The following is a 135,322-nucleotide window of genomic DNA, read 5'->3' as shown; positions in this document are numbered from 1 at the left end:
CCTCTTTTCCCCTATGCACTCGCTTTGGTATTAGAAAACCCATATTCTAGTTTTAGCTTCACCACTTCGAGCTGTATGACCTCGAGTGAGTTACTTAACTTCTCCAAGGAAGAAGAGCCTTGCTTTCTTCCTGAATAAAATAAGGATAAGGGTTACCAGTTTCTTATCCATAACTAAAATCCCAGAAATTCTAAAAACTGAGTTTTCCTCGAGGTTTGGCATAAAAACTGGTCAGGTTAAGTTATATACTCTAAACAGTCCAGATGATTAGAGTACTAATTTCTAATTACTTTCTTATGTAGTCCAAAGAGACTACTCTTCACCGTTATTTATATAAAATAATACATCTTTGTATTACATGTACCTGGTACAAAATTCAAAATGTACCAAAGTGAGAAGTAAAAGTAGTCTCCCACCAATTCTCAGTGACTTTTTTATGTATCTTTCCAGAGATAGCTCCTCACTTAGAAGTTACCAAGTGTTTCTTTCCAGTGGTTGCCTCTGGACAATGGGATTAAAAGTGATTTCTTTTCAAAAAAAAAAAAAAAAAGAAAGAAAGAAAGTGATTCCTTTTCGTTCTGTGTTCTATTTTTATGCTGTTGTGGGTTTATGCCAACTATTCAACCCTCAGTTTTGTCTTTGGTAAAATATACAATATTTTTATAGCTATATATTGTCAAGATATATAGATCTACGTCTATAGTTATCTATCTATAGATACAATATTGTCTGTGTAGCTCAAACAGATAACATGCTCATCCCAGAGCCCAGCCCGGAGCATGCACCCGATCCCTTCCCCTCCTGGTCACAGGGCAGGCTGAAACACAGCTGGGCCCAGGCTCTAAATGTCGGGCATGTGCTGGTTGCTGATGGATGTTTTCCCCTGGAGAATCCACCCTTGTGTAATGAGGAAGTAAGTAGTGACATGTCAGGACAGGCAGGCCTCAAAACCTTTCCAGAGTTCTTGACCCCTCCTCCTGTCCCACTCCCCCTTCTTCTCTAGGCAGAGGAATCTGGGGTCCACATCACTGCTTCAGGACTAGAGGCCCGGGAGGTTTCCAGGCAGATCCAGTTCTCACCTTTGTAGTGTTAAGGCAGCAAAAAATCATGTCACCGCTCTCCGGTAATCAAAAGGGATAGGACTGGCTACATAATTTGCTGGGCCCAGTGCAAATGAAAATATGGGGCCCTTGCGCAGTCGGTGGAGCATGCGACTCTTAATCTTGGGGTTGTAAATTCAAGCCCCACGTTGGGTGTAGAGATTACATAAAAATAAAATCTTTAAAAAAAAATAGAATTCCACAATGAAAACAGAAGAGCATTAAACTAAGGGCAAGGTTATACTGAATGTGGGGCCCCATGAGGCTGCACCGTTCTCATGCCCATGCAGCTGGCCCTGGATAGGGCCAAGATAAGCTCTGTCCCCACAGGAAGGCCCTCTGTGGGCCACTCCTCTCCCTGCCATTTTGGTGAGGCTTTCATGGTATTGCCTCCTCTCCATTCCACACCTGAGGGCATTTGCAAGAAGAATCAGGCCTTGGAAGAGACTTGGGGCTCAGATTGAATCTGTGTCCACCCAGCCAGCCAGCCAGCCACATGCGTGCACAGAGTCAGCTCTTCCAGTCATCTCTGGGCTGTCTTGGAGATCTAAAACTGATGTGTGCCCAGCATCGTGTACGGAGATGTTTGAACTGAGTGTCTTCAGGTAGAACAGGCTCGTTCTCATGCGGCCATGGTCCCTCTACTCTGAATTGCCAGAACCTGCTACAGAAGATACAATTACCTGGCTGATGTCTGAACATTTTAACATTTTAAAAACTGAGAGCCTCAGGGCGCCTGGGTGGCTCATATGGTTAAGCGTCTGCCTTTGGCTCAGGTCATGATCCCAGGGTCCTGGGATCAAGTCCCGCATCGGGCTCCCTGCTGAGCAGGGAGTCTGCTTCTCCCTCTGCCTCTCTCTCTCTGTCTCTCTCTCTCCCTTTCTCTGTCTCTCATGAATAAATAAAAAAAAATCTTAAAAAAAAAAAAAACAGAGCCTCATGGGTTGCCTCAGTTGGTAAACCATCTGACTCCCCCCTGCTCAGTGGGGAGTCTGCTTGAGATTCTTTCCTTCTCCCTTTGCCCCTCCCCCTCTCTAAAATAAGTAAATAAATCTTAAAAACAAAAAAACAAACCTGAGGGCCTCAGGTCATGATATCAGGGTTGTGAGATCTAGCCCCATGTCAGGCTCCACACTGGGCATAGAGCCTGATTGGGATCCATCCCCTACTCCACCCTAGACCCTACTTTGATGAGAATAACTCTAGATTACATTAACCTTCCTGGATCACTAAACCTCTAGCCCCTGTCAGCCAGGTAGGCGTGGGCAGATCTACCATGTCCTATGTTTAGGCAGTTGTTCTGAGCCCAAGTACAGGACCTTACATGTATCCCAGTCAAGTTCTTGAAAATTAGTCTAGAATGACAGCTCTTTTAGGACCCATTAACGTCCAGTATTCTGTTTCCGCTCCTGCCTAAGGACCTTCCCTTAGATCCTCCTTACTGAGGCTCCTTTTGACATAGATGTTACTTTTTCAAGGACACCTTCCCTGACCATTCCCTCTAAATGGCTCTGTGATCCCACTTTATTTTGGATAGCACTTCTGTGAAATTATCTTTTTAATTTTTTTAAGTAGGCTCCATGCCCAGCGTGGAGCCTAGGGTGGGGCTTGAACTCACGACCCTGAGACCAAGACCTGAACCGAGATCAAGAGTCGGACACTTTCCCACCTGAGCCACCCAGGCACCCCTGAAATTATCTTTTTAATTTGTTGACTTCTTTATTCCCACTCTCTTCACCAGGATTTATCTCCACAAGAACAGGATTTTGTCTACCTTACCTCAAACTCTGGCTGGCACATGGAAGGAGCTCAGGAAATTTCTGTGAATGGGTGAATGAGTGAAGGAATGAATGAATGGAGTTTCTCCGTGCTGGTGAAGGGCTTTCGATGGTTTTCCAAGCCTGTCTCACCAATGCCAGCTGTGTGGTCTCGGGCATTTTAATTCCTCTAAATCTGTTTCTTCCTGTGTCACGTGTCAGCTGGCTAATGCCCACATTTTAGGGCCACCGTGAGCATTCACTAAAAAGTAAAAAGTAGGTGACGAGGTGAAAAGTACCTGGCGTATAAATCCTAGCAACAATTATTTTTATTGTCTCTCTATCCAGATGAGTGTCATCTTTGATCATGCTGTCTACATCCAAGTTGGGCAGAAAGTCCTTGAATGGCACCACATTTGGGAAGTGCCGTCACCAGAGATGAACCACATGGCTATCGTCTGATGGGGAACATGCTTCTCCATCCCCATCCACAAGGTGAATCCAGGATCTTACCTTCTGTTGCTAGTGTTGCCCTGATCCTCCAGCTTAATCAAGAAAAGGAAACGAAAGCGGACTGGCTCCATTTGGGTGATCTTTCATTTCCTTTTGAGGTTCACAGATCATTTTGTGGGCTGACCTCACCCAGTGCTGACGTCAGGTTCACTCTCTGCCCCAGGCTGGGCTGGGTCCTGTTGCTTGGCAACAAGACAACTGTGTGCCCTCATCAGATCCCCTGGGCTGTCCTGGGCCCTGGACTCTGGCTGTGCCAAATCAGGAAGGACAGGCTCTGGGTGTTGCCACATTGCTCTGATGGGGAGAAGCTAAGGGGTTCAGTGACACAGAGAGAGAGAAGAGAGATTGCTCCATGAGGCAGAAGGTTGTGCTCAGGAAGAGTCTGCAGCCATTTGTGATCCCCCAAAACACTGGCCAAAAAGTACCCGGGATTCTCATTATTTGGAATTTGTTCTTTAAAGACCGTTCTTCTGTAAGCATCCTTGCGCAGAAGGCAAGTGCTCCTTGAAGAAAACACATTTCTCAGCTGCTGTCTTAGGGTGACTTCCTTGGTGAGAAGGAGATTCCAGACCAGGAGGTTTGGGGGAGACGCCGAGTAGAGCTTTGAGACAGGGAGCTCTGGGTGGGGTGCACACGTGGATGGGGAGAGGTGGCCCAGGGTGGGAGGATGGGAGGGTTCCGTTCTCCCCACATGCTTGGCCTGGCTAATATCTTGGCTGCAATGTCATTTCCCCCCAAGAAAGCCCTCCTATTCCCCAGACTAGGTTAGATCCCCTTGTCATTCCCTCTCCTAGTCCACACTTTTAATTCGTCACCCTTATCCCTCGTTGCAAAGTGCACTCTTCCTCCACCCCATCCACAGACACCTCAGGTTCTGTGAGGGCATGGTCAAGCATGTCTGTTCACTACACCCCTGAGCATCTAGCCCTGGGCCTGCACACAAAAGGCACTCAAGAACATTGGGCATTGGATGAATGAATAGGGGAGGAAGAAAAGACAAACAGAACAGGGAGGGAACAGTGCAGGGCCCCTGCTGCCCCTCCTCATGTTGCCTTGGCCAGTCTGGCCTCCCTTGTCAGATACAGAGGGATTGGCTATGCAGGGAGGCTGACATTCCATTTCCCATGCCAGGCAGGGGAAGCCGGTGTTTCCCGAAGACCCACGCTGTCATTGTTCCAGCTGCATAATGAATAACAGCCATTCTTCCCCAAGGATGAAGTCATTTCCCTGGAGTCAACATAAAACCCACAGGAAAGGAAAGTAGCATTTATGGCATACCTACTATGTGCCAAGCTATTGGGTTTCTTATCTGATTCTCACAACAGCTCAGCAAAGCAAGCATAATTTATTTTCTTTCTTTCTTCCTGGTTTTTTTTGGGGGGGGTTGGTGGGGGGGTTTTTTTGTTTGTTTGTTTTTACAAATAATGCAACTGAGGCTCAGAGACATTAATTTGTCATGTTCATAAAAAAAGACAGAGTTGAAATTTGGTCACGTGGTGTAGGAGGCTGTCACAGCGGGCCACACAGAATCCTGCATGCCGCCGGCAATGCCCACAGCAGCCTCCCTGCTCGCCTTGAAGACCAAAGGCAAGGCTGGAAGAGCCTCCCAAAAAGAAAAAGGGGGAAGTAGAATAGAGAAGCGGGACCAACTAAGCTTCCACTTATTCCTCAAATCTTTATTATTTATGTCAGGCACAGGGGCTGGGGACAAATGCCATAAAATACAGATCCTCTCAAAGAGGTCACCATCCAGTGGGTGAACCACATAAGAAAATCAGAAATTACAGTTCAGCAAGACTGATGTTATTGGATCACTTATTCTATTTTTTAATATTTGAAGTTCTCTATAATCAAGTGTTAAAAATATATATATCGTAGATCCATCCAAACGCAATGCTTGGGGCAGTGGTGAAAGCACAGTGGTGAGGTGCCCAACCTAGAATGAAGGTCTAACCAGGGAAAGCGTCACTGAGGAGGGGACATCTGAGCTGACTTGTGAGGCAAGAGGGAGTTCGTGTGGCAAAGTAGCATGGAAAAAGTACCGCAAATAGTACTTGCAGAGACGTGGAAGCATAAAACACTATGGCCTGCTTAGAGAAGTGTGGGTACAAGTCAATTCCTGTAGCCCAAATGAGGAAGGCATCGTCTTCAAGTTGCCTTGTGAAATTGTCCTTCAAGTGCACTCAGCACTCCTCTGGGTTTTAGGGATTTGGTTTGGTGTTTTCAGGCCTGGTTTCTCACTTTAGAGGGTTAGCGCCAGAGCCATGACATAAGCGGACGAGTGGCGCCACCTGGAGGTCAGACGGTGAAGTGATCATTGAGGGCCCGTCTCAAATTTGCCTTGGGTAAACAAAACAATCCTGCCTCTACCCTGCTCTCTCAGAGCATCAGGGAAATCCTCTCATCTGCAGGAACAAGAGGCAAAATAAGTAAAGGGCAATGTTTCCAAGAGGAGCAGGGGAACTGAAATCCAAGTTAGAGACATAATCTATAGATGCAAAGGAAATCAACCAAAAGAAAGCTTGGATTTGCTCATCATTTCATCCAAATTTAGGAACAATAATAATAACCTGCTACTTATTGAGTGTTTACTCTGCACCAGGTACACAGGTACACTGTGCTATGTGCTGAACAGATTTCATCTCATTTAAGTCTCAGCAGCAGCCTTATTTTATTTTATTTTACATAGGCCCCACGCCCAATGTGGGGCTCAAACTCATGACCCTGAGATCAAGAGTCACATGCTCCACCAACTGAGCCAGCCAGGCCCTCCTCAGCAACAACCTTTTAAAGGAGATATTACAATACCCATTTTATCGCAAACAAATGGCAATTCAGAGAGGTTGAGTTACTCTCCTGGATCACACAGCCAGGAAATGGACAAGCTGGGATTTGGACCCAGGTTTGTAGACTCAGAAGCTTATGATCTCAACCACTGGGTTACACACCTGATGGATATAGCCATTAAACCGGTCCAAAGGGAAGCACAAGAAACAACACATATTGGCGAGGATGTGGAGAAAAAGGAGCTCTCTTACACTGGTGGAAGAAATGCAAATTGGTGTAGCCACTGTGGAAAACAGTATGGAGGTTCCTCAAAAAGTTAAAAGTAGAACTACCCTACGATCCAGTGATCACACTACTGGGTATTTACCCAAGGCATACAGAACACTAATTCAAAGAGATACGTGCACCCCTGTGTGTATAGGAGCATTATTTACAATAGCCAAGATATGGAAGCAACCCAAGTGTCAATAGCTGAACGGATCAAGAAGAGGTAGTATATATATACACCACGGAACATTACTCAGCCATAAAAAATGAAATCTTACCACTTGTAACAACATGGATGGAGCTAGAGAGTATCATGCTAAGTAAAACAAGTCAGTCAGAGTAAGACAAATACCACATGATTTTACTCACTTGTGGAATTTAAGAAACAAAACAAAGGAGCAAAGGAAAAAAAGGGAGAGAGAGAGAGAGAGAGAGAGAGATAAACCAAGAAACAGACTTTTAACTATAGAAGACAAACTGACAGTCACCGAGGGGAGGTGGACGGGAGATGGGGGAAATAGGGGTGGGGATTAAACTGCACTTACCATGATGAAAAATAAATTAAAATATATTTTAAAAACAGGTCTAAAGTGGAACTCATCATCTTTGCCGAAACCTGTTCCTCTTACTCTTCTATTTCCCAACTCAGCAAATGCCACAATCCTCCCCCTGCATCCAGTTGTCCAAGCCAGAAACCTACGAATTTTGACCCACACTTAATATGTACCAATTTTGTTAATACCTTCTCATAAATCTCTTTAACATTTTTCTAAAAATTTTAAGACTTTTTATTTATTTGAGAGAGAAAAAAAGCACGAGTGGGGCGGGGGGCGGGCAGAGGGAGAGGGAGAAGCAGTCTCCCCGCTGAGCAGGGAGCCTGATGTGGGGTTCGATCCCAGGACCCTGAGATCATGACCTGCGCTGAAGGCAGACGTTTAACCAACTGAGCCACTCAGGCCCCATCTTTAACATTTTTCTATCCTCCCTGTCCTCGCTGTGGCTGCCTTAGTTCAGGCCATGGCAGTCTCGTGCCTGATTAGATGCTCTCCCAGCAGCCCTTCTCCTTCCCAGCCCTGGTGTAACTGATTCATAATCATCTCCCCACCACAGGTCCCATGCCAAAAGGGCCCTGTCTGTGTGATCTCAGTGCCTGGCAAACAATAGGCACTCAATCAATATTTGAATGAATGAAGATAGTCAGGAACCCTTGTCTCCACTGCGTCAATATTATGGGCTGAATCGTGCCCCCTCAAAGATCAGACATTGCAGTCCTAACCCCCAGTACCTCCAAATGGGACTAGGGATGGGGCCTTGGAAGAGGTTAGAGCGGGGTCATCAGGGAGGGCTGGTGTCCTCAGAAGAGGAGGAGACTGGGTCACAGAAAGATGCCCCAAAGAGAGAAATGTCAGAAGGGACCAAGCCTGCTGACAACCTGATCTTGCACTTCCAACCTCCAGACCGGCCAGATGACAAATTTCTGTTGTGTAAGCCGCCGGTTGGTGAGATCCTGTTACAGCAGCCCTAGCGAACTAATCCAATCCAGAAAGGGAATCAGACTCGGAGAGGTTGAAAGAACTCACCTAACATTGTACAGGAATTAGTAATGCATTAACGACGTTCTGCCTTGTGATTGCTTCTTTTATGTTGTTTACCAACTCTTGTTACTGATTGAACCCTATTATTATGGAACCTCTGGAATGTTTGGGTCTTTTTGCTTGAACTGACTGGCACGCAGGGCAGGGATTCTGTCTCACCCTCCTTGGTATCCCTGGGCTTCCTAGCCCTGCTGGGTGCTTTGTAACAAGACGTTTTCAGCGCCTCTGAAGCTGTTGTTCTTGTGTGATTGACGGACACATTTGGATGGGTAAAACTGAGCCCGATGGCAAGACAAACATGCAAAAAAGGGCCACCATCTCCGGTAATGGAATATGACTCATCTCCGAATCTCTGAATATAAATATCAGGATGACACTTTAAGAGAATAATGGCGCACAACATTTGAAGTTAGGATTGTCCATTTAAAACAAGGAATATGTAAGTGTGTGTGTGTGTGTGTGTGTGTGTGTGTGTGTGGCAGAGAGCACAGGGAGAGGCCTGGGGGACAGAAGCTGTGACTTCTGCCCTTGGGGCAGCGCCCCCAGTGCAGGGTAGCCCCTTAGAAATGGAAGGGGTCTAAAGAGCTAATCACAGAGGTGGCTTCATGCCAGAAACTGACAGCCCAGGGGAGAGGCAGAAAGACTGGAAACAAGGCTAGCTCCTGAACAGTGGCCCACTCTTTTGAGCAGACCCATTGTGTTCATAGACAAAATGCCCTTGGGGCAGTGCCCTCCTGCATGGTCACACTCAGGAACAAGGACACTTCTCCATTGTCACGGGGGGGAAGGTGATGGTTGGAATGAGGTATGGCCTTCTAGAAGTGAGAGAAAACCCCATCAGATTAACTGATTCCCTCTAGATTCCCTTGCCGACGCACCTCCATGGTCTAGGACACTATCCCATGGGACAGTTCTCAGACATGAGCATCACCTGCTCACCATCCTTAACTCTGATGACTCATCAAAGTGGCTCAACAGCTCAAAATATCCTGACAAGGCCACTTCCCTTGTATATATGGTGAACAAAGTAGCACCAGTTAGACCCCATTCCCAACAAGATGTTGATGCATTCAGTTGGAGGGTGGACCTGCTGTGGGCCAGGCCCTAATTAGTTGTGAGCGGAAACAGACAGGGACCTGTCCTCCCACAGCATACAAGTCCCTACCACCTACACACCAAGTTGTAACCAAGCTGGTGGTCTTTGGGTGATTCTTTTTCTACAGGTGATTTTCTCATTTCCTACTGTGATAGACATATATTACTCTAACAAAGTACAAAATAAACACTTTATTTTTAACAAATATTACCTTTTACCTGCTGGTTTGTGTCCTAAACTTCTTCTTAAGGCTTTAGTCTCAAGAATTGGGAATGGTTACATTTTATACTGCATATTACTCAGGGTCTAATCAGGAGACAGAAACCACACACAGTAATTTAAGCCGAGGAAGCTGGTATAAGGAGGCATTAAGCTATAAAAGGAGAGTAAATACAGAGATATAAAGAGAACTCTCAAGGGTTCCCTAAAGTGGAGTTAGAGTACTCAGGAAGGTCAACTTGGAAGGGGACCCCTTGCCTCGCAGTTGGGATTCAGAGCTCACTGGGAAAGGTGTGATTGCAGGCCAGGGATGGCAGAGAAGTCTGGGGTGGAGCTGCTCCAAAAGATGCCATACAAGCAGGAAATGATCTTCAAAGGTGGACTGAGGCTGGAGAGAGGGAGTCAGGGCACCACTTGGAGCACAAGGTTGGTGTGGTGTGCTGCCTCAGGAAGGCGGGGGAAGGCGCTCCCCAGGCCTGGGCTCAGGCTGCGAGCCACTGACTATTCTGGGCATGCAGCTGGAGCAGGGTGCCACAGGATGGCCCCACATACCCGCACCACTCATCAGGCAGCAGGTACAAGTAAAAGCACAAAACACAGCACAAAGGAACCAGGAAGGGACACGTGGGTGGATCAGTCAGTTAAACATCTATCTGCCTTCCGCTCAGGCCATGATCTCAGGGTCTTGGGATCGAGTCCTGCATCGGGCTCCTTGCTCGGCAGGGAGCCTGCTTCTCCCTCTGCCTGCTGTTCCCCCTTCTCGTGCTCTCTCTCTCTCTCTCTCTCTGACAAATAAATAAATAAAATCTTTAAAAAAAAAAAAAAGGAACCACGAAGAGAAGCCCCTTTCTCCTGCAATGTCCTTCCAGCTCCCTCTACTGGCAAACCTTAGCATTGTGCTTACTGTCCAGTAGAAAACGCGTACAGTCCACTATCCTCAGAGCAGGTACTGAAGAGTGAATCTGGAGGTGCAAGGCAATAAATCGATAACTGGGCACAAGCTATTTTCAGTAATTAGAACAGGAACTGGCAAACTTGTTCTGCAAAGAGTCCAAGAGTAAATATTTTAGCTTTGTGAGTCATACAGTCTCTGTGAAAACTACTGGATTCTGATATATTGTTGCACGACAGGTAGTATAGACCACATGTAAACAAATAAACATAGCTGTGTTCCGATAAAACTTTATTTACAAAAACAGCCAGTGAGTAGATCTGGTCCACAGATCATAGTTTACCAACTCTTGATTTAGAGCTTTAGATTGAATAATCTCTGTTCCGTGAATAGGGTTACATTGAGAGGAAAGGTAACAACACAAGTGCATGTGCATAGAGCTGAGGTGCCTGGTGGGGGCTGAGAAAAACGAATTTAAATGGAGACATCATGTCTACGTTCTTGGAGGGTTTTTTGTCCAAATTAAGTGAGTGCTGTGGACTGAGTGTTTGTGTCTCCTCCAACTCAAATGGTGAAATCTTAACCCCCGATGTGATGGTGTTTGGAGATTGGGCCTTTGGGAGGTAGACAGGTCATGAGGATGGAGCCCTCATGATGGGATTCATGTCCTTATAAGAAAAGACAGGAGAGAACTTGCGCTTTCTTGCTCTCTCTCTGCTGTGCGGATACAAGGGGCTGGCCATCTGCAACCTGGAAGAGGGGTCCTCCACCAAACATCATATCTACCAACACGCTGATCTCGGACCTCCCAGTCTCCATAACTGTGAGAAATGTTTGTTGTTCAAGCCACCCAGTACATGGTACATGGTAATTTGGCATAGTTCCCCAGACGGCCAGCAAGCTAGGATATTAAAGGATGGAACAGGGTACTTAACAAATTATCATCTCTAAAGGCCTGTGCAAGGCAAAATAAGTCCATATTGTGGCCTCCTCTCTTGAGGAAGTTGAGGCTCAGAGGAGCTAAGAAACTTGTCTCAAGTCATATAGCCTGGCGGAGCTGGCATTTGAACGAGGACTCTGCATGACTCTTAAGCCCACCTTCCTCACCATCATGTCCACTACCTCACCCACAAGGGGCAGGTGCATGTTCCCAACCTGGGCTCCTGTCTTTACTGGGTACCATAATAAACTTGGATTTAACATTTGATCTTTGGCAGGCTAGGACTCCCAACCTGAAGGAAATCAGCACTTAACCTGTTTGAAACCCATCTTCTGAAATGCCCAAGGCACTTAGAGATGAGAGGGGAGTGATATCTGGCCATTCAGTGGTGCCCCCACCGTTTGCCAAGTCAGTTCTGCTGAAGTGGCTGGCTAGAAATCAGTGTCCTATTTCAGGGTCCCCTTCCCATGCCCTCTCCTTCCATGATCTTCCCAGTTGACGAATTATTCCTTAATCAAAGGTGGAACATTTGTGGGGCTTCCCCTTAAAACTTACAGACGCTATAGCTGTTTCCTTCTTGATTTTGACCACGCCTATAAGATGAGGTTTATCAAAATGAATGGTAACTATTTTATTACTGCTTATTGACAGTACATTGGTCTAGGTACTGTGCATATATCTTTCCAGTTTGACGACAATCCTGGAAGGTAGCTATTATTGTCCCCGCTCAATGACAAAGGTGACATTTACGTAGCAGACATTATTAATCTTTGAGGTAGGCAATGGAATGGGATTCTATGTAAAAAGGAGAAAACCAAGGTTTGGAGAGGTGGGCTTGCCCACTCATCTGCACCTAAATCCACATCTCTAGATACTTTACTCGTGGAAACACAAAGCATGGCATCCATTTCAGGATCAGACAGAGCCAGGTCCAAATCCCAGCCCTACCTCTTACTAGTCACCTGACCAATTGCTCCTTTACCCTATCAAGAGCAATTCCCCATGGCATTTCTGGATGTCTTGTAAAGGCTTTTATTCTGGACCATTTCTTCCAATGAAGTGTGTACAGCAAACATTCCTGGAAGATAGAGTTTCCCTCCAAGTCAGAGAAGACTTGCTTTCTGTCTAGGATGATGAAGCTATTGTCCTCCCTCTGGGGCAAAGGTTGAACAGGTTTGCTAGTAGCCCCCACTAAAAGATTAAGATTTACGAAGCTTAGTAGGGTCATTCACCTGTGACACAAACCCATTATATGTAAAATCAGGGCCCATCTCTCCATTACCCCCTGGGATTTGGGCACAAGGGGAGCCAACAGAAACATGAACCTCATGCTGTCTGCTGTGCCGGTAATACCAAACTCCTTTGTTTCTGACCATGCTTGTCTTCTGCCAACATCTAGGAACCTGGCAGGCTAACACGTTAGAATGTAAGTAGGATGAGATCCCAAGCCCTTTACAGTTCCTAACACTCTCATCTGAATGTCAAAAGCGTCAGTAATGCTCATTTTCCCACCTCCCCCTAACCTCAACCTCCTGCAGTTTGGCATCAAACCCCAGTCCCATACTGAAGCTGTTTTTGTTGTTGTCACCATGGCTTTCATGCTTGCCCTTATTGGTCCCCTTCATGGATTCCTTTTCCTTTATCAGCCTCATCAGTGCCTTTCTTGCCTCCCTTGCGGCTCCTCCTGCCCCTCCTGGGTGATCTCACTCCCTCCGCTGGTTGTAGCAACCTTGTGTATAGGGATGATGTCCTGAACTCTAGCTCCACCTGCTGACCAGCTCCACCTCACACTCAAGCGGTCCAAGAAGGAACCCCTCCTTCCCAGGCCCTCCACATCACCTAACCCTCCCTCCTGGCTCCATGCTCTCACTGGGTGCACCCAGCTACCTCACTGCTCCAGGAAGTCATCTCTGACCCTTCACTGCTTCTCACACCCCCAGGGCCAAGCTATCTTTGAATATTCTTTTTCTATTTCAGGTGTACATTTCTGTACACGGCCCAGGCCAACCAGGCCCACTCCTGCTACTCTTCCCCCCTCAAGTCCTAATCTTCCCTGCGTTGGGTGACTGTAGTGTCCAGCTAACAGGGCTTCCTGCCTCCTGTTGACCCCCCTAAAGCCTTCACTCCATTGTTGCTAGCATTATGTTCCAAAAATAGAAACCCAATCATGTCGTTTTCCTGCTTTCAATCCTTCATTTGCTCCCCACGGCCTATCTGATAGCATCAAGGTTATCAACAACATAGCTCGCCATGTTCTCTAATGTCCCACCCACCTGCCAAGCTCCTCCCTCCAGTCCTCCACCCATCTATCTTCTGTGGCCCCTCCCACTCCAAACGGAAAAAAGGTGGGGAGGAGGTATCTCAAAATAACACTCATTAAAGGGCACTAATTGGTTCTAATGTGTGTAACCTGGGACCAGGAAGTCCTATAAATTCGCATTAAACACTAGTCACACATTTTCTGCCTGCCTCAAACCTATCTGTTCTTAGTTTTTCTTAAAAAAATAAAATCATAGTTTGGATTAGGAACCCTATTTCTATCCAATTATTCACTATCAACTTTATATGTTTCTCAGGGTCCCCTTGAGAAACAAGCCAAGCTATTCCTTCATTCTAGCCAGTTAAGGTGCTTATGGAATAGGGTTTCTCAGTGGATATATCCATCAAGTGTGTGTGTGCGTGTGTGTATATCCATCTCCAAATATATATATCTCCATATCCACCAAATACATATATATCCATCTCCCTCCAAATATATGCATACATACATACATATATATATATCCATCTCCCTCCAAATATATACATACATACATATATATATACCCATCTCCCTCCAAATATATATAGATCCACCTCCCCAAATATATATATATATATATATATATATATGGAGATGGATAGATCTCCATCTCCACCAAACACATATATATCCATCTCCACCAAATATATAATGTATTTCTCTTCTTCGCCCTCTAAGCAAACAAACCCACACCCTTGAACGTCCACCAGGAGGCGCCGGGGGCGTCGCCAGACCTGCTGTACCTTCACCATTGGAGAGACCGCGAGGGATGCAGCAGCGATGGAACCCGGCTTCCTTTTTCAAGAATCAGCGTGAGCGAAGGGAGCAGAGCCGCGGGATTTTAGGGAGCCCTTGTCCCACTCCCCCTCCCGCGTGTAGGTAGCGTCTGGGATGTGTGCGGGCCCCATGGAGAGACGCTGGCCGTGGCTGCGGTGGCAGCCGGGGCTCCTACCGCGGCTGCAGCCGGCAGTAATCGGACCCCGCGGGCGCGGGGATTGAAGACGCGCAAGGGAGAGCGGCGAGCTGCGAACAAAAGCCCTCGGCGCGGGGCCCAAGCCCGGGACGTGCGGTGAGTGACCCCGCCCGGAGACCCGGGAGCGGCGGGCACTGGCGTGGCCGGGCTAACTGAATCCCCAGAGCCCACCTCGCATGGATACCGTAGGGGCACTCGGAGGGCATCCAGGGGCAGGTGTCCGAGGCTAGATCGGGGTAGATGGTGCCTTTAGCACGTTCAGACTTGGAGGGGATCGGGTGCATTTGAGAGGACACAGGCGCCTTCATCCCCAGCCAACAGCGGGGGTGGGGGTAGGGGGGGCCGGCATAGCTCCCAGCAAGCCCTGCCCAAAAGACAGAACAAGAATCGAACACCCCTCCCGGGGAGGCCTTTTATAATTAAGGCATTTCTTTCAGCCCTTCCATCAGCCCCGGGCCCGGGTCTCCTTTGGCAAGGGGCAATCATATAATATGCATCATGTAAATTTAATCATACAAATCACAGGGCCTCTGAGCCTAATCCCAAATAAACTTCGTCCCTAGGCAAATGGGGTCCTCGCAGCAATGCACTTTGAGGATGAACAGGCCTCTTCTTTTTTTGTTCCTGCAAAGCTGCATCCCCGGTCCCCGCCTAAGCTACAAACAAATACACTAATCCTACCGGGAATCCTCCACCGCCTCCCCGGCCGGCTACTGCCTGCACCGCGATCTTTTCATCCTAACTTGCAGCGGGAAAGAGATGCCTCCAGCGGGCCAGACGCCCTGGGAAGCCGGGCCCCAGGCCCCTGGCCGGCACACCCGGGCTGAGGGAGGTTGAGGCTTTTTCTCTTTGCACCAGTCCCCGCCCCCTCCTCCCGCCCCCCGCCTGGGTTTTCAGGGCATTGGTATTATGATTTGCGTTCCACCGGGCCTCTGAGCCTAATCCCAAAGCTGATTAAATTGGGAGGGGGTGTATATGAATGGGGCGGGGGGAACTGCTCTCATGTATTCCTCGGTGTCCCTACCTTGTCCTCCGCAGGGACTCCACAAAAGGACAGGGCTCAGCCATGGTGGACCCGGTGCCGGAAGAGGAAAAGGCCGGAGCCGAGCCTGAAGGTTCGGAAGGGGACGCAGCCGCCGCATCTGTGCCCCCCGACGCACAGGGCGCCCAGCAGCCCGACGCCTCCTCGGCCTCCACCTCGGCCTCGGCGGCGGCGCCCCGCAAGACTGAAGTCCCGAACGCAGCGGAAGAAGGCGGGCGGCGGGAGCAGTCTCCGCTGCTGCACCTCGACCTCTTCAACTTCGACTGTCCGGAGGCCGAGGGCAGCCGCTACGTGCTGACCAGTCCCCGCTCGCTGGAGGCCTGCGCGCGCTGCGCCGTCAAGCCAGTGGAGCTGCTGCCACGGGCCCTGGCAGACCTGGTGCGCGAGGCTCCGGGCCGCTCCATGCGGGTGGCCACCGGCCTGTACGAGGCCTACGAGGCGGAGCGGCGCGCCAAGCTGCAGCAGTGCCGGGCCGAGCGAGAGCGCATCGTACGCGAGGAGAAGCGGCGCCTCTTCACGCCGTTGGGGCCCGCGGCCACCGCCGCCTCGGTGTCCAGCGCGGGCGGCGGCAGCAGCAGCAGCTGCAGCAGCGCCAGCCTCCCGGCCTCGCCCGCGCCGCGTGCGGCCCGCAAGGCCTCTTCCAGCCGGTCTCCGGCCCGGACGCAACCACCGCCCGCGGCGTCGCGGGCAGGTAGGAAGAGCCACTCGCTGGATTCGCTGTCCCGCCGGCGCGAGGGCGCCCTCAGTTCCGAGTCTGGCGCGTCGTCGTCGTCCTACAGCGGGGAGAGCCTGAGGGAGCTGCGCTGGCCTCCGCGGGCCTCGGCCAGGAACAGCTGCCCCGCGGGCTCCGCGTCCTCCGCCCCCAACCCCCTGGGCCGCCCTTCCGCCCTGGCCTTGGTGCCGCTCACCGGCCGCAGCTTCAGCCTGGGTGACCTGAGCCACTCTCCGCAGACGGCTCAGCATGTGGAGCGCATCGTGCGCCAAGTGCGCGCCGAGCGGGGCCTGCGCGGGGTGCCGGATCGCGACCGAAAGATCGCGGCGCTGATGCTGGCGCGCCACCAGGAGGAACGCCTGCTGCTGGAGCAGCGCGCCGCGGCCCACGGCCAGTGGGAGCAGCAGCGCGTGCGCGCCGAGCAGCGGCGGGAGCGCGAGGAGCGGGAGAAGCAGCGTGCGCTGGAGCAGGGCCGCCGGGCCTGGGCCGCGCAGGTGGAGGAGCGGCGCGGCCGTCGGGGGCGCGAGGAGCGCGAGGAGGCGCGGCGGCGGCAGCGGCAGTGCGAGCGCAGCGAGGAGCGGCGGCGGGAGCTGGCCGAACGCCAGGGCCTGCTGCGGCGGGAGCGGGTCGAGCGCGCGGCCCAGGAGGACCGGCTGCGCAAGCTGCAGCAGGAGCAGAACCTGAAGCAGCGGGAGGAGGGCCTACAGGAAGGGCGCGAGCGGGCCGAGCTGGTCCGCAGGGAGCGCGCCCAGCGCGCGGCCCGCACCAAGCAGCGGCAGGAGGGCCAGCTGCAGCGGGAGAAGCGGGAGCTGAGCCGGGCGGAGCGGGCGCGCCACGAGGCGCTGCTGCAAGGCCGGGCCCGGCAGGAGCGCGCGGAGCGAGAGGGCTTGCGGAGCTCCCTGGAGGCCAGCTTGGGCCGCGCGCAGGAGAACTACGAGCAGCTGGTGGAGCAGCGCGCCCGCGAGCTGCGGGAGCGGGCCCGGCGGGAGGAGCTGCAGGGCCGGCGGGCCAAGGAGGTGGCCGAGCGCAAAGAGCGCGAGCACCAGGCGCACCTGGAGGCGCTGGCCCGGGCGGGGGAGCGGCGGCTGCAGCACGCGACGCAGGCAGCCGAAGAAGCCGTGCAGCAGAAGGCGCGGCGCGTGGGCCAGAGCCGGTTGGAGAAGGAGCGGGCCCAGCGCGCCAATAAGCAGAAGGTGGAGAGGGACGAAGACTGCCGCCGGCAGGAGCTGCTGCAGGCCATCGGGCGCAAGCTGGAGCGGAGCGAGCAGCTGTCCCGGGAGCGGCGGAGCGCGCTGGAGACCGCCCGCTCCACAGCCCGAGCCTCCTTCCACGTGCGGGAGAAGGTACGCGAGGAGACCAACACGCGCTCCTTCGACCGCATGGTGCGGGAAGCCCAGCTGCACGCCAGCCTGGACCGCAAATGACCGCGGCCCTGAGCTGGCCAGGAGGCCCCGCTCAACCCTGCGCGGCCTCCCTTGGCCTTTATGACCAGACTGTGGAAGTCTGCCGTCGGGGCCCAGCGCCGCGGCCTCGCCAGGCTCCCGACCAATGAGGCAATGAGAGGACAGATAGGAGAGCTGCCAGCCCACGGCCTTTGAAAAATCGGACTTCATTTGGAAATGACATAGCACAATCTTTAACCACATCCCCTTGGTGGCTCCCGCAGCGGCCCCCGCCAAGCTTCCCAGTGTGTCTTTGGGGGTGGAATAGAAAAAGAGCGGGGAGAGGGGGCCTGAGTCGGGACTGGGGCAGGGCCCCCGTCGGAGAGGGTGCAGCAGTGGCCGCCCCCCTCTGCAGCAGTCAGCCCAGGCACCTTCCGCATGTGGGTGTCTGAGGTGACATTGGTTACTGCAGCTGAGGAGGCGGCGCCTTGGCTCACCTCCATCTTTTTAAATAATGGCAAGTTGCACAAAGCTCAGAGGACTCGCACAAAAGCACAGCTCTTCCAAGGTGTTAGACCACGCCAAGGGACCCCAAAAGCGATTGGTTTTTGTACGCTTGACTTTTAAACTGCCACTTGAGCAAATTCTGGTCTTAGTTAAGGTAGTTTTTTTTGGTTGATTCCCATAGGCTTTCTAGTTAGACAATCATCTGCAAATAATGATCAATTTGTCTTTTTTTCCTCTCATTCTCCCAAACGACACAAGAAATCGGTTGGTTTGGTGATGCTGTTTCGCTTTAGTGGAAGCCCCCAGCCCCCGGGGGTGATGAGTTCCCTAGGCAGCATTGTTCCGCCGGATTCTGCTTTCTTGCAGGGTAGCTTTGGGGGGAGGCCGTGTCTGATGCCCACCTCCCAGTGTGGAGCCCACTCCTCGAAAGACATCAGCCATGCCTTACGAAGCAGAGCTACCTTATGTGCCTGCCCAGGCTGGTCCTGCCTAAATCTCCAGCCCTGGATGCTGTCCCTGAGGGTGGGCCCAGCGAGCCTGGAGCTAGGATTCCCTCGGGGAAGGAACTGTCCCCAGCTGCCCTGAGGGTCATCTCCTGTGGGGGCTGCTTTGCTGTGGAGAGTTGTGGTCGCTATTGTTGGTTCTGTAGCTTCCCCTCCTCCCTCACATGAGGGAAAAAGAGAACGTTCCCCCTTAAGTTCCTGGTTCCCCCCCACCTTTGCTGGACGTGTTGAATCATTCTCTCCGAGCCTCACCTTTCCCACTGGCCAGGCAGGGCCATCAGTATCTTCTCTTGGTACCTCAAGGTCTTCCGGATCCAAAGCACCGCCTCAGTATTATTTGTTGGTCTTCTTTGTGCCTTTCTTGACCTGGAGTAGAGAAGCAGGAGGGCTGCTGTTGGCCTAATTGGTTTCTGGGAATATTGATTCCTGGGCATTGGAAGGGGCAGTGCATTGCAGCAGATAATCATTTAGCTTCTGGGGGAAAATACTTGCAAGACCAGGCCACTCCCTGGTCCCAAAAGTCCCATTCAGTTGTCTTTGGGCAACTTTAATGCCTAGAGTTCTTTCTTCCCATGAAGCTGAAATCAGCCCCCTGGCCATATCCACCCACTGACTCTGCCTTCATCACGGAAAACATTACATTTTACATTAAATCAGGATCAGGAAATAAAAGTTACCAAAAAAGAAAAAAAGAATCAGGGTAGAGAACTACTATATTAGACATGTTTCATGTATATTCTGCTGGGCAGAATTGTCCCTAAAATGTCTGGTATTACACACACACATATATATATGCACACTCCAACCGTACACCCCCCCCCCCATTGCATGCCAGCAGGTACAAAAGCATTGTGTGGAAGGGAGCAATACTTAGGTGTTACACAGGAGCTGTGCCAAGGTTTATTTCTTGAATGGATGAATTTTTCCCTCTAATTTTCTTCTTGCCGGTAACCAGGTTATCAGTGAGCTAGCTGGAATAAAGGGTATTGTCTGTGAGTCGGGGCATTTGACTAAAAGGTTAATTTGATACTTACTGGTTCTTACCTTGTGGCTCCTGATTTCCTAGAGAGCTTTTGAAACGTGAATAGGAAATTCCACGTAAAACTACTTTCTTCCAAAGTACCTACATTCATTTGAGAAGGACTGCAATCTGGTTTTCTGGATAACGCACTGGAAGGTACACAGGTGATCTTACCTTGCCCTCTGTTCAGTTTGTTTTCTGACTTACTGAGTGACTTTGGGTAGATCACCTCTCTGTGCCTTGGTTCCCCACCTGTGGAATAGGGATTGTGACTTTGGCCTTCCTCAGCACTGTGACGATGAATCAGAATCAAAGTGGTTTCTCAGCCCTATGACTTCAGAACTGCAGGTGCAAGGGGCATAAACAGAAAGGATCATGTGACCGGACTATGCCCAGAGAGTATAATGTACTGTTGTGATCTAGGGCCGAAAGGAATGGTCTCAAAAAGCACATTGCAGCTACCTGGAATTTAAATAAAGCTTAAAAAAGAAAAGCACATTGCCGATCATAGTGTCACGTGTGATGCAAAGGCCCAGGTCTGAATCTGAATGTCACCAAATTAGAGGTTTGCACTTAGAGAAAAGCACTGTGTAAAGGAAAAAAAAAACAAAAAACAAACAAACAAAAAAAACTTGGATTCCAAAAGAGAGAGAGAGAGAGATCCATATAGCTAAGTAAAATTAAAGCAAAGACAGAAGCCAAACCTAGTCATCATAAAGAATGGTTCTAAATTTCAGATCATCCTCTAGAATATAGACCCATTGCTACATCCTAGGATAAGTGGTCATGTTGCCCTTTGAGGAGGGGCAATTTCCAGAATCCTTTGTTGGACTCTTCATTTATATTCTCTTTGACGTGATACCAGAGAGAAGTAGTTCCTATTCTGAACTGCAGCAAGAGACAGTTGGCGGGTTTGGGGGCATTGGGGATAGTGGGTGGAGAAAGGCGTACTTCTCCTGATGTAAACATTCTAACAAGTGCCCAGAATCGGCCTCAGAGCACCATGCTGGAAGTTTTCTTACCATCCAGGAAATTGCAGCCCTGAAGTGGTCTCAGAACTTCACATTTGCCCTCTTGGAGCATCCCCAGACTCCGAAAAGAGAGAACGTGAAATGGAGTAAGGAGGCGTGGGAAGGGTTGGAAGAAGCTTTTGTTTGGTTCATTACCAAGGAAACAAGCAGGACAAAGCTGTTTCAGGTGGAATTATCGGTGAAGCTAGCCCAGCGTCCTGCTTAGGCAATGACCAGTGCCTACACCACATCTGGACAAGAAGACAGAAGTTTCCCTTCAGAAGCTCACAGACTGAACCTTCAAGGGATTTGCCAAAGGTGAAGAGTGGATGGAGGAGTGAAGGCATGTCATATCAGAATGCAGTTTGTGTTCAAGCTACTCTGTAAAGTCCACCAGTTATCATTCCTTCTCCTTTAAAAAGTCCCTTGAAACAGAGGGATGCCTGACTTTGCATAAGGAGCTGTATATTATTTAGCCTCGAATCCCCTATAGATCACAGTTTAGCACCTCACATATGGTTTGCATATAAATACTAGATGGAGAGAGGGATAGATGGTGGATGGCTCGTGGACAACTGACTGGTGATCTGATGAAATCTGTGAAGGATAGATCGGGTAGGCAAACCTCCTTTCATTTGACAAATTTGTATTGAACATCTGCTGTGTGCCAAGTACTGCTTTTGATGCTGGGAAGACAAAGTCCGATCACTGACCCTGGGGACTGTTGATGCTTCATTGTCATGAACAGACATCTGTATGTCCCCTTTGGGCTAAACTACCTTCCTACCCTGGTATCCATCCACAGGTAGATCTGATGGTCCTTCAGGCACTAACTTCAAGCCTTTTTAGTTTCCTGGGGACACGCCATCTGCCAACAAACCACCATTCAGTCCCTGTTGTTCTCTTTCCCTTGATTAGCCAGGAGCCTTGATTAATCAGGTCAAATTCATAAGGTCATGTACTTAATCAGTTTTAAATTACAGTAAAAAGAGAGAGTAAGATTACCTTCAAGGGTGTTATTTGCCATGACATTAACAAAGGCAGCATAAATAATGATCGTCAAAAAAGAAAGGTAATGATCATCAACCCAAAGAATGAGCCTCAGGCCATGCAGAGTCCCAGATCACTAAAACAGGGTACCAGCTTCATCATTCAACTGTTCATGCTGAGACAAGAAACTCAACATTCCAGCTTAAAAAAGCAATTCCAGCTTAAAAGTTTCAACAGAAAGAGATTTCTGATCAATACTAAATTGATGAGAAAGGTTAGTGAAGCAAATATTCTTCTTAAGACTTCCAGGTGATTGAGGTTGCCCGTAGGTTGCTCTGTAGACTTGCCTTTTCTCCACCATATGACTGCTGTCTCCACCCTGCATGTCCCAGGGAAACATTTGGCAGATGAACACAAGGAAACCTGGCATTTCTTGACACAGCCTGGAAAGCAGCTTTCAGGGACCCAGCAGATAGCTCTCGGTTCTAGAAGTGTTGTTTAGGCCCTATATGTGGTACACATTTGGCTTCGGTTGTCTGATGCAGCACCTGCTGTATTCTGACCAATCACGTGCTTTAATTACCTAATTGTATAGAAGAGCACCTGGTCTGCTCACCTCTGTCCGCTGTTCCACGGAGTTCTGGCGCTCTCTCTAGGTGCACCTCCTCCCAGCCCAATGCGTCCCTTCACATGTCCCTTCAGGCTGGGCCCTGGTGCTGCTAGGGCTTCAAAAAGTCAGGGCTGGGACAGAGGGTGGAGTTAGTAGCAGATGTTAGGACCTAGAGGGGAGGGTGGTTTCCTTTTGAGGAATAGTGATGATCATTGTTTGCACTGTTATTACTTCTTGATTCATCAAATACTGTCATGTCCCATATGAGCAAAGACTTGGTCCAAAGTGATTTTTAAATTAGCTGCCATTTTGAAGTCTTCATGCCTTTCTTCCTCTCCACTAGTACAGTAGTGGTAGCGTGTTTTTGTGTCAGACACTTGCACAATTCATAGGACTGTCAGACAGTAGACCCATATCTACTCCTGTGTTTGAGTGTCTGTATGCGCGCGTGCACGTGCACACACACGCACACACACTCCTACCAGTTCCAGCATCAGCGTTCTTTCAGAGGGAGGGAAATTGTGGTTGTATTCTTCCAGGGAAGGGTAAGCTCTGAGGAAACTTAGCTGCCCCTTGGGAGGGGTCCATTGATGCCACCTACCTCCAGCTCCAGAGCTGCTTCAGGCTCTGGCCTGTAAGCATAGTGTCCATATTTCCCAAACCCAGCAATGAGCCATGCGGGTGACAAAGCGTCTTCATACTGCCACTACACTTCTCCTTTTCCCTTCTCAATGTGACAGACTGGCTGGGAAATGGAATTTGGATGCCCAAATGTTGACATTCGGAACATCTCAGCATGATGGAATGACAAACATCTACAAAGGTCTGAACATCCAGTCCATGCGGCTGCCATAGCTTCAAGGCAAAGAGTTTGGCAAAGAAGCAAGGATCTTGACTTATTCAGACTGTTACCTACTGTTCAATGGGCTCCTCTTGTCATCTATAAAAGGAGGACAACAGATCCTACATGGTAGGCAGTTGTTAAATGGGTTAATGCTTGGAAAGCAGCTCAGTCCCTAGAAATAGCACTCAATTCATGGATATTGTTATTCTGAACTTGGGTGGAAAAGGAAGGAATGAGGTAGGTTGAATGTCAGCCAGTTGGTCCTAGTGGACACCAGGCTTTGATGGTAGCCCTTTGCAGTTGTCTGTATCTCTTGCTGTGTGGCAATCCCCCAACCAACCCAAAGGAAGGGGCTCTGGAGTATTTTCCCCTAGTGATGTGCTTTAGCCTGGGGTTGGGGAGGGAGGGATTACCTTGTTTACCAAATGTTTGGCAATAAAATTGACATCTGGTGGTAATTCTCAAAATTTTATTTTAAGACTTCCTAAATGATGGCTAAGATGACCGAATGTTTTAAAATGTGTATACCTTTCTTGGGGAAGAGGATATTTCAGTCGTGGTACCAAATTCTATAGTAGTATCTTTAGCAGAACCACACAGAAGAAGTTGTGGGAGGTGTGCTGGTACTGCAGGCTGTGATGCCTGGCAGAAATTCTGGGATGGGCTGCCGTCTCTGCTATGGCCATGTGGGAATGAGAAACAGGGTCTGCGACAGGCTCAGCCTGGGAAAGTGCTGATGGCTCATTGTAGGAACAGATGTGGGAGCAGAAGGAGAGAGGTGGGTGTATACTCGCATCACTTCATCCTCAACAAATGACTTTTCCTAAGAAGGCTCAGAAAAATGCTATTCTTCCCTGCCCCACTGGCCCTGCACACAGCTGCCTGGGGGATGGCTGCACAACTGGGCTTGTAGAAGTCAAGTCCCCATTCCGGACGTAGAGCAGTGCACAGCCGAGTGGCCCGTACCAGCTCTCCCGTATATCAGAAAGTGAGGTGCCCTCGTGCTTTGTCACCTTTCTTCTGCCCCTGGACACCCTAGAGGGAGGCTCCAGTGGACCTTAGAGGCCTCCTGAGCCCTCAGCAAAATAGTAGAGTAGGGTGAGCAGAGTACCTACAGAGCCAAAGTGAACAATCTGTAAACACTGGGGTTGTGGGTGCTGATAACTAATGCATACTGAGCACGTACACTGTGCAGCTGTTTTAAGCACCTAATCCTCACCAGGTCTCTATGAGGTAAGTAGTAGTATTCTTCCCATTTTACAGATGAGAAAACTGAGGCACCAAGTTTAAGTGATTAGTATTGGGCATAACTGGGCTTGGACTCAGTTAATCTGGCTGTACAGCAAATGCTTGTAACTGGTCTGTTCTGTCGCCTCTTGGGAATCAGTGGGAAAGATATTTTTTAAAAGTGGGCCCTCCTGGAGCCTTCCAGTGCCAGCCATTTGAATCACCACCCACTGTGCCCATGCGTAAGGCCTGTAGGGACTGAGGCTCAGACCCCATCTGGACCTGGTGGGTTGTGCTGACCCTGAGGGTAAGATTGAGGTTCACTGCCTGGAGAAAAGATGAGAGACTCTCATGCTGACCCTGAAGCTTAGTGCATGTTCTAGAGCAGAGGTTTTCCAAGGGTGGTCCTAGGCCAGGAAGGTCAGCATCAGCTATTCTGGGGCTGGGACCTTGCCATCTGTGTTTTAACAAGCCCTGCAGGTGATTCCAGTGTGCATCTAAGTTTGAGAATCACTGCTCTAGACCCGTGCTCTCCAATTCAGGAGTCACTAACCACATCTGCTTGTTTCAATTTAAGTTAGTCAAATTTAAACGAAACTAAAAATTCAGTTCCTCAGTCACACTAGCCACCTTTCAAGAGTTCAGTAGCCACATGTGCCTGGTAGCCACCCTATTGGACAGCAGAGGTGTAGAACATGTCCATCATCACAGAAAGTTCTATTGGGTTGCACTGCTCTAGAACCCAGTAGCAGAACCCTGCTACTCCAGACTGTGGTCCACAGACCATCAGCATTGGCATCACCTAGGAGTTGGTTAGAAATGAAGAATCCCGTTTCCATCCCAGAACTTCGGGTTCAGAGTCTGCTTTTTTTGCAAGATGCCCAGTTAATTCGTGCTGCTCTTTAAAGTGTGAGAGCCACTGCTCCGGAAGGCAAGCCCAAATCCAGTTCATTTTGCATGTGTGATTAACTCCCATTGGTAAATTCTCCCCACCACCCTACCTCCTTGTTTCTAGGCAACTCTTTTCTTCCTGACAACTTTGTGTCATTTGGGGCCAGGCTTGCACTTCCTAGGCCACCGGATCATATTTCAGAACTGAAAGGGAAATGAGACACCATCCATCCCTCTCTCCATTTGAATGATATGAATAAGTCCCCTGCCTTGGCCCACTCTAACACATTCCATTCATTCTGATCTTATTGGGATGGTTGCAGGTGTCAAAGAGCTTCCCAACTATCCCTAAGTACGCGGTTTTCTAGAAGACTTTGTCCTGCCGAAAGGAGAAAAATAAAAAGCTACCTATTAGAGCAGTTTAATAAAAATCTCTCCTTTGCTCTCTCCATCTCTGGGCTGCCAGCTGCATGTTTTATTTTCTGGATATTTCCTGTACCGACTATTCCCAGTTATAACTGACTACTCCTGCACACAGAGGCAAGTGCTTGTTTTCACTATCTTGAGAAGCCAGGGGTTTGAGTACTAAAGTCTGGTGGTTTACCTGCAAAGGGGAATCCAGTAGGGTGGGCTTCACCTCACCTGATATACCCATTATCACTTATCACACCAGCCCTTCCTGCCTCTTGAGATTCACAACAAAAGGATATTGGGAGCGAAGCCATTTAATTATTTGGTACGGGCCCAGCCATAAGTGCCGGCCTTACTCTTCATAGTCTGCCTCGGTTGCCATCGGCGGGTCAAAAATTCTGCATAGGCTCCCATTTCCTGCAGCCACTAAAAGAAATGGAAACAAATAACAAGGAGAGAGGGGAGTGAACTGCTTTGAGAGGGGAAAAGGCTGACTGAGGAAGGATTATTAAAATAAGTAAAAGCATCACTATGTTCCAAAAAGGAGAACATGCTGTGAGAGCACAGAAATAAGAGACAGGAATAAAGAGAAGGGAGGAGAGGCTGGAGCACACTAGGATGAAGCCATAGACAGAAAAATGCAGGTGGGATATGTATCTTATGAGTCTGAGCATGGCTAAATAAGTCAATGTTTCAACAGAGGGCTTAGAAGCCCCTCACTGGAACCATCTGAAGTAAGAGCCAGGGAGGAGAAAGGAGAGAGCAGGTGCCTTAGACACTGATGGTTTGCTATTTGGGTCCCGACTCAAAATGTGGTCATAGTTCATAGATGTCAGATCTACATAGATAAGGGTAGGCAAGCTGACTCTAAGTGGTTTTCCAAAAGTTGCCAAAACTTCTAGCAAAAAGAATGTACAAGTAATGAAAACATGTACAGTTTCTTCTGCCAGTGATTAAACCAGTTAACAAATCCTTGGAATCCATTAGAAGGTACTTTTGAGATGTCTCTTCTCTGTGTGGGCACCAGAATGGATCTAGTTACCACCTCAAGTAGCAGAAGAAAAGGTACACAAAGCTCAAGGGAAAGCCAGTATGCTTTGTAACTTTGAGGGTGTGTTTGGTAGCAGTTGCGTCATTTGGAAGGTGAAGACTTGAGATGGACACAAAGTGCTGGAGTTCAGAATGATTTAGAAAGTAATAGATTATATTTGCTGGGCAAGAGAAAATCTGCTACGGATTTTCTTTGCTGTTCTTATTGTCCAATCCTGATGAAAGGTGCCAGATTGCCCTGAAGCTTTTCGATTTGGCTGAACGATATGAAATTGCTGATCCTCGACTGTTTTTTGACCTACAAAGCAGCAAACAGCAAGGTGACTTGTGCCCTAAATGGGCTGTCAGAAGCCCCTCAGGAACTGGGCATGGAGGTAGGAAGGAGATGCCCAGATGGCTGGGGTGTCCAGGTCTCATGCAAAAATAGATGTCCCTGAAGAAGCTGTCCCAGACAGGTCAAGAGCAGCCTGCTGGTGTGCACAGGCAAAGGGCAGCTTTTCTGCCTGCAGGAAGCAGAACTTTACATCAGTGTGTCTAAATGGGAGCTCGCTTGGCCTCCCCCATGATAGCAGTGGGCTGCACAGCAGCGCATTTTCTTAGAATCTGCAAACTTTTCTGCAGAGTCTGTGGCCTTCTGTCTGATGCACGCTCCCAGGGGTCCTGTAGAAGCAAGTCGATCAGCATGCGGCTGCCTGTCCAGAATACCAAACAGCAAACAGCAGTCTCTCTGCCCCAGCCGACTGCACTGGCACCAGCTCCGCCCTCCAAGAGACCTCTCCTTCCCTCCACAGTGGCTCTTATACAAACCCACTTGTTTCCAGGTGGCAGAAATATGCCCCGCAATCCAACAATATGTTTCTAAAACCTTCTCTGTGACGACGCAGGGCCACAAGCTGGCTGCCAGCTCAGAGCCAGCCAGCGAAAGGCCCCAGGGGCAGATGGCATAGAGACAGCTCAGGGCAGTGGGGGATGCCAAAAGTCGGCCTGAGCAGCTTTGCATTCTGGGGGTAAATGCCCCAAACTCTGGGAAAGGGGTCTGGGGAAGCAGTGAGGAAATGTTTCCAAATGCCCAGCAATGGTCATTCATTAACCTTGACTTTAGCACCAAAGCCAAATAGTCCAGGGCAGCTTGGACGTCCTTTCTTCCTGTTACAGCTGAACAGGAGAGGGGAAATCCTGAGAATCCAGCAAAGAAGGACCTGGTTTTTTAAATGCGCTGCCAGTGCTTTGTGTTTGGACAAATTCTTTATAAATCTCAAATGTTGTCCAGATGGTGTGTCTCACAGATGTTGCCTCCCCCAACTGGCCCATATCACCCTTAGTCCCCGCTGCTGGTGTGGTGGCCCGAGCCTGAGAACCAGAATCTCTGCTTCCCCTCCCTAATATCTAATGACAGCATTAACCTTAGGGCAGGATGCTGGGCACAGCAGGGATGGCTCCTTGAGATGCGGCATCCACAGAGAAGCTTTCTAGGAGACAGCTTACTGTTGACAGTGTGCGGGGGCATCCAAAGAAATCATAAACAAGTGAGAAAGCCAAATAAGCAAGGTAGGGGCGTATCTGTGAGTTGGAAACAGGGGCAAGGACAGGAGCCAAACCAGATGGCATCAATTCTCCTTCTCAACTCTGCCCTTCAATTTTGGCTTCTCTATGGCTAACCCAGAGGCAGGACCTCCAGACCTCTAGGCACCCTTTGGGGGGAGCCAGCTGCCTCCCCTGCCATGTGCATACTGTACCCCACTCCAGCCTCACCCCACCTATTTAAGCAGAGCCTTTCCAATGGTGTGGTGCTTCAATGGCTGGGTTTCAAAACAGGGGGTACCAAAGGCTCCCAACTCCAGCTTGAGAGCAGAAGGACGTACTCATGTCAGAGGCATTGAAATCAGACCATTTGTCACCAGTCAGGGCATCAGGCAAACCCAAACTCAGGGCACCCAGAGCTCTTTATCCCCATTCTCCTGGGATTTTCAAATAGGATCAGGGGTTTCTCCCTCCCAACTCCCCTCTACTCTTCTGATGGGGTCAGCACTGAGCTCCTGCCCTGCTATCAACACTAGCTCTTACTGCGGGGCGGAGGAGTGGACATTTCCTTTGTGTGGCTTCCTATGGTCACTTACTCTCCACACAAAGAGGGAATTACCAAGGGAATGCCAAAGGCATGTCAGCTCTGGCTCGGGGCTAGCTCATGGCTGCAGACACTTGATGTCAAAATCCATTACTTTTATCTCCTAAATTACAGGGCCAGCTATGTAACTTGCAGTGCCCAGTGCAAAGTGAAAATGCATGGCCTCTTATTTAAATATTACTAACAATTTCAAGACAGCTTCAGCAGAACATTGCACTATGCTCGTAGCCTTTCTAAGGGCAGGGCCCTGCATGACCACACGAGTTTCACGAGCTGACTCTGCCAAATTGTTATACTTTACAGAAGAGGCTGTAGCCAAACACCAGGAGATACAATATCTGAAGTTTTTAACTTTGAGGGGGATTAAGACTTTTCGAGTCGCAAAACCAGACTTGTATTAGACAAAAGACAGAAGTTCAGACACCTTATTTTGTTGTCTTTTTAAATTTAATTCCCATTCCAATCCTTCCCTTCAATGGAGTACAAGGATTGGGGAGTGTTTTTCTAGGACCATCAGATATGGGTGGTAGGACACAGCCTTTCCCAAAGTGGGGAAACCTGCTTTCTGCCCATATCATCGAGAACCAGCCTTCTTGCAAAACTGTGTAGTGGTTAAAACTGGAGAGTCAGACACACCTGGCCTTTGGATCACCTTAGGCAAATTATACCATTTCTCTGAGCCTCAGTTTCTTTGTCTGTAAAGTGGGACAATAATGGTAAATACCTGACGGCTTGTCCTGAAAAGGAGATAAAGCATGCAGAGAAGGGGCGCCTGGGGGCTCAGTTAGTTAAGCATCCGCCTTAGGCTCGTGTCATGATCTCAGGGTCCTAGGATCGATACCCTCATCGGGCTCTCCACTCAGCGGTGAGTCTGCTTTTTCCCTCTCCCTCTCCCTCTGTGATCTCTCTCACTTCTGCTCTCTGTCAAATAAATGAATAAAATCTTTAAAAAAAAAAAAGCATGCAGTGACAATGAGCATAGTGCCTGGCAGGTAGTATGAGCACAATAAATAGCTTTTATTATTAATCTCATTATCTTTTTTTAAATCAGTGCTTCTAAAAGTTGAATTCTGTGGAAATAGAGGTAACCATTAGCTGAACAATTTCTCTTAACTTCACTCAGAGAGAACATGCTGGGAGGGATGCAGAGAGGCTGGCTGGAGGTGTGATGTTCCATTCAAATCACAGACCTTAACAGTCCATTAGGGTGAGACCACTGACCCTCAACTAAGCTCCTGAGGCACCCCCCCGCCAAAGCTGAATAAAGGTAGTTTTTGCCCCAATTCACAGACAAAATTAAGTTGAAACATAAAGCTGTCTTAATTTTAGATTACCCCCAGTGATGTTTTTCTTAAGACCTTGGTTCATGCTTCTGGCTATCTATACTAGAATGTAGTATAAAAGGGTGACCATTTAAAACCAACATGTATTGAGTGTTTTAAAGCTTAAGATTACAAAAATCCATGCCTTCCACATATTATGACTCCTGAGCACTTTTAAGTAAGGTGAACACGAACTTCGGAAGGGCGACCTTGCATTAGCTAATGTGACCCCATGAGGGGTGTGCCCAGGGGATTAATGACACCAGGGGACGCCCCTGTTTGATGGCTTATTTGAGGGTGGCCTCCCCTCCCACCCCACTTCACCCCATGCTCCACTAGGGAGGAAATGCCAGCATAGCGTCTCAGAATCTGTGCCCAAGGAAGCTCAGCTTTTTATATCTTTCCAGAAACGTGTGGGATGCTGGCTGAAACAGGGGTGAGTAAACCACTATCATCTCCTTGTCGCAGTGGAGGGCATTCCTGAGGCAAATGCGGGGTCTGATGCCCCATCTTCTCAAAAGTCCCAGTCTCATTCTTTTCTGGCTCAAGGGTCCATTCCTCCGCTCTGGGGCAAACTCAATCCCTAAAGACCTGCTTAAATCTGAGGCTGGAGGTCACTAGACCCACTTAGCCTTGGAATGCTGACATTATTTCTGAGCCTTCTGGGCAGTAGAATCACAACTGTGCACACTGGAGGTTTGTTTAGGAATGCGAGGATGCTGTGCATTTGGTCCCCAAAGCTGAGGTTGATGGTAGTGGGGGCGGGGCGAGGCAGGCAGACTGCACTCTTCTGAACCCTCAGGCAACGGTGAAAGATGCTGTCTGTGCAAAGAACCCCAAAGAACGGTCTGGCAAAGGAAGGAAGGAAGGAAAGATGAAAGGGAGGAAGGAAGGGAGGAAGGAAGGGAGGAAGGGAGGAAGGAAGGGAGGAAGGAAGGAAGGAAGGAAGGAAGGAAGGAAGGAAGGAAGGAAGAAGGGAGGGGAGGAAGGAAGGAAGGAAGGAAGGAAGGAAGGAAGGAAGGAAGGGAGGAAGGAAGGAAGAAGGAAAGAAGGAAGGAAGAGAGAGAGACAAAGAAAAAAAAGAGAGAGAAAAAGAAAGAAAAAGAAAGAAAGAGAAGAAAGAGAGGGAGGGAGGGAAGGAAAGGAGGGAGGGAGGGAGGGAGGAAGGAAGGACGGACTAATAAAAGCAGCAACGTCTAAGTGCTGCCGAGGTCAATGCTCTTGGGAAGTGTCTCAAGGAAAGGCTGGCTGGAGGCCAGAGACCCAGCTCTCAGAGTAGCTGCCAAAGCCTTGGTCTGTTGGACGGTGCATAGTCCCATCTACGTAGTGACCAGAGAAATCTATCAGGGCAGCCCCATTGCAGATTTGTAAACAGACCTCCGTAGTTGTATGTAAATTGAAAACAGCTTCTAAAAGAATTTGCACACTTTTCCAATTAAATGTGATGCATAGATTTCCACAACACCCACCCCTTTCACCCAGGTTTTCAAGGCAAAGATAATCAAGGAAGGGTCACTCCTGCTACAAGTCACAGACCTAATCAAAACACTGCCAGGTCTCACGTTTGGGTGAAGCGCATCTGATAACTGGGGTCATGGGCTGGGATCTAGCACTGGGCTGCGCTTTGGCCGTAGTCAAAATCCCGCTTGGGAAGCACTCCTTCCTGGGGCCTGGCCTGGCTAACTGGACATGGAAGAAAGTCCTGGGTGTGTTTGTAGGAAGACAGAGAAGAATGGGACCTGTTCCTCAGTTTCTGCTTGGGATTAAGCACGAGGAAGTGCTTAACATCTCTGTAGGTGAGAACTAAGGCAGAATGCAGGTGTATGGCACTACCACTGAACTAGTCAACCTTTACTAAGTGCCTACTGTATTCCAGATCCTGAGCAAAAGGAGCAGGTAAGATTGTGGTCCCTGCCTCAGAGCACTCCCAGGCTGGGCCACGTGCAGCGTGTGTGTTGCAAACAAGCCAACAAGTCTTTATAGGATTCTCTGGTGTGTGCTCCCATGAGGGCATGGGTGAAAGCTCCCAGGAAGTGCTGGTCCAGCGAGGCTCCAAGACAGCTTCCTAGGAAGTGACAGCTAAGCTGAGGCCTCAGGGAGGAGCTCAAAGCTGAGAAGAGGCTTATTTTTCTCTTGTGTTCTAGTGCGTGGGAAGGCAGGTGGTCCAGGCTGGGTAGACGGTCCCATGGCACTCGTGGTCCAGGGCCTAGCTTCCTTCTAGCTCACCTTGCCGGCTTCTAGGGTGTTTTCTTCATTTGCACGATCTAAGTTAACTCACCAACACCACCTCCACGTTCCAGGAAAAAAGAAGACATAGAAGGCAAACAATTTCCTCCTGCAGATGTTGTGTACGTCAGTTTTTGCTTCCTTCTCACTGGCCAGCACTTCGACATATGGCCACTCCTGACTGCAAGGCAGGCTGGAGAAAATAGTCTCTGACTAAGTAGGCATCTGTCAAGCTAAAACTACGAGAAAAAGGAAGAGAATGGACACTAGTGGACAATTAGAAGTTTCCGTCACAGCAGGGAGAGAATAGTCCATGCGTATGCCACAGTCAAGGGCAAGAAGCAAAAGGGGTTATGAGGGGTTGGGATGGATTCGGGGAGAGCTATGCTGTGTCGGGCATGGTCATTAATCCTTTCACCCAGAGCCTCACGACCTCAACCTTGAATAAAAATCACTCTGAAATTTGCAGTCCGTTTGGTCTATGAATAATTCAGCATGGCTCTCAACTCGGGAAGTATTCGGTTTCTGGTGCTTTTTAACCTACAGGAGACACAATAGGTAGCGGTGCCTCAGGGATGCATCTGCTTTGGTTTGAGTGAGTAGATGGGAGGGAGGAGGGAAGGAAGGAAGGATAAATTGAAGGTGGAGAGGGAGGCAGAGAGAGGAGGGGGAAGGAAAGTTAGGGATAGAACAAACTGCCTCCTTCACGCATCTCAGAAACAAGGACTTTAGCTCACGCCAAGTATCAGGCTCTGGGGAAAGAGCCGTAGTCAGGCTGTGGGAGCTCTCTGGGTGACAGGCACCCTGCCTCCCAGAGCAGCTGCAGGAATGTGACGACTGAGTGTGAGCTCGTCCACCAGGGAGTGGTGATCCCAAGCAGGAACCCAGAACCAGTGTGCACAGCTCCTCTTGGAACGCCCAAGGCTGCAGGACCATCCCTCCTCCTTCTGGCTTGGCATTGTCCCAAGACTAGAAGGGGCAGAAGGAGAGAGATGGGGACTGGGGTCCAAAGGCTGAGCTCAGGCCCCAGTTCTACCTTCCGTGGCAGTGGGACCTTGGGCGGATGGCTGGCGTGTGGTGTGACAGGATAACGGGATCTGGCCAGAGACCGCATATCCTCCAGCCCTACCCCAACGCGAGACAGACGAAATGCAAGCTCTTTATTACTGAAGTGTATCTGCCCTGGTAGACGAGGCTGCCCCACGTAAGGGACCCTTTAATGTAGGCTGAGGGCTCTCGTAGGGGGCCATTTTTCGTTCCTCCTGAATCCCAGAACGACGTAACCCCCCCATGGTAAAGAAAGGTGCATCCCACCAAAAGCATGCCGAGGGAAAGTGAGCGAGAATATCTGTCCAAGATTCAGGCAGAGCAGGTTCATTCCACACCCTTCATGCTTACCCAGGGAGGGAAGTCCCTGGGCTCGAAGGAGAGCCAAGGAGGCACCCCTCCCCATCACATAGGCCTAGAGCACTACCTCCTTCCCCAGGTACCCCATCAGGCCGGGTGTCATCCTGTTCCTTAGGATGGGAAAGGAGGGTGGGCAGGGCAGGGCAGAGCGGGGATCCAAGTTTCTCTTGAGGCCAGCATTCTCTGACCACTGTTTCTTCATCTTTAAAATGAAAACTGTAAAAACACCAGGACTGTTTCCTCGTGGGCTGACTGGAGGGAAAGCTGAGCCAGTGGAGGTGAAAGCCAATGGCAAGGAGCCTCACCATATGGGTGACCTTTGTTGAGGCGGCCAGTCTCTACTTCGGCAAGCCCGTGCAGGACTGGGGATGGACAGTGAGCGTATCCAAGAGAACAGCAGGCTCGCTGGAGGGGCTCATTGTGGATGGAACCTGTCCCTGCCGGCAAGCTGCCTACATGCTTGTTGGGAACACTCTTGTGACACCTTGAGGAACAACACTCCGTGGTAGACAATCTGGCAGGGGGGCAGGCAGGTGGTTGTACGTGGTTCACACGACTGTGTTGGAAGAGTCCTACAGCCGGCCACCTGGGTGGCTCAGTTGGTTAAGTGTCTGCCTTCAGCTCAGGTCATGATCCCAGGGTCCTGGGATCGAGTCCCGCATCGGGCTCCTTGCTCAGTGGAGAACCTGCTTCTCTGTCTGCCGCTCCCCCGGCTTGTGAGCACTCTCTCTCTGTGTCCAATAAAGAAATAAATACAATCTTAAAAAAGAAGAAGAAGAAGAAGAAGAAGAAGAGTCCTACAGCCTCCTCCAGTAACAGGCTCCTGGCGTCCTCCTCCATCTCAGGGAGGGAAACTCAAACTTGAGTCCACCTGTACCATCGCCGACCCCTCTACACAGACTGAAATGACCCAAAAAGCTGGGCATTGTCTCTCTTTGGCTCTTAGCAACAAGAGACAGACTCACTTGTAGGCAAATACTCAAAACATTCCAGCCTCAGTCTTTTCCTTCAGATCCTCCCAGCAAGGCTGTTGCCATGACAACCGCTGCGGACCGCCTTCAGGAAGCCGCTGGAGCCCAGGGCGGAGGCGCTCCTGCTGCGGCCCCTGGCCCTCGGCATTGCCCACCCCGTGATGCCACAGTCCTGGCAGGTCACCGTACACCTGCACCCGCGCACGCGCGCCGCCACAGCCATCCCCTGCCTGCATTCTTCCCCCTCGGCTCTGTACGGGTGGGTTGCCTGGCGAAGTACAGACCCTTCCTCCTCACCCACAGCTGTGATTCAGCCAAGCGGCGGGCGCACGACCCGAGCCGCGGGGCCTGTCCCTTCCCTGCGGTGATTATAGGCAGCCTCGAGGAAGGACTCTCCCTTTCCTCTGGCCCAGCTGCGGCTGCCAGTGCCTAGGTCTTCTCCCAGATGTTTGCAGTGGGACAGAGCAAGGTCAACACACAAAAAGAAGGCAAGAGAAGCAGAGAGAGAACCGACATCCCGGTGGCAGGGTCTCCAGTTCTGAGCCCCGAGGCCCGGTCCCTGTGGCCCATACTTCGATTCAGAGACATTTCCAGCCTCAGGAGCCAGTATGTTCTGTCATGGCAACCAGAAGGGTCCTGATGGGCGCTCCCTCCTTCCAAGTGAGTTCTCCTTTGTCTCCCATGCTCCTCTCCGCCCCACCGAAAGAAATTCCTTCCCTTCTCTGTCTTGATTTGCATAGCTCTCAAGTGGAGAGACTGCATCTCGTTCCCAGCCTCTGTTCGTCTAGGAAATGTTAGAGGAGCAAGAGGGGACAGTGCAGCTTAAAAGGCCCAGGGACTCGAGAATAGGTTCCAGAACTTAGAGAATGACAGGAATGGTTCACGCTGAAGAGAGGTAGAGAGTCGGAAAGGAGCCGGTCCACAGAGCTGGCCAGAGAGGGGAGACGAAGTTGTGTGCTGTGCCAAACTGGCCATATGGGCACCTCCTGGCACTCGCAGCCAGCCCCAGGCTGCTGCCAACAAAAAATGTATTCAGTCCCCACTCAGGTGAGAGGCAGCCAGGCCCTGGCTTCCCTCCCTTTCCTGAGTATTTCCCACTAATATTAGGCCTCAGGCCCTCGGCCCTGACTTAGAGGCTTTACTTTGAATACCAAACCGAACAAGCAGTGTGTGTGTGTGTGTGTGTGTGTGTGTGTGTGTGTGTGTGTGTGTCCGGAAGGAGCAGGAGAGGCTTTCAACCAAGTGGCTTAGAAATGTCTCACCAGACAGAGTGAGCGTGAGCAAGACCACCATCGCTCACTCAAGGAACATTCCCACAGTGCAGACCAGCACGATGTCGTGTTTGTGCGAAGCTTTTACAAATCACAGAGCTCTCCCTTGCAGCTCTCCGGATCCTCTCAACAACGCGTGAGGGAGTAAAGGCAGGCGTGGCTGCTACATTTACATTTGAGGACTGTACGTTTATAGCGGAGAGATCCGATGCCCAGAAATGTTAAGTGATGTGGCCAAGTCACACAGCACAGAAGGGGTGAAACCCGAGCCCCTCCACAGGCTGTCCAATGGCCTCTGCACCAGTGTTCTGTTCTATCTTGGAGGCTGGAGCCCTGCAGGCCGATTCACTAGCACACATTCTACTGAGCAAACAAACCCGTCCCCACCGGCCCCCCTGAGCAGGCAGAGAGGCGGAACTGGCAGTGCTAAGTGATGGAGCTTTACAGGCATTCCTGAAAAATCTCTTCTGCCCCAAAATATCTCAGATAGAAAGTCATGCTTTAGGAGAAGCACCACACATTTCTTTAACCCTATTAGCCTGCATGGGTAACCAGGGCTATCCAAAACTGGTTACCAATGGGGCTAATATTCTGAGTTGTGAACATTTTCCTATGTAGTGATGTGCCTGATATTCAGGTCGGCATCCCCAGAGACACAATGGCAAGACAGGCAAGCTGGTGTTTTTGTTTTCTGTGGGGAGGCTCTGGGCTGCTGGGACTCCCCCATTTCCACAGTGTTGCTTATAGTGCACAGAGAGACCACGGGCTGCTCACTAGCGTCTAGTCACCCTTTACCTTGGGTGCTCAGCCTCCCCTGCAGGGGATGAGGCCATGTCACTGAGTTTCTACCAATTAAATGAGGACAGAGGGCGCCTGGGTGGCTCAGTGGGTTAAGCGACTGCCTTCGGCTCAGGTCATGATCCTGGAGTCCCGGGATCGAGTCCCACATCCGGCTCCCTGCTCAGCAGGGAGTCTGCTTCTCCCTCTGACCCTCTTCCCTCTCATGCTCTCTATCTCTCATTCTCTCTCTTTCAAATAAATAAATAAAAATCTTTAAAAAAAAAAAATGAGGACAGAGGTGCTCTGGGCTACTTCCAGGCACAATGGAAAAGGGAAATTCTGGAGACTATCGTCCCAAGGGCAACCTTGGAAGCTTTGAGTTGATGAGGGAAAGGTGCCTGTCAGGGGCGCCCGGGTGGCTCAGTCACTAAGCGTCTGCCTTCGGCTCAGGTCATGGTCCCAGGGTCCTGGGATCGAGCCCCGCATCGGGCTCCCTGCTCCGCGGGGAGCCTGCTTCTCTCTCTCCTTCTGCCGCTGCCCCTGCTTGGGCTCTCTCACTCTCTTTCCCTCTCTCTCAAATAAAGAAAAAAAAAATAAAGTCTTTAAAAAAAAAAAAAAACAAGTGGCTGTCCCATAGGTCCCTGACTGACATCTAAAGGACTCTCCAAAGCCAAGCTGAACAAACAACCAGGGTTTTGACTTTCCAGTTGTCTCCCCGGTGCCAGGACAGAGTTTGGCGCATAGTACATAGTCTCCAATGTAAGACATCACTGAGTTTAAGGCATACCATTATTTTATGTACCACTAAGAAATTAAAAGTGTTGCCAATTAAACTATGACATCATGCTTTCACTCAGAATTTTTATTTTACATCTATTGAGAATTCTTTTGGATTTGATGAGTCACAGATTTTCATCATCAGTCACTCTTGTGCATAATAAAACGGTGAATAAAAAGTGAAGTAATGGGCGAAGGTATTTCTAGAACTTCTCATTCCAAATCTGATTCCTCTCTCTTTGACTGAGAATCACAATGACCATCTTTTTCTCACATGCCGGCATCTTCCGAGGCCTCAGGAGCCTGGATGATGCAGCGTTTCTCAAAAGAATCCATAAAAGAACGAAGGGTCCTATGTGCAGGGCTCTGCAGCCAACTTTATGATTCTGTGGGTCCAGCTGTATCGCAAGTGCCCCCAAACATGTCTGATTCGCCGCCTCCCCGACAACCACGTGACCCTTATTTATGAAGAGCATGCCCTGTGAGTATTTCGGGATTTTTTTTACTAAACTATTGACACACAGTGTATACATTGTGATGCTGGCGTATCTGGTGTCTGCAAAGGCAGTGACGACCCCACAGAGACAGCCATGTGACCAGCAGCAATTTGAAATCTATCCCAATTTCAGGGACATCTGGTGGCTCAGTCAGTTAAGCGGTTGACTCTTGTTTTCGGCTCAGGTCATGATCTCAGGGTCCTGGGATCAGCCCCTCGCCTGGCTCTGTGCTCAGCGAGGAGCCTGCTTGAGATTCTCTCTCCCCCTCTCCCTCTCCCCCTTCCCCAGCTCATGCTGTCTCTCTCTCTCAAATAAATAAATAAATCTTTAAAAAATAAAAACATTTTAAAAATTTAAACTATACTCCGATTTCAGAGATTTTGAGTTGCAGGGGGTGTGTGTCTAGAATTTTCAAAAAATATGCTAGTGGGTTCTCAATAAATATTTGTTGACTGAATGAGTAGATGAATTCTAGTTCCCAGTCTATGACTGAAAATGTTGTGACTTCCTTAGGAAAAGGCCTCTCCATCTTTGGGGATCACACAACAACTCTGAAAAAGCTAAGGTGGCTATCAGTTAGGCAGCTCTTGTTTGAAAATCACAGAAAAGCCAGTCAAAAAGGCTTCAACAATAAGGAAAGGTAAGTCAGATCACATAACAAGAAGTCCTGAAAGAGGGCAGACCCAGCACTGGTAAATTCAGTGACCACTCAGTAAGGACCAGTCTCCTTACCGTTTTTCCAGGCCCAGCTGCTGTCATGGTCACAAGACCGCCTTATTCCTAGGCGTCATAACCAGACACGAAATGTCCAGTGGACAAAAAGGGATCCTACCTTCCCTGTAACTTGAAAGGTGAAAAAACCTGTATCAGAAGTTCTCCAGCAAACTTCTCATCGGCCGTCCTGGTTCCATGCTTGCCCCTAGGGCAATCCCCAGCAGAGAAGTGTGACCACCAGAATGACAGAAGGGTTTTGAGAACGTCTAATTCCACACCTTCATCGTACCAAGGGGCGATCAAATGGCTTGCCTCTCTCTCAGAATTAATCACCGGTTCTGTGGGACCACCCAGGCCCTCTAGATCTCCAGCCCAGGGGTTTCCCATTGGCTGCCTTCTCCCAGAGGAGACTGGACTGAGAAGCGTGGGGCAGGGCAAAGGAGGGTGAAGGGCAAGAGATTGCCAGCCTAGAAGTAGTTGGAGGCAGCAAGAAAAAGCCTGGTTACTTTACAACGTTCTTAGGAGGAGAAGCTCCAACGCTCAGAGCCTGCTACGTTGGACTAGCAGATCCTCAGAATGAAAGAATTCTCGGGAAACTGTCAGTTACCAAGCGGCTGAGTCAATCCCTTAAGAACCCATAATAGAAGAGATGTGAGTGCAGACTCTGGCGCCTAGAACATAGAGGAACTCCATATATTTATATTTGCTGAAGGAAGGAAGGCAGAAGGAAATGGAGGGAAGGAGTGGGGGGAAAGAAAAGAAACCCACTAAAAATGATTTACATGGAATTATTTACATATTTACATATGCTAGAAAGAACACTGGTCATGAACTCAAAAACCTGAACCTCCACTTAGGAGCTGTGTGACCTTGGACAAAACTCCCTTAACCTCTGGCTTTCAAGGAGAGAGATGTTGTGAGGACAAAAAGGAGAAATCAATGTGAAAGCACGTGATGTATAACGGACTTAATAAATGATGGCTGAAGCAGAGACTTTTGTTTCGTATCTTAAAGGGGAGAACAACTGGGGGATTCATCAGCAATAATGCAGAACCTGAGCAGTGTCCCCAAGCCCTCCCCCTTCTCTGGGAGCCTTAGCTCACTTTGCCCCCAGATTTTGCCGGCCCAGCGCAGAGCATGCTGCCATCTGCTGGGAAGAAGGAGGAAGTGAACTCCAAAGCGTCTCTTCAGGCCAGGCCATTATGAGGAGCAACCTGGAAAAAAAGGGAAGCATAGGGACCCATCTTCCCTTCCCCTCAGCTGTGACTCTCTTATCCTTTAAGACAGGCAGGGCTTTCATCATTGGCCAACAATTTATAGAAAAATAAGATTTCAATCAGTTTTTCTTTTCAAAAGTGGTAGGATATTATTCAACCTTAAAAAGGAAGGATATTCTGACATGTTACAATGTGAACAAACCTTGAGGACGGTTACGCTGAGACAAGCCAGTCGGTAAAAAGACAAATACTGTGTGATTCCACTTTTATGAAGTATCTTAAGAAGTCAAATTCATAGGAAAAGAAAGTAGAATGGTAGTTGCCAGGGGCTGGGGAGGGGGGAAACTGGGACTTGTTTAACGCATTAAGTTCCAGCTTTGCAAGACGAAAAGTTCTGGAGATAGTTGCACAACTATGTGAATACACAACACTATCGAACTGCACACTTGAAAGCGGTCAAAATGGGGGGCGCCTGGGTGGCTCAGTCAGTTAAGCATCTGCTCTCGGCTCGGGTCATGATCTCAGGGTCCTGGGATCTAGCCCCGCGCGTTGGGCTCCCTGCTCAGTGGGGAGTCTGCTTCTCTCCCTCTCAAATAAATAAATAAATAAAATCTTTTTAAAAAAATGGTCAACATGGTAACTTTTATGTTATGTATATTTTACCGCAATGAAAAAAAATATTAGTAAGTGATAGAGATAATAAGCACATGGTAGGTGCTTGACTTCAGGCGATGGCATCCCAATAAACATTTGTCGAATGAAGATGGAAAGAAGGGACGCTGAGAAATGGTCTCAGACATCAAGACGAACATGAGAATGGACATCTTTCCTTTCCCAGGATGGTCTTCCAAGTGACTAATTAGTCACCACTGCCTTTTCTTTGGGCTGATAAATTAGTTATCTTTCCTCTTCTCATCTCAACACTAAAATTTTCTGACAACTGCATGGCCTCAAGTTCGACATGAGCCAGAACGCCCTTCCTCCCTAAGAACTGTATTTCTGTGATCAGCGCGGGGAGAGGCATTCCTATTTGTGTTCATCCCAGAGCTGCAGGTTCCCAGTCTTCCCAGTTCATAGAACTTGAGAACTGCAAAGGCTCTGAGCAACCTCGTGAGATTTAAGAAACTTATCTCCTACCTAATAAAAATATATACATATAAAAAGCATTCTTTTGTTTTTAAAGATTTTATTTTTATTTATTTTATTTTATTTATTCAACAGAGAGAGAGAGAGAGAGAACACAAGCAGGGGAAGCTACAGAGGGAGAGGGGGAAGCCGGCTCCTCACTGAGCAGGGAGCCTGACAAGTGGCTCCATCCCAGGCCCTTGGGATCATGACCCGAAGGTAGACGCTTAACCGACTGAGCCACCCAGGTGCCCCTACAAAAAGCATTTTAATTAGTGACTTATTAAAACCTACAGAGCTGAGAACTGACCTTTAACCACCAGAGACACCCCCACCCCACCCCCACAGCAGCAAGCACCATGCAGGACAAGTTCTTTCCCTTCTCTTCTTGTGACCGGGTTACTGCTCTGCTAGAGGAAAGGTTCTCCTGTGATCAGTGACACTCCAAGGCCCATCAGCCACAGCTTTTGCCCGGGTAACAGGACAGGCTGAGTCTGTTTATAGCAGGACCCTCAGCCTAGAGGCAGGGATCAGATCCTCCAGGGGAAGCAAGACAGAGTGCAGAGAATGAGCCCCCAAATGCACTGGCAGCTGGCTCTGGCTCTGCAATCTCCAGCCCCTGAGGTGGAGCCTCCTGCCTTCGAGCAACCCTGTCTCAACCCAGCTTCTCTGCCTGATCACTGAGTCTCACCCACAAGCAAAGCCAGAACACTCCTTGCCCCTTGCTCACCAGGGGTGTGTGAGGTAAAAGAAGTCAGTAGCTTTCCCCCCAAGAGTCAAAGCCATAAGGTTTCTGACCCTGGGGAGCCCTTGCAGCAGCCTCGGGGTCCGAGCAGCCCCATCCTGACTCCTCACAAAAGCACAAGATTCCCCAGGAGCTGTTGGGCTTTATCTGAGGGCTTCAGAGAGGCCCCTTTGTCTGGTGGTTTTAATGACTACCTTCCATGGAGACCACATCTGACACAGGCTGATTCCCTGAGACTTGAGCAAGTCTCTGGTCCAACAACATCATTCACTGTGAGCTCCAAATTTTACTCGGATGATGCCTGATCACCCACAGGCTGCCCAGGTCATGCTGAGCTGGGTGGGATAGGATTGGGGGGGGGGGGGGATGGGCAACAGTGACATCTCTCCAGAGACAAATACAGGCAGTGGATCCTTCCCAGGAGCTGGGAGCTGGGCAGTGGGTCAGGACCTGAGTGTTTTCCAGATCTCTTACCTCACCCATTAACATACTTTTGGGGGAATAGCATTACAACCAGGATGACCACATAATTATCACCTAAGCTGGGAGCCATTAATAATTATGCTGGGAAACAATACAAACCGGGACAGTCCTGGGCATGATGATCGATCACCCATCCCCAGGGAGGAAACAAACCGAAAAGGAGGAGAATCCAATCATTACCATTTTTTGCTCTCTCTTCTAGGATTACAAAACAAAAGCATAAACCTCTCCTCAGCAGAGAAGGCATGCCGTCAATTTCCAATGGGATACTGAAACCAGCAAGCCATGAAACTAGGTGTCTTTCACCTCCCCTGGAGCTATTCCCACTTACGTAGTCTGCACCCTTTGGTCAGTGCTCAAATCAGAATAAAATCCAGCTGATAGTCCTCGTTACATGGGGACGGCCGGGACCTCAGGGTGGGAACACAGATTTTTCAGTTAATGATTAAGAAACCACTCCCAGGAGGCGAAGCTTTGGGGAGAATTTCCTCATAGGTAGAGAAACGCGCAGGTTTATTAAGACTGCATGCGGAGAATCGCACAATTCCACATCTGGCCTGCAGGGGGCAGCATCTCTCTAGCAATGATCACACCACAAGCACTACTGCAGGAAACCCCTTTAATTGGCCAAGGAGTACGGGTTTGGGTTTTTTTGTTTTTTTAATCAGATTAATACATTCCCAATAAGTAGTTTCCACTGTGATACATTTTCATATAGAGATGTTGCTCTTTTTCTATTTACAGTGTTAGGTACATAGTGAGCTTTTAACAAATAAATACTTGTGGACTGATCAGTTGGTTGAAGATAAACCAGACTTGCCTGAGGCATAGAAAGTACAGGGTGAAATGGGAGGAAAAGAACTAGGGATTGGTGACTGTGCACGGAAAAACACTTTCTATTCTGGTTAATAGCTTGCCTGGGGGGAACATGTATTTGAAAATTTCCAAAAGATATTTCTCCAAGAGCAAACTATTATTAATCTAATTCTTTAAAAAAACAAACAAACAAAAAAACAGTAATCTTGATTGTATACAACTTCCTCCTCATTTCAAAGTCCATCCTCTATCCATGTTAGATAAATGAGTTCCAAGTTTATGCAGGTTTCTACATGTTTGAAGTTTTTACATTTAAACTCATCCCTTTTCAGATGCATCCATTCTAAGTGCCTCTGCCCCTGTCCCCACCCAGATTCTGCAGAGACTGGTTGAAGCTATCAGAGTCCACCCAGGACTTTAGCTGAGTCCCCCTTAACTTCACCGGGCATCCGTGAGCACAGAGCAGGGCACCGCGGCCTGGCCTGGGCTGGCCGTCCAGCAGATATGCATGTATTTTGAGGGGCGTGGGGGGACAGCACCTCTGCTGGGGCGTGCCCTGCAGCCATCTGAGGCATCTGTGCGCCGCTTAGACTGGGCTCCTCGCTCTGTTTGCCAAGCAGCAGAGGATCAGCACCTTTAATACCACCAGTGACCATGAGCACCCTGATCCCTGGTAGACCCCCTTTTCTGGAGAGATCAGTCGACCCAGGCAGCTTTGGAGGGTGTGGCTAGGAAAAGAGGCGAGCAGACCGTCTGCGGCAGAGGGATGCCCCCCACAGACCACCTGCAGGGTGTTTCAGCTTCACCTGATGACATGGGGCCCACCAACAGCTACTGGCCTTATTACAGGTCCAGGCCCTTCATCTTCCAGGGTCATATTGCTTCACTGGGTAAAGCCTCCGCAGGGAGAGGAGGCAAGGTGGCTAAAGCAGGCGCAGCTCAGAGGGAGACATCTGTGATCCCACAAACCAAGAGGGGCCCCACAGCCAGAGGCAGCTGCCTCCCTATCCAACCAGGAGTAAACAATGCCACCTTGTTCCCCCCCCCCCAACTCCCCGGCTCCCGGCTTACTACTTGTCCTCTGGGAGAGCCCTCAGAATCGCTGCTGGCCCCAGATCCCAGCCAGGGCCCTGGGCCCTAGGTACCCAGCAGGAGGGATATGGGAGGGAAGGGGCAGGGTCACATCACCCTCCAAACCAGCTGCAGCTGCAGGCGGGTGAACTCAGCTGGGGAGAGGAGCGAGTGGTTAGCCCCTCAGTGAGGGCCCAACCTTAGGGAAGGAGACACTATGGCAAGTGTGCTATGCCACAAACCCAAAAGTCACTGTGATAGGTCCCTCCCTGCCCCAAGATGTGGTAGAAGTGAGCGGCCTTGGCTGAGACATATCTATGGGTCTCAGAAGCAAAGAAAGGGTTAGGAACCCCTGGCGGAAGCAGGTGTCAAGGTGTGGAGGGGAGGCCAGAGAGGCAACATCACAGAGATGTAGCGGGCACAAGAAAGGGCTGTGGGCCCTGCCTACCCCACTCCCCAACCCAAAGGTCTCCAAGCGCAGCCAGGCCCCTCCTGGCCTCACCAGGTGAGCAGCAGGTGAGCACCAGGCAGCACCCAGCTTGGGCCTGTTTGGGCCTGCTGTAAACCCAAGGGTAGGGTCTGGGGTGGGGGTGAGGGAGGTGCCATCCCCGGCCTTTGAGGGGGAGGCTGGCCGCCAGGTGGAGCCCTGGCCCAGAGGGGAGCAGAGAGGTGCCAGGTAGAGTCAGACCTCCCCCTGCCAGCCCTTCCCCTACTGAGGAAAGACCTGGGAGGCAGGGAAGGCCCGCTCCTCACTTTCCACCCCGGGCAATCACCGAGGGGGCTCCTGGCTGTCTTGCCATGATGTGGTAGATGGATTCTCGGAAGCGCTGGTCCCGGCTGAGCCTCTTGGCCACCTCTTTTAGCTCTTCCATGTTGTTGGCATCCAGCTGGGAGGTCATGAAAGACTGGGACGGCTTCACTGGGGAGAGGGAGGCAGTGAGCAGCCCTCTCTCCACCGACGCTTGGCCCGGTCCCCAACACCAGCCCGCCTCCCCCGCCCCCCATCCCACAGGCTGCCGGGCTCCCGCCAGCCTCTCCGCGCCCACCGGCTCCCGGAATCCCGGGAGAAGCCCGAGGCCCGGTGGAGCCAGGTCCAGGCCGCACTGTCCAGCCTCCGAGCTGGATCAGCACTTCCCGGTCCCCACCCTACCCTCTTCCGGCCGCGTCCCCACCTGCGGCCTCCCACCGTCCCCACGCCAGCAGGGGCACGCGCAGAGCCACACTCACTGTCATTCCAGGAGGTGCTGGACCGGCGCCGGTGGAAGCGGCAGCTCTTGATGCGGCGAGTGGCCGCCTTGTGGATGTACACGGAGTTCTTCATGATGACCGGCATCTTGGCCTCCAGCTCCGCGTTCCGGATGCACTCCTCGAAGAACCCTGTGGCCGCAGTGCCGCTGCGTCCTTCCCGCCCGGCGCCCGGCTCCCGCCCCCCGGTCCCGCCCCACGGATCTCGGCTCCCGGTCCCCGGCTCCCGCCCCCCGCCTCCCGGCCCCACGGCTCCCGCCTCCCGCCCCACGGCTCCCGCCTCCCGGCCCCACGGCTCCCGGCTGCCGCCCCCAGGCTCCCGGCTCCCGCGGGAAATGTGCGCAGCTGCCCACCCGCCCCCGCAGGGCACCGAACTCCCCGCCGCGCCCCCACCCAGGTGCGAGGGCCTGAGGAAGCCCGAGCCCAGGACGCGCCTGCCGCGGGAGTCTGGAAAAGAAACTCCCTCCGTAGCTCGGGGGCCACCTGATGCACACCAGGCCCCGTGCGGCGCTCCCGGCCCGGGTCCCGGCTCCGCGGGGTCTGGACTCCCGCGGGGCCTGAGCCCGAGGGCTGCGGGCTAGCACCGGGGCGGGGGGGGGGGGGGGGGGGGCTCACTTTTCAGATGGCTCACGTCAGCCCGCATCCTCTCCTCCTTCTCCTTGTTCCGCACCTTGGAGTTGAGCCCTTGTTCCAGGCTCCGCAAGGCCCCCTCTGCCTCCCGCAGACGCCTCTCCAGGTCCATGCGGACCTTCACCTCGGCCTGAGGGTAGAGGGAAGACAGACGAAAGTGGGGTCCTGGGGAGCAGTTGCCATCTCCCGTGGAAGCCTTCCCTGGTCACCCCCTGGCTCAAGCGGGCCTGCTCGCCCCTGGCCTTGGATGGAAGTTACCACGTCCTGCTTCGTGTCTCGAGCCCTTGACCATCTGATGGCCCAGGCTCAGCCCCTGCACCGGGCAGGGGTCTACCAATGCTGCCCCACCCCAGCAGCGGGCTCACTGCTCCCCCAAATGGTGGCTCCATCGCCTGCCCCTAGCGGGTCAGACTGGCAGAGATAATTGAGGTAGCTGCCAGGTAGAGATGTGAGAGGGAAGGTCCCGGAACACAGGCCGCGCCGAGCGTCCGGGCCAGCACCTTGAGCTCCCGCTCAGCCTGCTGCTTTTCTGCGGTCAGTTCCTGCAGCGAGTTCTGCAGCGCCTGGGACTGGCTCGAGTAGAACTCCCGCTCCTCCTCCAGGGCCCGAGAGCGCTCCTCGTTCTCCTTCATCCTGCCGGGGCCGAAGAGGCGCTCAGTGCGCGCTCACCCAAGGGGCTTTCCAGCGGGAGGGCAGCCCCTCCTAGAGACCTGGCTGGAGAAGCCCTGACACCCAGGCTTCCTGAGCCCCAGAACTTTCTGGGTTCTGTCACTCAGGGGATGAGAGGAGTGGTGTGGACGGTGAGGGGAGCCCCTGGCTTGGAGTCAGAAGGCTGGAGTCTTGGGTCCTGGTGTTGCTAGTTCTGTGACTTCAGGAAAGTCCTATCAACCCTCTGAGGCTCAGTTTCCTCATTTGTACAAAGGAGCTACGAGGAGAAGACCTGCCCAGCCTGCCACAAAGTACTGTTAGGCGGACCTAATGCCTGTCCGTATGGTTCACACCAGTGCAAGAGAGAATGATCAAGTCAGCTCTGGGGAAGGAAAATTTTCTTCCCCTTTGTCTCATGGGGAAACTGAGTCTTAGGCATAAAGGAAGTGAGCGATCTACCTGGTCAGTGCCAGCTAGAACCCAAGAATCTGTGTGTGCAGTTCAAGGAAAGTTATCAAACTGGACTCTGGGCTTGAAGGGGCTCTCACCGCTTCTCAGCCAGGAGCTTCTCCTCCAAGAGCTGCTGCATCTTCTCTTCTATCTGCCTCAGGTTGCTATGGAGACCCCCACTGGGAGGGGGCTGCTCACTCTGATTGGCCAGTGTCTGCAGCTGGTTCTCATTCTCCTCCAGCATTGCCAGGGTTTTCTTCTTCTCCACGGAGAGTTCCTGGCATGGAGGGAGGGAGGGACGGAAGAGAAAGAGCCTAATTTAGGTTCTCCAACATGGCTGCCCTCACCTGCCTTTCAATTTCAGGGAGTGATGCCCTCCTCAGTCTTCTAGGAGAGACACCTGAAATACCTTCCTTCTTCCCTGGAGGTAAAAGGCCAACGAAGATCTCCTTCTTCACAAAGAGGCAAGGTTACTCTCCATTGAGGGACTCGGGGAGGAGCCCAAAGCAGCTTCCAGGGAAGTTGGCATCTATACAGCTGGGGCCCAAGGGCACCATGAACTTCGGGGGTCTTTATTGCTCCAGGGATGAGTGAGGGAGTGTGTTGGGCTCATGGAAAACACCCAAGAGGAGCCAGCCCTAGAACAGACTTAGACGTCATCCCCATTTATCAGGCTGGGGTCTTGTACTACCCCCAAATTTTGGAGTTGGAACACTCCACAAGAACCATCTCTCATGATGTGAAATGGAAAGATAAACAAATAAAAGCACCACAAACAAAGCCCCAGTCACTTGAGAGAGAATAGAAACCTTGCAGCCTTCAAGGCAATTCATGAATTCAGTAAACATTAGCAACAGTGCCAGGCTCCTGCTAGGTGCTGGGCTTGTAGAGACCGTAAGGCCCAGTCTAGTGAAGTTCACAGTTTGCAAAATACAACCTAGTGTCCTATAACAGATGTGCGAAGTTCTGCAGGAGCCTAGAGCTCAGAGCAAACCCTTGCCTGGGAGAGTCAGGGAAGCTTGGCTATGGTGATGTTGGAGTTGAGTCTTAGAAGGATGGATGTGTTCTCCAGGCAAAGAAGAGGTGAAAGGACGTTCTGGGTAGAAGGAACAGCTTGGGCAAAGGTGTCGAGTCTGAAAGAGCTTGGCTTCCTCAGGACACATGAGCTCTGGTTTAGAGTAGGGGTCAGACTTTGTGCAAGGTGTGGAGGGACAACCAAGGGAAAGTTGGGGAGGAGGGGCTGGGGACAAAGTTGGCATTTTGTCCTTGATACATGCCACCTTCTTCCTCCCCCTCAGTTTCTGTGTCAAATGGAGGTAACATGACAGTTGATTTCCCTTCATGATCAGTTTCACCCAGGAGCAGCTAAGTGAATGAGCCACAAGAAGGAAGAAGTGGGTGGTTCTACCACCCACTCTAATCAATCCTCCATCTGGCATAAAAATATAAACACTGAAGAAGGTGGATTTCCCAAGGCCATAGTCAGAGCAGGACAAATTTGAATTTGCTCCTCTGGGTCCTGCATTAGGCCTCCTGTGCTCACTGGTCCACAGAGAAGAAACCTTTTAGATCAGCACTCCATCATGCTCCGTTCCCCTGGTAGAGAACCTTCTGGGGAAATGCTGTTGGAAAAACTAGTATCATGTAGCCCAACCAACCAAGCCTGCCTCCAGGCCAACCAGCTGACCAGTGGCCCCTCACCTCCAGCGTCTGCTGCAAGGACTCTGTAAGGTGCCTCAGCTCCTTCTTCTCTTGCTCCACACCCTTGAGGCATCTTGCAGTCAGTTCTAGCTCCCTGCAGGGACAGAGGGCTGGGTATGGCAGTGCCCACCCCTCCCAATCCCCTCTGCACACAGAAATGCTTCTGCTTCACCTCCCGATATGGCTCAGAGGGGTCCTTGGAAGGCCAGCCCCTCTCTGCATGGTGGGGTCCTGACAGCAGCTGTAGGGACCTGGGCCTGAAAGAAGGAGATCCCAGCCAAGTGGGGTTGAAGTCACAGGCATCTGTCAGGTGGGATAAACCCAGGACCACCCCACAGGCGAGAGAAGCATTGGAGAAACCTGGCCCCACCTCCTGTCTTCCCGGGACAGACCCTGCTAGAACCCCTAGTTACTCTGACTTGGGACATGGCTGAGGCCCTTCTCTGGGGTGGTAACCCCTTTGCTGCTTTCTTAACAAGCCTGGGCCCCCTCAGGCATTTACCTCTCTGGTTTCCCTTCCTCCTGCTTGAAACGCCTTTCCCTTTTCTCCTGCCCAGTCTCCTAAATCCTACCCATCCTTCAAGTCCCAGCTCCATCAAACCTCTCTTCACGCCCAAAGGATCACATGTATACCTTAATTCCTATGACACAGGGAGTCTGCACTGTGCCTCCTAGTGCCTGATTATATATTACTGTGTTGATCTTTCTTGGGTGTGAGCCTGGTTTTCCCAACCAGATCGTAAGATCCTGCATTGTAAGATAAGAGAACTTATCTTCTATTCCAGTATCTGGCACGCTTCTGGAGATAAGCAGGTGCTCCGCCATTTACTTGGTAAGATTCTCAGAGCTTCTCCCTCCCCGAAGCATTTGTTTAATTGACTTCCTTTTATAAGGTTGTTGGCAAGAAAAACCTTTCTGGGCTAACACTGATTATCAGTTGAGGAGGAGGAGGACGACAACCACCACCACCAACAGTACCCAGAGCATTAGTCTCCAAATTCCTAGATAGTCTGAATCAGAGTGACCTGGAGAGCTTTTATAAAATACAGATCTCTGGGCCTTACCTTCGAGAGACTCTCATCCTGTTATATGATCGTACTGTGCAACTGAGCAACTGCGTTTGCAAACCATACACAGGACTAAAGATCCCAGGGGACGTCATTAGCCAGAACGAGAAGGGACTGAGCAGGGGATGTGGAGGGTCTTGGCTAACAGCGCCTCCAGGCTGACTTGTTCCCGTCTGCCTCTGGGTAAGCAAGGCTTGACAGAGACACAAGGGGCTGGTTGCGGGGGGGGGGGGGGGGGGGGGGGGGGGGCAGGGCACCGGTCTGTACCTGCCGGTGCCTCACGTCCAGTTTGTGTGGGGTCTACAGCTCCTTCTGGGCTGCCCCGAGGCCTGGAGCAGCACTGGGAAGGTAGACCCAAACCAAGCCATCAAGTAGTGAGGCTCTCCTGGGTGAGACCTCCCTGAGCCTGATGGGAGACGTGGGTTCTAATGCCCTGCCCGAGGCGCACCTTCCTCCCACCCCCTCCTGGGCACCACCACTACCTTTTGATCTGCTCCTGTTCCATTTTCAGCTCCTGCACCACCTCCTCAAACTGCTGCTTCTCGGCCTCCAGCACCTGGTTAAGGCGCTCAAGCTCCTGAAGAGAACCAGAGGGGAAGAGAAGTGTCACGGGCAGCAAAGGGCCCCTGAGGTCAGGAACCACCACTCTGGTCCAGAGCCCCCCCTGGGATGCAGTGCAGGCCGGGCCGTATGCGAACAGACTCGGGGCTAAGTCCCGAGGAGCCCTGGTCCCACTCAGCGACACCCAGTGTCAACAAGCCCAAAGTCTGTGCTGGGCTCAGCCTTATCAAACACACTGATCGTGCTGCAGCCAGGGTTTAGAAAGGATCCCAATGTCGTTTCCCTGTGACTGGAGGTGATGATCATTCTAGATGTCTACTCTGCTGGGCAACTCCGGTCGCTAACAGCCTCAGGCGTGCTGGCCGGCTCTCAAGTGCTGGAGGAAATAGGAGTGAATGTGTATTTCTCTTAAAGATCCCTAGAGTGCCATCGGTTAAGGATGGCGAAGGAAAGCCATTCCCAACCCCAAAGTCAGAAGATCAGGACTCTTTCTTCCTCGGGGCATCTAGGAAGTTAACCAGCCCAGGTGGCCCCAGCTTTGCCTGTGCTTGGCCGGAAGGACACAGGAGAGCCAGAAAACGCCAGGCAGGCCCCCAGGCAGGGCCAGACTCCTCCGGGCAGGAATGCTGGCCAGAACCGTATTTTTCCAGCAAGTATGTGCCTTCCACGGGTCCCGTTTTCCTGGGCCTCACCGGCAGGTGGGGCTGCAGGGTACACTTCGAGGGAAGCTTAGCTGGAAGCAGTTTTGTGACAACTGCTTTGCTCCTCCGTAGTTCACCGCGCGGGAGGGTATAATTTCTAGAATCTCAGATGCCAGCAGGCCCTGGCAATGCCTCCAAGAACCAGAGAGTGAAACTGATGCTCCTGAAGATAACACGGCAAAACAGTCATTTGGCTTTTCCTAACCCTCCTCCCCTCGTTGGCCCCAGGTCTATGTGATACAGTGCGTTTCCCGCCTAAGTCCATAACCACGTGCCCAGGCCGCACTGAGTGCTGGGCGACGGTCAGAGAAATGGGCAGCCATGAATCAGAGCCCTCTACTGTCAAAGCCACTTGAAAGGTGCGTCGGTCTTCGTCACACACTCGAATCTCGGGATCAGTTTTCCGGCCAAGAGGTGGCCCGGGCTCTGCTTGAATGGCTCTCATGACAGGGCATTTGCCCCCAATTAAGACAGCCTGTTTCACTCCAGAACAACCTGCTCAAAGCTCTTCCTTCCGGGTTCAACCTCAGCACAGGCCCTCTCTGAAAGTTACAACAAGAAGCACTGAGGAAGGGCTGCAGACTTTGCCGAAAGTTTTGTGGGGCTCAAAGGAGAGGGCTAAATCTCATTTATGGAGCAAAACTGCCCTCCAACACCCCCAGAGCCGCATCTGTCCTTCGACCAAACTCTCCCTTCAGCTGCCTCCCTTGCTGGGAACTTGCTGCCTCAGATACCATCTCGTCTTAAGCCCTTCTCCCTCAGCCTTGAAGCCCGAAGACCCCAGCCAGCAAAGGAAGAGCCAGGGAACAGTGCCTAGCAAAACAGAAGACTGGCAAAGCCAGGGACACAGCCAACTTGTGGACACCCTGAGTCCCTCAAGTACACCTAGGAGAGGGGGCAGTCCGTTTCATCCACCAGTGCCATCTGAGCCCAAATCTGCCTCCTCATAATTTCCATCAGTAGGTCTGCCTTCTCCCCTTGGAGCCATAGAACAAGACTGATCTGTTTTCCCTTCAGGTGTTGGGGACAGCTCTTCTGTCCCCAAGTCTCCTCTCCTCCAAGCCAAATAATCCCAGCTCACCATGCTTCACTGCATTATTTCTAAATCCCCAATAAAAGTAATTATGCTTTCGAAAAGAATGCAGGCCCCTGATTGGGAAGATTATAGTAAAGGTTTTTCCCAGTTAATTTGCAGGCTCAGTGCAGTTCCAGTAAAAACCCCAATGAGATTTTTTTTTATAGCTTCATTCATTCATGCCACACATATTTATTGAGTGCTTAATATGCGCCAAGCACCTGCCAGGCTCTGCATTGAGGATGTGAAGATGAGCAAACCCAGACACGTCCCAGTTCTCATGAGCGTACAGCTCAGTGCAAGAATCAGAAACTAGGGGCGCCTGGGTGGCTCATTTGGTTGAGCGACTGCCTTCGGCTCAGGTCATGATCCTGGAGCCCCAGGATCGAGTCCCGCATTGGGCTCCCTGCTCAGCGAGGAGCCTGCTTCTCCCTCTAACCCTTCCCTCTCTCATGTACTCTCTCTCTCTCTCATTCTCGCTCTCGCAAATAAATAAATAAATCTTTAAAAAAAAGAATCAGAAACTAATAAAATAAATACACACATGAGAGTATGTTTACAAACCAAGGTATGTGATGTGCACTGCAGGGACACAGTTCTATGGAAAGCTGCCTTGGACAAGAAGGAAGGAATGGTTGGTAGGGGGAGCAGGAGATTCTTGAGCCAACAGGTGAAGGTGGATAAGTAAGAAAGAAGAGCATTCCAGGAAGAAGGATCAGTATGTACAAAAGCCCTTCGGAAACCTGCTGCCCCGAAAGAAGCAAGACAGGCCCATAGAGCTGAGCCCAGAGTGAGGGTGGGAGGGAGGAGGCTAGACCACACAGGGCCTTGGGCTATGCTGGGGATTTGGGTCTTTTTTCCTGAGCAAGAACAAGCAATGGAGGTTTTGAGCAGGGAGTAGAGGAAGAAGGTGGGCAACAGAATCAACTTCCATTGTAAACAATGACTCTGGAGGCAGCATGGAGAAAAGAGATGAAGAGGGGCCCGGAGGGATACAGGGAACCCAGGTGGGAGGCCACTGCCTTAGTCTAGCCAGACCTAGTGGTGTGAACCAGAGCAGGGCAGTGAGATGGAGAGAAGTGGCCAGGCAGGTTCTAGAGCTTGTGGGGGCAATGCTCTCAGAACTTGGGGATGGAGTGGGGGAGCTGGGAAGGACAGGGTGAGGCCATGATTCCTGGGTCTCCAGTCTGCACAAACAATGAATGGTGGTGAATTCCCTGAGCTAGGGAGCTCTAGAGGAGGACCACCAGCTCTGCTGGGGAAGATCATGAGTGGTCTTGGACATACTGAGTTTGCAGTAGTTTTGAGACATCTGGCTGGAGATGTAATATCAACATTTGGATATTAAGGGGCAGGAACTCAGCAGAGAAAAGGGACTGCGTCTGTCAATGGGGAGTCATTTGCATGCACACAGTAAATGAAGCCGGAGGTGTGGTCTAGATTGCCATTGGATCGAGTGCAGAGAGAAGAGAGGGTGTGGGGGGTCCTCTTTGAGATGGGCAGCACTACCTTGTAGGGTTAATGGGAGGATCACATGAGCTAATCCACGCAAATTGTCTGCAACATAGTCAGTGCTTAATAAATGATAGATGGAATTATAAACGGAAACTGTGTGGTATCTGTTCACAGATGGACAGCAGTTCAAAGCAATAGAAAAGGGAATTCGGACACAGATCTTATATATAATAACGACAATGACAGATAACATTCTCCCTGAGCTTACTGTTCTAAGTACTTTACATGTATTAACTCATTTAATCCTCATAACAACTCTGAGAGTGGATAATATTTTTACCCTCATTTTACAGATGAGAAAAACAGAGGTACATAAAGGTCAAGTAAACTTGTTCAAAGTCGTGAGTGTCTTCATCCCTTTTTCCCACACTGTAGCTAGTCAATGATGAAGGAAGAACTCAAACGTGGGCAGAGGGATAGAGCAAGATGGAAATGTCCACGCACTGCTGGTGAGAGTGAAAACTGGTACAAATTTTCCGGAAACAATCTGTCAGTATGCGTCAGGCATCTTAAAAGTTCTTGCCCAGGGGCTCCTGGGTGGCTTAGTCAGTTACACATCTGCCTTCAGCTCAGATCATGATCCCAAGGTCCTGGGATCGAGTCCTGCATCGGGCTCCTCGCTCAGTGGGGAGACCGCTTCTCCCTCTGCCTGCCACTCCCCCTGCTATGCTCTCTGTCTCTCTCTCTTCTCTCTGACAAATAAATAAAATCTTAAAAAAAAAAAAAGTTCTGGCCCAGACTCAGTGATTTCCCCTATTGGAATCTCTCCTAAACAATTAGACAGTAAACCAAAATTTATGTGTACAGAGTTGTTCACTGTGGCATAATTTATAATAGTTAAAACAGTCTAGATGTCCAAAACTGGAAGAGTACTTAAATGGAACATCACGTAGGATGAATCAGTACCTGGTCATTAAGACTGAGGTTTTCAAGGAACATTGAATGACCTGAAAACTTGCTAAAGGTACAATGTTAATGAAGGTATAATGAAAAAGCAGGCTATAAAACCGAATATCTGCTACGATCCTATTATGTTGAATATATATATAAGAATTATATATATATTAAAGATTTTATTTATTTATTTATCTATTTATTTATAGAGTGTGCACAAGAAGGGGGAAGGGCAGAGGCAGAGGGAGAGAGAGAGAGAATCTCAGCTAGACTCCATGCTGAGCATAGAGCCTGACACGGGGCTCGATCTCACGACCCTGAGATCATGATCTGAGCCCAAACCAAGAGCTGGATGCTTCACCGACTAAGCCACCCAGGTTCCCCTACAATAATATATATTTTTAAAGCCTGAAGAAAAATACAAAAATATTGGCAACAGTTGTCTGTCAATTGTGGGATTGAGGATAACATTTGTTTTCCAGGTGTTCCACAAAGAGCATGATTTTTACTGTTAATAAAAAGGTTTCATGTTAACGAGGAAAGAGAAAGAGAATCTTCTTCCTGGTTGCTCACTTCTTTTCCACCTTTCATTTTACCTGTGTGACTTTTAACTAAAACTGATGCCTGAGAAGACTGAAGACAGCAGAATCTATAAACCCGGAGCATCCAGAACCTTCTGTTCCTGCAGCCAAGATGGTCCGAGCGCTTGTAGCAACCCTGCTGTTGGTTGAGGTCAGCTAAGACGTGCAGCTGCTAACGCCTACCTCCACAGTCTAGTGCTCGTTCTTCTGACTCTTGGGCCTGACCTAAGTTGCAGGAGTACAGGGTGGAAAGAAGTCACCCAAAGGCAAATTCCAGCTCAACGAAAGGAAGAGCTTTCAAACAATAGAGCAATAAGGCAAAGAATAACTCCAGAGGTTGTGAGTTACCCATGACAGACTCAGGATATCATCTATCAGGGAGGTGAACAAAGAGCCTCACCTTGAAGTGGGAGGTTCTTTCCAACACCCAGAGTCTGTGTTCTGACCAGGAGCAGCCTGGGTGACAAGATGCCTGCCTAATGGGCCTTGGACATTTCTAATTTCCCATGTGCCTGCTCACATGCAAGGCCGAGCTCTCAAGAGTTCAGCCAGCAAAGGAAAGGTAGGCAGGCTGCCCTCCTCCAGGGGATGAGAGAGTGAGGTCACAGGGAGCCAGGGACATCTGAGGGACCTGCACCCAAGGAAGGGCATGGCCTCCTGGCCCCAGGGCAGATGAGCCCAGGGGGGCTCCCCCTGTACTCTCTGCTCATACATCTAGAGTCCCAGGGCCTTCCTTCCCCATGGAGGATGTCGTGGCCCCACCACTGCTCAGAGCACATCTGCATGGGCCTTGCGCATCCACAAAGCACTCTGTTCCTTCTAGTCATCGAGCTTCACGGTGACCCAGGTGCTAAGTGGGCATAGCCGTTAACTCTTATCAGAGCATCACAGAGAGAAACTGAGGCCCGAAGAGGTTAGCTTGCCCAAGGCCACACAGTCAGCGATGGAGCTGAGGCTCCAATCTGAGTCTCCTGGTTCCAGAGTCCGAGTCTGCCGTTAGGCCAGGCTGCCTCTTAAAGAGCAGAGTATCTTCATCACTGGGCTGTCCTCCCAGATGCCTTCCTAAAGTGGCCCAAGGCACGCCCAGACCACCTCTGTGCCTCACAGTGGAGATGGGAAAGGCGCAGGGGACAGGCAGCCCCATTGCACAGAGGAGCAAGTTAGGGCCCCCGTGAGTTCCGCTCCTCCGAAACTTTCCCTTTCGCCCGCCCATGGCAGCCTTGGCCGTGGGAATCAGCTGGGCCCGAGTCAGTCGCAGTCCCACCTTGGGCCACAAAACCAGGGCGTTCACAGCTGACAGGCCCTGCTCCTTCAACATGCTAAGGCTTTAAGTGAGGCCTGCGTGCGGTGGGTCTCCGCTGTCCTCATTTCCTGCCTAAAGACCTAGATAGAGTGTCTAAATTTTCCTCCGGCTGACAGCTGCCCCAGATTTAGCCTCTCTGATGGATAAGTCTGTCTCTCTCCCTGCCGGTGGCTGTGTCCGTCACTCCATCCCTTCCTCTGGCTTCCTCAATTACCTGTCTTTAGGTTGCTGACAACGCACCAGAAGTCTCGCTTCTCAAGATGACAGAACTGTGTGCAGAAAATGCCAAGACTCTCTTGCAGGACCTGGATGACACCAGGGAGACAGGGAGGCCCACACACCGCCGGGTGGGAGAAGGCTCAGCGCTGTCATGGTGCCAATCCTCAAATCCACGCAATCCTAATACAAATCCTCCATGGCTTTGGGGTTTTGTTTTTTGTTTGTTTTGCTTTGGTTTTTCCTATTGTTGTGAATCGACAAAGTGAGCCTGAAGTCCAGCTGGAAGGGTAAGTGGGCAAGAATATCAGATACAATTTTGGAAGGAGAAAAACGAGGCTGGATTGTCCTACTGGATTAAAATCAAGATGTAATGTGAAATTATAAGAATCAAAAATGCTCACTCATTGAGTCATCCCGCATTTATCAAGCCCTCATCCGGGGCCAGCTGCTGTACCGGGCCCTGGGAATGTTCGGGCTGCTACAGGGACATGATGCTTCCTGACCGCAGGGTCTGTCTCAGAGCCCAGTGAGGGGAGGTCGGGAAAAGGTGCTTAGCGAGAGAAAAGTCACAGAGGCAGGCACTGAGCTGAGGCTGACGGGCCCAGCCCTATAAGGACAAGGAACAGCAACGGGGCAAAGAGCAGTGGACTGAGTCAAGCTCTCCTGTGCGCGCGCGAGCCACTCTGCAGCTTGAGGCCTCAGGCAGCTCATGTGCAGGATGGGCCCATAACTCATAACGACCTGATCATGATACTAACAAACACAGATATTCACTCAGCATGTCCTATGTGCCAAGCAATTTATATGTAATATCTCATTTAATCTTCACAGCATCCTAATAAGATGGGTTCCATTATCTCCATTTTTCATGTAAGCATATTGATGTTGAGAGGGGGTAGGTAACTTGTCTAAGGTCACACAGCTAGAAGTGGTGGAGCTCAAACACAGACGTAGGCGGCCCGGCTCCAAGTCTGCACTGCTAAGCACTACCTGACTCTGCTCTTCAGGGCTGTTGATGCCCCTTCGGGACAGGCAAGGCCCAACGCTGCATGGAGACTCCAAATGAAGTGGACTTCAGGGGCTCCCTACCCTCAAACGAGGCCAGGGTCTCCTTTTCCCTACAGGCTGCCCCAGGCTAATGCTTGGCCTTTTTGGAACTTACATTGTGTCACTTAGAGAAGGAAGGAAACCCTGAAAGCATCCAACCCAATCACCCTGATGGTGCAGAAGCCCCTCTATAGATAACAGAGGCCACCCCCGCCTCCAGTGAAGATCACCAGTGACAAGCAGCTCATTACTTACTGATGTAGCTTATACAATTTGGGAATGACTTTCTCTAGAACATAGTCACCTACGTTTTTTACTTTTGTCCCTGGGGATTGGCAAGAAGAAATACAAGTTGGCAAGTCCCAAGCACTGTCACCTCATGGCCTCTCTGCTCTACCTGGCTGACTTTCCAGTGACTTCTCTGGGTACCTTGCTCCCCTCCATGATTCCTGAATGCCAGAAATACAGGCCATACGCCGGGACTGCTAAGGGGCGCCCAGAGCGGGAGGTGCTGGGGAGGGGCAGCAGTGCTGAGCAGCACGGTGCGCCTACCTCTCTCTGCTCCCTCTGAAGGCAGAGTTCTTCCGTCTCCTCCATCAGTTTGTCTGCAAAGCAAGCACGCAACCTCTCACAGAAAGCTCGCTCCAGCTCCGGCCTGGAGGGGGCCAGTGCCTTCCAGGAACCTCCTTCATGCCCGGGATCTCCCAGGGAAACGGTCAGCCCTGCCATGCCCAGGCCGGCCAGAGGGCTGAGCCAGCTCCTGGGGCTGGAGGCTGCCGTGCTGGCCTCAGCTGCCGCCCTCCTTTCTGCTCGCTTTGTGCATTTTCACAAGACAAGGATGGCCTCATCTTCAGAAGCTCAGATGGGTGTCTGCACCCCCCCAGAAGCGCTGTTAATTGTGCTGCTCCCCAGACCACCACCCCTCTGTACTAGTGTCTGGCAGGTGGCGGGGGGCAGGTCCCAGGGGGACAGGCAGAGCAGAACCAGTGCTGAGGCCCCAAGTGTCTAAGGAGGTGGCAGGGGAGAGGATCCGAGGTAAAGGATCAAACCCCCAGTCTCACCTTCTTTCCCAACAGAGCATGCTTGCCAGCCAGTCAGGGGCACGGGGTCAGGTGTAAAGTGGGCTGGCAGGTGGGAGTTATTAGGGGCAAATCCAGGACCTGGGGACCCAGGGCAGGAGAATATCAACTCCGTTTATGCGGCCCATACTGTGTGCCGGACACAAGGGCTTTCAGGCATGTTCTCATTTCCCCTGACCCACCTGCCACCTCTAAACGCTAGGGACTATTCTCGTCTCCATTTTAAGGATGAGGACATCGAGGCTTACCAGGGGTTACACTGCCTGGGGACACACAGCTGACAGAGAAGTGGCAAAGCTGCGGCCAGAGCCCAGGCTCCTGGCCACCAGGTCCCCCTGCCTTCTGTCATGCCGGCCAAAAGGACACAGGTTGCACAGTCAAAGCCTCTAGGCTTCGGGCTGGTCTATGGCTCCCTGTAGCCCACCAAGCCCCACCCCAGATTCTCCCCTTCCTGGGCCGTCCACCAGGCCCCGGCTCTAACCCTTGGCCCCGAAGTGCTTGCTACCTAGGGAGCCTCAGCTTCCAGTCCATCCCTCTAGCCAACCTAAATACTCCTGCTTTTCCTTGGCCAACTGCAGCCCCTGGGCCTCCAGGCTTTTGATCATGGCTTCTCCCAGCTGGGCATTCTTCCAAGTCCTGGGAAGGGAGGGCAGATGGGACAGAGAAGAGAAGGAAGAAAGAAACACAAAATTGTTACAAGAGAAGGGTGACGGAGAAGGAGACTGCACATAGTTTGTGCTCGCCCATCCTGCCTCTTCCAGAATCCCAGCCCCATTCACTCCGGCACCCAGGGCTCTGGGCATGCCACCAGCATCGATCGGTTACAGTCCCTGGAGGCTGGTCCGGGCTGCAAAGTGGGCCACGGCGGACGGGGCCAGCAGCACTTGCGGAGCAGGGAAGAGATTGCTTCCCAGGCTGCCTTCCACACACCTGCATGCCACTCCTGGGCACAAGGCCTGGTGGCGGCGTGCTCAGTGTTATTTGTTGAACTGAAAGCATGACCCAGCTTGAATAGGCAGGTGCCAGGACAGGGGTTTACATATAAACGGACCGTGCCGGGCTGGAGGTTTCCATGATCTGGACTCTGATTTACAAAGCACCAGCTCCTGTCTGTGCTAGGATTCACTGTGGGCCTGGGGAAGTGAGATGGGTGTTGGGAGGCAGCCAAATCCCCCTAGCAATGCTGGATTTGCTCCCAAGAGTTAGAGACAAGTGGTGTCCACGTCTGCCACCTGTGACTCCAGACAGGCCAAGCTCGCTGTGCTCAAAGCCCACTTAGCAGATCCCTCACAGATGCTCTAAATCTGGCCTGGCCTTTCTTCCCCACCCTAACCAACGTCCACAGCGCTGTTTTCAAGGAGGCCCAGCCATTTTTCTCCCCACCTTGCCCTTTCCTGGGGTCCTCAGTGCCCACCAGGATCCCAGCAGAGGGGCAAGAAGATCAGGGTGAACCCAGCCCATAACCATTCCCTTTCTGGACCTGCCCCCCTGCCTATGAGCACTTACACCTTCCCGGACTCCTGTAGCATCTCCAGCCACTGGGTCTGCTCAAATTCGGACTCAGCAGCCAGCAAGATGTTGCCCTGCCAGGAAGAGGAGTCCCAGGTGTTCCTGAGAGGAGGCCACTCCTGGAATGTCAGAGGCTGCCCACAGGGCCCCCCAGGCCCAGCTCTGCTCCTCCATCACACAGCCCTAGGACACTGAACCCTCCCAAGCCAGGTCGCTGGAGGGGCTAACCCCAGGGAGCCTGGAGGTCCCCCAGAGAGGCTGGTCTGCCCTGCCGAGTCCAGGCTGAGGGGAGAGCTTTACTCACATGGAAGTCCTGGTGGGAGATTTTCATGGCATAGGGCATGCTGGGTTCTTCCTTGGCCTCCACCAGGCAGCCTCCCAGGGGAATGACGCCCTGAGAAAGAACCAGAACAGGCAGCCCCCAACCCGCCCAGGTCACTCAAGGCCTCTGGGAGACCTCAGCCAAAGCCAGGTCCTGCCAAGGGCCCCAAGCTGGGAGCCAGACCAGAACCGACTCCCAGAAGGAAGAGGAAGGGCTGGGGCAGGTTCTGGGGCACAGGAGGGTGGGGGCCCAGCCCAGGAGAGGCAGGGAGTCTTGTGCCCCAGGAAAGATTTGTTCTCCAGACTCTCTGCTAGACCAGAGCAAGAAAAGACAGGGTCTTCTACCCTTACGGGATACCCTCCCCCGTTGTCCCCATGAGGCCCTCCCCACTGTGGCCCTGAGGGGAGGCTGCCTCACCTTAGGATGTATATTGAAGTATTTATTGCTTTCAAAGTTCTTTTTTTCGCTCTCAGAGTAGTAAAGAAGAAAGCTCTCTTTGATGATGAAAAACCTAGAGTGGGTGGTGGGGAAGAAGGGGCAACCAGGAGGGAAGGGGTGAGGTTTCTTGGGACAGTAAGAAGGCCTTAGAGGTCCTGCACTCACATGGAGAGACCCTGGGGACACCAGCTCATGACTCATCCTCACCAGCTCACATTCCCCATCTGGGCAAAGACCTCAGCTGGCCAGCCACCTGCCGCCATAGGCAGCCTGGCCCTCGCACCGGTGGGCAGCGGAAGTGGGAAGCCCACGACGGGCCTCCAGGTCTGGCCAACTCCATCCCGCCACACTGGCACCCTTGGCACAGGAAGGCACCTGTAGTCCTTCCCCTCCGGTATCTTCACCCCCTTGAGCCATAGCTCCAGTCCCGTAGGGTCTACCACGGGGGTGGCGGGAGGGAAAGAAGAAAGCTTTCCCCACTTCTGCCTCTCTGCCTCTCAGCCTCTGCTCTAGGAGAACACGGAGCCTAGGGAGGCCTCCCGCCTTACTAAGAGACTGTGCAAGATTCCAAGATGGGTCTTCTGACAAGTAATCATGAAACTGGCAATTGGATGGAACGTGGGTACCAGGCTGGCGAGGCCAGGCCTGCCGCCTACATGTGACACCTGCATTCCCTTTTGTCTGAGCGCTCCATGACCTCCTTCTGGGACCACATCAAACTCAGGATTTCTGGGACCTTGATGCTTTCTGGTTGTTGTGGAGGCAACCACCTGATGCCAACATGTGGAGCCCTCGGACCCACTCCGGGGACTCTCATAGGACTAATGATCGGAGCTGACCAGAATAAGATACCAAGTACCCTCCAAGAAAAGATCCAACCAGGCCTCAAAGCCCTGAGGGTCAGGGACACCCAGAATGGCTGGCTTCTTGCTCCCAGGGCCCAGGATCGGGGGAGCTGGAAGCAGTGGGTGCTGGAGCCCAGCTCAGATAGGCTGGCAGCAGTGGGCCGTGTGACTCTCCCCTCTGCTCTGTGTTCGGTAGCATCGTGTTGGTAGCTTGATACAAGTCACAGCGGGAGCACTTACACCCTGAAAACCATCAAATGCTACAAACAGGGCTCCACCCAACACTCCCCCCCCCGCCCCCCTGAGAGACCCGATTGTTAGCCATTTACCAGCACACTACTGGTTGGAAGCCCCCTCTTGTGAGGGTTTCAAAAAATTGCTGGGGGCACCATGAAGTCAGTGACTCTCTGAAGGTCTACCAGCCACATGATCTTTCCTGAGGCCGCAGCTGCCGGGGGAGGGTCCCCGGGACTGCCCACAGCTGCCACCTCACCTCCCCCAGGAAAGAGAAGCTCAGCTTTGTCCTGTGGTGTGAGTCCCAGGCCAACCCTTGTTCTTTATTTGCACCGACCCTCTTGGCCCAGCCAGATACCGAATGGAGCTGCGGACATACTGCTAATGCCCTCCTCCCCCAGGCCTCTCTGCCCCTGAGGGAGGAAAGGACACTTAAATACCACTCTCTGCAGAGATGCAGGGACATTCTGGGCCCTCCAGCACCTGACCCCTGCCCATCTTCTCGGCTTTCCCACCGCTTCTGCCCTGCAGCCTCTCTGTCCGAGCCAACACTGACCTCACCACCCCCCACCTCACTACATTTAGCACAGTCCTGCAAAGGAGGTTGTGCAGGTCTCCCCGAAAAGCCCTGCCTGCTGCTTTTCATCTGGCTGCACACTTCCTTGGTGACCAGCCCAGCCCACAGTGCCATCCGAGCTCCTCCTTCCCTTGCTGACTGGGCCGTGCGCTTGGCACTTAGCACGAATATGCCCATGTGTTCATCTTTTTTTTTTTTTGAAGATTTTTATTTATTTATTTGAGAGAGAGAATGAGAGATAGAGAGCACGAGAGGGAAGAGGGTCAGAGGGAGAAGCAGACTCCCTGCTGAGCAGGGAGCCCGATGTGGGACTCGATCCCGGGACTCCAGGATCATGACCTGAGCCACCCAGGTGCCCCCCATGTGTTCATCTTGTCCTGAGGGAATGCTGGGCTTCTGGGGGGCAGGCCCCTGCCCTCTCTGATCAGCAGGCCAAGGGAGATGTCCCCTGCCCGTTTTAAAGAAACTTTGCAGAGTAGTTAAGAACACCGACTTTGGCCACACGATCACGCTGAGCTAGTACCCGGGCCTGGAATCAGGCCGCAACCTCAGCCGAGCCTGCCGCCGGCCACCGCCTCTGGACCACCGACCCCCGCAAAGTAAGCGAGCTTCGGGCCTTTGTGAAAATATGTAAGCAGGATCCGAGCGTTCTGCACACTGAGGAAATGAGCTTCTTACGGGAGTGGGTGGAGAGCATAGGGGGTAAAATACCACCTGCCACTCATAAAAGTAAATCGGAAGACAATATCAAGGAAGAAAAAACAGTAAGAAGGCGGAGGAAAACATAAAGACAGACAAACCATCAAGTGAGGAAAGTGATCTAGAAATTGACAATGAAGGTGTGATTGAACCAGATACTGATGCCCCTCAAGAAATGGGAGATGAAAATGTAGAGATAACCGAGGAAATGATGGATCAGGCAAATGATAAAAAAGTGGCTGCCATTGATGCCCTAAATGATGGTGAACTACAGAAAGTCATTGACTTGTTCACAGATGCCATCACACTGAATCCTCGCTTGGCCATTCTCTATGCCAAGAGAGCCAGTGTCTTCATCAAATTACAGAAGCCAAATGCTGCCATTCGAGACTGTGATAGAGCTATTGAAATAAATCCTGATTCAGCTCAGCCTTATAAGTGGCAAGGGAAAGCACACAGACTTCTGGGCCGTTGGGAAGAAGCAGCACATGATCTTGCCCTTGCTTGTAAACTGGATTACAATGAAGATGCTAGTGCAATGCTGAAAGAAGTTCAAGAGAGGGCCCAGAAAATTGCTGAACATCGGAGAAAGTATGAGCGAAAACGTGAAGAGCGAGAGATCAAAGAAAGAATAGAAAGGGTTAGGAAGGCTCGGGAAGAACGTGAGAGAGCCCACAGGGAGGAAGAAGCCAGACGACAATCAGGAGCTCAGTATGGCTCTTTCCCAGGTGGCTTTTCTGGGGGAATACCTGGTAATTTTCCTGGAGGAATGCCTAGAATGGCAGGGGGGATGCCTGGAATGGGAGGAATGCCTGGGCTCAATGAAATTCTTAGTGATCCAGAGGTTCTCGCAGCCATGCAGGATCCAGAAGTTACGGTGGCCTTCCAGGATGTGGCCCAGAACCCAGCGAATATGTCAAGATATCAGAGCAATCCAAAGGTTATGAATCTCATCAGTAAATTGTCAGTCAAATTTGGAGGTCAAGCATAATGCCCTTCTGACAAATGAAGCCCTTGCTGAAGGAAAAGCAACGACCACCTAAGGATGTCGCAATAATACAAACCAGTGTACCTCTGACCTTCTCATGAAGAAAGCTGGGGGGCTGTGAAGAGAATCTCTACCCCTCTGCCCCACGTGCAACTGAAACATTCTATAGTGGTTTGCCATTAGGGTATTCATTCAGATAATGTTTTCCTACTAGGAATTACAAACTTTAAACACTTTTTAAACCTTAAAAATATTTAAAAACATATTAAAAGGGTGTGTTAGTCCCTACATTTTTCTTTACTAATCATTTCAGTTTTTTTCCTTTGGATTAATTGGGCAAGGAAGATACTTTAGTATGGAAGATTTATTGCTCGGTTTGAGTGAAATAAAGGTTCATTAGTGGGAGGCCAAAAAAAGAAAAAGAACACAGGCTTTGACTTCAGACAGACCTGCCACTTCCCAGCTGGGGGACCTTAGCTCACCTCTCTGAGCATCAGTTTATTTACCTGTAGAATGGGGATGATAACACCTACCTCAGAACAGTTGAACAGTTTAAGAGGCTATTTACCCCGTCTCTGGTATTTTGTTATGGGAGCCTAACAAAGACAAATAGCTTCTTACCTTCCTGACACTTCTGGAGTCCCCTCTGCACTGAGGGTAAAGCATTGTGCCAGGGACTTAGTTGGGGAGGAGGGGTAACAGGCAGATGATCACTGGACACAATGTGCAGGGAGACAACAGGGGCCCTGGAGTCGAACAATCCCCATCCCTCAAGCCATGGTCTCAGGCAAGCTCCCAGCCTTGCTGAGCCTCCCTTTCAAAGCTTCTCTATAAAATGACGGGTGCAAATATCTGTCTCTTGGGGCTGCTGTGAAGATTCATTGCTGAGCTCCTGTTGTGTACCAGGCACTGTTCTCAGTGCTAAGGAGAGAACTGTGGGCAAGAGAGGCACAAATTCCTGTCCCCATAGAGCTTATACTTGCGTGAGTGTGTGGCATGGGGAGGCGGACAGTAAATAAATAAGATTTATTTATTACCAGATGCTAAAAAAAATGCTAGGGGGGAAATAAAGCAGGATAAGTAACGGGGTGGGGGGGTTTGCTATTAAACACAGTGGTCAGGGAGAGCCTGATTATGAAGGTGACATTTGAGAAGATGCTCCTGGCACAGGAGCCACAGGGGCAAAGGCCCTGAGGGGCGTGCTGGGCTCTGGAAGGAACCGCGAGGCTTGCAGCATCGCTGCAGCAGGACCCAATAATAGGGCACATGAAGGGCCCACACACCATGCATGCCAAGCCCAGCCTCGTTCCAGCTGTGCTCAGCTGGGTTTGTGGGGGGAGTGAAGGTCAAGGGAGAGGAGCCTGAACCTGGGAGCATGAACCTGGAGGAGGAGGGCGACTCCCCAGCTGGCAGGGATGAGTACTGCCCAAAAAAGGGTACATTCGGCCAGCACACTTCCAGGTCCCAAGGAGCCACCTTTACCCATAAACCTGTCTCAGTGACAGCCCCCTGCTCCAGCTGATGATGCTCAGCCTCCTCTCAGCAGGTGGGGGCCCAGGACCTGAGTACCCCTGCACAGAAGGACACTTCTTCTTCCTGTCCCTTTCTTCAAAATTCCCTTGCTCCCTGACACTCTCATTCTGACTGCAAGCCAGAGGCATCTCCTTCTGTGCCCTGCGGAGTTGGCGGGCTATGCCAGGGCTGAAGACGATCCCCATTATTTAGCTGTTCTCAGGTGTTGGCTCCCCTGCTGAGTGTTGTAAGTGTACCCAATTATTTGATCAATGTCACAATCCTGGAAGGCAGGACTTTTGTTCCCACTTTACGGATGAGGAAACTGAGGCCTAGTGGTGAAATAACGCATGCAAAGTCACACAGCTAGGGCAGAGGTGGGGCTGGGATTGGAACCCGCAGACCACAGTCCCTGCTCCTACTTCCCACACCACCCCGCCTTCAGAGCCGCTTCTGTTCATGCCAGCTTCAGGCAGGGAACCACTGGGCCAGAGGCAGGAGGTACTGAGGCTGGGGAGCCACGGGTCAGAGCTCTGCCACCTACCAGCTGTGTGGCCAGGGCAAGTCACCTGATCTCTCCAGGCCTAAGGTCCAAGTGTGACTGAGGACAATAATAGCAGCTACATCTCTTAGGGTTGTTAGGATGAGTAAATGAGTTTGTTCACATAAAGACGTAGCATATTGTGACACATGGTAAATATTCAATAAACTCCTACTTTTATTACTGCTGTTATTATTTATTATGATCAGGTTCAGTGTCTGCAGCAGCCTGCCCTAGCCTCCATTCCCATTGGCCCTCCCCTAGCTCCTACTGGCAGCAGGCCTGGGGTCCAGCCCAGGCGGCCAACCCCTGTCCTCCAAGCACCAGGCACCTCCCTCCTGTCTGAAGCCCACCCTTCCATCGAGGGCCAACTTCAGGCCTGGGAGGAGCTTTGTAGCCCCAGGCCTCTCACCATCAGCCCCACTAGTCACCCCACTAGGCCGGGGGTGGGGGGGCAGCCCAGAGCATGTGAGTGAGGGGAGGGGCCGCGGCCAAGGCCACGGCCTCCTCTCTCAGGCCTAAAGGATGGTATTCTCACGTTCAGCTGAAGGAGCATTTGCAAGGTGCCAAGACGCTCACTTTGGTAAGTCTTTCATTGGCATTATCTTTATAAATCTCTCACAGTGACTCTAAGAGATGGAGGTATTTGTGGTTCTGGATCCTAGTGAGTTAACGGAGGCTCACGGAGATTAAGAAGCGAGTGAGTGGCGGACTTGGAAGTCAGCTCGGTCCACTGACGCAGCTCATGTTCTCGATTGCTGTGCTCTGTGATGCCCGGTCCTCCTCATCACTACGCCTGACCATCGTGGTCCCTCCTGGTCCCTCCTGCCCTACAATGACTGTTTGTCCTCCTAGAACTCATCCCGGCAGAGTGACGGCAAGCTCCCGGTCAGCTCAGGTCAGGGAGTATTAATAATCACCAGGTATGGCCAAGTCCTCAGTGGGGCTCTGGGGCTTGATGACTCTCTGCCCTCGAGGGGCTTAGAGTCGAATACAGGAGAGATGGGGCAGAAATCAATCCTTCAGAAAATAGCTAATGCTTATCGAGCTTCTTCTTTGTGCCAGGCAACATCGTTATGTGTGTTAACTCATTCGCTCCTCGCATGATCGAGGTGAGGTAACTGGAGTGCCGAGAAATTAAGTAATATGCCCTAGATCACACACAGCCGGTAGGAGGGGGAGCTGGGATGATTATAAAGCACCAGGGTGTCCTGCAACATTGCAAATACTGGCATATCCTGGAGCACTGTGCAGCCCGTGGCTACACGCTGACACTGCAAGTTTTATGAGGTACGAGAAGAGTGAGGACTAGGGAGGAGTGATGGTTTAGGTGTCCAGCCAAGGGAATTCTCTGAGAGGAGGTGACAACTGAGCAGGGTTTTGAAGGATGAATAATAGTATCTCAGGAATCTGGGAGGAAGCCAAAGGGGAAGATGCATTCCAGACAGAAGGAACAGCACATGTAAAGAATCATGTGTTCAAGGTTATCAAAACATGCCTGGTATTACTGGCAGAGGAGTGGAGAAAACGGATAGGCCGTGGTGTGGGGAAGGGGCAGTAGGAGGTGCGTGAAGGTCAAAGAGAGAAGCAGGGACCAGAGCAGGGTGGGGCTGCTTCTTGCTGATGAGGGCAGCTGCCGGCTTAGGTGGACACCGGTGCCATCCAACACGAACAAGGGAACTCGAGAGGGATTTCATAAGCTTTGCCTCCACCTTTTACTCCCCTCCTTGGTGCTCTGAATGCAACGAGGGCTCGGCCAGAGCCTGATGGCCAACACTGGCCTCATGATCATGAGAGAACAGGCAGCATGCTTAGTCCCACAGGTACCTTCGAAGTTGGGCAGGTCCTGTTTAAGAAAGCGATCCATTCTGCTGAGCTCCTTACTCTCTGGAGAGGCAAAAGCCAAGTTTGGGAGTCGGGGTGGAAAGGGTCTTGGAGCACGGAGGGAGAGAAAGCTGGAGTCAGGGGAAATCCGCCGTGGGGAGGAGGGTTGATGGGAGAGGGCAGAGGAGAGAGAAGATGTGAAAGTCTGGGTCCTACAGTGTCAAGAGACAGTGGTGAACAATTCCGTCTCTGGGGATAGCAAGATGGGGTGTCTGGAAGGCTTGGGAAAACAGGAGCCAGCATTCAATGAGGCCGTGTTCACACTTCTGTGATTTAAATGCCTCTTCCGCCGTTTTCATTGCCAAACCTTCTCTTCAGCATAGCCTACTAGACTCACAAATACCTTGTGTGAGAGGCGGGTGTGTCCTTGTGGCAGTGGGGAAGGGGTACCGGGGAGATGGAGGGATGAGCTGAGTTCTTGCAACGAGGACCACCTACAGCAGACAGCACAGTAATCCATAAACAAGGAAACAAGTGTTCAGAGCCTCTTGAGGATTACCAGAAGCCCTGGTGCAGGTTTGAATTTCCTCAGGACGTGGGATTACACCTTGGGTCAGTTATAACTTACTCTCGAGAGGGCAGCGAGAACCCAGTGGACAGGTGAGCTCCGCACGGGTTACACTTCCCAGGAAGGTGGATAGCCAGCCTGGCCACCCCTTCTTCCCCAGGCACAAGCTTCCAGAATAGGACCAGCACCCCGTCTCCCTTATTCCTGGGCCTCTCAGGCACCGAGAACAGGTGTGTGGGGTTTGGGGCTAGGTAAATCCTAGAGCCGGGGAAGGACAGCTTGTCAGAAGTGTCCTTTTTTCAGAAGTGACAGAAGGAAGGTAGAAATGACACAGCCCCCAGTGTATGTCCCTTTCTGTTCATGCCGGGTGGCCTGGTAGGCTCAGGGGATGCTCATCCTGGCGTATGTGTGGTGTTAGGTCTGACGTGGGAGGTCAGCAGGAATCCTAGCTGTGAAGGGCACCCCCGATGACAAGTTGGAGTTTATGCAGACATCATCAAGTCCAAGGGACTTTTTACAAATGGTAGTGCAATTCTTCAAGCAACACAGTAAAGACAAGGTTAATATGTAAAACAGAGCAGAGTGCAGAGGCAATGGGTGAAGTGGGTAGAGCCTGAGAGCCCCACTCCGTTGTGGTACAGTCAAGGAACCTCTAGAGCCCTCCATGGGACACAGCTGAAGAACCCCAGTGCGATCCACCTCCATTTTGGCGGCCAGCGAGGTGCGATGCTGCCGTGCCTCAGCCTGGCTCACGCAGCTGGTCCCCAGCGGGGCTGGGACCGCACTCAGCGCCTGCCTCTAAGCCTACAGCTTTGCTTTCCAGCACGGCCAGAGCCCCTCTCAAAGGAAGCTGCTCTGTTATTTCCAAGGCCCGAACTGCCTGCTTGTGTCCTGCTTGAGGTCTGACCCCTATTCCTGTGAGACTCATTTTCAAACAGGACGTCAACAGCCACTAGGACCAGCTTCTGGGCTTGGGGGGCGAGGGAAGTGTGGCTTGTTTGCGTTGTTAACCCACTGCACTTCAGAAGGCTTAGTTCCCGTGGATTCTCATACTCCTGCAGTGAAGCCTGAATTAATGAGCGTTATTTCATTGTTTGGCTGTGAGATTATGCCCATCCCCTTAACCTAAGGACTCAGGGGAACCTCACAAGGGGCAGGGGAACGAACAGAAGGATCTGGGGAGCTCCCTCAGCTGCTACCTGGCCCCTCCCAGCACGCTGTCACGCTGGAAGAAGGCTGAAGAACACAAGTTGATGGTAAGAAGAAGAGTCTGCAGGCACCTTCCAGCTGGGATAAAACAGGCAGTAATGCTCCAGCTGCGCAGCGTTCTGTGTAAGCCAGAAAGCGACACAAATCCCAGTGTCACGAGAGGCTGAGCCTGGTGCGTGGAGGTGACATGCTAGGCTCTTCCCCTCAGCCCTGGGGGACAGCTCGGTGTTGCGAAGTCATCTCTGTGAAACAGCACTCGGGGCCACAGATGAAACTCCCAGACCCAAATCCTGTGGGAAGAAAGTCTCAGAAGATCCTTTCGGTCCGGTGACCACAGATTGATCTTTCCACACCTGGGCAGGTTATGCCCTGAGATCTGGGAAGTGGGGCTACCATCTCACGGCTCCCCTGGCACTTAGTGGACACTGAATCGTAGCTCTCCGAGGCACGGCCCCACTGGGCAGCTTACACGGGGGGAAGGAGGGCCCAGGAGGAGGGTAGAAGGCCCTGCTGCAGGAATTGGCTGGGCCCTCCTCATCAGGGGCTCCGGCCTCTGCCTTTGTTCGGAAGGGTCTGGGAGAGGGACTAGAGGCTGGGGAGAGGATTGAACCCGGGAGAGCTGGCCTGCCTGCGGGACCGGCCCTGCCTCAGCTGACCCCGGCTGAGGCTGAGGTGCTCTCGGCACCTTTCCGCCTTGTCTCTAGGCTGCTGGGTCTTTGCCAGCAGCCTCTGCATCTCCACTGCTCACGGACGAGGGAGCATCAACCCTGCCCTCTAGAACCTCTCCCAGGTTCTCTTCTCTCTTCTGAGTAATGTTTTGGTTCCTTTCCATTTTGGTGGCCCATGGGGAGAAAGTGGATTGTTTCACTCGAGGGCATCTTCCCATCCCAGGAAGGGGCAGGGTCGCTCGGGTGGTATGGTCTGGAGGCACATGCCCTGAGATGGGTCCTGAGTGGAAGAGGTTTTATAGAACCCAGCCGGCCACCGCTGGTTCCATCCTGCCCATCCGTTATTGATGCGGCGCAGGAGCTTTTCCAGCCCCCCCCCCCCCCAAGCTGTCCCAGCCAGGGCATCGATCGCTCTAATAGCAACGCTCTGCAATGGCGGGCCTAGGCTGCCCCCTCCCCAAGCCTTCCTGTGGCCGCTAATTAGCTGAAGTCCAGACTCCATTTCACAAATGGGGAACTGGGGCCCAGGGGGCCCTGCCAGGAAGCAAGAGGGGGCTAAGCTTAGCATCATGCCTTCCCCACCCCCAAATGGTGGGTGGGCTGTTAGTTATTTCCTGAACCCCAGGGAAGGGAGACTCTTTGTAAGGTGGCAGCTCCAGAATTCCTATAAAAGAAAGGAACAGAGGTGAAAATCTCCTCAGAAGGAGGCTGGAGGACTTGACCTGAAGCTGTATTTGCAGAGCGCACACTGTTCTGAATGAGATTGGATGGTTTTTGGAGTGGTTGTGGGGGCTGCTGATGGAGAGTATGGGGTGGGGGGCAGCTAAAGCCTCCCAGCCTCTGTTGGCTCCCCCATTGTGCTTTGAGCCGGGTGCCTTTGCCCCTGACCCCTCGCAGCCCTGAAATCACCTGTGGGTACGGGGCCCGGGGCCCCACCACTGTAGGTAAGGGGCCCTAGGAGATAGGCCCTGGGGTTCACAGGCCCCTAGTATTTACTAGGGATGTGATCAGGGGCAAGTGGCTGGCAAGAAGAGTCCCGGAGGACAAGACCCAGACTCAGGCCAAGAACAGCAGCCAGACCCAGTGGGGCGGGAGCAGTGGCTGCCTGCAGCAGCTGAGGCAGAAGAGAGGGGCGTGGGGGCCCTGTGCTAATGGTACTTGAATTTACAAGCAGCCTTCCCACTCCCCTCCACCACCAGGGTGCCCTGCTAGAGACCAGGCCCTCAGGAACTGCATCTTAGACAGCACAACCCTGGAAGCCCCTCGCAAGATGCCTTCCACGCTGCCCTAGCCCTCCATTTAGGGGATGAGAGAGAAGTTTAACTTTGGAGGAATGCAAGAAACCTATATCCCATTCAATCCCAGAGAGAAACCTGGCAGAACCAACAAAGGTAGGTGGAACCAGCTCCGTAAACCGTGAAACACCCTCCATGGATCCTTTTGTTCTATGGTCTTGTAGAAATATTAAATTATTCATCAAAATAGAACATCAGAACCCACCACTGCCACATCTCTGTGATCTGTGGTCCTGGAAGTATCTGAGGCCCCGCTCCAGGACAGACTCAGAGCAGGATGGGAAAGAGCATTTAGACACACTCCTCATTTCCTGGCAGGGTCACACCTTCAGGGAGAGGCTGGGTCAGGGTCTGAGCTCTATCGACCATTCTAATAGCAAATCTCAGAACTGAGATTGGCTTGAGGGTGGAAACTGTCCAGAAGATGATCCATTGCTCCTGCAGCCAGCACAGGAAGCTTCCTGCAAGTTCAGGGCTGTGAGCCATTCCTTCAATACCTTCCTCCAGTAAGAAGCCCCTTCCTCCAGTACCTTCCGGGCCCCTTTATAAGTGTAAAGTGGCTACTACCTGACATCTGGGGAGTCCCCTCTGAGTTGGGGACAGGGAAGCTGGCACTGAAAGCCAGGGCTGGGGCTGCTCTGACCCTCTTCAGCACCTCTTCCTACAAATCAATCCCTGCGACAGGACCAATCCATTCCCTCCCCTGCCCCCTCAGTCTCCTGCCATCTCTGCCCCAGCTCAGTCTCTCCTCTCAGGCTTCTGTGCCAGAAGCACTGGAGACTTCCTTAAGGCTTAAAAATTAGTTCGAGGAACAGTTGGAGGGGTTACCAACATTATTCCACCAGGGGCGGGCACAGACCCTTCCTGACCCTTCCTCCCTCTCCTGGCCTGAGTCAGAAGCGCCCCGGCAGAGCTAGCACAGGGTGAAGTGGGGGAGAGGGGTTAGGACACAGGAGCGCCCCTCCCCACCTCTAAGCACGACCCTTGATGCCTGGGAGAGGGGGGCTTGTGGAGATGTTGGAATTGTCCACGGGGATCCCGGGAGGATATCTTTGGCTGGATATCCTTCTCTCCTCGGCAGTCTGGCCCAATCTGACACAGATGGCGCTTACCAGGGCCATGACCTCTTCGGCCCACACCCTAACCTCCCCACTCGGACTTAGATGCAATCCATAGAGACTTCCCCACCGCCCCCGGGCCAGTGGTACCACCCCAGCTGGACCAGCGCTCCGAAAAAGATAGCCCGGCCCCGGCTGACATCCACATCTTCCAGGGAGAGCCACGGTAGAGTGAAATAGGGCAAGGCCAAGGTCACAAAGGAAGTCAGAGCCAGGACGGTAAGACAGAGGATGGTACGGGGTTCTTAGGCCCTGGGCTCCCTCCCCAGGCGGTCCTCACGGGGCGCAGGAGGCGCACTCACCGCCGGGACCACTTGGCCGACGGCCTCCCGAAGGGCCGCTTCCACAGCACACCGTAGAGCTGCACTTTGGTGCTGATGTCCAGCGCGTCCGAGTCAGCCTGCTCCAGGGACGGCGAGGGCGACACCGAGTTGGACTTGGACGTGAACATCCTGCCTCGGCGCTGCTGCCCCGGGCCGGGCCCACCCACTCCCCGGGGCCGGCACAGACGCGGGGCTCCGGGCGAGGGCTGGCGCGCGGCGGAAGGCTGCGGGGAGGCGCCGTCGGGGCGCGTTCCAGCCAGCAGAGACGCGGAGCTACCCGGGCCGGGACCCGCTGCCCGAAAGCGCGCGGGGCGGGGAGCGCTGCGCCGAGGGGACGCGGGGCGCGCAGCCCGCGGCTGGGACTCGCGGTTGGGGCGGGCCGGGCGGGAACTCCGCGGGGAGGGCGGCTCAGCCTCCAGCCGGCAGCATCTCCCCCAGCTCCCCGCGACAGCCCCAATTCTGGTGGCCCCGATTGGCTGGGAGGGGCAGGTGAGCTAGCTGGAGGCCGACCGCGAGCGCCAATCAGTGCGGGCGCCGGCTCGGAGGGCCGGGCTCCGTGCGCCCGGAAGGTCCCGGCGGGTCGCTCTGCCCGGGAAGCGGCCGCAGCATTTCCCCACCCCCACCCCTCGCGCCCCGCTCTACCCCGCACCCCCACCCCCGCTTCCCTCTGCCGTGCGGGCAAGGCCTGCCCCGAAATTGGGAACTCGTGTGCTTTGTGATGGGCTTGGAGTCACTCCTGCAGACACCGACTCGAGCTGGGTAGAGGAGGGCAAGGAGCAAGGGTTTGGTGTCAAGACAGCCGGGCCTGGAACCCCAACTCAGTCCTCATGCAGCTCCGAGGAGCTGCGGAGAGCCTTGCTCCTCTCACCTGTAAAGCGGAGATGCCAGGGCCTCCTCGGGCTGGGCCCCGGCCAGGGAAGACTTCGGTAAGTGCCCGAGGCGCCCGCCCGGAGAGCAGGCTCCCTGCCCTCCCCGCCCCCCTCGGGTGGGCTTCACTCGGCACCACCGCCGCCTCGCCCGGATCAGAGTCCTCTTCCCAGAACTTGGCTGTCCGCGCCGGCGCTTGGCACTCAGTGCCGGTCCCCAACGTCAGCGCAGTTTGCGTCCGTGATTTATCTGCGCGCCTGGCGGGTGCCGCGGGGGCCCCGCCGCTCCATCCACTTGGGCTCCTCTCCGCCTCGGCTCCAGGTGACCGGCTCGCCTCCACGCCGAGGCAGACCTCTGCGCAGCCCCTGGGGACCGCGGGCGCAAAGGCAGTGTTACCCCGCAGCCCACCGGCTCCGCGCCAAAGCAGAGAAGTGAGTTTGCGCAGTAAGAGGCAGCCCGCCGACCGCACTGCAGTCACCCTGCCCGGGCTGAGGAGCCACGTCTGTGCCCTTGAGAAAGCCCCTTTCCCCCCGTCAGGGCCTCGGATTCCTCCTGTGTGACAGAGAGGAGTCGGATTGGAACAAGTTCGCAAATGGGTCGCCTAAGAGCCAAATCGGTTTATAGATATACTGTATTAATTTGCCCAAGTAAAAAATTGAGGTGTAATTATTACAGGATAAAATGCACAGATCTTAAGTATTTATCTGGCGAAGTTTGTTAATTGTATACGCAGAGTAACCACCACCCAAAACAAGATGCAGAACATTTCCATCACCCCAGAAAGATCCCCCCCTGTCCAGTCAACTGCCTTCTCTTACCAACATTTACACACTTTGTAAAATTTTTTTAAAAATTTACTGCCTAAAATGGCATTTTCACAGACCCCCCTCCCACCCCCCCACCCCACCCCCGCCGCATTGTCCTTTGCTCAGCTTGCTATGCTCATTTATTAACTGCCTGGCTCCTCCCTGTAGGCATTTGAGTTTGTGATCCTCACTAGATGCTCCCCGAGGCCTTCCCAGGACTAACATTCCAGGAGTCTGGTTAAGAACGCGTCTCCCAAAGGTCTCCCACACCCTTCCCCTAATGAACTCTGGAGTTCCCAGGCCTAGGCTGCATCGCCTGGTGCTCGCTGTCCAAAGTGGCCCATCTGAATTCCCTTGGGCCCCTCCTGGCTCACGCCCCTGCAGAAACACGGCAAGTTCAGCCTGCACACAGGGCCCGGGGCCGGGGTCCCCCAGGCAGCAAGCAGTGACCGCAGTGGCTGCAGTGGCCGTCCCGGGCAGGGGACCCGCAGACCACAGCATCAAGTGCTCTGTGGTGACAGCAGCTTTGTCGTCAGCGGGCTTCCTCAGCATGATGTTGGGCAGCATTTCTGGAAGCTTTCCCTCTGTCAGGCCTAGTTCTCTAGCCCTGCCAATGTCCTTTTAATATATTAATTCCTTTTCTGCTTAATCAGGTCAGGACCAGCTTTGGCTGCTTGTGAAGGACTAGTGCTGAGCTCGTGAGCTGTAGGAGGGAGAAAGGCAGGATACCTGGAATCATTCTTAAGGAAACCGTTCCCAAGGACCAGGGCAGAACAAGCCCGGATGGTTCCTGGGAGATGTTCGGTATCTTTAATGCAAGAAACAGAGCACAAGTTTCTTCGGGGGTGAAGAGAAACCAATCTTTGCCCATCCCCTCTACACACCGGACACCTGACCAGCCCTTAGGTAATGGTGGTTGAGGCAGGGTGGAAAGGCCAGAGGCAAACAGCATGAGTTCGGTGGACCGCTAGATACACAAGTGGCTTCTGCCTCCCTCAGCTAAGCAGCCCGGATAATACCAAGTGAGCTTTGGGAGAAGCCATTTCTGCTTCCATTGTGTTCTCTACCCTCGCCGGTGGGAGTGCCGAACTCCAGGCAGATAGTTCTGAGGAAGACAAAACAAGCTGGGGTCAGTCCAGTGCCCTGGACCGAGTGTGGGCCGGTGCTGCTCAATCTTATCAGGAACTAGGTGAGATCATTCAAGGGCAGACACTCAGGGTCCTGCATGCCCTGCACGCTCAGACCTAGAGCTGATGTTTTAAGTAGCTTGTTTACATCCTATCCATTTCACTGAAGTTTTGAAACAGTCTCAGTGAAGTACATATTATTTTTCATTCTCCAGGCGAGTAAAATGAAGTTCAAAAAGGTTGTCTACTACTCCCCTAGTCATTTCTGGAGCATGATAGGCCCTCAAATATGTGTAGAATGAGGGAAGTGACAGGAACACACATTTTCTTTTTCTTTTGGCTTTTATTTTTTTCCTCAGCTTTAGTGAGGCATGACTGACATAAATATTTAGATTATACATTTATTAAGGTGCATAACATGATTTAATACATGTATATATTGGGAAATGCTTACCATAATCAAGTTAATATATTCATCACTTCACAGTTACCATTTTGTGTGTGTGCCTGTGTGTGGTGAGAACACTTCACTTAGCAAACGTCGAGTATACGGTACAGTATTATTAACTATAGACACCATGCTGTGCACTGGATCTCCAGAACTTCCTCATTTTATAACTGAAAGTTTGTACCCTTTGACCAATATCTCATTTCCCCCACCCCCAGTCTCTGATAACCATCATTCTCCTCTCTATGAATTTGACTTTTTACGATTCTACACGTAAGTGAGATCAAAGGGCATTTGCCTTTTATTTCACTTACCATAAGGTCCTCCAAGTTCATCCATGTTGTTGCAAATGGCAGAAAGTCCTTCTTTTTACAGTTGACTAATATCCCATCGTGCATATAGGTACCACATTTTCTTCATTTATTCATTCCTCTATGGACACTTAACGTGGTTGCTGTACTTGGCTTTTGTGAATAATGCTGCGATGAACATGGGAGTGCAGACATTTCTTTGGGATACTTATTTCCTTTGGTTATTATACCCAGAAGTGATACTGTTGGATCATAGGGTAGTTCTATTTTTTTTTTTTTAAGGAATTTCCATGCTGTTTTCCATAGTGGCTGCACCAATTTACATTCCCACCAATGGTTCATGAGAGTTCCCTTTCCTCCACATCCTTGCCAACACTCATTACCTGCTGTCTTTTTGATAACAGCTATGCTAACAGGTGTGAAATGATATCTTACTGTGGTTTTGATTTTGCATTTTCCTGATTAGTGATACTTTTCATGTACCTGTTGGCCATTCTTCTTTGGAAAAGTATCTATTCAGTTCCTCTGCCCACTTTTTAATTGGGTTATTTTTTTTTTTGTACTGAATTGTGTTCTTTGGATATTAGCCCCATATCAGATCAGTGATTTACAGATATCTTCTCCCATTCCATAGGTTGCCTTTTCATTTTGTTGCTGGTTTGCTGCGCAGATTTTTGGTTCGATGTAGTCCCACCTGTTTATTTTGCTTTTGCTTTTGGTGTCTTTTGGTAAATGTTCATTTAGTAACAACACGGTAGTGGTTTGGTCCTCATGAGCCAATACCACCCCTGGCTTAGGCATTTTCCTGGGGGATTATACCATCTATTTTGCCCCTTAAAATCATCAGAGGGTGTGTTTGTATTGTACATAAGCATCTCAGTTCGCACCCATGCTAATAGCCTACCTTTGTACTAATATGTCTGTTCCGTCCTTTGTCCATTTTTCTGATCTGGTTATACTGAGTTATATGAGTTCCTTATATATTTTGGATATTAACTCTTACCATATATATGGTTTGCCAATATTTTCCCCCATTCCTTAGGTTGCCTTTTCATTTTGATTTCCTTTGCTGTATGAAAGAACATACATTACCATGATGTTGCTTTTATCCAGAGTCTGCAGGCTCCTGTGATAGTCACCACTATTCCATGAAACAGGTGTAAGCATGGCCGTGACACGTGCCTGGCCCGTGGTAAGGGAATGTGTGAGTACTGACTGGGGCCCAGCTCACTGATCTTCCACTTTAGCTAGAGTGAGCCAGAGTCTTCCTTAACCCATTCTAGTCAGGAATGGGCAGGAAGACGTTCTCGGACAGGGAAGGGGTAACAAGGATCTCCCTGGGGTCACATCCTGATCGGGCCTCAAAAGCCCCCAGCAACCGGGACAAGAGCAGATCTTCCCATAGGGCCGCCTCTTCAGCTCCCCGCCCTCTTTGTCCCGACCCCACTCTCGGGCAGGTGGGCCAGGCTGGTGCCAAGTGAAGGACCCAGGAATGTGCCTCTTTTAGGTTCCCTGCGCTGCCCTGGCACTGGCGTCCGGCTGCTGGCTGGACCCAGCACAAGCGTCCTGATGGGGCCAAGAAGAGAAGAAGCAGAAAAGATCTGGGCTCTAGGCCAGGCCCTCCTGCAGCATCAAATCTCTCTCTCTCTTCCCTCTCCGTGTTTGCATCCCAAGACTGTGAGCTCCTTGAGGACAGAGTCCAGGGCCTGTAGTAGGGGCTCAACAAACGCTTACCGAATCGATTTGTCTTCACTTGGCCCCATTCAGGTGCTGCAATTTCTTGTTTGTTTGCACATCAAATGGACGCCAACCCCTCGGGGCCTCAGCTTTCCCTCATGAGAATAAAACAGGATCTGGGGTGCGGTGGACAATGTAGGAGAAAGCAATCTGGAGATGGCAGACTTGTTGCCTGCTTTCAGTGTTAAGAGGGGTTTAATTAAATCCAGGCTCTGCTATCAGTTGTGTGAACTGAGGACAATCACCGAGCCTCTCTGGGCCTCGGTGTTGCTCAGCCCCCACTGGATCCCATTCCTTCATCCCACCCAGTTGTCCGGGCTCCCCCTTCTCTCGCCCCGCCGCCCCCATTCTGCCCCAGCCACGCCGGGTCTGATATTCCGAGGAGCTACCAAACTTTCACAGCCCCTTTTCACTTGCTGTGCCCTCAGGCCAGGGTGCTTCTCCTCTCATCTCCCCAAAAATCCGACTGCAAGATTCAGCTCAGATGACATCACTTTTGTGATGCCACCACGCCCTCCTCCCCTTCTGAGGTTTAAACCACCTATCTCTTTTTATTGAATTGTGTTCCACTTTGGCTGCATTTTCTAAGGCCAAACATGGGTATGAGGCTCCTTTACCTGCAAGGGCTTGGCTGCCTCCCAGGGGAACCCAGGAGGGAGGGGAAGTGGGGTACAGGGCACCGCATGCACGTTCGAAGCCAGCGGGCCAAGTGAAGGGGCCGAGGGAGCCAAAGGAGAGTCAGTCCTGCATTTGAGATGCCCTAAGCTGGAAGATTCTTGCATTAGATGAGATAGTTCTGTTCTCATCAGCAGGGTCAACCTCTTGCTTGGCTTCTGCCCTCTCTCTGCCTGACAACTGCTCACACCCAAGGTTGCCGAGGTCGACCCAAGGACCTTACTGCTCTGCCAGTCAGCCCGCTGCTTCACGGCACTAACACGGTCCCGTGGCATCCAAGGCCACAGCTGTGGGCGGCACACTGCTCAGAAACACTGAAGGTATCCGGTGCTCCCCCTCGTGGGTGATGTGTGGACTGAAATGAATACACTAACTTGGCTTCTAAGTGCAAGTGCATTTCACTGGGGGAGAAGGATGTGTTCAGTCTGGCCCAGAGGCCCAAAGCCATTTTTGTTACAATCCCACACACTCCCAGAACGTCTGAGGAAGAGCCAGGGGGCCGGTTTTTCATCCGGAACTGAATTAGCAATTCATTGGATCAGGTGCCAGGGGTTCCTCCTTTACTTGATTAAACACCTTGGGCAAGTTTCTTCGAAACCCTCGCGGGCTTCATATATGAAAAAGGGGCCCTGCCAACTCTGTCGCACTACCCTTAGAATGTTTTCTCCAGGTCCAATAGCAGATGTTCTTTCCTGGCTTCCCCAAATACTGAGCAGAGCGAAGTCAGGGGCAGAAGAGAACAGGAGGGAGGGTCTCCTCTCATGCCTGCCCCTCCCGCTCCCACCTCTGCCTTCACACAGGGCCTGGACAGCTCAGAGGTAGAGGAAGCCATAGAGGTGCCATGTTCCACGACATGTGCCCTTAGGGAAACCGCAGTGCAGGGGGCATAGGAGTTTTGGAGAGGGAGAACCAAAGGATAGAAGGAAGACTGAGCTCCCACCTGGCCCTCTGTACATAACCATAACTAACACAGCTGTTTGCAAGTGGGATGAGGAGGGGTCTTTGGGCCCCAGCCAGGGAGTGGGGGAGACAAGCAGGGATAAGGAAGGAAAAAAGTCCCCAAGCTCCACTTTGAGGGGCCATAGGAGCCTCTGGAGCACAAGGCTCTCTGGACTACCACGTCCCTGAATCATCTGATGACAGGAACTCCAGAGGTCAGCCGGGACTGCACCTGGGAAGGCTGCCGATGAGGCAGGAAGCACAGAGACCCTGGCTAGGCCCAATTATCTGTGCAATTTTAAATCTGGAAGCACAGACGTCACCTAGGGAATGGACGCATCTCACACACCACCTGTTGGTGCCTCCCCTGTCCTTCAGCCAGTCCGTGGCACCTTCTATGCAGAGTCTGCATTCTCTCTCTTGTGCCACCAGGCCTTTGGCATGGAGGTCCTCCTGCTCAGAGAACTGTTCCCGACTGCTCCACCGGTAATTCACGCAGGCCTCCTCTCCCTCTGGATGTTGTCCCTGAAGCCTCGCTCTAGGTTCCTTGCCCCCATGCGTTCCCTGAGCACCCTGTGCCTGCCTCCCGTGGTGCTACTGGCAACTGTGTCTTGTTTGAATCCACAAGCTCTTTATGGCCTGGAAGTGACCCCTACTCCCTTTTGAACACTCATCACCTATGAGTGTCCGGTCTGTAGGAAGGGCTCAGTGCTGAGTTAACGCTGCTGAACGAAGAGGTAAGTGGAGAAGAAGTAGGGCTCAGTTTACCTCCCATTCCACCTTCTGGATAAAATAAGTTCTGTGCTCTCACACTTGACAGCCCTTGAAGTATCTGATGGTGGTCATCAAGTTCTGCCCCCCAAGAACATTCCAGATGAAGGCAAACGTTCAGTTCCTTTCACACCTCCTCAAACGCTCTGGCTTCTCATCCTGTCTCCACTGGGCTCCCTCCTCTGATGGCTCTCGTATTTGTCAGGATCCCTCCATAAAGAAGGCAGTTGGAACAGGACCGTCTCCCCTCACATTCCCACCCAAGTTTAGAAAACTGGGCAATGGCTAACATTGCAACAGAAATCAGTAGCGGAGCCAGAAAAGGGATCCAGATGTTCAGGTCCCTCAATCAGTCACACAGTCCCTTACTAACATTAGCTGGTCATGGATTAGGAACCCAAACCCAGTGAATTTCCCACCTGTACACTCAGCCCTGTGTGCGGACTCCTCACCGCAGTGTGAGCGCGGGCGGAGCTAGACGCACAGCCAGCAGCTGGTCCTGCCGCTGGTTAGGGCAGTGCTAGATTAGTGCCACACTGCCACAGATTAGGAAGTGCCCCCTCAGGCCACAGCAATTCACTTAACCACACATATTATATTGAGAACCTAGCTTCCCGGAGCTTATGTTTTAGTAGAGAAGGACAAAGTAAGGATATATATATTATAAAGCAGATTAAAAGGTGACCAGTGCTACAGAAAAAGAAGTAAGAGAACAAGGTAAGGAGCACTGGGGCAAGGTGGGGCAGATTAGTTTTAAATAGGGTGGTCACAGGAGGCCTAACTGAAGGAGACTTTAGATCAACGCTGGAAGGAGGCAAGGGAGCTGCGGAAGGGCGTTTTAGACACAGCAATGGGACACAAGGTCGCTTATTTCTGACATTATAAAACTACACTGTAGGATGCTGCCCTAACTTACAGGAGTTAGAAACAAATTTACAAACTGCACTTCTATTAAAATCTCTATTTCTAGGGTCAGGTGTTCGCAGCCTCTATATACTCCTAGAGCAACTCTGCCCTTTGACTGGACTCACTGTGATCGGGGTCTATTGCCTGCTTCTCTTTTCTGGGAGTACACTACCTTCATAAGTATTAACACCGATGGCAAAGCAAAATAAAAGTCAATGAATTAATATCTTTTGGGACACGTGGTGTATTGTGTCCTTCATCTCCCTTTCTCCTTTGCTTCCTTCCTTCCCTAAAGGATCTGCATATAGTGAGCACATTTTTCCCCTGCCCTTGAAAGCTTTTCATTACCTTTGCTGATGTTCAAATGTGGGTCAAGTCTAGTCGTCAAACAGAAAAGCAAACTGCCAAGAGATTAAGTAATGAGCCATTCACATAAGGTATCCGCTAATAAAAATTTAATATCATAAAACAAATCAGAAAACAGCAAAAAAAAATTGTTTAACCATTCACAATTAACACGGAAAGAGACAAAATTATAAGGCAGCCATCCATGGAATGATTTCATGTTTACAAAGGATCCAGGAAAGGGGACATTTAAAATCACTGTTCGGGCTACTGAACCAGGGGAACTGCAGTTTTATCCCACGAGACTTCCAACTTGCCAGAAGATGCTATCAGAAAAAAGATCAAAGCCAATTTCCTTGCGTTCGGCTGAGCGTATCTAGAGAATTCCCAATGGTTGTCTAGTCTTTTCCTACAAGTCACAAATTCCCCTCTAGTCTCCTGGGGTTTATCTAGATGTCTCAGGTACAAAGTGGGGGGGGGGCTCCATCATTGGTTTTATTTTCATAGCATCCCCAACAGTGCTCTTGGGATCATTCTGTTTTGAGTAGAAATTTTCTAATGGAAGGATGGTTCTCCTGTAGATCACCTTCCACTGCAGCAGTTTGGGAAGAATCTGGTCAATATTCTCAGTCTCTCAAGGGGCCCAGAGGCCCTGTAGGCAAGAAATTTTCTGGAGGTCTGTGCTGTTGGTAGACAGCTCCCCTGTTTAGTACCTAGTTACCATGGGTCTGAGGGGCATAATACTCCAATGCTGGTGTGTCCTCCTAGTTCTAATCCTTGAAAAAGAGAAAAACCAGGCAGTGACACTTAGAAGTAGGCTGGTTAAAAAACACAATTTCATCGTCTCCTCTCTGCAAAGAACTGACCCCTCAAAACGACCACCTCTGTCCTTTCTCTAATGATTCAAAATACAAGAACAGGGTTGACTCAACTGTTCTGAATAGGGTGATAGAAAGGTGACAGGGGGAAGAGAGAACACGTAGCCTCTGTTGATGGAACTGTTTCCAACTCTCTACACTCCAGTGCAGAGCCTCTGCCTAAAAAAATCTGGCAACGGCATGCACAGGAAAGCAGCCAGCCCTAGAACAGCGCTGCTTCGGGGAAATGGGGACTGATACGCAACTCGCTGGAAAACAAGGGAGGGGAATGGACCATTAGCGTTTTCCACCTTCATTTGCCATTTAAGAGTGCATTTGGAATCTGAAGAAATCTGTCCCTACCAAGGAAAACGGAGTCAAATTGCAATGAAGACTAACTTTGGTTATGAGGAAGGAAGGGCCGTACTCTTCATCATCAGGTGCATCTCTTTGGTAGCCAATGATTCCATCTGTGATCACGGCAGCAACTTAAGTATTGCCAGTGTTGCCAAATGCATGAGAGCATTAAGGCATCTACATCTAAGGAGGCAGTGAACACAAGAGGAAAACAGAACTGAAATGTGCCAGTAAGTGACCACCGCTGTGGCCCCTTCTGAACACTGCCCAGCACGAGCAAGTTCCTCCCCCAGTGAAGAAGGCCTCTGCCATGCTGCTCGGTCCCCTGCTGCCTAGAGGTGCGTTTGAGCCCTCTAAGGTTAGTATGGCTATTTCTGCCTGCTGACCAGGAGAGAAATGAGTAGCTCCTGAGGCAGCAGCTTTAAAATCTGAGAAAGGCCACAGCTCCCGAGAGCTGGCAGGCCTTACAAGGTCTGCTTGTTAACGCGAGGTCCAGAGGGGAATGCAAATTTGGAAGTTTGATGGTTCAATCCTTGCCAGAGTTCAAGGCCCCCCTACCAAGCAAGATATTCTAGCCAAACTTTTAATGATGGCAAGGCACTGCTGAAAGAGGCTTTGGCCAGCAGGACGAAATTCTCATCATTGCTCGCAACAGTATGACAGAAAGTGCTGCTACCCAAACCAAACCAGACACTAAGATGTACTATTTATTAACAAAGTAAATTTCCAGGGAGAATCAAGGCAACCATGACATCTCGAAGGGCCAGACGAAGCCCCATGACTCCCATAAGTCAGAGCAAGTCACTCAGACTTTCCAGAATGTGCCTTCTGTTGGTTTTAACATCATATGCAATGGTTGCCAGCCACTATACAAAACCCTATCCTATTTGTGCTACTTTGGTCTATGGCCGGCAGAGGGCTCACAAGTTCCATAGCTGCTGACCCAGTGACACGTCCAGGAAGGAAATAAAGAAATTATAGGCATGCTGGCATATACGTCATATAAGACATTTTACGAACTCCTAAACCCACTGCCCTGAAGAACACAGTCTTGGTTCCCTCTTTATATAATGTGTTTTGAAATGGTACAGAAAATCAAAATAAATTAATAACATAGTACACACTTAGTTGATAACACAAAGTTTACAGGGATTTGGCAAATATGGAAAAATCATCCCAGTTTGTTAAACACTTTTACTATCTCAACTGTTTAAATGACCAGAATATTAGTGATTGTGTCATCTCACATATGAGGAAATGATATTTTAAGAGATTAACAAAATTGCATTTGACACAAAGGTAACTTCATTGAAGGGAATAAAAAACAGAGACATTGTTATCTTCATCATCACAGTTCAAGAAGTGGTTGTCCTGATGAGAATTCAATTCACACAGATACCAACATCGCCACCCGCAATAAGCAGCAAATTATAGATGGGGGGCGGGGGGGGAGTCAGGAGGAAAGCATGGAAAAGATGAAGAGACAAGAGACATGATTTCAATAAGCTTTAAATCAAGAGGCAAACACTTCCCACTTGTCATACATCTTGCCTCTCTTCACTGCTACAGGTGCTTCTCTGACGCTGACCTAGCACTCTCCAAAGGACACCAAGTATTTTGCCAGAGGGACTGCTAGTCTGCTAAGATAAATATGTAAAAAGAAAAAAAGGGACAACACAGGGTTTTGGTTATCTTACTTTTAAAAAGATTATGACAAAAATGTCAGTTATTATCCAAATTTACTTGAAATTAACATCCCTTCATTTCAAAAGACCTTTGGGATCTGACTGTTTTTGAAGGAAAGCCTGAGTGGGCCTGAACCTACCAGAACTTGGCTCCTTTGCACTGGAAGCAGGTATTCTGCAAAGGAGAACTTGAGAAGAAATACCAGTGGCCTCCTTCGATGCTAGTCCATCTCTGTTGCTCCACTGATGGAATGACAGGCTCTCTTTAAAGAGGCAGACGCGAAAGGAGGTGTTAAGTCTCTCCAGACGTCCTCTTTTCAATGGACAGCTCTCGAGTAAAAAGTCAGCTTTTCATGTGCCTTGCTGTCATTTTCCTCTTACCCCAAATAAACTACAATCCTCTTTAGCATCAAAGACAGTGGGCATTATGACCTTTATCAAGGCGTGTGGCACAGATGCTAAAGCACCAGTCTTACACGGTGAGAACCATGTTAAAAATCAATGGATAAAGTGGCAGAGCCTCTAAACTAAGACAGAGATCTAGCTTAATTACAGAACACTGTACTTTCATAATTACTATTTCATTGTGAGTATGAAGTTCTCCACTTTTCCTTAAAATGAAATTCCATCTTCCCTGAGCATAGGGTTAAGAGAAACATCAAAACTCAAAATGCCAAGGGCCCTTTAAAAAAAACAACACAACGGAATGTCTCTATCCAGTCGCAGTGTGTTGTTTCTACTCTAAAAGCTTTCCATTACTCCAGGTTTTAATCTCACCTCCCTCCGGACTCTAGGAACACAGGTGGAGATGGAGCAAGGTGAGACAAGAGACTGAGGGAGTGAGCAGCTGTCACGTGCTGGCTGTTCTCACGGGATGGCGAACAGCTGTGGCCTGAGGCCCGCATCCGACCTTTAATGCTGGTGTCCTACTGACAGGATGAGCGGGATGAGGCAACCCAGAACCAGGGCGGCCACCTCCAGGCGGCTGAGGCCCCTCCCGCCAGTGGGGTCAGATCTGTGGCTGTGCCCCATTCCGCCCACCTCAGGGAGGACATGTACTGTGGCAACATAAAGAAATGTCCCGGCAGAGAAAAGCATGGCCACTCCAGTGGCATTGACCTCTGAAAGGGCTTCTTTACTGCTCTGTGAATTAAGAGAGGGAGAGAGAAAGAAGAAAAATTAAGACAAGTAAAATTCAAGGTCAGGAAGAAGTCCTGATTAAAAAAAAAAAACACTCAGTGTTCATGACTGGTCCGATATGGGACACTGGGGACATCTCGAGATCAGAGCAATTTTGTTATTGATGAAAAGCTTCCAAATTTAAGACTATTGATGACGTACACAATTGCTTTTTCAAACAAACTTCAAGTCTGGTTGAACAGGTCTGGCATGTATTATTCTTACAATGGAATCAACGGCATTATTAATGCAAGTATTAAATTTCATACATTCATTTATTCTACTAACATTTAACAAACATCCCTATACACCAGGCTCTAGGCTGGTGCTTGAGATACAGTGGGAATCGAGATGCAGCACCTGCCCTCACAGAGGCAGAAACATCTTATAAGCTAATCTTGACACAATTAATTTCAACTTTTTCTATTCAAAAAGTGGACCTATGGACTATGACAATTAATTAAATTTTTAAGAAGAGAACACGCCATAATGCAACATGTAACCCCATGCCTCCAGAATGATACCTTCCTGTGAGAAGTTCTAAAGACTTGCACTGATCAATGAAGTGATAGAGTAATACTTAAAAAGGAACTATATATTGCTTGTTGACTGAAAGAAGAAGAGTCTTCGAATGATCAAAGAGGGTTTTTACAACACCTCATTTGTTAGCAATCCAGATCAACAAACATGATTAACAGGAACTTAATCATGTTTTAACCACCTCATTTCTCATATGTTCCTTTTAATACAAGTTTTACTGTATCAACTATGAATGGAATGACCCTCAGAGAGAGTATGGGGGAAAGCAGTTCCCATGACTAGCCCTGAGGCAGTTTGGTTCTAAGATTTTTCTCCGGTGGCCAGTCAGTTGACACTGAAGTACCAGAGGGAGGGTTGTTAAGACCTACAGCCCCAGGGGACAGAACTAGAAGGCAGGGAAAGGTCCACCTTGAACAACAGGGAAGAATGCCCAGGCTTGGAACTGACAAGGGACACATGTTACTTCAGGTCTGACGTTATGTTCAGTGCAATGATAAAGAACTAGATATTTTTTTTTTAAAGATTTTATTTATTTATTTGAGAGAGAGAGAATGAGAGATAGCACGAGAGGGAAGAGGGTCAGAGGGAGAAGCAGACTCCCCACTGAGCGGGGAGCCCGATGCGGGACTCGATCCCAGGACTCCAGGATCATGACCTGAGCCGAAGGCAGTTGCTTAACCAACTGAGCCACCCAGGCGCCCAGAACTAGATATTTAGTATTTGGTGATATGAGAATACAGACATCTCTGCTCATCCCCTATTCTCCTCAAAACTGCTGTTTGTCCCTCACTCTTCACGCGCCTGCTTAAACACTAAATATGTACTGTTGTGACTTATTATATATCTGTCAAACAAAATTAGTGTGTTTGGTTAGGCCTGAGTTATGCTATTTTAAAGATCATATATCTGTGCAAATGTTTTCAGAACTGAAAGGGAAGAAATTTTGAAATTGAATGAATAGGAAAATGCTCTAAATTTATGAAGAGAATGCCTTGGAATGAAGATGTTTACCCTGTACTGGCTTTTAATCGTAATTTCATCTTTCGTTTGAGGGGGTAATGTAATTGCAAAAATCAACATAAAAGACCATAGGTTCCAGTAAATCACAAAAGAATTAGATACTTGTCTAGATAAGCTAGGAATGATCAGACTTACCTTACTTAGTCCTAAGTATGTCACCATGGACATGACTGGGGCTGCCAGTGCAAAAACCAGTAAGTGTTTTCTGATTCGATTCCGTTCTAGGCCAGCATGCATTAGGAAGGAAACCAGCCCAAAAGCAGCTGGTGCCTGGAAAAGAAAAAGTATTCCTAATTAAAGTATGGATCGCTTCTATATTATGAAGCACATGTCATTTGACTGAATTCCCACAAAACAAAACAAAACAAAAACAGGCATGGTACCAAGACTGAGTTCTGCCTTTCAGGAATTAATGTTCTAAGCTAAGAAAATATCCTACGTGTGTGTGTGTGTGTGTGTGTGTGTGTGTGTGTGTTTCTCTCAGGTAGTAGGAAAAGACAAATAATCAAGAAAAGAGTATAAGAAAAACAAAAACATTTATGAACAAGAATTACTTTAAAATATAGAAATCTGTAGAGAATTTAAGAGTTGGTGTGTATGACCATTAAAAAAGTCCCTTCACGTGCAAGTTTAAAAAAATAGTAGCAAAAAATCCTAGCTATGAACAGAGCTGGTCAACTATCTCAAATGAATGGCAACTATAAAAACTAAAAAAATCTTCCCATTCCAAAAAAATACCGATGACCAAAGAGAAATTTTCATTATGAACATATTCAATATCAAATCTTCCACTAAAATTCTGCTTACCTTATGTAGCATTATTGCCACAAACACAATTAACTGGACGCTAGTCTGTGAAGTAGAGGCTGCTGCTCCTAAGGCCACACCATCCGCTAAATTTGGAAAAAACAAAACATAAAATACTATAAAAACAACAACAACAACAACAGTGTAGTAGTTTCGTGTGTGGGCCTTAGAGGCAGGGAGAGCTGCATCTGACTCTGGGAAGGTTCCTTAACTTTTCTGAACCTTAGCCTTCTCATCTCTAAAACGGGCTCAAGGAAGTATGTATTCTTAGGATTTTCATGAGGGTTAAATGAGAAAACATATGTAAACAGCTTAGCACCTGGCCCCAAATATTCAATATGTCAGCTGTTATAACAGAAATCGCAAAGACTGCAAAGTAAGCATCTCTGTCTTGCAGATGAAAAAACACAAAATAAAGACACTCCAACTCTACATAGATGACTTATATACACAAGAAGTAAATATTGGCTGAATGAACTTTTGTCAGATGAACATGTTCTATCGAAAGGTCTAGGTGACAGTGGGCCATCTCCCACATGCCTTTGTCAGTCACAGACTCATACTGCTGGGACTGGTCTTCGGTTAGGACTCTAAGGCATGCCCAGTCAGCAACGCTGTGCCTTCGGCATTCTACAGCCCACCTCTGCCTCAACGGGCACTTTGGGTTTATACTGAGCAACAGGGCTCTTCAGGACAATGTCAAGGCTCTTTTCCAGATGAGGCTCTAGGGCAGAGGTCAGCACATTTTTTCTTAAAGGGCCAGACATGGAATATTTCAGGCTTTGCAAAGGCAGCCACAGTTAATATGTAAACAAGTAGGCATGGCTGTGTTCCAAAAAACTTTATTTATAGGCGCTGGAATTTGAATTGCATGTAACTTTCATGTGCCACAAAATATTTTCCTCCATTAAAAAAATAAAAAACTGTTCTTAGCTTGTAAATCCCTGACACTTGAGCACGCCCGGGCTTATGCTTGTGTTGGAGGACTTCACGAAGCAACCCTCTCCGCAGTTCATGGGGACAGTCCCTGGGATGTACACACTAAGCCTCCCACGCTGGGACAGAAGAGAAAGGGGTCTCACTGCCATCCAACCCTACCTGCAGCATGGACGACCAGACCCAGTGTGGTGGTGATTTTGGAATTGCTGGGCCTTGCTGTTTCTGGATCTGAAGTAAAAATAAGCAAGTCAGCCACGAAGCAATGTGAAACAGAAACTGCTAGAACACTGACCTGGAGGTGGAAGAATTCTTTAAAAGCTCTTAAAGTAGATTCTATTTTCCCCATGACTGTCTTTTCTCTTTGGCTTTAAACACTTAGAAGTTTCCCCTGTCCTGAAAGAGGGGGCAGGAAGGAACTCTTCACTTGCTCCAGCCTTCCCTGAAAAGACAATATGTAACCCCTAACTGCTTCAACTGCCTCACACCTCTTAACCCTGCAGCTCTCACTGAAAAGTGCTCTGGGGCCTCTCAGCACTTCTCTGCAGACCCATCTTGTCATCACTGCCTACCTGCCCCTCCTCCCCAGCCTCCTGCAACTTTATCCTTATTTGAGCACCAAAATGTCTGTCATGTTTGCCCTTCTCTATTTTACTGCCACCATCCTAACCTAAATTTGCATCCACCTGAACCTGAATGAGCAATAGGTTCTCAGCTGGTTTCCCCCTGCTCTCATTTCTCCCTAATCTAACTCATCTTACACATCCTTGTCGGATTCATCGCTGAATCACCCCACTCTTCCGAAATGCCAGTTACCTGCTGCTCTTCAGATTCAGTCCAAACTGCTCTATTAAGTGGGTTCTTAAGCTCTTTATCAATTTATCAGTCTTAAGCTCTTTATCATCTTATCTCTCATTATTCAATCCAGTTAAACCAGTTTCTTTAACATCTTCTAACAAAACCTTCTCATTGTCCTTTCCCCAAATCTCTCATCCTTAATTCTTGGCATGAACTTTAACTTCTTAGCTCATCAATCTGAAATGTAGCCACTGTTCAAAGTCTAATTCTAGGACCACTTCCCTCAAGAAAGAATCAAAGATTAATTCCAGCTCAAAAGGTTCTCCTTGCCTAGAAACCAAGAGCTCTATGTGCACAGACTCTACATGCTACTTCAAAGCTTTTCCTAGATCACACCTGAGATATATACAACTGTTTTCACTCAAATAGGTCTTATATCCCCAGACTGACTGTAAACTACACAAAAGTGAATTTTCCACTTCTTTCCATTTCTTTTTCACGTCTTACAGAATGTAGCACAGCACTAGAAACTCAATAGCTGTTTAAACAATCCTTATTGGAGAGGGGAAAAAAATACTTTCTCTGTATTACATGAATGTTTCTGCTATAATAGAAAATATACAAGCAAGTAAATAATGTCCAAACAACATAAAATTAAAAGATAGGGACATCAAAATGCCAGATGAAATGACAGATGGACATTAGCCAAATAGATTCGAAGGGATTTAATCTTCTGGGGGAAACCAGTGCAAAGAAGGAATGATTTATAGTGGAAAAAACATATACAAGTAAAGTAACATGTTATCTTTTTAGTAAAAATAAATAAAATTATCTTCTAATTAAAACACAGCAAGGAAGGCAAGCTAAAGTCCCTAACTGGTCAGAGACAACAAATGTTTCAATGTCGCCCCCAACTGTGAAGAATATCATATTATACTGTGTGACAACCCTGTTTTTCCTTTATACAGTCTTATGGTCTAGTTATAAATAGCATCTTAAGTAAAAATTAGAGGCTTTAAAATTAAAACACAGTTTTTATAAAACTGTAGGAAAAGACTGTACTTCAGCATAAATTTAATAAATCAATTTTTACTGATATTTAATAATATATAAAACCCTGTAGATAATAGGTAAAGCCAGATTAAAAGTGAGCAAAAACAATGACTTGAGATGAAACAGGAGGAAGAATAAAGGAACACATGCTATTTTTAATTCTTTGTATAGGATTATAGGGCACTAATGGGCCTTTAAATGCATTTAAAATTGAAACTGATAAGAATCACAAAAATGTCATAAAGGCCACTGTGAGCAACTATGTAATGCAGTTGGAATCAGACACCATCCCACCAGAAGGTGCTTCTCATTTGCTATTTGGTAAAAGCACACAAATAAAACCCTTTACTCCTAAATCAATTTCCCAATACATGTAAGACCATTAAAAAAGAAAAAGTGTATGGAAAAATACTGAAAAGAAATAGTATATGCAAGGAGATTAACAAAGCAAAAAGTATCCTTGGACTAAAATGGCTAATGAAGTTCAATGAATTTTGAAAAAAAACCCTTTTATTTGGAAATAATTTCAAATCTTTCAAATAATCTTTGAAATAATTTGAAATAATCTTTCAAATCTTCAGAAAAGTTTTAAGAATGTTCAAAAAACACTCACTACTCATTTCTCAGAATGACCTACTGTCTAACATTTTGACCCATTTGCTTCATTGTTTGTGCTCATGTTCTTTCTGTATCCACACCACACACACACACACACACACACACACACACACACGTATTTTTTTTCCTGTACCATTTCAAAGTAAGTTGCATACATCATAACTCTTCTTCCCCAGACATTTCAAAGGGTAGTTCCTAAGAGAAAGGATATTTTCTTACACAATCACAGTACAATGATCAACTTCAGTAAATTTAATATTAATAATTTTTTTCTAATTTCTCTTGCGTGTTCTAATTTTGTTAACTGCCCAGGAAAGTCTTTCAGAGCATTTTTCCCTCCCAGGAAGGATCCAGTCTGGGATCAAATATGCACCTAGTTGTATCCCTTAGTCCCTTTTAATCTGGAGTATTTTCTCTGCCTTTGACTTTTGCGACACTGATATCTTTGAAGAATACATGTCCCTTCCTGAGCCTTTGTTTTTTAATAGAATGATCCCTTCCAGTGCGCCTGGGTGGCTCAGGTCATGATCCCAGGGTCCTGGGATGGAGTCCCACGTCGGGCTCCCTGCTCAGTGAGGAGCCTGCTTCTCCCTCTCCTGCTCCCCCTGCTTGTGCTGTCAAATAAATAAAATCTTAAAAAAAAAAAAAAAAAGAATGATCCCTTCCCTTTGGGTTTGTCTGATGTGGCCTTAGATTATGCATCCTCAAATGGAATACTACACAGGTGCTGCTTCTCAGGATGTCATGTCTAGAGGCACAGAATGTAATGTCTATCTGCTGCTTGCTGGTAGAGTGAATTGTGAATGTTATCTTGTGGATACTCTGGATTCTATTACATGCCTCCAAAGAGTGTCCATTTTGTGTTTTGCCTGAAGTCACTTGGTTTGGCTTCAACTGCCAAGTCTCTTTTTTGGGCAGCTGCTCAAATCCCAGTTCAGTTCTTTCATCTTTAGCTGAGTCTGCCCACAAAGAATGGTTCAGGGCTCAGCCACACTTGGGTCGAGTTTATACATAAAATCTGGGGCTGTGTTTCTCTGTCTCTCTCCTTTCTAAGACTCTCCCCTCACTTTCCAGTGTCTGTAGTTACCCTGACCTCTAGTTCCTTAGGCCAGACAGACCATGTTTTCTAACAGTTTTAGCTACCCCAACTGGGCACTGACTGCTTTTTAAAAGCAGTAAACACAGAAACTTACCCTATTCCTCCAGAATTTTCCTGCTTTAAGTCCCTCTCTTGTGTCTTTAGGTAGTGGTTTTTAAAAATTTGCCCAGAGTTCATAGTTATCTGTAAGGAGGCACTTATTTGCCCACACTGAAAACAGACGCTGATGACACTAAGCTTGATCATCTGGTCAAAGTACTATGGATTTCTTCATTTCATTACTCTTTTTTCCTTGCAACTAATAAACAAATAAAAATTTTACCCCCTGGATTTAACATTCGCTGATTCTGGCCTGCGCCAATTTTTACCATGAACCTTGCAAAAAGATTTTCTTTTGCCTGCACTCTTTCCACACTTACAAGTCGACATTTAGCAACCCACCGGAAGCAAGTGTTCTCCCTCCTCCTCCTCTCTCACGTGGATGTGCTCAGCGCTTCCCATTTTCTCAATGGTTTTTGCTTCATTACTGTTCATAATTATTTTGGTGCTCAAACTGTCTCAGATCTGGCCAGCGGGAACCCCTTCAAGCTGGTTCTATACTCTATGACAAGTTTCCATTTTCTTCCTTCCTACTTTTTTTTTTTTTTGAGCACTAGATGTTCCAAGCTCATTTTGTACTTACCCTGCCCCTGTCCTGGAATCAGCCATTTCTCTGAAGAGCCCTGGTATGCTCATTGCTAGTGGGGTGTCTTTACTTCTAGGCCCTCTCTGCAGACAGAGCTAGGACATACATACATGTATACATAAACACACACGTATATATGTACACATATACACACATATACACATATACATTTTAGAAATCATGAGTCCAATAGCTCCAATTCCAGTCCATCCCTATAGGGGTTCTTTCTTGCCTTCCCCCATTCCATATTTGTACGTCCCGTCTTCCACAGTGAGAACTCTGCTTCCACCAACAGCAACACACTCAAATGACAGTAACACTTGTGCAATCCTAGAATACACCTAAAACGTTGTTTCAGAATTTTCACCTGTGCCATCACAAAAAGCAAAGCCTACTAAAAAGAGTTTGGTAATTGTTTATGCTTCTCCCCCAGCTCCATCCAAAACCAAAAATATATAGTCAAATACTACATTCATATGTCACTTTTTTTTTTTAAATCCCCTTCAGTGTGATTGTGTTATTCATTTGAATTACAGTTCATCTGCTGCAGTTAACTTCCCCTATCCTTGTTGATTTCATTTTATTTTTTGAATATGGGAAATAGCAGCATGTTTCCAAAAATCAAACCCTATCAAAGAGGCGTGCCCAGGGAAGTGCCACGCCCTCCTGAAACTCTTCTACCCCATCCTGCCCTGCCCCCACCTCTTCTGGGTAACTCTGTTGCCTACGTGAGGTTTCATGTTTCCTTTTTGTAAAAATAAGCAGACATATGTGTTTTATTCCCCCAGTTTCTTACCCAAAATGTAGTCTATGATAGATATTAATTTACATTTCGGCTTTTCCGCCCCCCCCCCACTTAAAAATAGCTCCTAGAAATCTCTCCCTATCAATTCACAGAGATCTGATTCCTCATTCTTTTTCACAGCTACCTAGAACTCCATTAATATGCACACATCACACTTCATTCAACCAATTTCCATGACTGGACATTTAAAAGTGGTTTTACAATGATAAATAATGCTGCACTGAATAATCTTGTGCATGTGTATTTTCATATTGGAGCTGCATTATCAGAATAAACTCCCAGAAGTGCAATTTTGGGGTTGAAGGATAAATACAAATGTAGTCTTATTTGATATGGCCAAAGTCCCCTCTGCAGGGGCCATACAATTTTGTACTCCCACAGCAATAGATGAGGGTGTGTTTCATGTAGCTTTGATAACAAAGTATATTGTCAAGCTTTTGAATTTTTGCCTGACAGGTAAGAAATGGCATCTCAGCAGACTTTTGATTTGCATTCCAAAGTGAAATTGAACATCTTTTCATATGTTTAAGGACCATTTTAATTATCTTTTTATGAACTATCTGTTCATGTCTTTTGCCTGCTTTTCCACAGATCTTTTTTGTAGGCCAGGCATTCTTAACCTGGGATCCATGTAGAAGAACACAGGTGGAATGCAGGCGGCGCCTGTGACCCTAACTTGGAAAAAAGCGCATTTTAATTTTTACTAACCTCTAAAGGAAATCCATCATTTCCTTTGATTATGAATACAGACCATAAACTACAAACACTGGCACTACCTATACTTTATTGCCAGGAGTAATCAGATAATTTCAGGTTATTTTACAGTTGTAGACCTCTTTATATCACTGCTTTCACTCATCACTACTTTAAATTAAGGGTGTATAAACTGCCACCACACTGCAGGACTACAGTCTTCTTGTCTGTAGATGCTCATGTGACGAAGTTGGGCAACTACCAGGCAACTCTGCACCTACAGTCATTCAGCCACTAACAGCAAAAGTCATGGGATCTCTCACGGAGGACCAAGACATCTATGCTGCTCTCCAGCAGCTCCTATCTGCAAAGTTCTCTGTCAGTGTATTTGAAAACAGGTATCTATAAACCCCTCTATCACCAAACCCTAGGAGTTTGATGTAACTCTTCCAAATTTATTCTATCATGGTGGCATTAAAGTTGTATCATGGATCAGAATCTTTTTTTATTTAATATAAACCATATCAAGACGTTGACCCAGCCAAAGATGAATTCACTGATCTTTTTTAAAAAAAATTTTTATTTAAATTCAATTTAGTTAATATATAGTGTATTATTAGTTTCAGGGGTAGAATTTAGTGATTCATCAGTTGTATATAACACCCAGTGCTCATTACATCATGTGCCTTCCTTAATGCCCATCACCCAATTACCCCACCCCCCCCAACCTCCCCTCCAGCAAACCTCAGTTTGTTTCGTATAGTTACAGAGTTTCTTATGGTTTGCCTCCCTCTCTGTTTTTATCTTATTTTTTTCTTCCCATCCCCTATGTTCACCTGTCCTGTTTCCTAATGAATTCATTGACCTTAAGACAAAAAAGTTACTATATCTACTATGGACTCTGAAAAACAAACTGAGGGTTCTAGAGGGGATGGGAGTGGGAGGATGGGTTAGCCTGGTGATGGGTATTAAAAGAGGGCACGTTCTGCATGGAGCACTGGGTGTTAAACGCAAACAATGAATCATGGAACACTACATCAAAAACAAATGATGTGGGCGCCTGGGTAGCTCAGTCGTTTAGCGTCTGCCTTCGGCTCAGGTCATGATCCCAGGGTCCTGGGATCGAGCCCCGCACGGGGCTCCTTGCTCCGGAGGAGGCCTGCTTCTCCCTCTCCCACTCCCCCTGCTTGTGTTCCCTCTCTGGCTATGTCCCTCTCTGTCAAATAAATAAATAAAATCTTTAAAAAAAAACCCCAAAAACTAATGATGTAATGTATGGTGATTAACATAACATAAAAAAAAAGTTACTATATCTGGGGGTGCCTGGCTTGGCTTAGTAGGTGTGGAACATGTGATTCTTGATCTTGGGAGTCATGGGTTCGAGCCCCATGTTGGGGGTAGAGTTTACTTTAAAAAAAAATAAACAATTAAAAAAAAATTTTTTTTTAAGTTACTATGCCTAGAGTTAAATTTTAAGTCTTGGAGAATTGTAGTTGTAGTTGAGGAAGTGTATTTTTCCTTGGAAAGCAAGCTATGAATGTGTTTAAGTGTATCTGTAAGAAAATATCTTTGTGAAGCAGGAATTTCTATACTAGTAACCATCAAAACAAATAACCAAATCAACTGGATGTTCAACTTGACACTCTGTTGCCTTGTTGAAGCTTGTCTTACAATTTAATGTTTTTAGCCAAGCTAAGGAACAAAAGCTGTCATGCTGCTGTCCTAAAAAATAAAATTTAACTCCACCTTGCATATTATTTAAATATATTATCTGGCTAATTAATGCATCAATAAAGAAGACATATTACTATATCATAAATTTGTTTTTAATGTTTTGGAACTGTATTTCAATATAATCGGGTTTTCTCTGTAATCCTATGCGTTACGGTTTACATATTTAAAAACATGATTCCAATAAAAGGTCCACAGGCTTCAGAATGCCTAAGGGCTCCACGGCACAAAAAAGGTTAAGAATTTCTGCCCCAGACTCTCAACCAAATGAGACAGCTTTAAGGTAAGCATGGTAATAACTCAATAAGCACTCTCTTGTGCCACATGTCACAACTCACCAGCTCCCCCAACTGAATAAAATGTTCCTTAGAACCCAAGAAAGACACGAGCTTTTGGCACTAAAGCTTTAAGGCCATTGATATATGCTGAATTATTCAATCACCTGTGACTTTCTAAACCGTAAATTTATTGCACCGCCCAGAAAGCCTTGGAGCCACTTACCATCAGTAGAATGCACATGGGAGCTGCCAATCTGGTCTACCAGCAACATGAAAACGAAGCCCAGCACGAGGGAAACACCAATATAGGCATGCAGCTGTGTGTGGTCATGGTTGTGCTCATGTTCATGGGCAACTGGTATTTCTGCTGCTTTGTCTGATGCAATCACATTCTGTGTTTCACTCACTTGGTGGTGTTTACCTAGAGCAGAATGAACCGTAAAGAGAAAATGTTTTCCTCCTTGAAACATTTTCACATAGATGCTCCCATTCTTCTGCATTTCAAGCTCTGCAAAGACATCTACTTCCTATATCACAATCTAGCCAATCACAAACTCCTTTTGGCATGCAGATCTTTTTTTTTTTTTTTTTAAATTTTTCTTATTTGACACAGAGAGAGAGAGAGAGCACAAGCAGGGGGAGTGGCAGGCAGAGGGAGGAGAGGGAGGGGGAAGCAGGCTTCCCGCTGGGCAGGGAGCCTGATGTGGGGCTCCATCCCAGGACCCTGGGATCATGACCTGAGCTGAAGGCAGACTCTTAATCGACTGTGCCACCCAGGCACCTGGCATGCAGATCTTTTAACTGCCTATTATTCTCAAAACCTGGAAGTGGAAGCAAATCACCAAGCAAGAAAGCAGTCATATTCCCAAGCAGTATCATCCTCAGATCCTCCTTTCTGGCTGAGAAATTCATGCCAATATCATCAAGAAACTACAGTAAGTTTTACTCTGATGAAGACAGGCAAACGAAGAACAGTAAGTAATGAAAATAATTTTAACCAAATTCATCTAGTTTTAGACCTAGGTTGATTTAGAAATTGCAAATAAAGAGCAAACTGAGTATAAACCTTTTAGCTTTAAAAATATCAGGAGGGGGGCACCTGGGTGGCTCAGATAGTTAAGCATCTGCCTTCAGCTTAGGTCATGATCTCAGGGTCCTGGGATCGATCCTGAGTCCAGCTCCCAGCTCAGTGGGGAATCTTGCTTCTCCCTCTCCCTCTGCCTCTTCCCCTGCTCATGCTCTCTCTCTCTAATGAATAAATAAAACCTTAAAAAAATATATCAGGAGGCAATCACTAACTAAAAACTTTTTAAAAGGGCAGAGCATTTTAAGAGACAGAGCTTTCCATCTAAATTCAGTTCTAGAAATACAATTGCTGGGATATTCTGAATTACAGGAAGTGACACTTGGCCAAGTAATACTTCTAGTTTATATTCACATATGACACTCAAAGCATAAATGCTTCAAGGCCAGAATCCTGATCTTGGCTGTGTTTAATGAAGAGAGGCCAACATATTAGACATTTCTCATTTATAATTAGATTAAGCATTTTTACCTTTGATCAAAGAAATTACACAAGCTTGTAATATTTTAGACCCTGCCTTAATCCTTTAAAAGATATTTTTGAGGGGCACAAATCACATGCCATGTGAAAATTAAAAAAACAAAAAACAAACAAAAAAACCCCCTATATATTCTTCTAATTCCTGAAAGTTTTGGTTTGTTTTCATAGCCATTTTCTTTTTTTTAACCTTTTTTTTAATGTGATAAAATATACATAAAATTTACTTACCATTTTAACCATTTTTAAGTGTAGAGTTCTATAGCATTAAGTGCATTCACACTGTTCTGCAACCATCACCTTCATCTATCTCCAGAATTTGTTCATCATCCCAAAGGAATTTTTTAATCTGTAGAGTTCTTTTTCTTCTAACAGTGATTTCGTCTACTTGTTTTTAAATTAAATGTCTAAATCTCTTTTAAAAAATCTACTTTATTGAGGTATAGTTTACATACAATAAGACACAATGAGTTTTCACAGTGCAAAAATTCTAGTAACTACCACCAAGGACAAGATACAGAACATTTTAAAATCCCAGAAAAGTTCTCTTATGCTCCTCTGAAGTCAATATATCACTCTTGGTCCCAAGCAGGGGCTGATGTGCTTCTTGTTCCTGGAAAGACTTTTTTTTCCTGTACTAGGATTTTATATAAATGGAATCAGATAATACACAACACTTTTGTGTAAGGATTCTTTTGCTTATAGCAATGTTTTGAGATTTATCTATGCTTTGCATTTATCAGTTGTTTATTCCTCTTTTTTGCTGAATGGTGTTCTATTGCATAGACATATCACAATTTGTTTACCCATTCACCCACTGGTGGACATTGGGGTTATTTCCAATTTTGGTCTATTATACATAAAGCTGCTATGAGCATTCAGGTACAAGTCTTTCTGTGTAAGGTTTAGCTATAAAAAAAAAAACTGTTTGTTTTCCACAGTGACTGTACCATCTTACACACCCAACAGCAGTATATGAGTACTAGTAGCTCTATACCATTATCAACATTTGATAATATGAGGCTTTAAAATTTTAACCATTTAACATACTCGATCACATTATCTGCAAACAGTTTTACTTCTTTCCAATCTTTATGCCTTTTGTTTCTTTTTCTGGCCTTCCTGCAGGCTAGAAGCTGGCTAGGACCCCAAATACAATGTTAAATACCAGTGGTTGAAAGGAGATGGCCTTGCTTTGTTCTGAATGTTATAGGTGTCTTAACCATAGGGTTTTTGAATACGCCCTTTCTCAGTAAGGAAGTTCTTTCCTAGTTTGCTGTAATTTTTTTTAATGAAGGAGAGTTTAATTTTGCCAAATGCTTTTCTGTACCTGTTAAGGATGATCAAAGTTTTCTACTTTATTCGATTAATATAATGAATTAAACTGGTTTTTGAATATTACTCCAACCCTTACTTTGCATTCCTGGCATAAACTCCAATTGGTCAAGACACGTTATCCTTTTTCTATACCGCTGGATTCAGTTTGCTACATTGGGTAAAGGACTGTTGTGTTTACATTCATGAGGGCTATCTGCCTGTAACATCTCTGAGTCACACTGGCATCTTAAAATGAGATGGAGTGTTCCTCCGAGAGAGAAAAGACTTCCTGCAGCCAATACATTTCCATTTTATTGATTTAAAGAAGGTCTATGACTATTAACAGTCTGACATTAATGTTAAGTAGTATTTTTAAATTACTGAAATGAGATTTATGACTTTTAACTTTTAAGACCATGACCTATAGTAAAAAATAAATTTTATATAAATGAAAAACTAAATACAACGTTTCACAAAACAGTGAAGCTTATAATGCTTACAATGCACGCTTCCATTTCTTTCTCTTTGCCTCTTTTTTTGTCCCTCCACGAGGCTCTTTTTAAATACTGGTCACAAGTCCAACTCACTAAATTTATTTGAAGACCCACTGAGTTGCTACCTTCAGTTTGAAAGCATTACTGGAGGTGGAGAGACTCAGAGGAGAAATGGATGATTTTGGAATAAGGGGCATTTTCTGGAAATTAGAAGCCTGGGCTGCAGTGGTCAACGAAAGAGAGCTGAACGCTAAACAAGCCTAAGAGAAAAAAGTTGGCAGGTTGTAGGTGCCCACTCGGTTCCTTACACAAAATAAATTATTAGCAGTAAGGATGTTAAGCCAAAGAACTGACTGAAAGCTCAGAGATGAAAAATAATCAAGTCTGGGGTGCCTCGGTGGCTTAGTCGTCAAGCATCTGCCTTCAGCTCAGGTCATGATCCCAGGGTCCTGGGATCCAGCCCCGCATCGGGCTCCCTGCTCGGCGGGAAGCCTGCTTCTCCCTCTCCCGCTCCCCCTGCTTATGTTCCCTCTCTTGCTGTGTCTCTCTGTCAAATGAATAAAATCTTTAAAAAAAAAAAAAAGAAAAATAATTAAGTTTGAAAAGCAGTCCAAGAATCTTGAATTAGTAATGTTGGACAATTAAAATGTAGCCTTGTGGTAACATGACTGTATTTAGTTTGTGAAAATCACTGAGCTGTACCCTGCCAATATGTGTATTTTCCTATGTGTATACTTTTGTATGCAATATTTTGATAAAAATTAATAAATTCAAAATGTAGTACTCTGGTGTCCAATACTGAGATGGTTGCACCCATCATTTTTTCATGTAGGTTTTCTTTGTGAGCTGGGGGACTAGTTTAGTATGGTCTCAAAAATGTGAAATAAATGAACTAAAACATCTTATTTTCTCTAAAGACAAGGCAATTTTGGGTCTGCTTCCATTTTAATATATATAACCATGATGTAATTCTTCATATTTATAGATGTTAAGAAGCTGCCCATGTGGGGCATCTGGCTGGCTCAGTCAGTGGACTGTGCAACTCTTGATCTCAGGGTTGTAGGTTCGAGCCCCACATGGGGTGTAGCAATTACTTAAAAATAAAATCTTAAAAAAAAAAAAAGAAAAGCTACCCATGTGAAGTAAATCACAGAATTCTGGTAGCTACAATTTCCAATACTATTTAGAAAGATGCTATTGGCAAGGATCTGAATGATTACATTTTCATAAGGTACCCACTTAACACTTACCTGGGCTCCCATCTCTCTCTCTGCTGATACTTTGCATGAGTTAATGAATCCATGGGCCCTCCATGCTGCTTCTCCTGGATAACACCTTGTTTCTCGAGACTCAGCTTGGAAGCCCCCTCTTCCTTGAGATTTCTGTGTCCTCTTTTCCTATCAAACACACCACACACTGGGTGTCTTTCTACCATAGGTCTTACACCTCACTATACCATAATTCAGACATCAGCAAATTACAGTACAGGGCTGGTGCCTATTTTTGTAAATAAAAATGCATTGGAACATAGCCACGCTCATTTGTTCATAGATTATCTATGGCTGCTTTCATGCTGACACCAGGGTTGAATAATTGCAAAAGAAACCATATGGCCCTCAAAGCCTAAAATATTTGCTATCTGGCCCTTTACAGAAAATGTAAACCAAGCCCTGCTGTCATTGATTGTTATTCATTTTCCACTGGCTGTGAATTCTTGAAGGCTGGGGCTATATCTTAGATCTCTGAACTGCTAAAAATCAATAGAAGGCCAGAAATCTAGCAAATACTCAACAAATAAATGTTGAAGGCAAAAAATGGCCTTCACTTCTATAATTTTTTAATGAGGCATTTCATTTAAAAAGTTATAGCAATTAATTATTTTCTGACAAAAAGTGGGATTTTTTTGAGAGACAGTGTGTGCGAGTTGGAGGGGGGGGCGGAGAGAGAGGGAGAGAGACTCTTTAGCAGGCTCCATACCCAGTGCAGAGTGCAATGTGGGGCTCGATCTCAGGACCCTGAGATCATGACCTGAGCCAAAATCAAGAGTCAGACACCTAACCGACTGAGCCACCCAGGCACCCTAACAAAAAGATTTTTTTTTAATGGAAATAAATTATAACCTTTTAGTCTTCTTTTAAGATAATTATACACATGCTTTTTTATAAATTCAATAGGTAACATATATATACTAAATTAGGTGACAGGTTACACTAAGAGTTTAGGTAAGAGCATGGGTTAACACGTTATTAAAGGGTGTTAGTCATGCTATTATTTATGAACAGTGCCATAATAATTTTTAAAGGCAATTACTTTTGGGATGTCCATAGCACTGAAACTAAACGTTAAGCCTAATTACAACTTTCAAAAGATGGTCAACATCATTTTACTTTATGAGGTATAACTATATCAGAATTTTATTTTTTTTTGAAGATTTTATTTATTTGATAGAGATAGAAAGAGAGAGAGAGAGAGCGCACGCACAAGCAGGAGGAGTGGCAGAGGGAGTGGGAGAAGCAGGCTCTCTCTGCTGAGCAGGGAGCCCAATGCAGGGTTCGATCCCAGGACCCTGGGATCATGACCTGAGCTGAAGGCAGACTCTTAATTGATTGAGCCACCCAGGTGGCTCAGATATCAGAATTTTAAAATGTAGATGAGTATAAGATCCTTCCGTATCTTATCCCAACAAAGCTTTTTTAAAAAAACTGAATATAATTAATATACAATGTTATATTAGTTTCAGATGTATAACATATTGATCCAACAATTTTTTATATTACTTAGTGCTGACCACAGTAAGTATAGTTACCGTCTGTCATCATACATTATTAAAATATTATTCACTAAACTCCCTATGCCACACTTTTCATCTCTGTGACTTATTTATTTTATAACTGGAAGCTTGTACCTCTAAACCCCCTTCACCTATTTCACTCATCACCCCAGGCACCTTCCCTCTGGCAACCACCAGTTTGTTCTCTGCATTTAAGAGTCTGGTTTTTTGTTTTGTTTTTTCCCTTAAGATTTATTTCTTTGTCTTAAAGAGAGAGCAGGGGAAGGGGCAGAGGGAAGGAGAGAATCTCAAGCAGACTCCACACTAATCACAGAGCCGACGAGGGGTTCCATCTCATGACCCTGAGATCACAACCTGAGCCAAAACCAAGAGTCCAACGCTTAACTGATTGAGCCACCCAGGCGCCTCAAGAGTCTGGTTTTTTTGTTTGTTTTTAGATTCTACATGTAAGTGAAATCACATTGTATTTGTCTTTCTCTGTCTGATGCATTTCACTTAGTATGCATCCATCCCTCTAGATCCATCCATGCTGTTGCAAATGGTAAGATCTCATTCTTTTCTATGGCTGAGTGTACACACACACACACACACACACACACACACACACACACACACACATATCTTCTTTATCCATTCATCTATTGATAGACACTTGGGTAGCTTCCATATTTTGGCTATTGTAAATAATGCTGCAATAAACATAGGGGTGCATATATCTTTCTGAATTAGCATTTTGTTTTCTTTAGGTCAATACTCAATAATGGAATTACCAGATCATACAGTATTTCTAATTTTTCGAGGAACCTCCATACTGTTTTCCACAGTGGCTGCACCAATTTACATCCCTACCAACAGTGCATGAGGGCTTCCCTTTCTCTGCAACCTTGCCAACACTGTCTTTTGATTGTCTTTTTGATTCTAGCCACTCCGACAGGAGTAAGGTGCCAACAGTACTTTTTTTTTTTTTAAAGATTTTATTTATTTATTTGAGAGAGAGAATGAGATAGAGAGAGAGCATGAGAGGGGAGAGGGTCAGAGGGAGAAGCAGACTCCCTGCTGAGCAGGGAGCCCGATGCGGCCCTCGATCCCGGGACTCCAGGATCATGACCTGAGCCGAAGGCAGTCGCTTAACCAACTGAGCCACCCAGGCACCCAACAGTGCTTTCTTTAAATAATTTTAGAACTTTTCTTTTGGTACTGCTTAAGAGTCAAGTTTATGAATCATAATAAAATTGTCATTACTTTATAGTATCACCTGCTTTTGATATAAAATAGTATTGAATAAAATGATGAGCTATCTTATTATGCAGACTGGCATCGAACAAATTTTATATTTCCCAAAACCAAAACTACTTTCAAGGAAAATCCTGCTGCTACTGATGATATTCATCTAAATGTGCTGCACACTCTGGAGGTAAATTAAAGAATAATTTCCAACATTTTTTGAGCAATCACTTCTATAAGTACTTAATTTTATGAACTTAATTTTGAAGGGGTTAATACTTATTTTGATATAAAATTTTGGCAAATAAGTAATATGTCAGCAACATTTAATAAATATCGCTTGAAATAAGTGTGCTGTTGACTAAGGCTTCTCATAAAAGGTCTGAATGCTTATCATTAAGTGGAATTTAACTTTATATAAGAACATGAAATACTTACTGGAATATACACAATGGTAAGCTTTGGTTTTATTTGCAAACATTAATCAAAAAAACATAAATCCTTTTTAAAGTGAGCAATCATCACCTTAATGGTACATACACAAACTAGTAATGGAATCCAGATATTGAATATTAATATACACATCCTTCCTTCTACTCTGGACATGAAACTGAAACTAGCAAAAACTGGGATCTCAAAAACCAGCTATAAAATTCAAATATATTAAGCTGTATACATATGTTACTCATTCATGAACAAGCTTTCAGGTTATTATGTCTGACTACTCAGGACACTGGTTGGTAATTCATTAGCCAAGACATGTTCCACGTCATACTCCCTGCTACAAAGTACAAAAAAACCAATGGTGTTATCACTGGGTATTATACATCAGATATATATTTCTCATGCCACTAAGAGAGTGTTCAGCAAATCATATGGGCTTGCTTCTTTGCCTAGATATTTACACAGAAATCTTTCCAGTAAGTTCCATCAGTATGGTTAAGTAGCTGTCCTTTGTCACAGACATACATTACATTAAAGGTAAGAGAATCAATTTACCCTTTGAAGATATTTGTTGATGCTCCTCCTTCAGATTAACATGTGCTTCTATAAAAGAAACAAATTTTCAGGTAATCTGGCTTTTTTTTTTAAGTGATCTCCAGTTTTGATTTTTATATTTTTGGCCTTTGTTAATTGTTTTTAATTTCTTAACTTCTACTCATACCTTACAACTTTTACAACTCTCTATTAAGAATTTTTTTTTCTGACAAAGACAAATAGTTCATTACACATAACATGTACTTTCAGTAAGAAGGGAAGAATAGCTTCTACTTGATGATGTATTGTTTCTCATGTAAAAGAGAAAAACCTGATCACAGTCAAATGTATAAAGCTGGCATTTTATTTAGGATTTTACTTATTTATTTGAGAGTGAGGGAGAGAGCACGAGCAGGGGGAGGGGCAGAGGGCCAAGCGGACTTCCCGCTGAGCAGGGAGCCCAACATGGAGCTCCATCCCAGGACCCTGTGATCATGACCTGGGCTGAAGGCAGATGCTTAACTGACTGGGCCATCCAGGCACCCCTAAAGGTGACATTTTAAAGGGATGTTAATTAATGAATCTTCGATCAAAATATACTTTTTAAAATTTTTTTAAAAATTTATTTTTTAAAGATTCATTTATTTATTTGAGAAAGAGAGAAAACGTGCACAGGCATGTGAGCAGGGGTAGGGGCAAAAGAAGAGAATCTTTAAGCAGACTCCCTACTGAGCCCAGTGGAGGCAGACTCCAGCTCAACTCTGGGTTTGACACCTCAACCCATGAGATCATGACCTGAGCCAAAACCAAGAGTCGGACGCTTAATGGACGGTGCCCTGTTTTTCTTTTTTTTAAGATGTGTTTATTTATTTGACAGAGAGAGTGCGCATGGGCATATGCAGGGGGCGCGGGTCGGGGGAGAAGGGAAAGAGAGGGAGGGAGAGACAGTCTCAAGTAGATTCCCCACTGGGCACAGAATCTGATGCAGGCTTGATCCCACAACCCTGAGATCACGACCTGAGCCGAAATCAAGAGTTCGACCCTTAACTGACGGATCTACCCAGGCACCCCCAAGAAGAAAAAAATCTACTATAAGATTTCTTCAGGGGCACTTGGGTGGCTCGGTCAGTTAAGTGCCTGACTCTTGATCTTGGCTCAGGTCTTGCTCTCAGGGTCATGAGTTTAAGCCCTGTGTTGGGCTCCACTACTTAAAAAAAAAGTATGTATTTCTTCAGCAGATAAACACTACAATGGTGATTTTAAATTCCCCCATGCACCAGACTATCATTAAGAATGTAGGCTTCAGGGGCACCTGGGTGGCTCAGTTGTTGAGCGTCTGCCTTTGGCTCAGGTCATATCCCAGGGTCCTGGGATTGAGCCCCACATCGGGCTCCCTGCTCAGCGGGGGACCTGCTTCTCCCTCTCCCACTCCCCCTGCTTGTGTTTCCTCTCTCGCTGTCTCTGTCAAAAAATAAATAAAAATATTTAAAAAAAGAACGTAGGCTTCATTTTTTCCCCCCATGCTGATAGTACTCTCACAAACACGATGAATGGTCCCAAACCCACCAGACTTTCTGCAAGAAAGTTTCTGTAAGTACCAACCCCACAAAGTGACACAGTACAAGAAAGGCAAAGATTCTCTTTACACCCAGAGAAAGCAAAGTTATGACAGGAAGAGTGGCTATGATGGGCAGACTAAGTGGGTTTTCTGGAAAAAGGCTAAAACTCCAAAGAAGATTATGTTGAGCCTAACTGCAGATCTAAGAGAATGCTGGCTATTAAGAGATGCAAGCAGTATGAACTGGGAGGAGATACGAAGAGAAAAGAATACGTGATCCAGTTCTAAGCTTCATATTTTGTTATATTATGAAGACAATAAAATTTTGAGGTATGTTCACTTCATTTGGTTGCAACTGGGCTTTTAAGAGGAAAATAGACTAGTGCTGTCAATAAAATTCTCCTTGTGGGGAAACTTAAGCTTAAAAAAAAAGTATAGGTTTCAGAGTAAGATTGCCTGTGTTCAATTCCCGATCGTGATACTTACTAGCTGAGTATCTTGGACATGTCATTCAACCTCTTTGTGGCTTCATGTCCTCATCTGTAAAACAGTACCCACCCCAGATGGCTGTTGTGATGATTAGACAATAAATGTGAAGGGCTCCACAAAATACCTGGTATACGCTAAGTGCTCACTAAATGCTCAGGAACATAGTTATATATTAAATGGAATTTGGGAGATTCATTTTTAAACATATTATGTTGTATAATTGATCTGAATATCAGTCAGAAACAATAGTGAGTAATAAACAATGTTGGGGGAAGGGAGAGGAAGGGGCAGGGGAAAAAGCAGAGATCAGACATTTTAGCAGACAAAATAAGAAATAGAAGAGATAGGTATCAGTCCACGATCATCCATATTTCAGAATCCTGAGGATAAAGTGTAAGAGTTTTAAAGAGCTCCATTTTTATTAATGAATGACAGGCCAAGAGTTAGTTAAATATAACAGATTTAACCCTTTCCTTTTATTTAAATGTAGAGCAAAATGACAAAACCGTAAGGTAACTGTACTTCTCTAACTAATCTGTTATGTGGCATTCATGGAGAAATTTAGTGAAATAATCTATATTGAACCACTCCTAACAACAGTTCCAGTGACTATCCTAACAGTTATGAATAATATAGGTTTCAGGTTTCTATTTAGGTCTTTGACCCCATAGCCTGCCTTTCTCAATATACCAATTCTCATGTTCCAAAGAATTAGGGTAGTTTCAAATTTAGCCCCACAGTAAACAAGCACTGCAGTCCTCAATAGACTATAATCTTAAAACTTGTTTCTGTATAAAGACAGTCTTCTCACACGAATGCTGATCTAATTCCAGTGATTTTAGAGCTATAATTAGAGAAAAGTATGAGACGTTCCTTTTTACATTAATTAGTATTTAATAATGCTTATTAAAGTGCCAGAGCACTCAGTTAACATGATATATTGAGCTCTGAAAAAATATCTGTTAATTATCATAATTATAAGGTCCACAGAAGAACTAAACTATAGGTTGTAGTAAACATGTACACAAACTCCTTTCTTGAAGTTGGGAGAAAAGCTGGCTGGATCTACAATAAAGAAAAAGAGGGAAGGGGGGGAGAAAAAGATAAAGTAGCAGAAATGAAAACGATGTGACTAAGCTCACCAGTGTGCAGAGAGATGTGGAAAATGTGGAGACAGCTTACGGTTACTATGATGGTTAAGCTACCTCAAAAAATTTTTCAGAGTGGGGTATTAATATTTTACTTTTTAAAAAGAATGATGGGGACTTTTGGAGCTGGCTCAGATGGAGTAAACCTAGAGTTGCCTCAATCACACAATGATGACTACAGAAGCTCTGGACAAAACAACCAAAGAACTACCTAAGGACCACAAATGTAAACAATAACAAGAGGAGAGAGGGCAGCAAAAACTGCAAAAGAAACCTTGTCCTTCTGGCCAGAGAACCAGGGAAAGGGGCTGCTGGAGGATGTCCTTATGGAGGGAAACCACCCCCTTTTTTCTTTCCCAGCCTGGCCTTGAAGGCAGTCCCAGTTGGGGAACTGCACTGCAGCAACACAGGCAGTGAAAACCCCCAGAAAAACCCCATCTTTCTGGCCAGTGGTCGGAAGAACACAGGGGGGGGGGCGGGGGGGGGGTATGGTTCTTCTGTCCTCTCTTTTCTCCTGCCACTTTGCCCTGAGGGCACCCCGAGTTACACAGAACTGTGCAATGGCAGCACAGGCAGCTACAACTCCTAGAAATACCCCATCTTTCTGGCCACAGGACTAGGTAAAGGGTCCCTTAGGAGCCAGGGAGTGGGAGACAAATACTGGAGAGGAAACAGCTAAGGAGGGTTCCCCTAACAGTGCGCATAAATGGCACAAGTCCCAGACTTACCCCTGAACTCTGCAGGGATAGGACACACCCAAAGCAGCATTACAAAGGCTTCGAACACTGAACTAAAATTAAAACCATCACACAAAAAGGCACCACAGAACTGGCAGTTTGAAACCAACCAGGCTAGTGACTGCTAAAACAAAAGAAATAAATATTCTCTAGAGGATTTTGAAAGGACCCAAAGTTCCAAAATACATTATTAAAAATGTATAGGATACAATCCAAACTTGCTTGACATACAAAGAAACAGAAAAATTGGGGCACCTGCGTGGCTCAGTCAGTTAAGCATTCGCCTTGGGTTCAGGTCATGATCCCGGGGTCCTGGGATCGAGTCCTGCATCGGGCTCCCTGCTCAATGGGGAATCTGCTTCTCCCTCTGTCCCACCCCCTGCTTGTGCTCTCTCTCACATAAATAAAATCTTAAAAAAAAAAAAAAGAAAAATTTTACCAATCAGGAAGGGAAAAAAGAATCCAATCCCAAAGCAAATCAGATACTGGAATATTTGACTTTAAATCAGCTATTATAACTATGTGCTCTCGGGGCGCCCGGGTGGCTCAGTCGTTAAGTGTCTGCCTTCGGCTCAGGTCATGATCCCAGGGTCCTGGGATTGAGTCCCGCATCAGGCTCCCTGCTGCTCAGCGGAGAGCCTGCTTCTCACTTTGCCTACCTGTGCTCTATCTCTCTGTCAAATAAATAAATAAAAATCTTTAAAAAAAAGATTAAAGGGCGCCTGGGTGGCTCAGTTGGTTGGGCGACTGCCTTCGGCTCAGGTCATGATCCCGGAGTCCCGGGATCGAGTCCCGCATCGGGCTCCCTGCTCGGCGGGGAGTCTGCTTCTCCCTCTGACCCTCCTCCCTCTCGTGCTCTCTCTCATTCTCTCTTGCTCAAATAAATAAATAAAATCTTTTAAAAAAAATAAAAAATAAAAAAATAAAAAAATAAAAAAAGATTAAAAAATAACTATGTGCTCTGGGGTAAAGGTAAAAAAACTTCAAATGAATAAGTGTCATTTGAAGAAATAGAAAGTATACAAAGAAACTAAGTAGAAGTTTCAAAATTGAAAAAGATATCTGAAACAGTAAGTTCACTGGATGGCTCACTAGAGGACTGATGATCACAAAGGAAAGAATCAGAACTGTTAGTTAAATGACAGAATTGAACAGTATCAATAGAGTCCACATGGCTCACAAAGTCTGAAATATTTACTGTCTGACCTGTTACAGAAAAACTTTGCTGACCTCCGGTCTAAATATACGAATTAGAAGACAGAGAGATTGTCAAATTGGATTTTAAAAATATGATTCAACTATATGCTGTTTACAAGACATCCAATTTAAATACAGTGAATGACATATAGCTTAAAAGTAAAAGGATGAAAAAAGATCTATCAAGTAAACACTGATCAAAAGGAAACTGGAGTGGCTATGTTAATACCAAATAAAGTAGACTTGAGAACAAGAAATATTACCAGGAATAAATAGGGACATTACATAATAATGAAAAAGGTCAATTCACCAAAAGATATAGCAACCCTAAATGTGTAGGCACCTGACCAAAAAGCTTTAATATGGATAAAGCAAAATAGAAATCAATAAAATACAAAGCAGAAAAAAAATGAAATCAAACATGGTTCTCTGGGAAAAAAATTTTAAAAGACGACATTACTGTAGACATTAAAAGGATAATAAAAGATTACCATGAACAACTCTTACTATAAATAATTCTTCAACTTAGAAGAAACAGGTAACTTGAATAATTTTATATCTATTAAAGAAATTGAATTCATAGCTAAAAACCTTCCAACATAGAAAACTCCACGCCCAGATGGTTTCACTGGTTCTATACAGTCTCTTCCAGAATGTAGAAGGCGGAACACTTTCCAACCCTAAAAGGTCAGCACTACTCTGACAACAAGGCCATAAAAAGACATTGTAAGAAAGGAAAACCACAGGCCAATACTCCTCATGAACAGATACACAAATATCCTCGGATGTTAGCCGACTGAATCCAGTGATGACAATCCCTAACAATCAATGGGGGTGGCATATGCAAATCTAGTTCAATATTTGAATATCACTTTAATTCACCACATTAACAGACTAGATAAAAACTCTCAGCAAACCAGGAATAAAAGGAAACTTCCTTAACCTGAAGAGGGACTCTTTAAAAAATCTACAGCTGGGGCACCTGGGTGGCTCAGATGGTTAAGCGTCTGCCTTCGGCTCTGGTCATGATCCCAGGGTCCTGGGATGGAGCCCCGCATCGGGCTCCCTGCTCAGCGGCGAGTCTGCTTCACCCCCTCCCTCTGCTTCTACCCCTGCTCATGCTCGCTCTCTCTCCATCTCAAATGAATAAAATAAAAAAAAAAATCTACAGCTAACATTATACTTAATGGTGAAAGATTGAGTGACAATAAGGCAAGGCTGACTATTTTCATTCCTAATCAGCCTCATACTAGATGGTCTAGCCAGTGCAATAAGGAAAGGAAAAAAATTTTTATTTTTTTTAAAGATTTTATTTATTTATTTGAAAAGAGAGAGAGAGAGCGCAAGCAGGGGGAGCTGCAGGCAGAGGCAAAGGGAGAAGCAGACACCCCGCAGAGCAGGGGGAGCCTGATGTAGGACTCGATCCCAGGACCCCGGGATCATGACCTGAGCCGAAGGCAGACGCTTAACCAACTGAGCCACCCAGGCGCCCGGAAAAAATTTTCTAAAGCATATTGGAAAAGAAAACATGAAAGTGTCTCCAGAAAAGAAAGCATTAAACTGTCTATATTCACAGATGATATGACTGTGTAGCAAATCACAAGGAATCTACAAAAAAGCTCCTATAACAAGTGAGTTTAGCAAATTCCTATATACTAGAATACTGGAAATTGAAATATTTTTAAATATCATTTACAATCACACTAAAAACGGGAAATATTTAGGTGTAAATATAACAGAATACCTATAGATCTGTATGCTAAAAATTACAACACTGGGGGCGCCTAGCTCACTCAGTCAGTGGAGCATAGGACTCTTGATCTTGGAGCTGTGAGTTCGAGCCCCATTGTTGGGCATGGAAGTTACTTAAAAAGAAATAAAAATTAAAATAAAAAAAATTTAAAAACTACAACACTGATAAAAGAAATCAAAGACCTAAAAAAATGGAGATATATTATATTCATAGATTGGAAAATACAGTATTTTCAAGATGTCAATTCTCCCCAAATTAATCTATAGATTCAACTCAATCAGAGTCTCAGCATGATTTTTTGTGTAGACATTGACAAGCTGATTCTAAAGTTTTTATAGAAAGGCAAAGGAACTAGTTTAACCAAAATAATTTTGAAAAATAAAAATGAAGTTAGAAGGACTTCACCATCTGATGTCAAGATTTGCTATAAAGCTATAGTCATCAAGACAAGGTTGTACTGGGGGAGCCCGGATGGCTTAGTCAGTTAAGCATCTGCCTTCTGTTCAGGTCATGATCCTGGAGCCCCGGGATTGAGCCCTTCGTCAGGCTCCCTGCCCAGTGGGGAGTCGGCTTCTCCTTCTCCCTCTGCTCCTCCCCGAGCTTGTGCTCTCACTCACTCTCTCTCTCCAATAACTAAATAAAATCTTAAAAAGGAAAAAAAAAAAAAGACAAGGTTGTACTGGCAAAGGACAGACATGTAGATCAATTGAACAGAATAGAGTCTAGAAATAGACCAACACAAATGTGGTCAATTGATTTTTGACAAAGGTGCAAAGGTAATTAATCTTTTCAACAAAGGGTGTTGGAACTATTGAACATCCATCCATATCCCCAAAAAATGAACCTTATATTAGATACAAAATTAACTCAATTTTGTTAACACATACTAAGTGTAAAACCTAAAATTATAAAACTTCTAGAGGAAAACAAAAGAGAAAACATTTGTGAACTTGGGTTCAGCAAAGGGATTTTAGGTATGACCCCAAAACACAATTCATGAAAGAAAGAATTGATAAATTGGACTTTATCAAAATTAAAAACTACTCTGTCAATGATACTGTTAAGAGACTGAAAAGATAAGCCAAAGACTAGGAGAAAATGTTTGCAGATCACCTATCGGGTAAGACTTGTATGGGGGGGGGGGGGCCAGAGTGGCTCAGTCAGATAAGTGGCTGACTCCTGATTTCAGCTCAGGTCATGATCTCAAGGTCCCGGGATCGAGCCCCATGGGATTGAGCCCCATGGCAGGCTCCATGCTCATTGGGGAGTCTGCTTCAGGAGTCTCTCTCTCCCTCTCCCTCTGCCCCTCCCCCTGCTCATGCTCACTCTCTCTGTCTCTCTCTCTCAAATAATCTTTAAAAAAAAAAAAAAAGACTCGTATTCAGGGGGGCCCTGTCTGGCTCAGTTGGTACAGCATGCAACCCTTGATGCTGGGGTCATGAGTTCGAGCCCCACGTTGGGCCTAGAGCTTACTTAAAAATAAAAAACAAAAAGCAAAAAAATAATAACTTGTGTCCAGAACATGTAAAGAACCCTCAAAACTCAGTAATACGAAAACTCAAAAAATAGGCAAAAATTTGAATCATCAAAGAACACATAAAAATGGCAAACAAGCATATGAAAAGATGTTTAACATCATTAACCATTAGGGAATTGCAAATTAAAACTACACTGGGAGAGCATTACCTACCTATTAGAATGGCTAAAATAAAAAAACCAAACAAAATAAACAGCATCAAGTGCTGACAAGAAAGGGAAGCAACTGAACTCTCATCCATTATTGCTGGGAATGCAAAATGGTACAGCTACTTAGAAAAAGAGTTTGGTGATTTCTTAAGTTAAACATACACTTACCATATGATCTAACCATTCCACTTATAAGTAATTACACAAGAAAAATAAAAACTCATGTTCACACAAAAACCTGTATACAAATGTTTATAGTGATTTTATTCATATTTCCACCCAAACTGAAAAAAACCAATATGTCTTTTTTTTTTTTTAAGATTTTATTTATTTATTTGACAGAGAAAGACACAGCGAGAGAGGGAACACAAGCAGGGGGAGTGGGCAGAGGGGGAGAAGCAGGCTTCGTGCGGAGCAGGGAGCCCAATGTGGGGCTCGATCCCAGGACCCCGGGATCATGACCTGAGCCGAAGGCAGATGCTTAACCGACTGAGCCACCAAGGTGCCCCAAAAACCAATATGTCTTTAAAGGAAGGAAGGGGGCGCCTGGGTGGCTCAGTTGGTTAAGTGACTGCCTTTGGCTCAGGTCATGATCCTGGAGTCCATGGATCGAGTCCCGTGTCAGGCTCCCTGCTCAGCGGGGAGTCTGCTTCTCCCTCTGACCCTCCCCCCTCTCATGTGCTCTCTCTCTCTCTCACTCTCTCTCTCAAATAAATAAAATCTTTAAAAAAAAAAAGGAAGGAAGGAAAAGGGAAAGGAAAAGGTGAAGGAAAAAACAAACTACGGTTCGTCCAAACGATGGAATACTCCTCAGAAATAAAAAGGCACAACAGACCAGTGATAGATATAGAACACAACATGATGGCTCTCAAATGCATTAGGCTTGAGCAAAAGAAGCCAAGCCAAAAGGCTGCACAATTTCATTTATATGACATTCTGAAAAGGTAAAACCATAGGGGGAGGGAAGAGATCTATGGTTGCCAGAGGTTGGGGGTGGAGGAAAGGTATGATTATAGAAGGGCAGCATGAGGGAATGGTTTTTGGGTAATGGCACTGTTCTGTATTTTGATTACACAGGTGATAACATGACTATGCATCTGTCAAAACTCAAGGATGTGTACACCAAGAAGAGTGAATGTAAAATATATAAATGAAAATACCTTTCTTAATTGAAATGATGGTTTAGGGCTGGAGACTAATCCATGAGGAAAGGCTAAAGAGACTAGAATGCTTATTTTTTAGAAAAGCAGGTTTAAAAAGCACATTGTATCTGTTTTCAGATGAATCCACAAAATTATTTTGGGCCCCAAATCAAGAACACTGAAAATAAAGGAATGCAACCCGACAACATGATAGCTAAATTTAAGCTTAAAACTATACCTGAAATCTGGTATGTCAATTATATCTTAATAAAACTGCTATTTAAAAAAAACCAAAAAACTATACACGAAACATTTTTTTTCCTTTACCCCAGTGTTTCCCAAACTTTTCTAGTAAGAATCAGATGAAAACCTGTTAAAAATAGATATTCCCAGGGCCCTTCTCTAGAAATTCTGATTTTGTAGTCTAGGTTAGGGACCAGAAAACTTTTAAACTGCACCCCTGAAAAAGGAACTTTGTAAGGAAAACAACTGCTACTCATAATTCTTTCTTAGCTACAAGGTCAAGCAAAAAAAAATTTTAATTGTCTATTTGGTCATGATCTGAAAGTTTTCTAGTATACCAGAATAGTGATCTCTGCACTGAAATAATCACACGTCAGAAAAATTCAAGATGATCCACTGGGATACAAAAGAAAATACAGATGATGCTTGAAAAACATGGGGGGTTAGGGTGCTGACCCCCTGCGCAGTTGAAAACCCGCATATAGCTTTTGAATCCTCAAAAACTTAACTATTAATAGCTTACCGTTGACCAGATGCCTTACTGACAACATAGTCTTTTAACACATATTTTGTATGTTCTACATATTATATACTATATTCTTACAATAAAGTAAGCCAGAGAAAAGATTAAGGAAGAGTAAATACATTTACAGTACCGTATCAAAAAAAAAGCCACATATTAAGTGGACCCACATAGTTCAAACCTGTGTTGTTCAAGGGTCAACTGTATTGGTCTTCTATACAAATTTACTTTAAACCTCATACTTCAAAATTTTCTGTTTTAGTTTTGTGTTTTATAATGCATACAGTAAATTAGTGCAATAGTGCATGCTTGTTTTCCCCCCCCAATAGGATGTGTGATCAAAAAGAGCAGAAACCACTGCTCTGGGACTCCTGATTTATTACTTCCCCCCTAAATTTGACCAGTCTTCATCCTCTCTCCTATTTTGCAATAAGACCCCCACAATCCTCATATATAACATCTGCCGCCACTCTTTGCCTACCCAACACCATTCATTATGCCTATATTGACACCCCAGGGAGGAGAGCATCATCACTCTGGATAAAGGACACAGCTTTTTTCCTTGACTGAGATCTTAAAAGCTTATTATATTGTATCTAGTATGAAATTTGGAAAGTGCCTACCTTTCTATACTACTCTTAAAGTCCAGTTGAGTCCTGGCACTTGAAGATTCCACTCACCAACGTAATAGTTGTGATTTCGATCCTTCACAGGTGTCTGAAGTTGCGTGACAAGCAGTAATCTGATTTTGCTGAGTCACAAATCTAAATCAAGTATGTTTCCAGGTGTGCGGACCAAACTGTCTAGCAGGTGAGTGACCCAAGCCGCCTGCCCAGTATTTACTCTCACATACTTATACTCTTCATTCTCTGCTCATTGTTCTTAGGGTCAGGAAAGACTTCTTTCACTTTTTTAGTTCTCCTTTACTGCAGAGATCCCCACCAAATACCTGCAAGTTTACTGTAAAGACTCCTTGAATCCAAATGTGTATAATCTGTTTATTTTTTCAATTAAAGAACACTAAAAATACAATTACTATCATGTAGAATTTGGGAAGTTTTTAAGTGGGCTTTAAAAAAAGACTGTCATGGGGCGCCTGGGTGGCTCAGTCGTTAAGCATCTGCCTTCAGCTCAGGTCATGATCCCAGGGTCCTGGGATCAAGCCCTGCATTGGGCTCCCTGCTCGGCGGGAAGCCTGCTTCTCCCTCTCCCACTCCCGTTTGTGTTCCCTCTCTCGCTGTGTCTCTTCTCTGTCAAATAAATAAATAAAATCTTTTAAAAAAAAAAAAAAGGACTGTCATACTTAGACTGGAATTCATGCATTATTGCAAATAAATCTTAAGTGGTATTCATGAATTGGGGATTCAATTCACAAACTGCTAAGGATGTGTTCAATGTCAAAGATGTCAGAAGATACATTTTAAGAACTCTTCCAGGGTAGAATTCCATGGCAAATATGAAGTATGTTCAGGAAAAAAACCCCACTAGGCTTCTCCTTTCTACCCTCGTGTCAACAACATATCTCAAAGCAGACCCTCTTCTTTCTCTCTCACCCTCAAGAATATCTTCATAAAGTGCGTGTACTCCTTCGGGCACGATGACTGCCAGTGCAGTTCCACAGAGAAGGCCAGCACCCAAAACCGTCACCAGCTTTAGCCGCTCCTGGAAAGGAAACACAAGAAACTGCTGAAAAGATTGATGACTGAATGAGAAAAAGTCTCTGAAGTATCTGTAATCAAGACCATGAGCTGCTCATTTGTGAGACCAAAATCTACAATAGCCAGTGAACATGAAACAGGGTCAGCTTCATGAAGAATTAATGCCAATTAAAACAGGGAGGTGCCACTTACAGATTTGCCAGATTGGCAATGATGTGGGAAAACTTGTCTATTATCCATGATGGGAGAAAAGAGCACACTTGTCTGACCCTGGGAGAAATGTAAATTGCTACAACCTATCTGGACCGCTATTTGGTGATTTCAATTTGAAGCCTCAAAAATACGAATTCTTTGATCCAGTAATTTCACTTCCAGAAATTCATCCTAAGAAAGAACTATGCAAAGATGATCACCGCACTAAGAGTGCAAACCTGAAAATATCCTAAATGTTCAAACAAGGAGATTGATTGAGTAAACCATAATACTTCATCACAGTACCACAACACCCCGCCATGAAACATTATGATTCAGGTCTATTCACGGATACAGAAAGTCATGATGCACTGCTCTGAGGAAAAAGCTGGTGGCAAACCATGTGCACTGATAATTTTATTACAAATCTCATATTTACAATAAAAAGTATACACATAAGTAGAATAAGTGTAAATCAAACATTAACAAATTTTTGACTTTATAATATATAAACATAATATGTAATATACAACTTATAAAAACATATTTGTAACTGAGCTACAGTGAAATGTATTACTCATACAATAAAAAAATGTGCTTAATTAATTCAGTACTAAAATGTTCTACGGATGTCTTTAAAAACTGCTTTACTGAGGTATGACTGAAATACCAAAAGCTGTAGATATTTAATGTATACAACTTGACGTGTATGGAGATAAACATGTATCTGTGAAACCATCATCACAATCTATGCCATAAATGATCTACAGTTTTAATTCAACCTAATCTCAATTTTTTTCTTACTACCCAAATTTCTTTGTGAGACTGCCTCCTGACATACAAGATATAAAAGATTACATTTCAAAAAAAATTTTTTTTAAACATTTTATTTATTTATTTGACAGAGAGAGACACAATGAGAGAGGGAACACAAGCAGGGGGAGTGGGAGAGGGAGAAGCAGGTTTCCCGCTGAGCAGGGAGCTGATGTGGGGCTCGATCCCAGGACCCTGGGATCATGACCTGAGCCGAAGGCAGACGCTTAACAACTGAGCTACCCAGGCACCCCCATTTCAAAATTCCTTGAAGCAGTGGTGTACCCTATATGGCTTCCTGGAGTCTTAGCAGTATGAAAAATGACCTTAAAAACTAAAAGGAGGAAATTATGTACCTTACTTAAGAAAAAGTTTCACTAATTAATGGAGTGTCACGTACTTCACTTTTCTGTTTTAGTTTCCTTTATGAGGTCAGCAAAAATAACAGTGGCTGTATTATCTCTGACATACTACTGCACTTGTGACTCTGAGGCTAGGGCAATAAATATATAATATACACATACGTACATACATATATACTGTCTCTATAGGAAAGTGGGTTCTTAGCTGACAGACTGGTTGAAGCATTACCACCCCCTCGTTTGGGAGGAAGAAAGGAATCTATATCTTAACGTGTCTCTAGTGAAAATGGAGAAACTACAGTTGCAAAGCCAGCACCAACTAATACTTGCCATACAGCAAGAGGAGAAGCCCTCACTCCCAAGCACACAGGCCGAGTCGGTCCTTCATACATTCAGGATGGCCATTATTAGCTACTTATAAATAGAGCATTCTGAATGCATCCAGCAGTTGGGGGCACTGGCTTGGGAGGTAGAACTGGCTCCATGTCCAAACTGGTTAATAATTCAGTACTTTAGCTTTTCTTCTGTAAAATAAATACTTTTACATGTCTTATATAGGAGGCAAAAAGAGAAAGTGATTGAAGCATTTTGGAAAAATGACACCAAACAACTGGTGTTACTATTTTTTTTTTTTGGTGTTACTATTTTAATATTTAATCCTGAGCTATTCTAAGAGCTTTTGTCGTTTACAAGTTACCAAACTCGTCAAAGCGCCGTTAATCACGGCCTTCATTTGAGATCAACCGTCAGAGCAGGAGAACACGAGATGGAAAAACAACTCTATTCCGTGTAGAAGGGGACATGGTATATGACTTCGTCTTCTCCTCATTTTCTCTAATGAATTCATAAAAGTCACCTTTGCTTTAAAAAAATTCATGAATGCAGTTTTACTACCGAGGAAGGACAACAATGGTGGTAAACTGACCTGGACTGAGCGTACCATTTCACTGCAGGAGCCTGGTTTCAGAACCCCACAGCTCGAGCTGATGAATAAACCACTAGGGAAGAAATCCGTCCTGTCAGCGTTTGGACTATGACTATGCTCTACTCTGGCAAATGGAAAGGAAAGATGCCCCCGCACTGCAGACTCGGGGAAGGTGAGAAGTGATGAAAGGGATGCACTTAAAAGAGAAAGAGCCGAGCACCCTCAAGAATTACTGGTGTGGCAGCTCACATCATACACATAAATTAATCCTTGATGGATTATACTTTAATATAAAATCTAGAACTCAAAAACTTCTAGAAGGAAGAATATTTTTGCAATCTCGATGTTGGCAAAATTTCTTACAAGGACACACACACAAAAAGAATTTAAAACAGGGGCGCCTAGACGAACCATGAGAGATGACGGACTCTGAGAAACAAACTGAGGGTTCTAGAGGGGAGGGGGGTGGGGGATGGGTTAGCCTGGGGATGGGTATTAAGGAGGGCACGTTCTGCATGGAGCACTGGGTGTCATACGCAAACAATGAATCATGGAACACTACATCAAAAACTAATGATGTAATGTATGGTGATTAACATAACATAGTTAAAAAAAACTGTAAAACAGGGGCACCTGGGTGGCTCAGATGGTTGGGCATCTGCCTTCGGCTCAGGTCATGATCTCAGGGTCCTGGGATCAAGTCCCGCATCGGGCTCCTTGCTTAGTGGGGAGCCTGCTTTTCCCTCTGTCTGCCACTCCCCCTGCTTGTACGCTCCCTCTCTCTCTCTCTCTGGCAAATAAATAAATGGAATCTTTAGGAAAAAAAAAAGAATTTAAAACATTTGCTGATCCACTAAGAAAATGGACAAGCTACATACTGGAAGAAAATATCCACAACACATATATCTGTAGTGGATGCTGGTAACACTGCCCATGTCCATCTCCTCCAGGTTGGAGACACCTGTTCCGCTAGCTGCTGGGAGTGTTGCCTACTGATGGCTCACAGCTGAGTCTCTCTGAGGACCTGACTTTGGGCCAAAGGATACTGACTAACCTAAGGCTATCTTCCCTCTTGCAGGGCAGTTCACATCCCATGACCAGTCCCCTGGGTTGTCTGGAAGGAGGTACAAAGCCAGGTCCTCTCGCCTCAATTCTGGATAGCTCTGAAGAGCCATCCAGCTTCAGAGCCAGGTGAGCTGAGGCCTCTACTGTACCAAATTACAGTTCAACTTCTCCATCTGCTTAATTCTACTCATTCTTTCCCAGGTGTTATTCCCAAGAGCACTCCCCAATAAACTTCCTGCGTGCAAATCTCCTCAGAGTCTGTTTTCTGGGGAACCTGACCTAAGATACTGATAAAGGGCTTGTGAAATATAAAGAACTTCCACAACTCAGTAAGAGGCAAAAACAAACAAAAAAACCCACACAACAAAAAATGGGTAAAATATTGAATAGGTACTTCACCAAAGATATATGAATGTCCAATACGCCCATGAAAAGATGCTCAGCATCTTTACTCACCAGGAAAATGCAAATCTAAACTACAAGATACCTCCTTACACCCACTAGAATGGCTCAGATTAAAGACTGACGACACTAAATGATGGCAAAGATACAGAGCAAGTGGAGCTCTTGTGCACTGCTGCTGGGACCATAAAATGGTACAACCACTTTGGAAAACTATTAAGCCTCTTATCAAGTTATTCTGCTATCAAGAATAACTTGGTAAGTTATTCTCTTATCAGCAATTCCACTTTTGGTATTTTCCAAGAGAAATAAAAATGTATGTTCACAAAAACACTTGTACAAGAATGTTCATAGGAGCTTTATCAATAATAGGCACAATTTGATCAGATGTCCATCAAGAGGAGAATGTATAAACAAACTGTGGTATACTCATACAATGGAATACTACTCAGTAACAAAAAGGAATAAACTACTGCTACAGACAGCAACCTGATGAAGTTCAAAAACATTATTCTGATGTTTAAATGAAAGAAGCCTTACACAAAAGAGTTACTTACTGTCTGAGTCCATTTATATGAAGTTTAAAAGCAGTCCAAACTAACCCTTGGCAAGAGAAATCAGAACAGTGGCTGCCTCCAGCAGAAGGGGTTAGTGTGAGAACATAGTGGCAGGAGAGATTAACATTAACTAGAAAATGGCACGAGGTTATTTTTTTTAGGATGATGGAAATGTTCTAAATCTTGACTGGGACATGACGGACATTTGTATACATCTGTTAAAGTTCATCAAACTGCATTAAGATAGGTGCCTTTTACTCTACAAAATTACGTATCTATAAAAAATTACCTGGGTACTAATTTACTCTGCCAGGACCCCTGAAAGGATTCATTTTAGAACTATTCAATTGTAACAAAGCTTCTTCATGGCAGCTCTTTGAAACCAAGCTCAGAGTCTATGTAGAATACTAAAAGGCACTTCCAAAATTTTTTCTTAAACAATTCATCTGTCATTCAGACACTCCTTTAAAATCATTCCTCGCAATTTTATGTCAATGACTGCATGGGAAAACCAGTGGTATTCACAATTCTGGACCAATCCCACAAATTCACTAGGCACTGACCAAGTGCTTTAGAATATTCTACATTGGTGTCACGTGAAGTACTATAGAGACAAGATTTAAAAACGAGGAGCAGAGGTGAGTTCTTGAGGCTTGCATTCTACAATTAAGTTGCAGGTGAAGTAGTACCATACAAAATAACTGAGGGATACATGCCATCCAGAATAACTTAGACATCTATGGGCATTAAGAAAAAACTTTCAAATCCATGAAGTAAAAAAATAATTCTCCTAAAATGCTGCCTGATCCAAATTTCTAGACACAGTAAAATTATTTTTATTTTATTTCACTAATCTTCAGATTAATAAGAGGGATACTAGCTACCAAAGTTATCAACACAGAATCCAAGTTTAAGAACTGGAAGAAAATGTAAAAAATGATCTTATTTCAATATACAGATGAAGAATCAAAGGCCAAAGGTGAGAAATAATTTGCTCAAGATCCCATGGCTAGGCTAGTTAGTGGGAGGGACATGATTAGATTTGACAATGTACTCTGTTGCCCTGTAAATTCCAAGACAATGTTCATCACATGGCACAATACATACAATTCCTTATACAAAATTTACCTCTGAAGAAAGGTAACATTCAATCACACTGCCTCTTTAAATAGTGTGAGCCAGCAGAATCCCTAAACAACATCAAAAGAAAAACCAAAATTATAATTAGTTATAATTGTTCTCTATTGACAGTTTCTAAAGCTCCATGGCAAAGTAGGAGAAGGACAACGTACCAAGCTTTTGCTAAGGTTTTATTTCTTCAATGTAGAAGGCTATTCTTCATTCTGAGATTATGTCCTACCTGTTTTTTTGTCTTAAAACGTCCTTTCTTTTAAAAAGTGATGGTGACAATAGTTTTCATTTTTAGTGTCCTTACTTGGCAAAATTAAAAGCAATCTTGTGTCAATTTTCCCTAATTTCAAAAATATTACTGGTCTGTGAAACGCAAAAGCCTGGAAAACCCTGACCTTCAGTGTAAACATGAGATCTGTATTATAATACCATAAACAAATTTTGAAACAAAGAATTTGAGAAAATATAAGAAGAGATCAAGGTAAATGTGAGTAAATCATCTGGTTTTATAAAACCTCCTTGGAGGAAAGACAATGTGAGCTAAAGTCACTGCATTATGTTCTAGTTCCTTTTGAAATTAAGCAAAGCACATTTATTTACCAAATGAGGTTAAACATCCACTGAACGCTATGTTTGTCCTTACCCCAAAATTCTAAGTTCTGTGAGGGAAGGGGTTTTCGTTTTTAATTAACTGCTCAACACTCAGCAGTTTATAGGACAGAAACTGGCATATAACAAATTCTCCCTAAATATTTATTGAAAGGATGAATTAAATGCCTAGTACCATGCAAGGTACTAGGGACTTGGTACCCCTGCCCATTTCACTGGCTCTAAAATCAACAGATACACAAATGCAGTGGAATCTCTTTAGGCCTGGGAAATAGGCCTAACATATTCCTTACAAGTGTAACCATATCAAGAATTTTCAGTGGTTAGATGCTTTGGAATTTATGCTTTAGCTCAAGGGGTATTCAAGTACATATAATAAAGAACCATAACGGGATTCCATTAAAGTAAATGTGAAGCAATGCTGTCATTTGTCTCATTAATGCAAATATCTTAAATGACATCTATTTTTTTTCCCAAGGAGCTCAGAATCTTGTTCACTCACTACTTCAATCTTCAACAAGGCAATACAAAGATTATTCATCCTCCATAACTTTTATGGAGCTACGTAAATGTCTACTAACCTTCTCAGGATGACTATACTACAGAGGTAACACTTGTAATGGCAAAAAGAATCAGTTGTCAAAAAGATAAGCATCACTGTCACAGCTTGTGGTTTCCATTTTTATTTTCTAAAAATTTCTTAATTACCTAAATTATTTTAGATGCAATCTGATTTATTTCAAGCACTAGAGATGTGGCTCCATGTTATCTGCATAGCTGTATTTCTTCACACAGCTTCACAACTTGGTATTCAATCTCAAAACTGTGTATATGTCAAAGTTAAAATGCTGACAGGTTCTCTCCTTTGCTTATGGTAGGTCACTATAAGGATGTATTTGAATGAAGAACTACAAATTCCAAGTGTGGTTCAAGATGAAAATGGAGTACCGAGCAATAGTTTCTGTCAGAGAAATGACATATTTGCGCAAGAGAGGTATGAACTATATGCAATGCCATTGGTTTTACGTTATTTCATTCTATGGTCTCACAGCTGCAACCTGACTGAGCCAAAGGACTGACCAGATGTATTAATTAAAACAGCTTGTATTCAATGCCATTCACTATCAGCGTAAAGCTTTGAAACCAGTTTAATTTTCTTGGCAGACACCAACATAGTTAAATGGTTTTTCTTTCCTTGCTCACAGAAATAATCAATAAATTATTTCATTTGATGAATTATAAGCCAATAATTTAAAAGCTTATAATATTTAAAACAGTTTACTTCAATCCCCCTTGTACCATGCTCATTTTGGTACTGAAAGCATCAACTACAGTTTTCTAAAAAATTAAAGATGCCTCTTTTATTATAAGACTGCTCCCTTCAAAGCTCTAGGCACTAAAGAGATGAAATATCCTAGGGTACAGAGTAACTCTTGTTCAAGCAACAATGGTCATCTCCATCTTCTTAAAACAAACCTACTTCAAGGAGATACTTCCTACTGCAAATTTAACTGCTATATTACCTGCTGTTAATTGTCAGGAATAGGTAATGAAGAAAACTCAAATGTGAACTTTGTTCTTCAAGTCCTGACAACTGAGACAAGCTGCCCAAGTTTCCTGCCTCTAAGTTGCAGCAGTGACCGTGAGTAAGTTCAGTGTCCTCCTAAGAAGGGGATACGGCAGACGCTACAATTATCACGCAGGAGCAGGACATCAGCACACTTAGCACAGGGCAAGTCATTATTACTTAGCTCTTAACATCATTAGCAGCACGCAGGAAGGGCTTCTAAGCCCCTCCTTAGCAAGAATAACAAATGAAACCCCAGATACCTGGATAAAAATTCAGCAAACAATCTCCAATAATTTGCCATTTTTCCAGTGGCATATAGGCTTCCCCTTTCCTAATTCATTTGACTTAGAGGTAATAACAAGCAATACTTTATTAATTCCACTTCCTCCAATTTTGGAAAACAAGACTAATTTTTTTTTTTTGAATAAGAGTTTTTTCAAACATAAAAGAACTAAGCATAATGGAAATCCCATAAGACTGTTCAGTGTGACTACAAAAACAAACACAAAAACCCACTGGGAGAGAACCTGGAAAAACACTGGCAATACATATATTATTAAGATGTAAGAAGTTTAATTGACCTGAGAAAATTAAAATAATAAAAATACATTTTCCCCGAGGCTCCTGGGAGGCTCACTCAGTTAAGCATCCAACTCTTGATTTTGGCTCAAGTCGTGATCTCAGGGGTGGTGAGATCAAGCCCCACGTGGGACTCATGCAGCGCATGGAGCCTGCCTAAGATTCTCTTTCTTTCCCAGGGCGCCTGGGTGGCTCAGATGGTTAGGCGTCTCCCTTCAGCTCAGTTCATGATCTCCAAGTCCTGGAATCAAGCCCCATGTCGGGCTCCCAGCTCACACAGACTCCTTGAGTCTGCTTCTGCCTCTCCCCCATTTGTGCTCTCTCTCTCAAATGAATAAATAAAATCCTTAAAAAAAAAAAAAGATTCTCTCTCCCTCTGCCCCTCCCCCCTAAAAAGTTTTTCCTTTATCAAATTAGCAAAGTTTAAAAACTTAACATTAATAGTATTCGATGTTTGTGAGAATACAATGTCATGTGCATTTGTTGGAAAAAATGCATTTAAAAAAACCCTCAGGGTGCCTGGGTGGCTCAGTCATTAAGCGCCTGCCTTTGGCTCAGGTCATGATCCCAGGGTCCTGGGATCGAGCCCCGCATGGGGCTCCCAGCTCTGCAGAAAGCCTGCTTCTCCCTCTCGACTCCCTCTGCTTGTGTTCCCTCTCTCACTGTGTCTCTGTCAAAAAATAAATTTAAAAAATCTTTAAAAAAAAACCCTCATAATACCAATTAAGAACCTTCTGAAGAACATTTATGCCCTTTGATCTTGTCATTCTACTCCTAAGGAAATAATCTGAAATATGTTCATAGCATTAGACACAAAAACATTCATTCAACACTATTATCATGGCAAAAATGTGAGAACAAATTTAAATACATAATAAAAGAGTTTCTATGCATAAAACAACTGAGTGTAATGAAAACATTAAAAAATGCCTAGAACACATTTTTAGCAATAAAAGAAAATGCTTATGTTATACTACCAGGTAAAAGAACGGAGAATGTAAAATTATATATAAAGCACATAATTAACCACGTTAAAAATGCAGACAAATAGAAAAAAAGAATGGAAAGAAATAAAAAATGTTACTAGCAATTGTCACTGGACAGTGGGATAATAGATGATATTATTTTCCTTTTACAGATTATCGTATTTTCTAAATTTTCACAAAGAGCCTCTATTATACAGCCAAGCTTTTTTTTTTTTTTTTAAAGATTTTATTTATTTGACAGAGAGAGACACAGCGAGAGAGGGAACACAAGCAGGGAGAGTGGGAGGGGGAGAAGCAGGCCTCCCGCAGAGCAGGGAGCCTGATGCGGGGCTTGATCCCAGGACCCTGTGATCATGACCCGAGCCGAAGGCAGACGCTTAACGACTGAGCCACCCAGGCACCCCACAGCCAACCTCTAAAAAAAAAAAAAAAATTTGTTCATTTATTTAGAGGCTATATAAATAACGGCTTTGAACTTAGTAAACTCAGTTTGAGCTTAGTTTCCTCATCTATAAACAGGACAAGAATTCTTCCCTCTCAACGTTACTGTTAAAATCAACACAAAACTTGACACATAAATTAACACTATAGCTATTATTACTCTTAATTATTGTACTGTGGTCGGATTAGAGCGCACAATGCCCTTAATAATGTATACCTGGAGATGTTTTCCTCTTTATTAAGTGGTTCTAAACAACTGCACTTTGACGTTCTGTAATAATCTGAAATGTTTTCCAATCTCCCCTTCTTGTCATGTTGTGATGTATTTCCTCTACTTGCTTCCCCCACCCCTTCTAGTTTGCTGTTTCTAGTTTTCAAAGAGCTTAGAAATCAGTCCAGCCCAGAGGTTACAGACTGGCAACTCATAAACACGGGTTGCTTGGCCCACAGAGTGATGTAACAATACTTGATTTAATAGCCAAAATGTAAAATTCAAAACATTTCACGTAAAAACCCTGATTTCCAGCTTCTGAAAAGTAGGATGATTTGGCCACACCAAGACTGAGGTTGTCCAATGACACACATTGTTCAGATGACCACAGTTCTCACCACTCCCTCATGACTCCCAGGCAATGACACTCAAGGTCAGCTACCACATATCGTGGCACTTGAACTGTTTTATCTTACTCCAGGCCTGATTCACTGTTCAGCCTTAGCGGTTATTGACTTTTATGACCCATTACCTAGTTGTATTAGGGTCCAATCAAGAAAGAGAAATCATAATTTGAACAGAGGAAGTTTAAAACAGGGGACAGAACTCTAAAGAATATAAGAATAGCAGATAAAAGGAGTGCCTACTATAGGACTGAGGTAAGAGTGGTCAAAGAAGAGGTCCCAAGTGGGCGGAGACCCACACCCTGCTAGAAAGGGCACGGCTGGGGCTCAAGGAAGAGCAGTAAAAGATTCTGGGACAAATTCTGATGTGTGTGTGTTGGGGGGGTTCCCACACCAAGCAGTGCTGGGACACCAGTTGGGTGTACCACAAACCAACTTAATTCTAACACTATCTGCGTGGAGACATCAGATCCCACAGGTTAAGCATTCAGTCCTATAAGACTGCACCCCACCTTCACGAAAGAGAACATCAACTGCCTCCATTTTGACCTCAACCTTTCTAACTGATCAAGTTCTTCTTTCCAGAACTCTTAACTGTGGCAAAAGACCCTGCAGGCAAAGCATCCCCTGGTGGGAACCAAAACTACCCCCTCGAACAATAAGGGCTGCCCTGAGACAGCAAGACCCTGTATAACTGACTCCAAGGCCATGACTGTCTACTGCGCACCTGCACATACCCACTGAGCTTTGTCCCACATTTTCCTTATCTAAACCTGGAAGTATTTGCAGCACTTTGGAGACTGTCTTTGAGGTGCTAGTCTGCTGTCTTCCCGGTGTTGGCCTCACTGACATAAACTCCTTTCACCATCACTCATCTCTCTGCCTTCGGATTTTGTCAGCAGCAAGTGGCCAAACCTGGTGTGTCTGGGACCCCCTGGAGCCGGGTGCTCTTGTGCCCCTGCGCCCTGGCTACATTCAACACCAGTCCAAGTCCAGGCTGTCACCTATGTTTCTGACTGACCTCCTCTCCTCGGGTTTGATTAATCTGCTACAGTGGATCACAGAACTCAAACATTTTACTTATTAGATTAATTGGTTTATTATAAAAAAGATACAAGCCAGATGGAAGAGACACACAAGGCCAGGTATGGGGAAAGGGCACAGAGCTTCCAAGCCCTCTCCAGGTGTAAAACTCTCCCAGCACCTCCATGTGTTCATCAACCTAGCAGCTCTCTGATCCCTGTCTTTCTGGGTTTTTATGAAGGCTTCATTACACAGGCAAGATTGAGTAAATCATTGGCATTGGCAATTGATTTAACTTCCGGCCCCTCTCCCTTCCAGGTTGGGAATGACAGTTCCAACCTTCCAATCACATGGTTGGTTCTCCTGGCAACCGGCCTCCAACCTTAGATTACCTAGGGGGCATTCTAAAAATCATTTCATTCACATGGCAAAAGATACCTTTATGGCTCTCATCACTTTGGAAATTCCAAGGGTTTTAGGACCTCTGTGGCAGAAATAGGAAGACCAACTCTATATTGATTATAAAGCACATTAGAGGCAGAGAAGTTTCTGTGGCGCCACACTGGTGGAACTTGCTGAAAATCTGCACTCTTGGCTGTTGGAGAAAGCTGTTCATGCGAAAGTGTCTTTTTTTTTTTTTTAAAGATTTTATTTATTTGACAGAGAGATAGAGAGTGAGCACAAGTAGGCAGAGAGGCAGGCAGAGGGAGAGGGAGAAGCAGACTCTCCACTGAGCAGGGAACCCGACGCAGGGCTCCATCCCAGGACCCTGGGATCATGACCTGAGCCAAAGGCAGCTGCTTAACCAACTGAGCCACCCAGGCACCCCATGGGAAAGTGTCTTACTGGAGAGACTCTCCTTTCCTGTAAAACTACCCAAGGCAGGGTGGTGCCAGTGAGAACTACTGACTGCTGGGTGCTGGAGAAGTATGTGTTCAGCAGGAGTCTACAGCTTGAAAACCTGCCTGCAGTGCCGGAGCTGGGCCCTGGAGGGAGAAGCCAAGCTGGAGGCCAGAGAAGCCAAACGTGTATGCTGCAGGAGCCTGCACTGGGGAAGCTGGGCACCGGGGAGGCTGGCTGCCTGTGCCATAAGAATGGTTGCCAGAGTAGTTGCCTAGAAGCAAGCACGGACCAAGAAGGAAAAAACCCTTCCTCCTTCTCGCCAGTATTCTCTACTGGGCCAGCTGGCAAAGGAAAAAATACTTAAAGGGCCCATATCCATTTCTGCAGAGTAGTCAATGAAGAGAAAATTTGGAGCTGAGAGGCAATACATTGATAACTGGCACACTAACCTACTAGAATTACAAAAAAAGATACACAGAAGCCAAGTGACAGCCAAGAACAGAAGAGAGCAAGTAAAATGCTTGCTCTTCAGGCTACCTATTTAGCTACTCACAGACTTTTCTGGTGCTGTAGATTAATGAAGTTTCTGGATGGACAAGTTCTACACAAAAGAGGTGCTACCAATATTCTCCTTCATCTCTATTATAATAACTAATATTTATTAAGTACTTACTATGCCAAGCATGTTCTATTATATCACCTCATATATATCAATTCATTTAATCCTCACAACAATCCTATGAGATAGATACTTCTATTATCTTCACTTTACAAAAGTTCAAGTAATTTGTCCAGGTTCACAACAGGCAGGCAAATGGCAGAGCCACAATCTGAATCTACATAATTTAGCTCCAGAATCTATGCTCTTCTTTTTTCTATATTTAAATTCAATTTCGTTAACACATAGTGTATTATTAGTTTCAGGAGTAGAATTTAGTGATTCATCAGATGCATATAACACCCAGTGCTCATGACGTCATGTGCCCTCGTTAATGCCCATCACCCAATTACCCCTTCTCCCCACCTACCTCCCCTCCAGCAACTCTCAGTTTCCTAGAGTTCAGTGCCTCTTACAGTTTGCCTCCCTATTTTCATCTTATTTTTCCTTCTCTTCCCCTATATTCATGTTTTGTTTCTCAAATTCCACGAGTGAAATCATACGGTATTTGTCTTTCTCTGACTGACTTATTTTTCTTAGCATAATACCCTCTAGGTTCATCCCAGAATCTATGCTCTTAAACGCAATGCTAAACTGCTTCACTACAAAATCCATTTCATTGTTTCATTTTTTGCTTTTAGCACCCGTCTTGTTTCCCCAATTTGCCTTTGTCAAATGCAAGAAGAATTAATGAAGGAAATATACAAGGTGCAGAAGCCAGGGTATAATTTTTTGGTTACTAGAAAACCAACCCCCAGAGAAATATAGGGCTTGCAATAGATAGTCTGATGTACTTATCTAGTAGTTAACCCCAAGATGTCATCACTCAAAAATCCATACAATGGGGCAGAAGAATTTCCAGAGCAACCGATACCTATTCCTATTTTATTTTACTCTATTTTATTTCAATAAAATTTCATTCAATATTAGTATTTGAGGAGGATTGAGACTTCTAGAATTCTGTCGTAGGTTTTAAGAAATACCTGTACTTACACTTAGCATTACTACTTGTTACCTGGAATTCCAAACTGAGCTATAGAGGATCTTAAACCTTGTTATCATTCAACAAAGTTGCACTTCTTCTACAACTAAAGGAAAGGTTAAGACTGTCGCATACAGGGGCGCCTGGGTGGCTCAGTCGTTAAGCATCTGCCTTCGGCTCAGGTCATGATCCCAGGGTCCTGGGATCAAGCCCCGCATCGGGCTCTCTGCTTGGCAGGAGGCCTGCTTCTCCCTCTCCCACTCCCCCTGCTTGTGTTCCTTCTCTCGCTGTGTCTCTCTCTGTCAAATAAATAAAATCTTAAAAAAAAAAAAAGACTGTCACATACAGAAGCATTCCAGAATCCATTTCAGGTCTTCTTCCCTCAAAAAGGATGTGAATTCTTGAATATCACAATTTAGAACTGTCTTGACTATAAAGACATCAAGTACGAACTGCTTCAGATTCTAACTTGGCAGGTGTCAATTTAAAGGGCATCTAAGACATATTCCACTCTTTCTTACAGGTTTCAGTGCTATTTGAAGATGGTTTACCTCTGTAGTTTCAATTCTGCTACACTGACAAAACACAAGATAGCAGATATACTGTGGAAGGGAGAACGTCAGTGATTAAAGATATTTCTAATTTGGAGAGCTAATGGAGATAATGTTAGTGGTATTAAGACATTCCTAATTTGGGGAGCTAAGGTGCCAATTTAGATCCATGGTATTTTCATTCCTTCTTTACAGTGTTCATCAGAAAAAGAAATATCATCTAACAGTCAAGTGCTTTCGATTGGTAATCAAACTGACTTAGTTTCAAATCCCATCTCTGCCAGTGTCTACCATACTCTCTGAGCCGGAGTATGTGCATCTGAAAAGTGAGGTTTAACGGTATCTACCTCACAGTCTCCTCCTGAAGATTTAATAAGACAATGCGCATCAGTGCCTGGCACTACACAGAAGGAGATCAACAAGTTACCTATTATTAATATTATTAAGCAGATAAATTTCAGTAACACTTATCCATAGACTATCCTAGGGAAAAGAAAGTTTTTCAGGAAAATATTCAATCAGATTTTATCTAGATTTTATTTGATCCAAATACTTTTATCAAGCGAAGATACTTATGAAACAATAACCTTAAAAGATAATAATCTGAGGAAAGGCAAAATTACTGATTGCTTTCCAGACACGGGTAAATTAGAATGCAAAGTGTAGAATGTTTTAATTTAGAAATGAAATTCCAAACAGACATAACGTTAACATCTATTGCATTATCTGAAGAGAATAAAACATTAACATACCAGACAATGCAAAAGCCCTGAAAAATGCAACTTTGTCACATCTATTTCAAAAAGAACCAATTGTAGGAGAAGAGCATACTGGCCGAACAAATTTGTTCTTCAGATACAAATGTTTGATTTGTTGGTAACTCAAAGCCCCAAAGATATCTATTATTGAATGAGTCAGTTATTACAGTTAGACACAAAACTTTTTAACACATGAAAAACAAGACTTAAAATGAAAATTGATGAAGAAAAGAAAGAATACTAAGAAATACTAAGAAAATACTATACTAAGTATACTAAGAAAATACTAAGAAATACTAAGAAAATACTAAGAAAAATACTATAAGGCAGGGAGACTAGAGGAGAAGGCTTGGTTTCTCCAAATGGAACATTCACAGTGAATAGGAATGCCAACCGCCAAACAAGACCTTTTAGATCCAAAACAAATTGCTGAGAAGTTTCCGGTAACTAGAGAGGGAGATGGAGGAGTTTACCCATTATTAGAATTGTGTTCCAAAATAAAGGCTTAAAAATTATAATTTTGAACAAAGTTCTAAAAATGAAAACCTTAAAGTTTTCATAATCATTAAGAACAATCCTCCACATTTTCAAAATTTCTTATTATGTTCTAGAATAGTCTTGTGCTCATATTAATTCATTACATCCTCAAAACAATCCTATAAGGTCATTTAATAGAAGAGATTTTGACGCTAAATAGCTTGCTCAAATAGTGACACTGATTTTGAACCAGACAGTTCCTGGGAAATTAGTGCATTACTAATATCTTGAATTCTTTATTGAAGAGCAGCACTACTGTCATCTGCATACCTATGGGTCCATACTATTTTAACACATGAAGAATGTGGCATTATAATCCAAACTGGTCTGCAACAAGGAAAGTATGAAACTGAGACAAAGCCTTCAAAAAATTTTATAGAATATGAATATTACAATTATAGGAGTAACAGACATAGAGGAGTATGTCTATTGAATATAATAACACTACATTGGGCTTATATTTTGTATGTCTTTTTTTCCATTTCATTTTCTTAGTATTTAATTTTTATAAATATATTCATCTTCAGTGGAATGGAAATTAAACAAAAACAAGAACTAGTCATTTACCAGATAGTTGGGAGTAGCACTGCCCTAGAGCTCTGGCACAAACAGCTTGCTCTCTGTTACCAGCTCTGTGGCAAAGAGGAGCTATGTTCAGGTAAGTGACAATCCTCAGATAATCAATCTAAAACCACTTTGGTCCTGGTTTACATTTTAACATCACTCATCAATCAGAGCTCTCGCTAAGTGGGGTTAATTCTAGGTAAGTTGTAGGCTCTCAACCTACTTATGTAGCTTTTTCCTTTAGAATCAAAGACAGCTGCTCATTACCAACTGAATCTAACATCATAGGATAGTGCTAAACTAGTGGTTCCAACTCTTTTACCACATGGGACTTCCTTTGTGTAAGGTATGCTTTGGTCTCCTTTCCAAGTTTAGTCTTCCTCATTCCTATATGCTGAAGAAGAGAGCATCTTGATTATCAGTTACTCATAAGTGCTTTCAAGAATCAGAGATTTCTTTTCCTTTGTTTTAGAAATCATTTAGGTATAAAGGTAAAGTCGCCAGGTCAAAAAGCAAGGAAGAAGTTACAAAAGCATCAAGAAAGTTGGTCTGGGAGCAAGGAATGTTGAAGAAAGTGACAGAGAGATCAATGTCACATAAACCTCTTGATGGTCAGATACAGCAGGTAGGCATCAACTGCTAAAGCAATTTTCAGGTTACTTAATTTTAACTCATTTCTAAATACTAATCCTGCCATAATTAATGGTTTTTTGAACTTCTATTCCTACTCTGAGAAATTCTGAGGAAAAAAAAGTATTGAGTGACAAAACAGCAGGTAGATTAAGAACATGAATAAACAGCATATCTTTTCATATACATGAAAGTGAACTGCAAAATAAATTAGATTTATTGGTCTTTTTATTTATAATAACACTAGTCCCTAAGAAAAGCCAGATTTCCTTAAAAAGTAGTTCAGTGGGGCGCCTGGGTGGCTCAGTGGTTAAGCATCTGCCTTCGGCTCAGGTCATGATCCCGGAGTCCTGGGATGGAGTCCCAAATCGGGCTCCCTGCTT

The 135,322-nt window shown here is 46.8% G+C and overlaps 3 protein-coding genes and 1 pseudogene across 5 annotated transcripts in view; 2 read left to right on the top strand and 2 right to left on the bottom strand.

The window, feature by feature from the left end:
• The first annotated feature begins 14,236 nt into the window (after nucleotides 1-14,236).
• On the top strand, nucleotides 14,237-23,445 carry CCDC177 (coiled-coil domain containing 177). The gene is made up of 2 exons (XM_073895419.1): nucleotides 14,237-14,537; nucleotides 15,480-23,445. Exon 2 carries the CDS (start codon nucleotides 15,508-15,510, stop codon nucleotides 17,617-17,619), a length of 2,112 nt encoding a protein of 703 aa, XP_073751520.1. The 5' UTR covers nucleotides 14,237-14,537; nucleotides 15,480-15,507; the 3' UTR covers nucleotides 17,620-23,445.
• A 19,496-nt stretch (nucleotides 23,446-42,941) lies between these two features.
• PLEKHD1 (pleckstrin homology and coiled-coil domain containing D1) lies at nucleotides 42,942-73,846 on the bottom strand. Its single transcript, XM_025869797.2, has 13 exons — nucleotides 73,554-73,846; nucleotides 61,153-61,246; nucleotides 60,718-60,807; nucleotides 60,411-60,487; nucleotides 59,449-59,540; nucleotides 58,378-58,430; nucleotides 50,412-50,506; nucleotides 48,863-48,956; nucleotides 47,260-47,438; nucleotides 46,564-46,696; nucleotides 46,049-46,193; nucleotides 45,416-45,565; nucleotides 42,942-45,107 (listed from the first exon to the last, which is right to left on the bottom strand). The coding sequence occupies exons 1-13, from the start codon at nucleotides 73,700-73,702 to the stop codon at nucleotides 44,938-44,940; spliced, it is 1,521 nt and encodes a 506-aa protein (XP_025725582.1). The 5' UTR covers nucleotides 73,703-73,846; the 3' UTR covers nucleotides 42,942-44,937.
• On the top strand, nucleotides 61,366-64,519 carry LOC112822659 (hsc70-interacting protein pseudogene; annotated as a pseudogene).
• An 8,753-nt stretch (nucleotides 73,847-82,599) lies between the features above and the next one.
• The window catches only part of SLC39A9 (solute carrier family 39 member 9), a 55,562-nt gene continuing 2,839 nt past the window's right edge, over nucleotides 82,600-135,322 (bottom strand). The window contains exons 2-8 of one of the 3 annotated variants that reach the window (XM_025869798.2): nucleotides 118,042-118,150; nucleotides 106,034-106,081; nucleotides 97,871-98,068; nucleotides 90,050-90,118; nucleotides 88,952-89,037; nucleotides 88,280-88,414; nucleotides 82,600-86,548 (exon numbers count right to left, since the gene is read on the bottom strand). In XM_025869798.2, the coding sequence (XP_025725583.1) occupies nucleotides 86,318-86,548; nucleotides 88,280-88,414; nucleotides 88,952-89,037; nucleotides 90,050-90,118; nucleotides 97,871-98,068; nucleotides 106,034-106,081; nucleotides 118,042-118,150 (876 nt within the window). In that variant the 3' untranslated portion in view covers nucleotides 82,600-86,317. The remainder of the gene's footprint in view (nucleotides 86,549-88,279; nucleotides 88,415-88,951; nucleotides 89,038-90,049; nucleotides 90,119-97,870; nucleotides 98,069-106,033; nucleotides 106,082-118,041; nucleotides 118,151-135,322) is intronic. The other 2 variants (XM_025869799.2, XM_073895415.1) reach the window with 2 other exon arrangements.

Source organism: Callorhinus ursinus, unplaced genomic scaffold (genome assembly GCF_003265705.2).
Source record: "Callorhinus ursinus isolate GAN/ISIS: 27379988/994484 unplaced genomic scaffold, GSC_fseal_2.0 scaffold8, whole genome shotgun sequence".
Classification (NCBI taxonomy): Eukaryota; Metazoa; Chordata; class Mammalia; order Carnivora; family Otariidae; genus Callorhinus; species Callorhinus ursinus.
Note: the sequence above shows the minus strand (reverse complement) of the source record. Positions and strands in the feature narration are given on the sequence as shown.

Coding starts and splice junctions, on each gene's coding strand:
- CCDC177 (XM_073895419.1), top strand. CDS start 15,508: ATGGTGGACCCGGTGCCGGAAGAGGAAAAGGCCGGAGCCGAGCCTGAA.
- PLEKHD1 (XM_025869797.2), bottom strand. CDS start 73,702: ATGTTCACGTCCAAGTCCAACTCGGTGTCGCCCTCGCCGTCCCTGGAG. Junction 60,488..60,717: donor TCTCCCACCAGGACTTCCAT/GTGAGTAAAGCT, acceptor TCTTCCTGGCAG/GGCAACATCTTGCTGGCTGC. Junction 50,507..58,377: donor TTCAGAGGGAGCAGAGAGAG/GTAGGCGCACCG, acceptor GGTTCTCTTCAG/GAGCTTGAGCGCCTTAACCA.